At 46.2% G+C, this 132,292-nt stretch overlaps 1 protein-coding gene, 2 long non-coding RNA genes and 4 gene segments (V, D, J or C); 5 read left to right on the top strand and 2 right to left on the bottom strand.

Annotated features, from left to right (window-relative positions):
* Positions 1 to 14,916: 14,916 nt before the first annotated feature.
* Positions 14,917 to 19,413, bottom strand: LOC140697212 (uncharacterized). Its single transcript, XR_012074069.1, has 4 exons — positions 19,338 to 19,413; positions 15,808 to 16,248; positions 15,614 to 15,707; positions 14,917 to 15,114 (listed from the first exon to the last, which is right to left on the bottom strand). It is a non-coding gene; the product is annotated as an uncharacterized lncRNA (long non-coding RNA).
* Positions 19,414 to 21,481: 2,068 nt separating this feature from the next.
* Positions 21,482 to 29,362, top strand: LOC102533497 (uncharacterized). The gene is made up of 4 exons (XM_072963907.1): positions 21,482 to 21,580; positions 21,667 to 22,113; positions 27,959 to 28,134; positions 29,240 to 29,362. Exons 1-4 carry the CDS (start codon positions 21,535 to 21,537, stop codon positions 29,360 to 29,362), a joined length of 792 nt encoding a protein of 263 aa, XP_072820008.1. The 5' UTR covers positions 21,482 to 21,534.
* Positions 29,363 to 33,127: 3,765 nt separating this feature from the next.
* LOC102530712 (immunoglobulin heavy variable 1-2-like) lies at positions 33,128 to 33,561 on the top strand. The segment is given in 2 exon segments: positions 33,128 to 33,173; positions 33,260 to 33,561. Coding segments are annotated over 2 exon segments (348 nt in total).
* Positions 33,562 to 38,336: 4,775 nt separating this feature from the next.
* Positions 38,337 to 71,454, bottom strand: LOC140697061 (uncharacterized). The gene is made up of 2 exons (XR_012073878.1): positions 71,246 to 71,454; positions 38,337 to 38,449 (listed from the first exon to the last, which is right to left on the bottom strand). It is a non-coding gene; the product is annotated as an uncharacterized lncRNA (long non-coding RNA).
* Positions 49,249 to 62,135, top strand: LOC140696732 (immunoglobulin heavy variable 3-23-like). The segment is given in 4 exon segments: positions 49,249 to 49,361; positions 49,466 to 49,792; positions 60,730 to 60,905; positions 62,013 to 62,135. Coding segments are annotated over 4 exon segments (672 nt in total).
* Positions 65,972 to 66,339, top strand: LOC140696731 (immunoglobulin heavy variable 1-46-like). The segment is given in 1 exon segment: positions 65,972 to 66,339. A coding segment is annotated over 1 exon segment (363 nt).
* A 9,636-nt stretch (positions 71,455 to 81,090) lies between the features above and the next one.
* Positions 81,091 to 81,647, top strand: LOC140697056 (immunoglobulin heavy variable 3-23-like). The segment is given in 2 exon segments: positions 81,091 to 81,136; positions 81,241 to 81,647. Coding segments are annotated over 2 exon segments (453 nt in total).
* The last annotated feature ends 50,645 nt before the right edge of the window (positions 81,648 to 132,292 follow it).

Here is a 132,292-nt window from a genome sequence, read left to right as displayed (position 1 = left end):
CTTGAAGTCATTCAAGGGAAACAAACCAAATCAAACCAAAAAAGGACATACATTCTATGATTCTAAGATGAGGTATCCGTATAAGTCTAATTCAACAACAAGACATACAATGTACTTGCCAGGGGGTTAGGAGTTGGTGTCTCATGGATACAGTCTCACTTGGGGAAACTGAAAAAGTACTGGAGATGAGTGCTGAGAATATTTCTACAACAATGTAAATGTAGTCAATATCCAAAAACTACATGACATGAATGTAATGAAACTGTATACTTAAAGCAGTAAGTGGTCAATGCCATATGGAATAGATTTAATCACAATGAAAAACATGAAGTGCTGATATTTGTTACAACATGGATGAAAAATGAAAACATCCTAAGGAAAAGGCCATCCAGATCATATCATCGTGTGCCCTTTAATTCGATCAAAGTTGGGGAAATAAGGGAAAGTCTCGAGAACAGTTCCAGGAAAAAACAAAAGAAAACAAAACAAAACACTGGATCAGATTGGGAAAACCCATTGCCGTACAGCTGGAGCAGGTGCCGACAGTGGAACTGAGTCTGTGGACTGCGTTATGAAGTGAGAACCATAATGAATCCTCATTTGGATGTTATGTGGTGACACAGAGTGTCTCTACTCAAAGCAAAAACACACTAGAGATTGTCATGAGAAGTGGCATACGTGCTACATCAATGATGAGTGAGAAACCTGAGCTTACAGATGAAGAGTACACTGTACTGCTACTGCACACATTCTGTATGTTTAAAATTATTGGAAAGTAATTTTTTTAAATCAACCATATCAAAATCATAACAGGAAAGCAGAGAAAATGTCAAACTTCACTATAGAGCCCAAGCCTTCTTTCTTCATTTCCAGTTGATCCAAAATGGTTAAGCTAATCACCCTTGCAGGAATCTACATATTATTGAGACACCGTAAGATAATTTCATAAGCCAGTGTGTCTTGGTGGTTGTGAAGGACTTGGATGTGATAAAAAAAAAAAAAGTGGCAATTTTGAATTCTACTTTTCCACATCAACATACCAAAAAAAAAAAATGTAAAAAAGTAATAAATACCTTTAGTAAAGTTACATGATACAATATCAATATACAAAAATCAATTGACTTTCTATACACTAATAAAGAAGTTTCAGAAAGAGAAATTAATAAAGCAATTCCATTTAACAATTGTACCAAAAATAAAATAAAATAAAACCTAGAAATAAAATTAACCAAGGATGTGAAAGGCCTGCACATTGAAAGTTAGAAAACACTGATAAGGAAATTGAAGAGGACACACACGAAATAAAAGCTGTGCTTATACACTGGAAGAACATTACTGTAACACGAAGCCTAAGCAGTGCACACATTAACTACAAACTCTACCAAACTCTACCAAATGGCATTTTTTTTCACAGAAACAGAAAACAAGAAATCTTACCATTTGTGTGGAACAAAAAAGAACCTGGAGTAGCCTGAGCAACCTTGAGAAGGGAGAACTCAGTTGGAGGTGTCTTCCTCCCTGGCTTCACATGATGTTAGGAAGCCACAGTCCCCAGCAGAGATACAGTAAGACATTGGCACAAAAACAGGCACATGGACCAGAGGAACAGAACAGGGAGCACAAGAATAAACCTGCCTTTATGTTGTCAGTTAGTCCACGGCAAAGGAGCCCAGAACACAAAGTGGGACAAGGACAGTCCCCTCCATAAACGGTGCCAAGAACATGCGACACCATACCCCCAAAAACAACACTAGACACCATCAACACTAGACACAAAATCAAGTAAATTTGAAAATTTTCCACATCAAGCCCCGGCTGGATCCTCTAACAATGGACCTCCTTAGTTGCAATCACACACAGGAAGCCTCTCCCCACTTTTCCCTCACCTTTTACTCCCACCGTGATGCCTCCTGGTGATTCTTGAAGACGTCTGGCTCCTGTCTGGGTGGACTTGGTTGGTCGAGTGTTGTCCTGAAGCTTAAGCGATGGTGGGTCCTGAGGAGGCCCAGCCTCCACCAGCCCTGCAAGGAGACAAGTTCCCACAGGAGCCAAACCCCCCAGTGAGACACGTGCACCTTGAGGGTCAGAGAACAGGCGTGGTGCCACCCGCTAGCCAGCTGGGAACTGCAGGCCACAACCACTCAGGTTTTACCACTCACACCAAAATGTACTCTAAATTGTTCATAGACAATTATAAAATGCACATCTGGGATTATTCTAAAAGAAAACATGTAAGGAAATCGACATAACCTTGTCTAGGTAATGAACTTTTACAGAAATCCCCAAGTCTATTCACAGGAGTAAAATTTATACCATGGAATTTAAAAAAATTAAAAATTTAAACTCTGTTTATGACCTTATTCAGAAAACCTAAAGACAAGACACATACTGAGAAACATAAATTTACAAAACACATAACTGATTAAGGATTTGGACTCAAATTACCCCAAGAACTTTACAACAAACAACCCCAATAAAAACAGGTAAAGATCTTAATAAACACCTCTCCAAAGAAAACACACAGATAGTAGATAAGCATAGAAAAATGTTCTCAAAAATCATACACCAGTAGGAAATTGCAAATTAAAACAATAATGATATAATACTGCACACTTATGAGAACCACTAAACTCCAAGAAAATGACATTACTTGTGATTGATGGAAGATGAAGAAAAATGAACTCTCCCTCACTGCAGGTGGAATGCATATGTGGCCACTTTGAGACAGTTGGGCAGTTTTTTCCAAAGCTAGTCAATGCTTGCCTGAGAATCCAATATTGCACCTCTAGTATTTAGACAACTGCTTTGATAAAGTGTCCACACAAAAACTAGCATGCAATTATACACAGCAACTCTACTCATAATGGCTTAAAACTTTGAAACATGAGGATGTCCTTCCATGCATGAATACAGAAGCAAGTTGGGGTATACCCATGTAAAGAGGGAAAATTACACCCTAAAATATATCTCTTTGGCATGAAGATTACAATGGGCAGATTTCTTAAAAAAATAAGACACATGAGACTCTATGAAATCCAAGTCAAGTCTGCCTTTTGTGAGGCAAATTTACATTCATCAGGGAAAACTACATTTGAAAAGTAATCTCCCTTTCTGTACCAGGAATAGAAGGAAGACAAAACCTCAGAAAATTTATCAATAGAGAAGGCTAAGATTTAAATCTATATGATGAACATAACCTTCCTTTCTTTTGATGTTAGATAAAGATGGCATTTCAGGTGATGTCTTGGGCCACTTCAGGGAATTACTCAATTTCCTCGATATCTCCCATGCTTAAAGTAGGCACACAAGTCCTTGAACTTGTTCGTACAATTGTGTAAAGCTAGTTAATACCACAAAAAGGTGTACTTGAAATGATTTCAGTTAAAAGTGTCATATGTATTTTTAATCACAATGAAAATAATGTAGGAATGTAGTGCTGATACAACTTACAACATTAACAAACACTGAAAAGATCCCTAGTGAAAAAAGCCATAAAGAAAAGTTCTCCCAGATCACATGGCCATCATGTGTGCTTTACATCCATCAAGGCTGTCACAGTGAGAGTCTCAGTAACAAACCCAGAAAAAGAAAACAAGCAGCTGGGCCAAATGGTGAAAGTTGAAGTGGGCCAGCGGGTCACACAGTAATGCGGAAGCCATACGGCTTCTTCACTGGTGGGTTATATGACGGCTCCTCGGGAGATTACCCCTGTTTTATGTAAAACACCCTACAGTATTTTGTATAAAGGGACAACTGTGAGTAGTTTTTACTATGAAAGAAATTACTGGGAAGTCCACCACTTTTCAAAACAACCATATCAATACCATGGCAGAGAAGTTGATAAGACAGACATCAAACCTTGCTCTAGAAGCCAAGACTCACCCAGACCGAGGTCAGCCAGAGGTGTGATGCTCATCGCCCTCGTAGGAGTCCACTTGTTATTAAGAGGCACTGTGGGAGGAGTGTACCCGTAGCCAGCAAGTCTTGAGTCCTGTGCATGACCTGGGATGCAGGAGAAACAGTGAGATTTTAACATTACAATTTTCCATAACACTTAACAAACAGTTGTTAAAATAAATAAATTCAATAAAGTTCAATAAGAAATCAATGTACAAAAATCAGCTGCATTTCTATACACTAATAATAACCCATCAGAAGGAAAATTCAAGGAAACAATCACATTTATAATTGTATCAAAAAGAACAAAATATCCAGGAACAAATTTAACCAAGGATGTGGAAGACTTGTACTCAAAAAACTATAAACCATTGAAAAAGAAATTAAAGAATACAAAAATAAACAGAAAAATGTTCTGTACTCATGGATTGGAAGAATTACTGGTATTAAATTATTGATTCTACCCAAAGCTATCAACAAATTCACTGCAACAACAACGTAATGTTCAATGATATGTTTCATTGAAATAGAAGTAACAACCCTGTTATTAATATAGGACAATTAAGGATACTGAACAACCAAAGAAGTTCTGAGAAAGGAGGACATAACTGGAGGCATCTCCCTCCCTAGCAGCAAACTGTATCACGGAGCTGTAGTAACCACAACAGTGAGGAACTGGCACAAACACAGACACACGAATGAGAGAAACAGCATAGAGTCCAGAGATAAACCCACATGGCTGTGGTCAGTTAATTCATGAAAATGGGGCCAAGGACATAAAAAGAGGGAGGGACACCCCCCTCAATAAACATTGCCAGGAAAATGGGACACCATGCACCAAAGAACATCACTGGTGACCGTCTCCACTGCACACAAAACTAACTAAAACCCCACAGTTTTCTACATCAACCTCTTTCTGAGGTTCCTCTGAAGACAGAACTTCCCTGAACAGTCAGCTGCACACAGGAAACTTCTCCCCACTTTGTCTTTTTTTCCTCTTATGGCGCCTTTTCACAGCGATGCCCAAGAAAACTCAGCCCATGACAGTATGGACACAGCCCCACTGTCTAGAAGACGAAGCTCTGACAGTCCTAAAGAGACCAAGCCCCTGCCGGCTGTGCAAGGGGCCAAGTCTATGGGCAGAATGCACCTGTGCCCTGTGGGTCAGAGGTGGATTTGGCACCCCGCTGTGGACCATAAGAAAAGTGCAGGGAACGCTGAGCTCACAAAGCCCAGGGACCTCATCCTGAATGCAGTTCTGCTCTACGTAGTACCTTTGGAAATCCAAACTGAAACACAGCCAAATAGCTCATTATGCTGTCTCAAAAACTGGTTAAGGAGCAATTAATTAAAAAACATATAGAATGAAGAGAACATAGACACAAACTTTACAACTGATAGCAAAATTCACTCAAGATTGCCCGTAGACAAATTTAAATGGCAAAACTATAAAAATCTTAAAAGGAAAAGGGAGAAAATCTGTAAGACCTTGGGTATGGTGATGAGTTTTAACTCACAACAACAAATGCCTATCTACAAGTCAACACAGAATTAATGATGTGGACTTCATAGAACTATAGACGTCTACTCTGTGAAAGGTCTTATTCACAAAGGCAAAAGAGAAACCACAAACTAGGAGAAAGTATTTGCAAAATGCGCATCTGATAAAGGACTTGTACTCAAGTTACACCAATAAAATCTGGAACAAAAAACCCCATTAAAAGTGGGTAAAGATAGAAACAAACATCTGGGTAAAGAAGGTATACAGATAGAAAATCACCATACAAACATATACTCAATATCCTAGTGGAAGACAGGTGTGGCCAACTTTGGAAGACAGTTTGACAGTTTCTTCCAAAGCTAAACACTCTCAACTTAGAATCAAAAAAAAAAAAATCATCTCTTGAATTTAGACAACTGCTTTGAAAACCTGTTCAAGCAAAAATGAACATCAAGTAATGCAGAGGAGGTCTATTCATAATGGCTTAGAAACTCAAGTGATCAGTACGTCCTGAATTATTTGAGGCCAAGAGTACAATAAGTAGATAGGTTTCTGGTAGATGTTCTGGGTGACTTCATCAGGTCAAAACTTGGGATTTGACTCAGGCTGAGAAGTGATAAGGTAGGTCACAATTTCTGAATGGGCTCCTGGATCCATTTGACGGGACTCTCTTCTCAATACCACCTCCATGTTGATTATCCTTTGACAAATGAAAGAATCAGTCTGGAGAGGCTACATATGCACTGCATGACACAATTTATATGAAATTCAGAGAAAGGGAAACTGAGAGGTGGTAAACAGGTCATGCGGGAGTTCTGAAATGTTCCATATGATACTTTGTGGTGGACATTTGCCATTATGCATTTGTCTAAACCCATAGGTCTGTATGACCCAACAAATCAATTCAGTGATCAAGTAAGTGGTAGTGTCACAGGATGGAGTACAGGATGTAACACAGGCTCTGTATTAGAAATGTGTGAAAACACTCACTGCTGCTGGTGGAGCAGAAGGGGCCAGCCTCAGTAACTGCAGGAATGAACAGAACGTGTAGACTACAGGGAAAACGTACTGCATGTAAACAGTGTGATCTGTGAGACCCATCCCACACAGGTAGGAGCTAAGAATGCTGAAACCACTCATCTGGAGCAGAATGAGAAATGAATTGAATGGGTGGAAGATACTGGGAACCAGGATTCTACTGTCTGACTGGGAGTTACAGATAAGCAGGAGGAAGATGTACCTTGTCCATACAATAATGGATCATGTTGGAGGCATCAGTATAAACCCATCTTCTGCTTAATATGAATACAGACATTTCCACATAGAAATCTTTATAATTATGAGTGTATAATATTGGGAAGGGGGAAATTTCACTCTCTATCCCTCTTGTGGCTGGACTAATAATAAAACAAACACAAGACAGAGCAGCAGAAGAAAAAGACAATTTAATTCCTACACACAAAAGTCTCATAGAAATGGGAAGTAAGAAGTAGTAAAGACAGGAAGATTTTGTACATCTAGAAAACTATAAATTTATTAGGAATTGACAGTCCAAAGAAATGTAGCTTTTGTGTATTCAGTGAAGAATCTAAACAGAATTTGGGCTTCAGGTGGTAAATTAAAGAAGCTACAAGTTATGTTTATATTGGCCTCTGAACCTTTCACATGAGACTTATTTCCTGCTTTTAGGGAGATACAGTGGGGGTCAGAGTGTTTCTCTAGCTTTAGCCGCTTCTAAGTAATTTAAATTTAAAACACTATGTCATTGTGGCAGATTGGGGTGGGGGGACGGTGCTCCCTGAACAACAACTATACACTAAGGTGGGAACACATGCACACATTTCCTTGCATTGTCAGCTGAGAACATTTTCCTTCCATATGTAAGTTCTTAATACCATTCTCTGACTAAAGGAATCAGGACTCTTTGAAAAATGGCTTATACTAGGACTGCAATAGTCAATATATGAGCCAGGATAATCTTGAATCTTGTATCAGAAAGTAAGAAAGTACCGGGGGGGGGGGGACAAAAATATGGAATGATCTCAAAGGAAACAGGAGTCAATGAAAGAGTTCTCAATAGCCAATGCCGGAATAAACTGAGCAACCAAACCTGTGGTGCTGGATTATAACCGAAAGATTTAAATAACTATCCAGGTGTCCACAATGGTGAAGTTAAATGATGACATAGTTTTTTTTTTTAATTTTAATAAATGGGATTGAATATAAAACTCCCATGCAGAAGAATTCCTAACAATCCATGACATCCATCAAGGAGGTGGAGCTAAAGCCCCCTCTCCTGAAGTGTCCGTTCCACATAGTGACCTCCTCCTGCTTAGGTCGGAAGCAAGAAAAGTCTGAGATCCCACTGCTGGGCATGTATCCAGAGCAACACTCTAATGTGAAAAGACACATGCACCAACTGATTTTTTTACCACAGTGGGCAACATTAACTAGGGGGGAAAATTGTGTTTTCAACAAATGGTGCCAGGCAATTGTCTATCCAGTGAAATTTTTTTCATTTCCAAGAGAAATGAAATTGGATCCTTGCTTCATACCACATGCAAAATTAACTCAAGATACATAAAAAGCTTAAATTTAAAGAGTGGCAAAGTGACAATCAGCTCTCATCAGCTGATTCCACATTTGTAGGATCAGTCACCTTCAGATAAAAAATTAATAATAATTTGAGAAAGTTCCATAAAGAAAAACTTGAACTTGTGGCATGCCAGAAACTATTTAAATAACATTATATTTTCTTCACAATTATTTAAATATCATTTACATTGTATTATTTATTATAAATGATCTAGAGATGATTTTAAATATACAGGAAGATGTGCTTAGATTATTTGCAAATACTACACTGTTTTATATAATGGATTTGAACACCAACAGATATTTAGTATCCACAGGGTGTCCTGGAACCAGTACCTCACAGATAGGGAGTGAAGCTGTATAAACTCTCAAAGAAACAATGGGGATGAGTCATCATGACCTTGGATTTAGCAATTTCTTTAGATCTGATAGCAAACACAAGCTAGGAAAGAAAAAAATAAATCACCTTTCCTCAAAATTAAAGACTTTTGTACATCAAAGACGCTATCCAGAAACTGAAAAGACAGCACACAAAGTCAAAGAAAATACTTGTACATTATATACTTGAAAAATTTTTATCAAGAATATATCAAGAACTTTTAAAACTCATAAAAAGACAAAGCAAACCCATTTTTAACATGGTAAAAGGACTTAAGTAGACTCTTCTCTATATGTAAGCTTAAAAAAGGTACAATATATTGTAAATATGTATTTACATGCAATGTAATTTATATGTGCAGTCAAACAGTAATAATTCTACCTAATAAAATGAAAAAGAAAAACACCACTAAATAAGGAAAACTGAATAATTAAAAAAAAAAATAGACCCTTCTCCAGACAAGACAAATAGTCAATAAGCACAGAAAGGATGTTAAAAATCAGCCATGATGGACATGTAAGTGAATACCACAATGTCGTCCCTCCCAAGCACACTGGAAGCCCTGCAGTCAAGTAAACTGGAAATAACGAATATTGGCCAAAATGTAGAGAAATTGAAACTTTTAAACATTACTTGAAAAATTGGAAAACGGTGCAGCCCATGTTTCCAATTTGTCATTTCCTCAAAAAGATAAAAAATACAGTTACCTTATGGTTCAACAACTCCACTCTTAGATATAGACCCCAAAACATTAAAAACAGGTGTTCAAACAAAAAAAGGCACACAAGTATTTACAGCAGCACTGTTCGCAATGGCCCCAAAGGTAGAACAATTGAAATGTCCATCAAAGGCTAAACAGATAAACAAATAGGTTGTATCCATAAACTGCCATATTATTCTGCCATATAGAGGACTAAAATGGTTCAGCCACGGTGGAGAACCAGACAGGAGTTCCTCAAAACCTTACACATGGGGTTGATGTATGATCCATCAATGCCACTTCAGGATATATGTTCAAAATTGTTGAAAGCAGGAACTAGAAGAGAAATGAGTACACCCATATCCATGGCAGCACTAATCACAACAGCAAAAGGTGGAAATAACTCACCTGTCCATCAGCGGATGAATGGATAAGCTAAATGTGGTGTATACACAGTGGGATACCACACAGCCTTAAAAACTAAGGAGATTATGACACGCGCTGCAACGTGAATAACTCTTGTAGTCACTATGCTCAGTGAAACAAGCCAGACACAGAAGGACAAATACTGTATGATTCCCCTTATACAAGGCATCCAGAGAAGTCAAATGCGGAGACAGAATGTCACTGCCAGGGGCTGAGGGCAGTCAGTGTTCACTGGACACAGGGCTTCACTTGGGGAAAATGAGTAAGTTCTGGAGACGGATGGTGAGGCATCTGTACAACAATGTGAATTTAGTGAATACCATAGACCTGCATAGTTAAATGGGTTAAATGGTAAATGCTATATTCTGTATTTTTAATGACGATGAAAAATGTGAATGAATCACTAATGACTCAAATTGGATAAAGATTGAAAACATTCTAAGTGAAAGGAGACACACAGAAGAGGCCACCCAGATCGTATTCATCTTGGGCCTTAAATCCATTAAGATTTTGACAAAGAGGGAAACTCTCAGTAATAGTTTCAGGAAAAGAAAACTGGCACAGAATGGAAAAAGGGATTTCCGTAAGTTGGGGCAAAGGGGAAGGCTGAAGTGGGCCTGTGGCTGGGGTTACAAGGAGAACCATACAATTTCTTCATTTGGGGTTTATGTGCTGGTTTCCTGGGGGAGTATCCCAGTGTTAGGTAAAACCCACTGGAGTGTTTCATGTGACGAGGCAAATGTGAGTGCTGCATAATGCTATTTAAAGTATTTTATATGCAACTTTACAACAAACCTTTATAAGAAACTTTACTAGAAACTAAATTACTTTTGAAAACAACCATGGCAACACCACGCCAAAAAAGCAGAGGAGACATCAGATTTCCTTACAGAGGCCCACCCTTAACGCGATCCAGTTCACCCAAAATGCTGATGCTCGTCGCCCTTGCAGAAGTCCACGTGTAACTTAGAGGCACTGTGGGAAGATTAGGAGCCACTGTGTCTTAGGTGCTGCAGACGACCTGGATGGATTTCTGATTTCTACTTTTCCACATCAAACCATCAAAACACTGTTAGAACTAATGAATCATTTCAGTAAAGCCACAAGGTACAAAATCAACACACAAAAGTCAGTTGTCTTTCTATACATTAATAATGAAACATCAGAAAGAGACTTTTTTTTAAATCCCATTTACAACGGCATCCAACAAAATACCTAGGAATACATTTAATCAAGGGCATGAAAGACCTGCCCACTGAAAATTCTAAGACACTGAGGAAGGAAACTGAACAGATGCAAATAAATGGAAGGATACCCTCTGCTCACAGACAGAAAGAATTAACGTTGTTGAAATGTCCGTCCTACCCAAAGCAGTGCTCAGACTCAAAGCAAGCCTCGTCAAATCACTGTGCCCTACACCAGAAAACAACAGAACATCGTGAATTGACTGCACTTCAATAAAATGAAATAAACTTCAGCGGCATTTTTCACAGAAACAGAACAAAGAATCCAAACATTGGTGTGGAGACACAAAGGCCCCTGAACAGCCAGAGAGATTCTACAAAAGGGAAACAGGCTGGAGGCATCTCCCTCCCTGACTTCACACTGCATTACAAAAGCACAGTCACCAAAACTTTGTGGAACTGGCACAACGACAGGGACATGGACCAGAGAGAGTCTGCAAACAAACCTACGGGGATGTGGTCAGTTAATTCACAAGAAAGGAGCCAGGAACCTGCACCGGGGAAAGGACAGTCCCCTCGATGAATGGTGCTGGGGAAACTGGACACCACACGCCAGAGAAGGACATGGCACACTGTCTGCACCACACACAGAATCTGACTAAACCCCACAGCTTCCCACATCCGGCCCTTCCTCCCCCAGGGCCTCTGAGGAGAGCCTCCCCTCAGCCATAAGCCCCTCACGGGAAGCTTCTCCTCACCTTCCCTCACTTTTCCTTCCTCCTCACCTTCCCTCAGTGCAGCACCTCCTGGTGGGTCCTGAGGAGACGGGGCTCCAGTCAGCTGTGCAGGAAGCCAAGTCCGCGGGCTGAACGTGCGTTCCCGCCACAGGTGGGGGAGGCGGGCTCCGGGCCCGGCCAGCCAATGGGAAGGCGCGGACCCAGCTGCCTCCACAGCCAGCGGAGGCCCCGCCCCGACAGCGGCTCTGTGCAATTCTTTAAACTGGAAATTCAAACTGAAATAGAGTCAAATATCCATGACTTCTCCAAGTAGTTAAGGAACAATTAGTTGGAGGCCCTATGGAGTGAAGTAAACCGAGACACAAACTTTAAAACTTACAACAAATTCACTCAAATTTATTCATACACATTTCAAATGCAAAACTATCAAAATTATAGAGATAAACAGAAGATAACACACAACGTAAAAAGCCAATCAACAAAAAAACTAATATTATGGACTTTATGAAAGATTTCTACTCTGAAAGACCTTACTCAGAAACCCAAAAGACAAGCCATAAACTGACAAAAATATTTACAAAACACGTATCTGATAAATGATTTGGAATCAATATACAAACAGCTCTAAAATAACCCATAAAAATGGGTAAAGATGTAAACAGACACCCACCAAGGAAGACATACAGATCGTAAATAAGGATACAAATTTTTAAAAAATTGCTCAACATCATATGCCATTAGGCAATTACAAACTAAAATCACAGGGTTTCACGGAACACCTGCTAGAAATGCTAAACTCCAAACCTGACAACCCCGTTGCTGGTGGGGAGGAACAGCAGGGCTCTCCCTCGCTGCTGCTGGAACACGCGCACAGCCACTTCTAAACCAGGTTGGCAGGTTTTCCACAGTCCTGCTTCCACTGTTTAGTCAACTGCTTTGAAGAACTACGTCCACACACAAACTAGGAAGCAGCTACACACAGCAGCTCTGCTCGTATTGGCTAAAAGCTTGACATCAGGATGTCCTTCAGCAGGTGAAGCATAAGCAAACTGGGGTACGTCCATGTCGGGAGGCGCAGAATGCGCCTCCCCAAATAGGCCTCTTTGGCATAAGGATTAGTCTGGTCTGACTAATTTAAAAAAAAAAATCATAGAAACCTGAGTAGAGGTTGCCCACTTGTGAGAGACGTTTATATTTATTAGAAAAATCTACATCTGTAAGGGTGTGTCCCTCCTGGTACCAGAAACATAAGGCTGATTAAACCTCAACTAACTCTTGTAAATAAAGAAAGCCTGACTTCAATCTGTATAACAAACACACCTTTGTTTACTGAGCTTTGGTGATAACCTGCCACAAACGACTTCCTCCTTCCCCAAATTCTTGCTTTTGTTTTTAGCTAAAGCTCGTATTTAAGCTGCTGTTTCTGGCCATTTCAGAGTTTATATGTCCTGAAGACCAATGTTCATTTTTATTTTAAAGATCAAGGTGAACTATTCACAAAAATAGTAATAAAAATATGAATTTGAAACTGTGACTGAAAATACTGCAATGTGAGTGAAAACACTGCAAACATATCAGTAAACAAAGAATGCTGAAACCAAGTCATCAGCGGCTGCTGCCACCCCCCAGTGGGGACAGCCCTGCAGCCCAGCCTCTGCAGCGACTCACAATGGTGCACCCTGCGCGGACTCAGAATAAGAAAGGACAGAACACTGGCCCTAGATAGCTAGGTGCTTGTCAAAGGAATGAATTCAATGAGCCCAAATGTTTGCTTCCTCTCACACAGAGAAAAGCACTAAATTCTTTAACTTGAGATGCCTGATTCTCTTTAGATAACAAGTAATCTTTTATTGTTCCAACTACCTGGTCTTTGTTGTAAAGCTCCTGTATATCCTAGCTCCTCCCCTACCTCTTCGGAGCAGTCCCTCAGAGCGATCTGAGAGGCTGTCATCCCAGCTCGAGTCCTCCCACCAAATAAAACGTAACTCTTAACTTTTAGGCTGCGCGTTTATTTCAGTCGACAAGACAAAAACCAGAACAAAAAAGCGTTCTTAACTTGGAGACACCTTTTTTTCTTAACCAGACCCTCATTTTGCATGTCTCTTTCTTTGTTGCATCCCACCCTGTCTGCCCCTTCTCACTCCGAGATGCTGTCTGTGCCAAGACCTTCTGACTCGGTGAGGGGTGAAACGATAGTGCCGTTTACTGAGGGCTTGCTAAGGGCGCCAGGCTGTGTTTTGAGTGTTTTAAATGTATTTTTTCATTTAATCTTCAAAATGGCTTTATGAGATCGGTATTATTATCTCCATTTTACTGATGAGAAAACTGAGGCCCAGCTGCAAGTGGCAGAGCCATTATTCAGACCCAGATGATTTGACTCCAGAGCCTACGTTCTTAGTGGACTATGCAGTCTCTAAACAACTGGCATCTGTGAATTAGATAGTTTAGAAGTTTGGAGATCCTTCAAATTGGAACAATAAGTTTAACAATCTTAATTACAATGATATATCAATTGTAATGGGTAATGTTGCCAGTTCAGATCTACTTGGAATTAGCATGCGGTTTTTTCAGGAACTGCATGATGATTTTAGGAGCCGGTGGCCCAGGGACCACCCCTCTTCCAGCCTTCCTTCAATCTGTAGCAAGTCGGCCAGGTGCTATCTGAGAGTGGCCACACGGGGGCGCCAGTGAACAAACACGAGCAGAACCCGCGCGGAGCGGGTTCCGTCCTGGGTACAGCTCCCTCTTTCAGTGTTCACAGACTGTCTTTGTGGACCACTGAAAGCGTGACTTTGCTGATTTTTTTTTAATGCCAAATTCATACTTCAAAACTGCTACATTGCGAATGTGCTTTTAAAAGTCTCATGGTCGGTCTTGGGGCCAATAGATCATTACTGAATATATTCAGACCTAACTAGGAAACAATTATGATGCATAGCCCACTTACTTTCAGAGAGAATTCGTGTTAGAATACGGAATAGTTTGGGGACCACACAAAACGGTCCAGATCAGAGGAAAACTGAGAATCAACAGCCATGGAAAGTGGGGAAATAGCAAAACCCTACGTTCGGAGCCGTTGACTAAGCCTCGCACCCGCAGGGCCAGCAGAGCCCTGGAGTCTGGGGTCAGCTGTAGCTCACCTGCTGCAGATACCCTGACGCTGCCCCGGCCCCCTCCTCCCCGACACCCGCCTGACTCCTGCAGCCTGCTTCTCAGAACCCACTCCTAGGTCTGCCTGTGCCTTTCGTGCTGGATGTACCCATAATCATACACGACTCTGTCTTTTAACCATTTTCCCTGCGTTGTTGGTAAAATTGGCTTTGTATCTCCCGCAGCGATTTACAATCACTGGCTGCACTGCTAGAGCTGGTCATGGACTAGAGGCTCCCCCGCAGCATCACGCGGCTCGTGTCCCAGACACCGGGGGCGCTGAGCGAGCTCCCCCTGCAGCTGCCGCACAGAAGGCTGGTCCAGGCACTGCTGCGTGTGCTGTACAGTCAGTCTGAGGCAAATTAGCCAGAACCTTGGGGTTTGGGTCAGCCCGTCAGCCATGATGCCCTCTGAAGAACCTGGTTGGTCTGACACTGCCCTGGGAAATACTCGAGGAGCAGCCACTGTGTCAAATGCAAGGAGCTAGGCTGTGAGAGGCAGACGGGAGTCAGAATTCCTGAGACAGAGGCGATCTTGGAAGCTGCCTAGAAATTAATAGGAGCTCGAGAAGTAGTTGTGGAATCAATAACATGCATCTAAAAACATCTAAATGAAAGCCTCAGGTCAGATTGAGTGCTTGCCTAAAGCTGCACCTGAAGCTGGTGACAGAGCCGGGCTGGATGGCAGAGGCCTCGGCCATGGCTGCCCAGAGTGGCTTCGCTGGAGTGAAGTCACCCATGCAAGTGGCTCTTCACATGGCAGATGCTGAGAACAAAGGTGGTGTCAACATCAGAGAAACCTCCCAGGTTGGCTGTGCTGAGCTCTGGTGATGGGAAGGAGTCCTGGGCTGCTGCCCTCTCAGAACCTGTCGAGTTCTGGAGATGTGAAGCCACCCGCCCGGCTGGTGGGAAACGCTCGGCAGAGGGAGGAGGGAGACGGAGGAAGCAGAGCGATGGGGGGGCTCTCTTCACCACCCCCCAGAAGACATGTACTGTCCAGCAGGACAGCAACCCCAGGTGCCCCCAGAGGCTCCACAGAACTCACCCCTCGGGTTTAAGCCGGGCCTCAAAGGTGCAGTTCACAGCCGTAGGACATGGGACATGACAAAGCCACAGGATCAACTTCCTTCAAATATATTCTGGGAAGAAGAAAAAGTCACTGCTAAAACACTGATATTTTTATTTAAAAAGAAAGTATACATATAATACATATAATAGAGTAAAACTTGCTTTACTTACAAATATTTGTCGAGTGTCCCCTTTGTGCCCTTTGAGCTCCAGTCCCTCACGGAAGTCTGCAAACAGTGTGGCGCTTCACGAGCCAATCAGCAGAAGGAAGGAATTCATGCCAAGAAGAAGCGATGCAGACTGAGGGCGGCACGGGTCAGCGCCCTGCAGAGAGGGTGAGGAAGCCTCTGAGAAGCTGGCATGGAGCCCAAATGGAGGAGGCGCAGGGGTGCGGGTAGCTGCTGCGGGGAGGGCAGCAGAGCAGCTTCTGAGACAAAATGTGAACTTCACATGTTTTGACTTCTGTGCCGCATCAGGACCTGGGTTCTTCTAGCTTCTCGGGACACGTGTTGACTTTTCCTCTCTCTCAAATGTGTGAAGAGAAATGCCTCATTTAGGCATCGACTTCCTTTAATAAAAGGCAAATAAATCAGCCCTAGCTGGTGACAGAGCCTACAGAGAAGAGACACAGACAGTTGAACTTCATGGTTGGGGAAAGCTGGCCCAGAACAGCAGGAGGCCCCTCCCACCTCAGCAGGAGCAAAAGGTCTTGCAGAAGTGTCTTCCCCAGGGAGGGCTGTGCTGAGTCTTCACAGGGAACACTGCCTTCTCCATTGACTTCTATCTCACCTCATGCCCCCTCTCACACAAATATTCTAGCCTGTCTTACTCCTTCCTTGTTTGGACTTTTAGATTTGACAGTTTTAGCATTTTGTGACTCTCTAATTATTTCATGCAACTCCCTTTGCATTCTCAAGTAGACATGAGGCCCCTTCAATGTGGGGAGAAAATTCCATGCATTTACCACTTGTATGCAGCATTTTTTGGTTGTGGGGAAAGAGGGAGGGAAGTGTCGGCTGTACTGACCACAAAGAATTCCATGAACAGGCCAAATCTGGGGCTGGGGAGGAAGAGGGTGGTAAGGGGAATAGGTGGAGACTGCAGTGCTGTTGTGCACTGGTTTAGGAAGGAGTGAGATGGAAGGTCTTTTGGACCATGGTGGCTCAGATCCGATGTGCAGGACATCTTGATGCCATAAGCACAGCCACCTCCACCTTTTCGTTAGAACCAGAGGCAGGAAATGTAAACTGTAGAGCAAAGGCTAGTGAAGAAATTTACCATCCCTTTGGTAAATAATTTTAAAAAATAAATTGGGGGCCTCCAGAGGGAGGAAACGAAAGGTCAATTTATGCTCGAAGACACACATGTTGTGCAATTTTTTTCTGGCATGAATACACCTGAAATAGATCATTTTTGTAGAGGAACAGGCTACTCCTCACATGTTGGGCTGCCCCAGGTGAACAGCCCCAGAGAAGCAAAGAACAGGAAACCAGCAAAAGGTATGTTGATCACCACCAGAGGAAGACAGAGGGGAGTCCAGCTCAGACTCCGGCCTTTAGTCTAGTGTTGCATATAAGATAACAAAATTCAGGTATAAAGACCATTCCAGCTCCAGAATCTTCTGATCATGGTCTTGCATGAAAGGCAATGTTTAACATGTATTTTTCTTAACATATAATAAACTCCTTGGGTTTAGTCACTTCTTCAGTACTGAGTGTGTAGCTAACAACTGTGGATGAATATGCTACGCTTAGAGGATATCTTCAGGCTACAGGGTCTGAGGTCAGACTGATCTTTCTCAAGTGGGTGGAGGAAAAGAGGCTAAATAGTTCATCTCTAACATCATGTTGAGTTTAATACTGCCAAAACACACCGAAACAATCAGACAAGTATTCAGCAGAGCTTCAACGAGATAGTCTCTTTTTGGAGTGCAAATCATTTTTAAGGTAATTATCTTCTGCCCCAATTTACTAAGGAGCTCTAAGCTTGCTCATTGCACTGCCTCACCCTTAGAGATCCGTACTCCTCCTTCCCCATCAGATGCCGCAAGTCTCATGTGAGCAAGGGAGAGCGGCTTTCTGAGAGGCTGTGTACCCACTGTGCCTACAGGCGAGCAACCGATTCTATTTCTGTAGCTTGAGAAGTGACACATTTCTTCTGTGCTTCCTCAGAGGAACAAACAACCACACGTCTCTACCAGAGAGCTCTGGAGAAGATGCTTGGCATCTTCTTGGCTGCCTCCAGAGTTAGATGATGCAAAGAAACCTCAGCTACACTCTGGACTTTGATGACTCAGATCCCCTGAGACCAACTATAGTGGCAGAATTTCACCTTGACCCACGTCGCAGTTCCTACCAAAGTAGAAGTGGGACACTGAATCAGAACCTCGGGGGTTGTGCACAGAAATCTGTATTTTAACAGACTCCATAGGTGATTCTCATGGAGTCAGCAAGATACAGGTTTATGCATCAAGATTTGGGACTGCTGGTGTGTATTATGCAATATCCAAGAAGGTCTTAGTTGTTGAACGAAATTTGGGAAAAAACAACTGAGGCAAAGTTTGAGGCAGCATCTCCTCATGACTCCCTGGACTGAATAAAGAGTACTACTTAGAAATGAGGGGAAAAAGTTTTTTTAGCCAGTGTTTTCCAGCAGCCTGCTTTAAGGCATCTTCTCCGTTTTGAATGACACCTTCTGCCCCCATGGATCATGTGACGCCCTGGAGTGGTGGCAGTTCTCACATGTTTCCTGTTTATAAAAATCTCTTAAACAATCTATGGTAAATGGAGAACTATACTCTGAATGACTTTCTAAAAGCCTGATGCTAACCTGCTACTGCTGTAGCCAGAGCCTGGAGGTAGACATGCTGTACTCAGAGTTCCTTTGAGGAGTCAAGGTCACCCAGAAACCTTCCTTCCCTTGGGTAGCTCTTCAAAATTGATTTGCCTAAAGTTACTTTTAATTTTCCACTGGGACCAGGACCCACTTAAGAACCACTTTTTGTTTTGTTCTTTTGGGCCGGGGGCGGGGGAGTTGGGGAGGTAATTAGGTTTATTCATTTTTTTTTCAGTGGAGGCAATGGGGATTGAACCCAGGACCTCACACATACCAAGCACAGGCTCTACCACTGAGCTCTACCCTCCCCTCTAAGAACCATTCTTTAATTCTCCCAGCACATAACCCAACGTCTCTAAAACAGAATTGCATTTTAATAATCATTATTACTAGATTAAGATTACGGTAATATTTTACTGGAATAAAAATATAGATCAATTAAGACTAGGGAAACATTACTTTTAGGAACAGGCTTGTTCCTAGATTGGCTAAATTCCTTGTTCACAGATTGGCTAAATCATTTTTGGCTAAGACTGAAACATTTCTTTTTCGGCCTCTTTACAGTCAAACGAGTTGATGAGCTCAAATTACAAGGGATTTTCTGAAAGCTTTTATTTCCTATTAATCCCATGACCCAGACATTTTCAAATTATGTTGCTATTGAAATACTATTAATGAGGGTCTTCATAAAGCAGGAAAATTCCAGGGCAATATAAATTTTGAACAGAAAGTACTTAACTTACGATACCCATTTATTCATTTACTCATTGATTTGTTCAGAAGTATTATTTACCATATTCCAGACCCTTTAATAGGTGCTGGGTATACCCATCATTTACTAGGTAGCAGATGAGCTTTTGCCATACCGTTACTGAAGTTCAGTTAAGCACATCGAGTACTGTAAACACTTTTCCTCAGGGAAGTGATCAGAAGTCGACTAACTGTAGGCATTGCATGTGAACACTTCTTAGAGAGCTCCCCTCCCCATAGGGCACGACTGCAGTGGTCTACTGGGTGATCAAGTACTTTATGAGGTATACAGTGGAGTCACACCATGCAAGCATCTGACAGTCAGAATTCAGTGATCTGCACAGCAAGGACAAAAGGCCGCGTGTGTGGGTACCGAAGGAAGACTAAGATGGGGGTGATAATCTACTGTGTGTGGGTTTTCTTTTCACCCCTCCAGGTATCTTGTTGGGCTAGTGATAGCAGGGTGTTTAAGATAATGTGTAAGACTGTGTCACATCACCCCAAACACAGGCCAACTAGAGCTCAGAAAGCAGAAGTCTGTTCATCTCCCTGTCACTCTCACAGCATCCCAGTTTGGGTGGTAAGTTGTGGAGGAGGAGGGGGCAGGCTAGCCAGCTAGATTCGTGAAGTCACCACCTTCACGTGTACCCAACCGCAATGCTTGAGGCCTGAAGTTCAGCCGAAACCAAACCAGAGCCTCAACCCGAACCCCTAACCGTGAACCCGAACTTGAACCAGAACCACAACCGTACATGAATCTAAACCGGAATCCGAAACCTGAATCCAATCTTAAACCCCGAACTCAAACATAACGGGCACCAAAACCTGAACCCGAACCCTAAATCTTAACCGTACCTTGCTTAATTCTTTGCCTAGTTCCAGTAGTTTCTTTAGCTCCTGTCTGTAACATATAATCTACATCAATTTGTGACAAATGATTTATAGACAGCTGTTCCATCCCTGCATCAAACATTGACCCTGGGAAGTCAGGTGTGTTTCACAGCCTGCTGATTCCTCATTATCCATGCAGGGTTTATAACAGAGGTAAAGTTAGGCAGAGAACGAGGGAGGATGGGCACTTGGGAGGCTGAGTGCAGGTTTGTACATTTGACAGGGAGTGGAAAGGGGCTGGGATGGGAGTGGCCAAGGGGCTTGAAGCCTGTGTGATTAGGGCTGGTGCCACTGCTCCTAGATCATCTAGTAGGAATCCAGTTCCAGACGTGTTGAATCAGTGGTGAACTTGGGGGATTAAAGGCAGAAGTGAGGTCCAGGCTGAATGTAGAGCACCAGGGAACAGGCAAAAGTTGATCAGAACTCCTCATTTTTAGATGCACTTGTGTCTTAGGGAGGAGTTGGTTTTGAACCCAGCGTGTCTGTCCCCTTCCCTAAATAACAAGCATGCGCCGTCTGAGTTAGGCATCCGCCCCCCAACTCCCTACCTCTGTTTGCAGAGGCAGGGGTCCTTGGGGAAAGCCCTGAAGCTCTGCCCTTGTCAGCGCCTGCTTCCCCCTCTTCCTGGTGCCTGTTGTTTCTGACTGTGCTCTGATGAGGGCCTCCCTCTCAAGGTTCTGCATCTTGTCTCATTTTGTGTATAATCCCCCTTCTCTCTGTGGGTCCCCACAGGAGTGTGAATAGACCATGAGGCCCATGGACAGCACCTGGAACACTGAGGGTGTGAACTGAGAGGGGTTGGGTGTGATGAACGAAATGGGGCTTCATGGGTTTGACACAATGGGGTCCCTGAGGGCCCACCTCACAAGACAACTTTTCTAATCCCACATCACAGGAAGGGTGGAGCAGAATGCAGCCTGTATCTCACATGTAAACTGCAAGCTGACCATACGACACCCACTTGTCCAATGACGAAGACACACAGAGGAGGGTCTAGGGAAACACAGAAGGATGTGTCCTGGGCTCAGTTCTGGGGGAGCAGGAACAGGTTCTGAGTGGATGAGGAGCACCAGGCCGGGAAAGGAAGGGCAGGAGGGAAGATGGGCTTGAAGGAGAGCAGCTCTTGTCTCAGAGGGAGGGGCTGCCCTTTGAATGGTGTCCAAGGGGTCCCATGGACAGGTCCCCTCCCCTCCCTGATGCACAAGCCACATAAGCCAAGAGAAGTGACACTCACAGCAGTTCTCAAAGAAACGGGTGAGCCTAACTCAGCCCTTCCCTATTTATGAAGACAGGGCCCCTCTACATGCAAATTCCCCTTCAAGCTCGAGGGTAAAGTCTACGCTTGGGCGGTGGGAGCTCACAGCTCTGTCCTCACACAGGACTGAGGTCGCTGGGGAAGGCAGGGCTGTGGTCTAGAGGAAGATGAGACTGTTGGGTCTTCTCCTGTGCCTGGTGGCAGGTCCCCAAGGTGAGTGTCTCAGGTGTCAGACACGGGTCTGTGGGGATGGAAGTGGCTGCAGGTGACTCACAATGACTGATTCTCCTTGCCCCCAGGTGTCCTGTCCCAGGTGCAGCTGCAGGAGTCGGGCCCAGGCCTGGTGAAGCCCTCGCAGACGCTCTCCCTCACCTGCACTGTCTCTGGTGGCTCCATCACAACCAGCTATTATTACTGGAGCTGGATCCGCCAGCCCCCAGGGAAGGGGCTGGAGTGGATGGGAGCCATCTATAGCGGCAGCACTTACTACAGCCCATCCCTCAAGAGCCGCACCTCCATCTCCAGGGATACGTCCAACAACCAGTTCTCCCTGCAGCTGAGCTCTGTGACCCCTGAGGACACGGCCGTGTATTACTGTGCCAGAGACACAGTGAGGGGAAGTCAGGGTGCGCCCAGACACAAACCTCCCCGCCTGGGGAGCCTGGGACCCCCAGGGGGTGCTCAGGAGCCACCAAGGGCAGGGCTGAGCCCCAGAGCAGGTGCAGAGGGGCCAGGAGGGGTTAGCGGTTAGAATCCCTGGTTTCCTCTTCCTACTCTTCAGCTCTACCAGAGACCCCCTGCTGGACACTAATTTTTAATTGTTGTAGCTCTTCTCTCTTTCCAACAATAATATTTGTACTCAGGATATATTTTATTTTCTTCTCAAAAAGGTAGAAAGGATGCTAGGTTTTAACATAATTTTCCAGGTGAGTCTGGATGTTTCAAAACTGTTGAATGTTCTGAGAAGGCCCAGGCACTTGAACTACACGTGTAAACTGTGATAAATCTTTGTCTTTGCTCCCGGGGCAGGAGGCTGCATACCCTCCATCTTCCTGTCAAAGAGCACAAGGGTTTGCATTGTGCAGGATGCATGTGAAAGACACTAATGCCAGGGTGCCCAGGACTGCGTGTGCAGGGATCCTCATTACTCACGGGGTCCGTGGTCTAAAGATCCCTTATGCGCTGAAATTTATTTTCAGCCCCAAATGAAAATGGCTGTTGTATTTGCAAAACTGATGGACATTTGTAATGTGGGCAGCACTTTGAATCGCCCAACACACTAACATTCCCCCTGAGGTCGGTCAGGGTGATTCTCTGCCTTCTTGTTTCAACTTCTATCACGTAATTGAGTCCCCTTTAAGGTCCAGTTAGTGCCATGTTTTTCCCTCTTTGTGGTAGAAGGAGACAGTTTGCCTGTTTGAGCTGGTCCATCTGTAGTCCTGAAGCACAGTCCAGCGTCCGTGACCACACAGTGCTGTGAGTGACTTAGCAGAAATTATGTATAACAGACAAGCTCCATCCAGGCATGAGTTATACTGATGGGGGCGGTGAGCTTGATAATAAAGCTTCAATATAAATTTTATTTAAATAAAGGAATACAAGTCTCATTTTGCTTGTCATTGAAGTGTGTTTGATTTACAATGTTAGTTTTTGGTACATAGCAAATGGATTCAGTTATGCATATATATATATATATATATTTCAGACTTTTTCCCACGATATGTTATTATAACATGGAAGACAGTCCCCTATACTGTACAGTAGCTCTTTGTTTTATATCTGTGTTACATAAGGTAATGTGTATCTGTGAATCCCTCCCTTGCCCTATGCACTTTGGTGAACATAGTTTTCAGTGTCCATGAGTCTACTTTTGTCTTGTAAGTAAAATCTTTTTTCATTTTTTAATTGCACATATCAGTGAGATCATGGGATAAGTGTTCTACTATCTGACTTAACTCACTTAATATGATTGTGTTTATATCCATCTGTGTTGCTGCCGTTGGCATGATTCAACCCTTTTTAAAGTATGTGTGGAAGACATATGTGATGAAGTATTGCTCAACCATATTTCAATGCAGTTTGCTGATCCAAGGTCCTGGACACCACTCCCCCCTTGGCATTGGGGTTTTCTCTCCAGGAAAACAAGAGTATCTCCGAAACACCTACAAGGGCCAGTGAAGGCTTCGGCCTTGGAATCTGCTCTTCTGGGCTTCAAGGCCCTAAGGGCTTCCTTCCTTATAGACCACTGATGAATCCTGGGATGGTGTTAAATTCTGTTTGAATCTTGAAGGAGGCTGCACTGTGAAGTTTGCCAAAATGTTTTGGGGATTTTGCCCAAAAAGGGGTGGTAACTAACTCAAGAGGAAAAATGGTCGCTGCTTCTACAATTAGCTGTAGTATCATCAGAGACAAAATGAGTAAAAGATGTCTCAGGGCCACTTAATTAATTTCACACATATTTTGATGGCTGCTCTCACATGCCGGAATCATTTCCCCCTTTGGGGGAGACAGAAACTGTAGCAGGATGCTTCACTGTGAAGTCTCATTCAGTAAATGGATCGGGGTGGAGTTAGTAAGGAGTAAAAGGTGTGCATCTCTCAAAGGGCCTAAATATAAGGGGGAGGTCCAGAGGCACAGACCCCTGGAGGCTCATCACAGGTCCCCACTGGGTGAGCTGCTTTAGTTCCCTGAGCCTGGGCTGCCTTCAGTAGCTCGGGTGAGCAGGGAGATTCCGGCTCCAGTGCCCAATATGACTGGGGGAGACACACTTCCAATCTGGAGAAATGCTTGTCCAAGCCTACTGAGAGAAAGGACAGAGAAGAGCCCAGCTGTTCCCTCAGAGCCTGTCACTGGGATCAGGAGGATGTTAGAAGGCTGGTCTGAGGGCTGATGGTGCCCGAAGTGCACACAGTTGTAACAATCTCTGTCCCAGTGTCCTGGCTGTTGGGAAACAATAGAAGAAACTAAGGGGGTTTGGGTTGTATTCTGGGGTTTTATTTGCTGGAATTCAAGTTTAAGAATTTAAAGATTCTTCCTTCAGGTGACTCTCCTGTAGTGTGAGAGACATGGTTTGTCAGCTTAAGAAAACCTGGAGAGGACACGGTTTCCACCCTGTTCCTCTGTGAATAGAATGGCAAGGTCCTGAAGGAGCCAGGCTGAAGGCTGCTCAGCACAGGCCCAGCAGAACAGCCCCTATTCCCACGGGCTGTGAAGAAGACCAGCCAATGCCTCTGGAACAACCTGACATCAAACTCAGATTGAATGCCAAATAAGTACTTGCATAGAGTACAAGGCCTTATGTCGGAAGGATAAACCTTAAGCAGGTCTCAGACAAAGCCTGCAGAGCTTCCTGCTGCACAGATGTGGAAGCTGGGATCCAGGAGAATGATTTACCCTCAAACTCCAGGGTCGGGGAGAATCACAGGGCAAGCCATGGGCCAGTGTGGGTCCCAAACCTGTTTGCTCAGCAACCCCACAGTAATACGGGGTCTTGTCTGATTCCATCAGGGCTGTGAAAATGTTGACCTGAAGCAAAGAGATGGCCAGTTATTTCTCCAGCAAAAAGGAATAGTTTTCATCTGGGATCAACAACGATTTGCGTTCAGTGCCTGGAATCACAGTGAGCCACCTGCAGGGCCTAGCATACACGGGGATGAGAACTATTTTGCAGATGGGAATGCATGTTGGAGGAGGGGCTGTAGTGAACAAGGCACCCAGGGCTTCTCACTGGCTGAGCTGTGACCACCCCTCACTGCCTGAGTCCTTGCCAAGAGGGAACAGGGCATCTTTCTTCTTCACACAGCTGGACTCTGCTCTCCTGGTAGAACATGAGAGCCCACTGTGCTGTCACCAAATGCTATTTAACTGAGGTTTCTGTGTATTCAGTATTATTGTTATTTTTCCCAGTTTGTGAGATTGATTCAGTTTTGTTTCAGAAGCCAGGCTGCCCCAGTCAGGCAATGCTGAATTAATGGGTTAATCTTCATGGTGAAATAAAAGTGAATCATGTGGATGGCAAAAAGCAAATTCACATATAGAGACACTCATTGGAAGGAAACTCTACACCAGATCTGAATTATGCAGGTTTTTATATTTAAGCCTGGAGATGGAGCAGAGGTCAGATAGTGGCTAAACCCAGAACCCAGAGAGCAATTATGTTGTTCCTAGCATGTTCAAATGTTCTGAACAAGGAGCTACATGCAGGTGAGACTGTGTTATCCACACCCCTCCCCATGACTGAAGAAAAACGGATAAAGAATGTGATACTTTTGTAATATAAAGAGGATACAGGAATAAAGCAACATTCTGCTGATGGAACTAAAATTTTGAAGCCCCCACCGTGGAAAATTGCCACTTTCTTACGAGGTTTAGGAAGCACTCACCATAAAACCAGCCATTTAATAGTAAATATGTCTCTAGGGGAAATTAAAGCTCACATTCACTGAAAACACTTTTATGCAGGTGCTCGTGGGGCCTTCACACATGCTGTAAAGTGGAAACAAGGGCTAAACACAGAGCTCAGTGCAGGGCCATGTGCTCTTGGTGCCTGAGGTACTATTAAGTCCAGCATCACATCCCTTATCATGGGATCTAAGGAAACAGTCACCCAGTCATTACTGGAAAATCCTAGTCCTCTATTTTCCTTCATATGCCAGCAGTTTCCTGTCACAGGATTATGTCTTGTGTGTGTCGGAGACAATACCTTGGACAGAGGAGGTTTGGATGCAGATATGATACAAGAGTGTGAGTCTCTACATGTATGTGCATGTGCGTATTCCTTCACACACTGAGGGGAGCTCAGGTCATATGTCTCATGATGGCTTCCAGGACTTCCACCATCCTTCTGAATTTGTATAAGACCAGCTAATTTTCATTATAAAAATGACAGTATTCTTTACAGAAATTTGTAATAGGAATATTCATTCAAATCACTGTCTTCCCAGTCATCAGTGGAAACTCGATCCATTGATTCTCTATTCAGGATTCTGATGTTAATTTTCTCAGAGGCATGTGAGCCCTGGTGCAGCCCAGTGTTCCCAAGAACATTGCTGAGAATTCAGGATGAAGCCTGGGACGCTGAATCCACCTTCTGTGTGTTCCTGTGCCTCCTTACAGAACTCCTCTGACTCTCAGTCTCAACACATATTTCATAACCTCACCCTCTTCCTCGTTATGCTTTCCAACTTCTGAAGCTAAGACCCTCACCAGTGGGGATGAGTCAAACCCATAAGCCTTCGAGGTGCTCCAGGTCTTTGGTCTGAGCACAGCACACCTGGGTGGGGAGTGGTTTATTGAAAGACTCAGCTTGAAAAGATGACACAGAGGAGTTGGCAATGATCCTCAGGCTGCACTCCTGGCAGTTCACACTCAGAACCTTAGGTCACCTGGGATTTTGCAGTTGATCCAGGAGTGTGGGGTGAATCTTCCTCCCAGCTCTCATGCCACATGGAGACGTCAAACACACGTAGGTGAGGATTGGTCCCATTTCTCACATCACATGGACAACCTCTGCATCTCTGTGTAGATTTAAATATGCAGAGCAGAGGTGAGTTTGACAGTACCTTACATTGTTCATGGCATTTATGTAAAAATAAGACAACACAGTGGAAATTAAGCATTTTTCAATCACAATCCCAGGATAATTAAAGATGTTTTCCTGAATGCTGCCATTGATAGAAAGTCAACTATTAGAGACTCCTGAGAATATGTGCATGACCCCTGCTCACACGTGATCAGATACACATGACATAGAACAGAATCGTTATGTTCTCATCACAGGAGGGGTCCAGGAACCCTCACCAGGCTTGTCCAACTCTGTCTTAGAAGTGATTCTGGACCAGTTACGTCCAGAGGGGGAGAGCAAATGTGAAAACCCTGGGACAACTCCTCACAAAGCTGTGTCCCTGGACAGTCCACAAATGACTTACTCTTCTGGGGTTACTTAAGTCTCCAATATGGGAGGAACACTGAGGGCTACACCAAAGGATTTCTGGGCATGTGTAGAAAACAGAAGAATAAAGCACAATACTAAGTGATTACCCTGAAAATTTCGCATAAGAGAACAGATATTTCCAAATGCTACCAACACCAGCAAACCACAGACACTCACAGCTGCTCAGGGGCCTGGCCCTCTCTGAGGCCAGCAAGGCCCTGACTTGCTATGTAGTGAGATGACATGCAAATAGGGCCTCCCTCTGAGGATAAAGCCACCCAGCCCTGGCCCTGCAGCTCTGGGAGAGGAGCCCCAGCCCGGGATTCCCAGCTGCTCCCGTTCTCTGATCAGGACTGAACACAGACGATTCGCCATGGAGCTGGGGCTGAGCTGGGTGGTCCTGGCTGCTCTATTACAAGGTAATTCATGGAGAACAAGAGCTTCTGAGGATGTGGGTGGTCGTGAGTGAGGGAATCGGAGCATGTGTGACAGTCTCCTGACCAGGATGTCTTTGTGTTTGCAGGTGTTCAGGCTGAGGTGCAGCTGGTGGAGTCTAGGGGAGGCTTGGTGCAGGCTGGGGGGGTCTCTGAGACTCTCCTGTGCAGCCTCTGGATTCACCTTCGGAAGCTATGTCTTGAGCTGGGTCTGCCATTCTCCAGGGAAGGGGCTGGAGTGGGTCTCAGCTATTAATAGTGGTGGTGGTAGCACAAGCTACGCAGACTCCGTGAAGGGCCAATTCACCATCTCCAGAGACAACGCCAAGAACACGGTGTATCTGCAAATGAACAGCCTGAAACCTGAGGACACGGCCGTGTACTACTGTGTGAGAGACAGAGTGAGGGGAAGCCGGTGTGAGCCCAGATGCAAACCTCCCTGCAGGGACACAGGGTGGGTGCAGGGGGAGCACACGACCCACCAGGGGGCGCACCTGATCCACCAGGTGCTGCTCAGGGTCCACCTGCTGTGTTCAGGGTCAGCCCATTGAGCAGGTGCATGGGGCGGTCATTGTCTCTTCTCATTAAGAAAACCTTTTCTGGGCTTATGATAGTTTGCATTTTTATAGGTGATGGTATTTTATTATTTTAAACGTTATAATTTGTCTTTATACTGTACCTGTGTTTTCAAGTACTTTACAATAAATGAGATAATAACCTCTCTGTGTACAATTTAGTTTTTCCAAGGGAACAGAACCAATGTGTGGAGAAACCAAAACAATAGAACATTCATATGTTTTCGACATACCTGGCCATGGAGGCTGAGCAGTCCCACAAGTTACTGTCACAAGCTGGAGACCCAGGACAGTGGGGGTGTCTTTCCAGTGTGATTCTGATGCTGAGAACTAGGGGAGCCGTTGCCGGAAAGCCCAGCCTGAGGGCAGGAGGAGGTACGTGTCCCAGCAGAAGCGTGAAGGCGGGAAGAAAACTGGTGAATTACTGTTGTGTTCGCCTTTAGTCACATAAGAAGGGATAAGACATGAAAGAAAGACATAAACACACGCACACACACACATACACATGGGTATACATGCACAGACACACGTATACATGTACCTGTAGCAAAACAAGGGGAAAGTGCGCAGGACAACTACGGCCCTCTTTCCTTAACTGCTCAGAAGTCTTGGCTCGTATTGCTGCTTCCTGCTTCCTGCCCCCCTTCTGGGTGCCTTTGCCTTCAGCAAGCACCTCAGCTGTGTGGCCATGACCCAGTGAAGTGACCAGGACCTTCATTCCAATGGATCAGGAACAAAACAGCCATCCTTGGATTGAGTTGTTGTGGTTTTCTGTTCACCCTGACGACAAGACATCCTAATACGGAGACACAGGGAGGGACCCCTGTCCCCATAAGCTCCTCTTCACTCCCATGGTGGGGCAGGGCTCCAGCTCCCCCGGGAGTCAGAAGCAGTCACCCAGGCAGCTCATCCTCTCCCTTCTTGCCTGTAGGTTCAGAGGCTTGAGGAGCCAAAAAGCCCAGAAGACAAACTTAAAGAGCAGATCAAAGAAATCATCGTTCTCTCTCCTGGTGGAAGTGTTCCTCCCTCGGGGACCAAGGCCATAGGCCAGTAGAGCATAAAGACACAGGGACAGAAGCCAAGCTAGCTAGTGGTCACTGGGGGAAACAATGAGTGGAGCCACCACCCATCCATTTCCTGATTCTGGGGTGCATGAATCAAGGCTGTGAGAGAAGAAAAACATACTGAGAGTAAATAGTTCACAGTCTGCCGGAGAACCTCACCTCAGCCCTGCAAGGTGTTACTACCCACCTGGCACTGCTGTTGATCTTCTACAGGCAGCTTGTGTTCTAAAACCCAGCAGCTGTGGGATGGTGAGGTATGTAAGGCTGGTGGATCCGTGCGCTCGGGCCGATTGATGCATTTCCTCTGCTGTAAAGTGAGTTCCCGATCAGAAGCAATGCTGGCTGCTGGAATCCCATGACTCTGGGATCTGAAAGTCCCTGGGTGGTGGTTTTGGCAAGAGAATTTCATTCCCTGCTTTTTAAGAAAAAAATTTATATCCAGTATAGATATATAGATTTAGTAAGAACAGGAGGTTACCTGTTCTATGACGGAAGTGGCCCAAAGTAGCCAACCTGACAACAGGTGGTGGCTGAGCAGCCCAGGAAATGCTGCCAGTCAGGACGTTAGGATTTCTCTCTGCTGCTGGCAGGAAGGGTCCTCACAAAGGACTGTACCAGGAGGACCCTGGTGAGTGGATGTCCATGTTACTGAGTCCACGCATGACCTCCATCCTGCCACCAAGGCCACAGTGAGCATGAGCACATTGCGTGATGACAGAGGCAGCTGTGGAAACAGACAGGCCAGTACCTCCATCACTGGCCAACTTGCCCCTGTGTGTATTAAACTCTTCCTCTCCAGAGGTCACCTTGTGGGAAATATTCTCATGGGGTAGAAATATTCTCATGGGATGCAAATTATTTTATCTTTTTGCCTATTTACAGAAGACGATCCACATGTCTCCTTTTAACACTTTTAGTCACCAATTTTTCCAAACCATACTCCTCTGAATTCCTTGACCATCCAGCCTGATCCCATCCAGGCTACAACCCACGATTTGTATAATTGTGGGAGCCCATGATTGGGGTCATAAATTGTAACAGACCCCAGCTGCATGTGACCTTTAAGAAGAACAAATGTGCTTATTTAGTAAGTGTCCTAACCGTTTTGCTAGCCGGCACCTGTGCATCTGCAGCCCTGTCTCCTTGTCATAAAAAGCAGAGACAATGCCTTGCTTGCAGAGATGAGGTTTTAGCTTAGGGCTGCTTCCACATGGCAAAGCCATCGTGTGCCCCTTGTTATAAATGCAGGACACGGCTTGTTTCTCATAAGCATAGGTCCGTGTTCAGGGTTTACTCTGCTTGTTGCAAAGCGACCACCTATGCCCTCATCTATTAGCTCTGGGCATGCTTTCTGCTGTTTAGTTAGTCTGTAGCCCCCAAGACAAGAACCCAGTGGCCTGGAGGTCTGTTTTGTAACCATCTTCTTATATCTGACTCCTGAAGAGTGTACCTTGTTCCCCTCCCCCATGCAGCCCTGAAGATAAATTAAGCCTTTTTACTCGCTGTGGAATTTATGGTCTCTACCAGATCCTGTTTTTCCTTAAGCTCCTGTGTTCCATGACACAGTTGTTTGTGGTCTTTTCCCTGAGTGTGCACAGTAAATATGGGAGTGTTTGAGAGGATCGGGAAGTTGGTCTCAGAATCCATCTCACCCCCTTGACTTCCCACAGCACCTTGAGTAAATCTTTCCATCACGGTGGGACTTCTGTCAGACAGAACCCACATATCACATCAATTATCTGTTCTTTCTCCTTCCAGGAGGGGTGAACATCCAGGTGCACTGCTCAGAGTCCTGCCCACTGGGAGGAGCCCCCACACCATCCTTCAGGGATGTCCCAGGCAGGACGACAGGGCGCCCACTGTCCACTGTCAGGAGGTGCCTGTGTACCATGCAGAGCTGTCTGTAGTCCAGGTCTGTGTCCTCTTCTCCTCTGTCAGCTGACTGTAGACAAATCCCCACTGGGTCACAGGTGAAGCTTAGGACAAAGGAGGCACCAATGCAGGAGGAGGGACCACGGGCATATGGGCCACTTCTAGGTGTGCCATCAGGCCTGCTCAGGCCTCATCACGTAGAAGATACTTCTGTTTGTTGATGGATTGTTGCTGTGTGTGCCCAGCAGTATGGCTTGGAGCCAGTGAGGGGTCAGATAACACCCAGGTCCTGATAGAAAGCCCAGCCCTGGGGATCTGCACTCGGCCCTGTGACAATGGACACAAAAGTGGGCTGTGGGTCCATGCAACCCACACACCTGTCGAGGTGGATCAGGTCAAATGACTGGCTGGGTTGGCTGAGCCGCAGGTCTGACCAACAGCAGTGAGGCCCAGACCTTTCTCACCAGGGCACCGACAAGGGCCCAGCTCCGTGAGAATCAGCAAAACCAATGTCCACTCAGTTTGCAAGCCTCCCCTAGTGTCAGGTTCCTTTTGTCCTGTTTGCCAAAGTTAATCAGCTGCCCAGGCTGAGGGGCAGTGTGGGGACCCCGTCCATGTCCTGGTTACAGAAGAATAACAGCTTTGTGGCTGACTTCTGTAACACCAGCTACAATGTGCGTCTGTGTGTGTGAGTGTGTGTGTGTGAGTGTCTGTGAGTGTGTTTGTGTGTGTGTGTGTGTGTGTGTGTGTGTGTGTGTGTGTGTGTTATTGGGATAGAGGCGGTGGATTTTAGAAGAAGATCCATGGTGATGAAATATGAGGATTCTCTCACTGACCTTCCACCCAAGGATCCTAAGGGAAATAAGTGGCTCCCAGGAGCCTGAGGGTCTCTGGACTCACCGTGACTGTGGACTGTATCAGTGCACCTGCAGCTCCAGGGAGGCGGCTCCTGGAAGATTCAGGAATTCCTTCCTGCAGTCTTCCTGCAGAGTATGCAGGTTTACTAAGGTCAATTCACTGCTTCAACAGGTGATACTAAAGGGATTCAGTGCCCTAGAGGGAGTATTCTGAAGCCAGACCAAAGCCCTTTATCACTGGACTGGGGATGCTGGAGGTGCATCCCCTCTGAGCCCAGGGAGGAGCCCCCCCCCGCAGGGAGGGGCTGGGCTGGAGGAGGCACTCAGGACCCCCAGCCTAGAGCTGTGGGCCCAGGAGCAGGTGCAGAGGGGGCTGGGATGGTTTCCTGTGACGGCCTGACTCCTATTATTTCAAGTAAATACTTAAGACTCTTCATACTGAGAACTTGACAGGACTGCCGATCTAACTTCACGTTGATTTGTATTGGGAGCACTTACAAAACCCAGGAAATCAGTGAGAGTCACGTGTAAAGTGGCATTTATAGGGGTTTAGATGTGTTTATTATGAGGAGCTCGAGGATGGGGATGGTTTCATTAACTCAAAGGGAGCAGCATCTGGGGACAAACGAAACCCACAAGTTAGTCATTTATATACAAACATGAATATCAGTTTCAGGGGTCTCTGAGTCACTCAAGGGTGGGTTCACAATGAGGACCTGGTCCTGTGGGGGCTTGTCCCTCAGTGGGAGGAGCTCTCTCTGCGCAGGGTCAGGGACACGGCAGGGCATGCACATCCTCAAACAAGGATGAGGACAGGGACCCTCAGCACCCATGGAGCTTGGTCCTTGTGTCCTCCATCAGCTCCTTCTCAACAGGGGCGAGGTCTCATTATAAAGTCTTTGGCCTCATGAATATGCAAATAAGCTGAGGTGTCCAGGGTTAAATATGGACATTCTGAGCCCTGGGAACACCACAGGACAACCACACCCCCGTCCTCCACAGACACCCCAGTGCACAGCCCTCACCATGGACTGGAGCTGGGGAGCCCTCTTCCTGGTGGCAGTGGCTGCAGGTCAGGGGGCTCCCCAGGCTCTGGGATGAGGGGGGATCGGGAACCAGTCGATGGGTATCTCATCCAGTTGTGTCTCTTGTCGCCAGGTGCCCACTCGCAGGTCCAGCTGGTGCAGTCAGGGGCTGAGCTGAGAAACCCTGGGGCATCAGTGAAGGTCTCCTGCAAGGCTTCTGGATACACCTTCACCAGCTACTACATAGACTGGGTGCGACAGGCCCCTGGACAAGGGCTTGAGTGGATGGGAAGAATTGACCCTGAAGATGGTGGCACAAATTATGCACAGAAGTTCCAGGGCAGAGTCACCTTCACTGCAGACACGTCCACCAGCACAGCCTACGTGGAGCTGAGCAGTCTGAGATCTGAGGACACGGCCGTGTGTTACCTGTGAAAGACACAGTGTGACCACCCACATCCTGAGTGTGACAGACCCTGAGGGACTGGGAGGCTGGGCTGGGCTGAGATGATGACAAAGCCATTTAGGTGGCTTCTGCCATAGAAAGTGGGGTTAGGTAGTTTAAACTTGCAAAATAGGTACATGTATTCACTACTTACATGGGAAGATTTCCTTAAATTAATCATCATTTCAGAAAATTTCAGGGACTGAAAAAATGCTCTAATCAAAAAGCTGATGGAAGCATTCCCACCATGGTAACTGGGGGGTGAACATGAATTTTCAGTGGACTTGGGTCAATTTGTTGTAGTCACTGCAGAAATCGTGAGCATCTTCCATAGTGGCTGCCATGTTCATTCCCACCAGCAGGTGGATGGGATTCCCTGTGGACCCACATCCTCACCCACAGCTGCTTCTGTCAACATGCTGTGCTTCAGTCATCCTGACACGCGATTCAGAGCATCACATTGTCGTGTCATTTTATATTTCCCTACTTATAAGGCCAAGTCAATCAGCTATTCATAGTTCAACTAATGAGGTATCTCTTCAACATGTTTGCCAATGATTAGTTCTATTGTTTTTATTAATTTGTTTAGTGCCAAGTTCTTGTTTAATACATAACATGATCCGTTTAAGAAACATGCAGTTAGAAAGCACATCATCCAAGTAAGTCCTGGACTACTCATTCCCTTAATATTTTTCTCAGAAAAAAGTCTCTAATTTTGATATGATAAAATTCATCACATTGTTAATCCATGGTCCATGGTTTATATATAACATCAAAAATTGACTGTGAATTTCAAGATAGTCCAGAATTTCTAAATGTCTCAATGCACAGGCCACATTCAAGGGGTCAGAAATAAATGTCCACCTCCTCGTCAGCAGACTGTCAGCCTAAATTATTTTGAATAATTCTGTATTGAGTTATCCTTTCACCAATATTTCCATTAATTGAATCATATAGGACTCTCAGTAATGATCAATGTATATACATCGCATAATTTGGATTAAGATGAAATGTTAAAATATTAATTTTGATGCACAAACATCCACAGGGTTTAGCCACTGGGAATTCTTTCAGGTTGGCCCCTGCATCACTTTGAAAATGGCGAATACTTTGGATAGTTGAATACTTTATTACTCTCTGGAAACACTAGAATCTACAGTCTCATCTCTTACTTTCTCTTGCCTCTCTCTGTGTCCTCTCCCAAGGAGTGGACAATTCATGGATGGACCAGGGTTCCCTTTTCAGAATGATACTAGGAACAAAGATTCTGAGCACTGAGGCACAGGTGTGGGTGCTTGTAGGAGCTCACAGCTAACAGACCTCAAGAGTAGGTGTGTACGAACTCCTGGGAACACACACACCTACATCTATTTCTGGAGCTAAATTTACCTGTAGAAAGGTCAACATGAGAATGCACAGCTGTCTCCTGTCCTGACTCAACACCACGCAGACCACATTAGCCTTAGCTCCTTGCTCACCTGGAACCACCTTCCCCAACCTTGATGAACCTGGCTCCCCCCATATCCCATGTGAGGACTTTATTGACTTCTTCCCTGGGGACAGTGGTGTCAGACTGTGAACCTCTATCCCAGCTGGAAACAGATAACTCAGCTAGAACACAGTGTTTATGTGCACTTTACCTGCTCTAGTCTTACAGACCCCACTCATGTCCAAAGTAACGTGGGTCAGGATATTTCAGCCCCACCTTCCTTGGAGGAGTCATTTCACAGGTGTGCAGTTGAATTAGATAATTCTATGCAGTCTGCACTAAATCCTGGAATCCTGGATCATAAGTAAAGCTTTGTGAGAAAATAAGGGAAACAAAACAAACCATCAAAAACACTCCACAACTGCACATTTGGATTACATTTGTGCTCTTTAGCTCCATATGTGTTGAAACATCACACTGTCCTGCATAAATCATTGGAATCTCATAAAGGGTAATCTCACTGCCTGCTGAATACCTGCATTTCACCTGCTTTAACCTCTCCTCACATACCTGACATCGCATGGTTCTGTATTCTACAGAACAAACAGAAAATAAAATCACACAGTACAAACCATTTTTAGACTGATTTCCTTCACTGTGTAGGCATTAAATCTTATTTTGGTCTTTTCCTAGTTTAGTAGTTCATTTTGCAAGTGGCTCAATGGAATTTGATTGCAGAGGTGACCCATAGATTTTTTGTTCATTCCCTGAGGAAGGACATTGTGTTCCTCAATTGCTGTCATTTACGAATGGAGCTATGTAATCATTCATGTGCACTTTGATGTGTGGACATGTCTCAAGGCTAGTTACATAACTACCTAGGAATGTGGTTGCTGGGTCACAGAGTAAAACTGCATTTAGGTTTGCAGGAAGTTGCTCTGAGCAGTGACTGTGAAGGGGGCACCAGCTGACCCAGGGACCTGTCTGGGGTGCAGCCCTCTGCACAAGAAGAGGCCCACAGGGCTGGATCCCAGGGCTGGGATCCTTAGCCCTGACTCACCTGCAGCCAAAACCACAACCAGCACACAGACACCTGAGCACAATGGGAAGAGACCCTCCAGACATCATCCCGGCACCTCTGGGAGCACTTCTGTGTAGGAATGCACCTCCCCCTCCAGCCGTGCTCAGATTACAGGGTCCTGAAGAATACGAGTGCCTGATGTTGTATCACGCTGCCAGGGGCTGTGGAAATTTCTTCTGTCACAATCAACACCTGGAACAGAAGGAAGCACCTTCCACGGAAACCCACTTCTCCACCTCATGCCTGGGGGAAGGTGACAGTCTGGTTAAATGACTGGACAGGGTCACATGCATCTGGTGCTGCTGGGAAACAGACCCAGAAGGTCCACGTACAGAGCCCAGGGTGCTTCCTCTTCACACTTCCGGGAGGACCTGGGAGCTAAAGGAAGCTCATTGGATCCTGCCCAGGAGGGAAATTTGCAGAGACCACATCCCCTGGTTTATGCTAGAAACACCAGGTTGGTCACAGCGATGAGATACTCGGGAAACAGGTGTGACCGTAGAGCCCAGAGGTGATGGGGACCTGGACTCGTTTGCATCCACACCAGGACGTGAGGTTTAGCTGGTTCAGTCCAACCCCCAGCAAGCAGCCTCGTGAGCCTGGGGTCTGCGGTCATCACCAGGACCTCTCACGACACCGCAGCTCACCTGTGAGAACTGGGTGATTCTGTGACCACCAGACAGACTCCCAGAAGAGTCTCCTGAGCTCAAACCTCTTGACCAACATGACGTCTACATGACCTTGTGGTGGACAATTTATACACAGGTGCCCCATCCCCGCATCAGACATTGATCCTGGGACATCAGGTGTGTTTCACAGTCTGCTGATTCCCCATTGTCCATGCAGGGTTTATAACAGAGGTAAAGTTAGGCAGAGAACGAGGGAAGATGGGCACTTGGGAGGCTGAGTGCAGGTTTGCATATCTGACAGGAGGGAGTGGAAAGGGGCTGGGATGGGAGTGGCCAAGGGGCTTGAAGCCTGTGTGATTAATCCTGGTGCCACTGCTCCTAGATCATCTAGTAGGAATCCAGTTCCAGACGTGCTGAATCAGTGGTGAACTTGGGGGATTAAAGGCAGAAGTGAGGTCCAGGCTGAATGTAGAGCACCAGGGAACAGGCAAAAGTTGATCAGAACTCCTCATTTTTAGATGCACTTGTGTCTTAGGGAGGAGTTGGTTTTGAACCCAGTGTGTCTGTCCCCTTCCCTAAATAACAAGCATGCGCCGTCTGAGTGAGGCATCCGCCCCCCATCTCCCCACCTCTGTTTGCAGAGGCAGGGGTCCTTGGGGAAAGCCCTGAAGCTCTGCCCTTGTCAGCGCCTGCTTCCCCCCCTTCCTGGTGCCTGTTGTTTCTGACTTTGCTCTGACGAGGGCCTCCCTCTCAAGGTTCTGCATCTTGTCTCATTTTGTGTATAACCCCCTTCTCTCTGTGGGTCCCCACAGGAGTGTGAATTGACCATGAGGCCCATGGACAGCACCTGGAACACTGAAGGTGTGAACTGAGAGGGGTTGGGTGTGATGAACGAAATGGGGCTTCATGGGTTTGACACAACGGGGTCCCTGAGGGCCCACCTCACAAGACAACTTTTCTAATCTCACAGCACAGGAAGGGTGGAGCAGAATGCAGCCTGTATCTCACATGTAAACTGCAAGCTGACCATACGACACCCACTTGTACAATGATGAAGAAACACAGAGGAAGGTCCAGGGAAACACAGAAGGATGTGTCCTGGGCTCAGTTCTGGGGAAGGAAGAATAGGTTCTGAGTGGATGAGGAGCACCGGGCCGGGAAAGGAAGGGCGGGAGGGAAGATGGGCTTGAAGGAGAGCAGCTCTTATCTCAGAGGGAGGGGCTGCCCTTTGACTGGTGTCCAAGGGGTCCCATGGACAGGTCCCCTCCCCTCCCTGATGCACAAGGCACATAAGCCAAGAGAAGTGACACTCGCAGGGGTTCTCAAAGAAACAGGCCAGCCTAACTCAGCCCTTCCGTATTTATGAAGACAGGGCCCCTCCACATGCAAATTCCCCTTCAAGCTCGAGGGTAAAGTCCACGCTTGTGCAGTGGGAGCTCACAGCTCTGTCCTCACACAGGGCTGAGGTCGCTGGGGAAGCAGGGCTGTGGTCTAGAGGAAGATGAGACTGTTGGGTCTTCTCCTGTGCCTGGTGGCAGGTCCCCAAGGTGAGTGTCTCAGGTGTCAGACACGGGTCTCTGGGAATGGAAGTGGCTGCAGGTGACTCACAATGACTGATTCTCCTTGCCCCCAGGTGTCCTGTCCCAGGTGCAGCTGCAGGAGTCGGGCCCAGGTCTGGTGAAGCCCTCGCAGATGCTCTCCCTCACCTGCACTGTCTCTGGTGGCTCCATCACAACCAGCTGTTATGCTTGGAGCTGGATCCTCCAGCCCCCAGGGAAGGGGCTGGAGTGGATGGGATACATAGCTTATAGCGGCAACACTTACTACAGCCCATCCCTCAAGAGCCGCACCTCCGTCTCCAGGGACACATCCAAGAACCAGTTCTCCCTGCAGCTGAGCTCTGTGACCCCTGAGGACACGGCCGTGTATTACTGTGCCAGAGACACAGTGCGGGGAAGTCAGGGTGCACCCAGACACAAACCTCCCCTCCTGGGGAGCCCGGGACACCCAGCGGGTGCTCAGGAGCCACCAAGGGCAGGGCTGAGCCCCAGAGCAGGTGCAGAGGGGCCTGGAGGGTTTTGTGGTTAGAATCCCTGCATTACTTTTCCTGCTTTTCAGCTCTACCAGAGACCCCCTGCTGGACGCTAATTTTTTCATTGTTTTGACTCATTTGTTTCCAACAATAATATTGTACTGAGGATATATTTTATTTTCTTCTCAAAAAGGTCCAAAGGATGCTAGGTTTTAACATAATTTTCCAGGTGAGTCTGGATGTCTCAGAACTGTTGAATGTTCTGAGAAGGCCCAGGCACTTGAACTACACGTGTAAATTGTTATTTATCTTTGTCTTTGCTCCCAGGGCAGGAGGCTGCACACCCTCCATATTCCTGTCAAAGGGCACAGGTGTTTGCATTGTGTAGGATGAATGTTACAGACGCTTATGCCAGGGTGCCCAGGACTGCGTGTGCAGGGATCCTCATTACTCACGGGGTTCAGGGTCTAAGTATCACTTATGGGTAAAATTTATTTTCAACCCTAAATGAAAACGGCTGTTGTATTTGCAAAACTGATGGACATTTGCAATGTGGGCAGCACTTTGAATCGTCCAACTCACTAACATTCCCCCCTGAGGTCGGTCAGGGTGATGCTCGGCCTTCTTGTTTCAACTTCTATCACATAAATGAGTCCCCTTTAAGGTCCAGTTAGTGCCATGTTTTTCACTGTTTGTGGTAGAAGGAGACAGTTTGCCTGTTTGAGCTGGTCCATCTGTAGTCCTGAAGCACAGTCCAGCGTCCCTGAGCACACAGTGCTGTGAGTGACTTAGCAGAAATTATCTATGACAGACAAGCTCCATCCAGGCATGAGTTATACTACTGGGGGCAGTGAGCTTGATAATAAAGCTTCAATATAAATTTTATTTAAATAAAGGAATACAAGTCACATTTTGGTCTTTGAAGCAGCCTTGGATACCTGGTTCAATTGCAAATACAGATGGCAACATGGAGATTTATGCCCCAAAAGTGATGACGTTGACTGGGTGGAAAATGACTGTGAGGAGATTTCAAGTTTAGGGGGATTCTGGGCAGACTGTCTCCAGGGGACTCTTGATACAGGAGGCCAGGGTGATCAGATGTTCCCTGAAGATCATAGGTTAGGGGAATTGGATCAAATACTTAGTGTGATCAGATTTCCAGGATGAGGAGTCTCACTAACGTGACTCAGCAGGTTTCCTGATAAAACTGGGACATGCAGAGATGGACACCGAATCCCGCAGGCCCAGACCTCGTGGAGAATCGTATCTCAAGGAGCCTGAGTGATGAATGGTCAGGGGGTTGTTGTCGCCTCCAGAGTCAGGGTTCTTATCTTCACTGGCATATTTCTCGGAGAGCAGAAGGTTTAATCCAAAGGGACACGGACTCCTTCTGGTCATTCCTCCTCTTGGTGGCTCGTCTCAGCTGTGAGCATCTCCTGAGTCTGAGGAACACTGACCTCTGTGGATGGTGCTGTGAAGTGAGTGTGTCTCTGTGTTTCCAGTCCCCAGGTGTCCTGTCATGGGTGCTGGTGTAGGAGTTGTTCAAAGACTATTGAAGACTCTCCCCCACACCTACTCTGTCTCTGGGACCCCCCCATCACACACAGTGGTTACTGAGGGATCTGTCACACCCCAGGGAAAGGACTGGGTAACTCACCTGCTTTGGGTGTATGGTCTATGTCTCTTAAAAGGCGCCTCCATCTCCACAGACGTAGTGGAGATGAGTTTTCCCTGCAGCACAGCTCTGGGGTCTCTGAGGGCACAGCCATGTGTCACTCTCACAGGAGGGAGAGTGAGTGAGGGGAGGCCAAGGTGGCCCAGATGAAACCAGCCCTGCAGGGAGGGCTCAGGCCACCAGGGGGCACCCAGGGTCATGAGGAAACAAGAGGGACAGTTTCAGAGCAGGTGCAGGAGAAGCCATGGGGGGTTTCCTCCCAGAGACTGTGGATGCTCCACTGGACCATCACCTTCCCTGGGAGCCCACCCATAATGATTCCAGGCAAACATCTTGTTTCTGAACTTGAGCTTTTTTCATGGAGTCAGAATTGTCTGTCCTCTTTTCCTCATTTGTTGTAGGACCAGAAACAGAAGAAACATTTCTTCATGGGACTTTCATTTGAAATTTAGTCACTACGCACTCTTTTAGTTGTCAGGTTTACAGATACTTAATGACACAAATGAAACTTCTGTGGAGCCTCGAGTCTGCCCTCCACCCTCAATGTATTTCCAGGCATTTCATCCTCAACAGGGTCCCCAGTCCTGTTTCCTGCAGTGCCTTTCCCTAGTATAGCATGAGGAAAGTTGTATATTTGGAAATTGATGTCTGTGTGACACTGGGGTCATTCTGTCCCCCAGGGGAAACATGGAAATGTCTGGAGACAGGTTGGGCTGTCACGTGGGGTGGGCTGCAGGCACCCAGTTACCTATTGGGCAGAGTCCTTCAATGTGGCTGTGCATCCCACACTGTACACGGCAGCTCCCACAAAAGGAAACTAGCCCCAAATCAGTAATGTGGAAAGACTCTGAGAGAAAGCTTTGTATCTCCTCAACTTCATAAAAATGTAGACATGCAGAAGGTAAATTTCTATATGTGAATCATCATCAATGAATGAAAAGATGAACAAACACCAACCCTGAGTCTTCAGTTCACTCACAGGCACCTTACAGCCTAATCACCCCTGTGTGCTGGTTGTGGGCCGGAGGGTCCTGAGCACAGGCCTGCAAGCGAAGGGGTCAGTGGAACAGAGAGCCAGCACTGGGGAGGGGCTGTGTCTCTGCTTCACCTGAGTCCCCAAACAAGACAGGGCAAGGCTGAACCTGGTTGTGATAATATTCATTAAAATCCAACCTATATCAGCTATTTTAGGTTTTTACTTTGCATTAATAATTAATCTCAATATTAACTGATATTTAACATGCTTGTCTTATATCTAGAATAATTTTGAATGTAATTTTTCAATTCATGTTAATATATCCAAACATGCCATTTGTATCACAGATACTTTGTGTCGGAAACAGCCAGGCCTTCTCCAGATTCCACACCCACTCCCCCAGGGGCTCACAGCTAGGCTGCACCTCCCCTCACCTCCTGCAGGCTAGACACGGCCCCCTGCTGTCCCCTACACATGGTTGCTGCTAGGAGTGTCTGTGAAGGTAGGACCATGTGTGCACCCCAGTGACCGGCTCAGAAAGTTGTAAGATATAAAAAGAAAAAAAAAAAGTAAAATAAAAAGTGTTATGGGAAGTAAACGTTTTTGACATAAAACAGACTGCAAATGATTTTAAAAGGAAAAATTGGTTTTTTGGGAACAATAGAAAATTACGGTTTGGGGTCTGCCGTCCTGGTGAGCCACATGCAAGTCCCCAGTGAAAACAGAGACATGACTCTTTTACAGAATGAAAGGGGAGGTGAGAGGGCTCCTGTGAAAAGGAGTCCATGGGTTTTCATTGGCTGAGTCCTTACCAGGAAAGAACAGGAGGCCTTGCTTCTCCCTGTTGGGCTCAGACATGAAGTTCCCAGCTTACAAGGTGGAAGCTTCAGTCCTCCAGCCTGAGAGCCACTGTGAAAAGGCTGCTTAGAGGGGCTTTGCGTAGGTGATCAGGAGTCAGGAGGTGGTCATCCGGTGTGACGCAGTCACGAGGGACTTCATTGCTGACGAAGGGGAGAAGCGTAGATGTGCTGAGGTTGAGACAACATAGCACAGCTCTGTGAGGACCAGGGAGCAAAAGGGCATCTTAGGAGGGGAGGCAGCTGACTGAGACATGTTGACTGTGATGCGTGGGCCTGAACAAAGGGTCAGAGGCCATGCGGACCCCAAGGAAGTGGGAGTCTCCTTGTGCCACAGCATCCAGCTCACGGCTGTAAAACCCTAGAGGTCTGCGGAGGCCCCTGTGGTTTTGGTCAACACCCCAAGACAGCCCCTTGCCTTTATACAAAAAGGAGAAAGAGACTGGTAATCAAGTTGCCCACAGAAGGACGGGCTCTTCAAACGCTCCTTTAAGGACTTGAATCTGTGTCTTCTGGTTCCTCCCTTAAAATGGAGTCGGGATTGCCAGTGTTGAGAAAACTTCATCTAGGTTTTCCTTGAGAAAGAAATGTGGAATTCATCTCAGCAGTAATCAGCTAGCCGTCCACATTCCCTCACATTTGGCAATTAGTGTTGCATTTAGGAAGCAGAAAAACACCATGGATGTAAGTAGAGCCTTGTTCTGACGTCAGATGCCCTAGACATCAAATATGATGCTGGGAAACTGCACAATTTCTGTAGCCACATTTAGTCCCTTAGAGGCTAAAACTTTGTAAAGAGTAGATGCTGTCTTTCTGCAAGAATGTTTGAGAAGAAGAGCTAAGAGGCAAATTATCCACATATTGCAACAAAAGAGAAAATCTAGAAAACTTTAGATCATCCAGACCAGCCTTCCGGTGGCTCCAGAAATGAGATGGACTCTCGATAAATCCCTGGAACACTAATGTCCTGGTGAGCTTTACTCTTCCCACTGAAGGCAGAAAGGTAACGGCTACCTCCATCGGCTGGAAGAGTAACCAGTGCACAGTGGACACCAGTTACAGTAAAGGCCTCACTTCCAGTGGGAGTGGATGTTAGCACCACAGGAGGGTTAGGGATGACAGGGTGATGAGGATTAAAGTGCACTTTATTATTGGTATTATCTTTACAATTATTTTGCTTTGTATTGACACGTGGTTCATTTCCAAAGTCAGTTTTTGGTGCATAGCAAACATATGCAGTTCTGCACACACGTAGGTATATTTTCTCAGATTTCTTTCCATATGTGTTGTTACAAAACGTAGAACACAGTTCCCTGCACTATACAGTAGCTCTTTGTTTTATATCTGTGTTACATAAGGTCATGTGTATTTGTGAATCCCACACTCTTAGTTTATCCCTCCCCTGCCCTATGCACTTTGGTGAACATAGTTCGTTTTCTGGGCCCATGAGTCTACTTTTGTCTTGTAAGTAAAATCTTTTTTCATTTTTTCAATTCCACATATCAGTGAGATCATGGTATAAGTGTTCTGCTATCTGACATAACTCACTCAATATGATTGTGTTTATATCCATCTGTGTTGCTGCCGGTGGCATTATTTTACCCTATTTAAAGTACACGTGGAACACATACGTGATGAAGAATTGCTCAGCCATATTTCAATGCAGTTTGCTAATCTGAGGTCTGGACACCACTCCCCCCTTGGCATAGGGGTTTTCTCCCCAGGAAAACGAGAGTATCTCAGAAACACCTACAAGAGCCAGTGAAGGCTTCAGCCTTGGATTCTGCTCTTGTGGGCTTCATGGCCTGAAGGGCTTCTTTCCTTGTAGGACATTGATTAATCCTGGGAAGATGTTAAATTCTTTTTGAATCTTGAAGGAGGCTGTAATGTGAATTTCACCAGTATCAGTTTGAGATTTTGCCCCAGAAGAGGTAGTAACTAATTCAATAAGATAAATGATCATTGCTTCTAGAATTAGCTGTAGTATTGTCAGAGACAAAAGAAGTAAAAGTGTCTCAAGGCCACTTAATTAATTTCATACGTACTTTGATGGCTGCTCTCACATTCTAGATCATTTCCCCCATTGGGGGAGACAGAAACTGTTGCAGGATGCTTCACTGTGAAGTCTCATTCAGTAAATGGCTAGGGGTGGGGATACTAAGGAGTAAAATGTGTGCATCTCTCAATGGGCCTAAATAAAAGGGGGAGGTACAGAGGCAGAGAGCCCTGGAGGCTCATCACAGATCCCTGCTGTGTGAACTGCTGTAGTTCCCTGAGCCTGGGCTGCCTTCAGTAGCTCGGATGAGCTGGGAGAGTCCAGCTCCAGTGCCCAATATGACTGGGGGAGACACACTTCCAATCTGGAGAAATGCTTGCCCAAGCCTACTGAGAGAAAAGACTGAGAAGAGCCCAGCTGTTCCCTCAGAGCCTGTCACTGGGATCAGGAGGATGTGAGAAGGTTGGTCAGAAGGCTGATGGTGCCCGAAGTGCACACGCTTGTGACAATCTCCTTCCCAGTGTCCTGTGTCTTGTCGACAATAGCAGAGAGAAGGAGGGTTTTGGTTTTGTTCAGGAGCCCTCATTTGCTGGAATTCAAGTTCAATAATGTAAGATTCATCCCTTTGGGAGACTCATCTTCAGTGTGAGGCAGGTGATTTGCAAGGGTAAGTAAATCTGCATCTGGACACGATATAGCTTTGCCTTCCAGCTTGGAACTCCTCACTACAAAAGAAATGTCCTGCCTCAGCTTATTAATAGACACACATTCAAAAGGTACCTAAGTGGAATAAACTTCAGGAGCAGGAACATAAGTTTCTTTTCAAAGTGTCTGAAGTTGTTTGTGATAAACATGAACATATTCAACCGATTTTTATGGGAATCCTGGATTTTGATTCCAAATAACAGTCGCCCAGTGAATTTGCCTAAATAAAACTAGAGCCTTTTTATGTAGTAAGTTACTGGACGCTTCTCCTGGTCACAAATCTAAACACCTTTCAGGATTCTCCCAGAAGCAAGTTACACCAACGCCAGGCCTGACGTGCAACAATAACCGCAGGAACTGGATGATGGAAGTTACAGAAGCCAGGCCGATGAGCCTGAGGGACCCCGTTAAGTTCCTCAGGGAGGACCTTTGTTCGGTTTCGGGAAGTCTTTGAATACGGTTTGCACTTTACTTTCGTCCAGGAAAGAAAGTAATTGTGAGATTACCCTCTGGGTCCTCAGAGGAGTTAACTTCAGAGGAACAAGTTCTGGCAGGTTGGAGGAAAAGTGCATGGGGAGAATTTCAGAGGAAGTGGGAAGTTTGCAGAGACACTGACTGTGGAAGACCTGAGGGTACAGCGGAGGTGCAGGAGTAAGAGGGGAGGGAGGCATTGGCGCTGGAGGGAAAGCCTGAGACACACAGGCCAGGGAAGGGGAGCCCGAGGCTTCAGAGGCCCAGATTTCTTTCTTTAGTCCGTGTTTGCCTGAGTCAATCTTATGAGCATATTTTATAACACATAATATAAGGCTCCTAAACATGTTTCAAAGGCACAGAAAAATGAGGCAAATGGGTGTTCTATTCAGTTTTTGAGATTTTGTATAGATCTCCAATTTGGTTTCAATGAAAGTAAGCTTGAGAATTTGAGAAGTTCTTCATAATGGCCATTGATGCATACACTTAATTGAAGAATGAATTGCCTTTGACCGGGTCTGTCCGTTTCCCTACACATTTTCACAGGGAAGGTCCCTGGGTTTAAAACACAAAATCAGCTGGGGTTCCTACTGCAGAAGTGACCTCAGAACAGTTAGATAACTTGGACCCCATTTCTCAAGGTGATTTCTGGAGAATAAAGGAATAATTTCCAAGCAGCCTAAAGGGTCAAACAGCGCAAATAGCCAGCAGGGCTAACACCAGTCAGGTCTAAGGGATCAGTCTGGTTGTGAAGGAGCCAGGCTGAAGGCTGCTCAGCACAGGCTCATTAGATCAGCCCCTATTCCCAAGGAGTGGGAGGAAGGCTGGCCACTTCCAGCTGGAACAACCTGATTTCAAACTCAGACTGAGTGCCAAATAAGTACTTGCATACAGTACACGGTCTTACCTACGAAGGACCCACCTTACAATAGTTCTCAGACAAAGCCTGCAGAGCTTCTTACTGGACAGATGTAGAAGCTGGGATCCAGGAGAATGATTTAGACTCAAGCTCCAGGGTATTTGAGAAACACAGAGCGCAGCCATGGGCCCAGTGTGGGTCCCACACCTGTTTGCTCAGCAGCCCCACAGTCATACGGGGTGTTGTCTGATTCCAAAGGGCCGTGAAAACGTTGACCTGACACAAAGAGATGGCCAGTTATTTCTCCAGCAAAAAGAAGTGTTGTAATCTGGGATCAACTATGATTTGCGTTCCGGGCCTGGAATCACAGTGAGTCACCTGCAGGGCCTAGCATACACGGGGATGAGAACTATTTTGCAGATGGGAATGCATGTTGGAGGAGGGGCTGTAGTGAACAAGGCACCCAGGGCTTCTCACTGCCTGAGCTGTGACCACCCCTCACTGCCTGAGTCCTTGCCAGGAGGCAACAGGGCATCTTTCTGCTTCTAACAGCTGGACTCTGCTCTCCTGGTAGGACATGAGAGCCCACAGTGCTGTCACCAAACTCTATTTAGTTGAGGTTTCTGTGTATTCAGTATTATTGTTATTTTCCCCAGTTTGTGAGATTGGATCAGTTTTGTTTCAGAAGCCAGGCTGCCCCAGTCAGACAGTGCTGGGTTAATAGGTTCAACTTCATGGTGAAATAAAAGTGAATCATGTGGATGACAAAAAATGACTTCACGTATTAGAGACACTCATTGGAAGGAAACTGCACACCAGATCTGGATTATGCAGGTTTTTATATTTAAGCCTGGAGATGGAGCAGAGATCAGACTGTGGCTAAACCCAGAACCGAGAGAGAAATTGTGCTGTTCCCAGCATATTCAGATATTCATAACAAAGAGCTATATGCACATGAGACTGTGTTATCAAGACCTCTCCCCATGACTGAAGAATAAGGGATAAAGTATGTGATAATTTTCTAATATAAAGAGAATATAGAAACAAACCAAAATTCTGCTGATGGCACAAAAATATTGGAGCCCCCAACGTGGAAAACTGCTACTTTGTTACAAGGTTTAGGACCAACTCACCATGAAACCAGCCATTTCAATACTAGGTGTATCTCTAGGTGAATTTCAAGCTCACGTTCACTGAAAACACTGTGTGCAGGTGCTCGTGGGGCCTTCACACATGCTGTAAAGTGGAAACAAGGGCTAAACCCAGAACTCAGTGCAGGGCCGTGTGCTGATGGCGTCTGAGGTACTATTAAGCCCTGCATTGCAGCCCTTGTCATGGGATCCAAGAAAACAGAGTGGCTCATTCATTACTGGACAATACGGGTCCTCCATGTTTCCTCAGATGCCAGCAGTTTCCTGTCCCAGGATTATGTCTTGTGTGTGTGTAAGACAATACTTTGGACAGAGGAGGGTTTGGATGCAGATATGATACAAGAGTGTGGGTCTCTGCATATGTGCATGTGCACCTGTGTGTGCATGTGTGTGTGTGCGTGTCCCTGCACACAGACGGGAGCCCTGGTTACTTGTGTGATGATGGATATCTGGACTTCCATCATCCTTCTGAATTGGAACAATATCAGCTAATTTTCTTTATCAAAATCACCCAATTCTATAAAGAAAGGTCTAATAGGATTATTTATTCAAATCAATGTCTTCCCCATCATCAGTGGAATCTATACCCAGGATTCTGACATTAATATTCTCAGAAGCGTGTGAACCTCGGTGCAGCCGAGCCCTTCTGAGGACAGTGCTGCAAAGTCAGGATGAAGCCTTGGATTCTGAACCCACATCCCAAGTGTTTCTTGGCTCCTGACAGAACTTCCCTGTGGCTGAGGACTCAGTGCCTGTTTCATCATCCACCTTCCCCCTAGTCGTGCTTCCCTACTTCTGGCAGCTAAGACCCTCGCCTGTATGGATGAGTCTAGACCAGAATCCTTCAGGTGCTGCAGGTCTGCGGTCAGAGGACAGCACAGCTGGGTGGGGAGTGGTTGTGGTGCAAGAAGCAGTTTGAAATGATGAGCCTAAAAGGGGTGGGAATGGCCTTCAGTCTTCACACCTGGCAGTTCACACTCTGAAGTTTAACACCTGGGATATTGCAGTTCATCCACGAATTCCAGTTGGACCTTCTCCCAGCTCTCATGCCACCTGGAGACGTCAAACTCAGGTAGGGTGAGGCTTGGTCACATTTCTCATATCACATAAACTTTCTATCCCACTATGTGTAGATTTCAATGTGCAACACTGAGGTGAGATTTATAGCACATTGTGTAGTTTGTAACTTGCATAAAAATAAAATTACAAAGTATATAAAAAGTGTTCATTACAGCCCAATCACAAGTAAAGAAATTTTCTTGAATGTTATTATTGATAGAAAGACATCGATATGTTAGTGACTTTTGAAAATAATCCTCATGAACTCGGTTTACAGATTACTGGTCAACACAGTAACTGTCAAAATCATCATGAACTCATCACTGAACAGGGTCTTGTCCAATACTCTCTTGATGCTGACTCTGCATCACTTATGTCCAAGAGGAGGAGCACAGGTGAAAATGCTGGACAAACTCTCACCTAACATGTGTCCCTACACAGACCACAATGCGGTACCAGTCTGGGGGCTGCGTACATCACCAATGTGGGAGGAACTCTGGCACTGACATCACAGAATCCATGTGCACACGTAAAAACAATTCAGGTTCTAAGTGTTTACCCTGAAAACTCACACAATAAACATGACATTTCCAAATGCTACCAACACCAGCAAAGCACAGACACTCACAGCTGCTCAGGGGCCTGGCCCTCTCTGAGGCCAGCAAGGCCCTGACTTGCTATGTAGTGAGATGACATGCAAATAGGGCCTCCCTCCGAGGATAAAGCCACCCAGCCCTGGCCCTGCAGCTCTGGGAGAGGAGCCCCAGCCCGGGATTCCCAGCTGCTCCCATTCTCTGATCAGGACTGAGCACAGACGACTCACCATGGAGCTGGGGCTGAGCTGGGTGGTCCTGGCTGCTCTACTACAAGGTAATTCATGGAGAAGGAGAGATACTGAGGATGTGGGTGGTCGTGAGTGAGGGAATCAGAGGACGTGTGACAGTCTCCTGACCAGGATGTCTTTGTGTTTGCAGGTGTCCAGGCTGAGGTGCAGCTGGTGGAGTCTGGGGGAGGCTTGGTGCAGCCTGGGGGTTCTCTGAGACTCTCCTGTGCAGCCTCTGGATTCACCTTCGGAAGCTATGACATGAGCTGGGTCCGCCAGGCTCCAGGAAAGGGGCCCGAGTGGGTCTCAGCTATTAATAGTGGTGGTGGTAGCACATACTATGCAGACTCCGTGAAGGGCCGATTCACCATCTCCAGAGACAACGCCAAGAACACGCTGTATCTGCAAATGAACAGCCTGAAACCTGAGGACACGGCCGTGTATTACTGTGCAAAAGACACAGTGAGGGAAAGTCACTGTGAGCCCAGACAAAAACCTCGCTCCCTGGGGCATCCACAGCCCCCAGGGGGTGCTCTCGACCCACCAAGGGCAGGGCTGAGCCCCAGGAGCAGGTGCAGATGTGTGGGAGGTGTTTGCAGCTAGAATCCTCGGTTTCCTTTTCCCGCCCATCAACTCTACTACAGACCCTCTGCTGCATTCTAAATTTTCATTGTTGAGGTATGTGTTGCTTTCTGACAATAATATTTGTAAACAGGATGTATTTTTACAACTGAAAAAAAGCTCCAAACAATGTTAAACTTTAGTATAATTTTAAAGGTGACTCAGCAATTTCCAAACCTGACGAGTACCCTGAGAAGGCACAGGCACTGGTAAAACACGTGTAAACAGTTACTCATCTTTGTCTCTGCTCCCGGGGCAGGAGGCTGCACACCCTGCATCTTTCTGCCAAAGGGCACACAGGGTTTGCAGTGAGCAGGATGCACGTCACAGACGCCAGCTCCAGACAGCCCAGGACTGCGTGTGCAGGGATCCTCATTGCTCATGGAGTCTGGGGTCTACAGATCACATCTGGGCAAAATTTATTTCCAGCCCAAAACAAAAAATGTTGCATTTTCTGAACTCCTGAACATTTACAATGTGGGCAGCATTTTTAATCCCCAACACACTAACATTCCCACCTGAGGTCAGTCGGGGTGATGCTCTGCCCTCTTGTTTCAAGTCCCATCACGTAAATGAGTCTCCTTCCAGGTCCAGTTAGTGCCATGTTTTTGACACTTTCTGGAATATGTAGGAATTTTTCCTGTTTCAAATTGCCCATGTGCAGTCCTGAAGTGCGGTCCAGTGTCCCTGAGCACAAAGTGCTGTGAGCTGACTTACGGAGAAAGTATTTCGAACACACAAGCTCCATTCAGGCATGAACTATACTGATGGGGCCTGTGAGCTTGATAATACTGTTTAAAAAATAAACATTATTTTTCTAAATGTAATAGATATCTCACTTTGGGTATTTGTGTCAGCCTTAAAAACTTGGCTCAATTCCAAACACAGACGGTAAAATGGAGATTTATGGCCAAGAAGATGGCGATGCTGACCCGGTGGAAAGTGACTGTGAGGAGACTTCAAGGTCAGGGGGATTCTGGGCACACTGTCTCCAGAGAATTCTTGATGAAGGAGGCCAGGGTGGTCAGATGTTCCCTGGGAGATCGTGGATTTGGTGAATTAGATCAAATATTGAGTGTGATCAGATTTCCAACGTAAGGAATCTCCCTAACCTGACTCAGCAGGTTTCTTGATAAAACTGGGACATGCAGAGATGGAGATGGAATCCCGCAGGCCCAGACCTCGTGGAGAATCGTATCTCAAGGTACCCGAGTGATGAATGGTCAAAGGGTCTTTGTGAGCTTCGAGTCAGGGTTCTTATCTTCACTGGCGTGATTCTCTGAGAGCAGAAGTTTTAATCCAAAGGGACACAGACTCCTTCTGGTCATTCCTCCTCTTGGTGGCTCGTCTCAGCTGTGAGCACCTCCTGGGTCTGAGGAACACTGACCTCTTTGGATGGTGCTGTGAAGTGAGTGTGTCTCTGTGTTTCCAGTCCCCAGGTGTCCTGTCACGGGTGCTGGTGCAGGAGTTGGTCAAAGACTATTGAAGACTCTCCCCCACACCTACTCTGTCTCTGGGACCCCCCCATCACACACAGTGGTTACTGAGGGATCTGTCACACCCCAGGGAAAGGACTGGGTAACTCACCTGCTTTGGGTGTATGGTCTATGTCTCTTAAAAGGCGCCTCCATCTCCACAGACGTAGTGGAGATGAGTTTTCCCTGCAGCACAGCTCTGGGGTCTCTGAGGGCACAGCCATGTGTCACTCTCACAGGAGGGAGAGTGAGTGAGGGGAGGCCAAGGTGGCCCAGATGAAACCAGCCCTGCAGGGAGGGCTCAGGCCACCAGGGGGCACCCAGGGTCATGAGGAAACAAGAGGGACAGTTTCAGAGCAGGTGCAGGAGAAGCCATGGGGGGTTTCCTCCCAGAGACTGTGGATGCTCCACTGGACCATCACCTTCCCTGGGAGCCCACCCATAATGATTCCAGGCAAACATCTTGTTTCTGAACTTGAGCTTTTTTCATGGAGTCAGAATTGTCTGTCCTCTTTTCCTCATTTGTTGTAGGACCAGAAACAGAAGAAACATTTCTTCATGGGACTTTCATTTGAAATTTAGTCACTACGCACTCTTTTAGTTGTCAGGTTTACAGATACTTAATGACACAAATGAAACTTCTGTGGAGCCTCGAGTCTGCCCTCCACCCTCAATGTATTTCCAGGCATTTCATCCTCAACAGGGTCCCCAGTCCTGTTTCCTGCAGTGCCTTTCCCTAGTATAGCATGAGGAAAGTTGTATATTTGGAAATTGATGTCTGTGTGACACTGGGGTCATTCTGTCCCCCAGGGGAAACATGGAAATGTCTGGAGACAGGTTGGGCTGTCACGTGGGGTGGGCTGCAGGCACCCAGTTACCTATTGGGCAGAGTCCTTCAATGTGGCTGTGCATCCCACACTGTACACGGCAGCTCCCACAAAAGGAAACTAGCCCCAAATCAGTAATGTGGAAAGACTCTGAGAGAAAGCTTTGTATCTCCTCAACTTCATAAAAATGTAGACATGCAGAAGGTAAATTTCTCTATGTGAATCATCATCAATGAATGAAAAGATGAACAAACACCAACCCTGAGTCTTCAGTTCACTCACAGGCACCTTACAGCCTAATCACCCCTGTGTGCTGGTTGTGGGCCGGAGGGTCCTGAGCACAGGCCTGCAAGCGAAGGGGTCAGTGGAACAGAGAGCCAGCACTGGGGAGGGGCTGTGTCTCTGCTTCACCTGAGTCCCCAAACAAGACAGGGCAAGGCTGAACCTGGTTGTGATAATATTCATTAAAATCCAACCTATATCAGCTATTTTAGGTTTTTACTTTGCATTAATAATTAATCTCAATATTAACTGATATTTAACATGCTTGTCTTATATCTAGAATAATTTTGAATGTAATTTTTCAATTCATGTTAATATATCCAAACATGCCATTTGTATCACAGATACTTTGTGTCGGAAACAGCCAGGCCTTCTCCAGATTCCACACCCACTCCCCCAGGGGCTCACAGCTAGGCTGCACCTCCCCTCACCTCCTGCAGGCTAGACACGGCCCCCTGCTGTCCCCTACACATGGTTGCTGCTAGGAGTGTCTGTGAAGGTAGGACCATGTGTGCACCCCAGTGACTGGCTCAGAAAGTTGTAAGATATAAAAAGAAAAAAAAAAAGTAAAATAAAAAGTGTTATGGGAAGTAAACGTTTTTGACATAAAACAGACTGCAAATGATTTTAAAAGGAAAAATGGGTTTTTTGGGAACAATAGAGAATTACGGTTTGGGGTCTGCCGTCCTGGTGAGCCACATGCAAGTCCCCAGTGAAAACAGAGACATGACTCTTTTACTGAATGAAAGGGCGGTGAGAGGGCTCCTGTGAAAAGGAGTCCATGGGTTTTCATTGGCTGAGTCCTTACCAGGAAAGAACAGGAGGCCTTGCTTCTCCCTGTTGGGCTCAGACATGAAGTTCCCAGCTTACAAGGTGGAAGCTTCAGTCCTCCAGCCTGAGAGCCACTGTGAAAAGGCTGCTTAGAGTGGCTTCACGTAGGTGATCAGGAGTCAGGAGGTGGTCATTCGGTGTGACGCAGTCACGAGGGACTTCATTGCTGATGGAGGGGAGAAGCATGTATGTGCTGAAGTTGAGACAACATAACACAACTCTGTGAGGACCAGGGAGCAAAAGGGCATCTTAGGAGGGGAGGCAGCTGACTGAGACATGTTGACTGTCATGCGTGGACCTGAACAAAGTGTCAGAGGCCGTGCAGACCCCAAGGCAGTGGGAGTCTCCCTGTGCCACAGCATCCGGCTCACGGCTATAAAACCCTAGAGGTCTGCGGAGGCCCCTGTGGTTTTGGTCAACACCCCAAGACAGCCCCTTGCTTTTATACACAAAGGAGAAAGGGGTCTGGTAATCAGGTTGCCCATAGAAGGACAGGATCTTCAAACGCTCCTTTAAGGACTTGAATCTGTGTCTTCTGGTTCCTCCCTTAAAATGGAGTTGGGATTGCCAGTGTTGAGAAAACTTCATCTAGGTTTTCCTTGAGAAAGAAATGTGGAATCCGTCTCAGCAGTAATCAGCTAGCCTTCCACATTCCCTCATATTTGGCAATTAGTGTTGCATTTAGGAAGCAGAAAAACACCATGGATGTAAGTAGAGCCTTGTTGTGACATCAGATGCCCTAGACATCAAATATGATGCTGGGAAACTGCACAATTTCTGTAGCCAAGTTTAGTCCCTTAGAGGCTAAATGTTTGTAAGGGTAGATGCTGTCATCCTGCAAGAACGTTTGAGAAGAAGAGCAAAGAGGCAAATTATCCACATATTGCAACAAAAGAGAAAATCTAGAAAACTTTGGATCAACCAGACCAGCCTTCAGGCGGCTCCAGAAATGAGAAGGGCTCTCAATGTCCTAGTGAGCTTTACTCTTCCCACTGAAGGTTAAAAGGTAACGGCTACCTCCATCGGCTGGAAGAGTAACCAGTGCACAGTGGACACCAGTTACAGTAAAGGCCTCACTTCCAGTGGGAGTGGATGTTAGCACCACAGGAGGGTTAGGGACGACAGGGTGATAAGGATTAAAGTGCACTTTACTATTGTTATTATCTTTGCAATTATTTTGCTTTTAATAAAAAGTGTGTTTGATTTACAATGTTAGTTTCTGGTGCATAGCAAACAGATGCAGTTCTGCACACACGTAGGTATATTTTCTCAGATTTCCTTCCGTATGTGTTGTTACAAAACGTAGAACACAGTTCCCTGCACTATACAGCAGCTCTTTGTTTTATATCTGTGTTACATAAGGTCATGTGTATTTGTGAATCCCACACTCTTAGTTTATCCCTCCCCTGCCCTATGCACTTTGGTGAACATAGTTCGTTTTCTGGGTCCATGAGTCTACTTTTGTCTTGTAAGTAAGAGTCCTTTGCATTTTCTTATTTCCACATATCAGTGAGATCATGGGATGTGTTTTGCTATCTGACTTAATTCACTCAGTATGATTGGGTTTATATCCATCTGTGTTGCTGCCGATGGTATTGTTTTACCCTATTTAAAGTACACATGGAACACATATGTGATGAAGTATTGCTCATCCATATTCAATGCAGTTTGCTGATCCGAGGTCCTGGGCACCACTCCCCCCTTGGCCTTTTGGTTTTCTCTCCAGGAAAACAAGAGTGTCTCAGAAACAGCTACAAGAGCCAGTGAAGGCTTCGTCCTTGGAATCTGCTCTTCTGGGCTTCATCGCCTGAAGGGCTTCCTTCCTTGCAGGACGTTGATTAATTCTGGGAAGGAGTTAAATTCTGCTTGAATTTTGAAGGAGGCTGCACTGTGATGTTTGCAAAATGTTTTCGGGATTTTTCCCCTAAAGGGGTGGTAACTAACTCAGTAGGAAAAATGGTCGCTGCTTGTACAATTAGCTGTAGTATCATCAGAGACAAAATAAGTAAAAGATGTCTCGGGGCCACTTAATTAATTTCACACATACTCTGATGGCTGCTCTCATATGCCAGAATCATTTCCCCCTTTGGGGGACACAGAAGCTGTGGCAGGATGCTTCAATGTGAAGTCTCATTCAGTAAACAGATAGGAGTTCAATAACTAAGGAGTAAAAGGTGTGCATCTCTCAAAGGGCCTAAATAAAAGGGGGAGGTACAGAGGCAGAGACCCCTGGAGGCTCGTCATAGGTCCCTGCTGTGTGAACTGATGTACTTCCCTGAGCCTGGGCTGCCTTCAGTAGCTCGGATGAGCTGGGAGAGTCTGGCTCCAGTGCCCAATATGACTGGGGGAGACACACTTCCAATCTGGAGAAATGCTTGCCCAAGCCTACTGAGAGAAAAGACTGAGAAGAGCCCAGCTGTTCCCTCAGAGCCTGTCACTGGGATCAGGAGGATGTGAGAAGGCTGGTCTGAGGGCTGATGGTGCCCGAAGTGCACACGCTTGTGACAATCTCCTTCCCAGTGTCCTGTGTCTTGTCGACAATAGCAGAGAGAAGGAGGGTTTTGGTTTTGTTCAGGAGCCCTCATTTGCTGGAATTCAAGTTCAATAATGTAAGATTCATCCCTTTGGGAGACTCATCTTCAGTGTGAGGCAGGTGGTTTGCAAGGGTAAGTAAATCTGCATCTGGACACGATATAGCTTTGCCTTCCAGCTTGGAACTCCTCACTACAAAAGAAATGTCCTGCCTCAGCTTATTAATAGATGCACATTCAAAAGGTACCTAAGTGGAATAAACTTCAGGAGCAGGAACATAAGTTTCTTTTCAAAGTGTCTGAAGTTGTTTGTGATAAACATGAACATATTCAACCGATTTTTATGGGAATCCTGGATTTTGATTCCAAATAACAGTCGCCCAGTGAATTTGCCTAAATAAAACTAGAGCCTTTTTATGTAGTAAGTTACTGGACGCTTCTCCTGGTCACAAATCTAAACACCTTTCAGGATTCTCCCAGAAGCAAGTTACACCAACGCCAGGCCTGACGTGCAACAATAACCGCAGGAACTGGATGATGGAAGTCACAGAAGCCGGGCCGATGAGTCTGAGGGACCCCGTTAAGTTCCTCAGCGAGGACCTTTGGTCGGTTTGGGGAAATCTTTGAATACGGTTTGCACTTTACTTTCGTCCAGGAAAGAAAGTAATTGTGAGATTACCCTCTGGGTCCTCAGAGGAGTTAACTTCAGAGGAACAAGTTCTGACAGGTTGGAGGAAAAGTGCATGGGGAGAATTTCAGAGGAAGTGGGAAGTTTGCAGAGACACTGACTGTGGAAGACCTGAGGGTACAGCGGAGGTGCAGGAGTAAGAGGGGAGGGAGGCATTGGCGCTGGAGGGAAAGCCTGAGACACACAGGCCAGGGAAGGGGAGCCCGAGGCTTCAGAGGCCCAGATTTCTTTCTTTAGTCCGTGTTTGCCTGAGTCAATCTTATGAGCATATTTTATAACACATAATATAAGGCTCCTAAACATGTTTCAAAGGCACAGAAAAATGAGGCAAATGGGTGTTCTATTCAGTTTTTGAGATTTTGTATAGATCTCCAATTTGGTTTCAATGAAAGTAAGCTTGAGAATTTGAGAAGTTCTTCATAATGGCCATTGATGCATACACTTAATTGAAGAATGAATTGCCTTTGACCGGGTCTGTCCGTTTCCCTACACATTTTCACAGGGAAGGTCCCTGGGTTTAAAACACAAAATCAGCTGGGGTTCCTACTGCAGAAGTGACCTCAGAACAGTTAGATAACTTGGACCCCATTTCTCAAGGTGATTTCTGGAGAATAAAGGAATAATTTCCAAGCAGCCTAAAGGGTCAAACAGCGCAAATAGCCAGCAGGGCTAACACCAGTCAGGTCTAAGGGATCAGTCTGGTTGTGAAGGAGCCAGGCTGAAGGCTGCTCAGCACAGGCTCATTAGATCAGCCCCTATTCCCAAGGAGTGGGAGGAAGGCTGGCCACTTCCAGCTGGAACAACCTGATTTCAAACTCAGACTGAGTGCCAAATAAGTACTTGCATACAGTACACGGTCTTACCTACGAAGGACCCACCTTACAATAGTTCTCAGACAAAGCCTGCAGAGCTTCTTACTGGACAGATGTAGAAGCTGGGATCCAGGAGAATGATTTAGACTCAAGCTCCAGGGTATTTGAGAAACACAGAGCGCAGCCATGGGCCCAGTGTGGGTCCCACACCTGTTTGCTCAGCAGCCCCACAGTCATACGGGGTGTTGTCTGATTCCAAAGGGCCGTGAAAACGTTGACCTGACACAAAGAGATGGCCAGTTATTTCTCCAGCAAAAAGAAGTGTTGTAATCTGGGATCAACTATGATTTGCGTTCCGGGCCTGGAATCACAGTGAGTCACCTGCAGGGCCTAGCATACACGGGGATGAGAACTATTTTGCAGATGGGAATGCATGTTGGAGGAGGGGCTGTAGTGAACAAGGCACCCAGGGCTTCTCACTGCCTGAGCTGTGACCACCCCTCACTGCCTGAGTCCTTGCCAGGAGGCAACAGGGCATCTTTCTGCTTCTAACAGCTGGACTCTGCTCTCCTGGTAGGACATGAGAGCCCACAGTGCTGTCACCAAACTCTATTTAGTTGAGGTTTCTGTGTATTCAGTATTATTGTTATTTTCCCCAGTTTGTGAGATTGGATCAGTTTTGTTTCAGAAGCCAGGCTGCCCCAGTCAGACAGTGCTGGGTTAATAGGTTCAACTTCATGGTGAAATAAAAGTGAATCATGTGGATGACAAAAAATGACTTCATGTATTAGAGACACTCATTGGAAGGAAACTGCACACCAGATCTGGATTATGCAGGTTTTTATATTTAAGCCTGGAGATGGAGCAGAGATCAGACTGTGGCTAAACCCAGAACCGAGAGAGAAATTGTGCTGTTCCCAGCATATTCAGATATTCATAACAAAGAGCTATATGCACATGAGACTGTGTTATCAAGACCTCTCCCCATGACTGAAGAATAAGGGATAAAGTATGTGATAATTTTCTAATATAAAGAGAATATAGAAACAAACCAAAATTCTGCTGATGGCACAAAAATATTGGAGCCCCCAACGTGGAAAACTGCTACTTTGTTACAAGGTTTAGGACCAACTCACCATGAAACCAGCCATTTCAATACTAGGTGTATCTCTAGGTGAATTTCAAGCTCACGTTCACTGAAAACACTGTGTGCAGGTGCTCGTGGGGCCTTCACACATGCTGTAAAGTGGAAACAAGGGCTAAACCCAGAGCTCAGTGCAGGGCCGTGTGCTGATGGCGTCTGAGGTACTGTTAAGCCCCGCATTGCAGCCCTTGTCATGGGATCCAAGAAAACAGAGTGGCTCGTTCATTACTGGACAATACGGGTCCTCCATGTTTCCTCAGATGCCAGCATTTTACTGTCCCAGGATAATATCTTGTGTGTGTCAGAGACAGTACCTTGGACAGAGGAGGTTTCGATGCAGATATGATACAAGAGTGTGAGTTTCTACATGTATGTGCATGTGCGTGTTCCTTCACACACTGAGGGGAGTTCAGGTCATATGTCTCATGATGGCTTCCAGGACTTCCAACCATCCTTCTGAATTTGTATAAGACCAGCTAATTTTCATTATAAAAATGACAGTATTCTTTACAGAAATTTGCAATAGGAGTATTCATTCAAATCACTGTCTTCCCAGTCATCAGTGGAAACTCGATCCATTGATTCTCTATTCAGGATTCTGACGTTATTTTTCTCAGAGGCATGTGAGCCCTGGTGCAGCCCAGTGTTCCCAAGAACATTGCTGAGAATTCAGGATGAAGCCTGGGACGCTGAATCCACCTTCTGTGTGTTCCTGTGCCTCCTTACAGAACTCCTCTGACTCTCAGTCTCAACGCATATTTCATAACCTCACCCTCTTCCTCGTTATGCTTTCCAACTTCTGAAGCTAAGACCCTCACCTGTGGGGATGAGTCAAACCCATCAGCCTTCGAGGTCTCCAGGTCTTTGGTCTGAGGGCAGCACACCTGGGTGGGGAGTGGATTGTGGAAAGACTCAGCTTGAAAAGATGACACAGAGGAGTTGGCAATGATCCTCAGGCTGCACTCCTGGCAGTTCACACTCAGAACCTTAGGTCACCTGGGATTTTGCAGTTGATCCAGGAGTGTGGGGTGAATCTTCCTCCCAGCTCTCATGCCACCTGGAGACATCAAACACAGGTAGGTGAGGTTTGGTCCCATTTGTCCCATCACATGGATAATCTCTGCATCTCTGTGTAGATTTAAATATGCAGAGCAGAGGTGAGTTTGATAGTACGTTACATTGTTCATGTCATTTATGTAAACATAAGACAACACAGTAGAAATTAAGCATTTTTCAATCACAATCCCAGGATAATTAAAGATGTTTTCCTGAATGCTGCCATTGACAGAAAGTCAAATATTAGAGACTCCTGAGAATATGTACATGACCCCTGCTCACACATGATCAGATACACACGACCATAGAACAGAATCGTTATGTTCTCATCACAGGAAGGGGTCCAGGAACCCTCACCAGGCTTGTCCAACTCTGTCTTAGAAGTGATTCTGGACCAGTTACATCCAGAGAGGCAGAGCAAATGTGAAAATACGGGGTAAAATTCTCAATTTATATGCGTCTCTGGACAGTCCACAAATGACTTACTCTTCTGGGAATCTTTAATCTCCAAACTGGGAGGAACACTGAGGACTAAATCAAAGGATTTGTGTGCATGTGTTGAAAACAGAAGAATAAAGCACGATGCTAAGTGATTACCCTGAAAATTTCGCATAATAGAACAGATATTTCCAAATGCTACCAACACAAGCAAATCATAGACATTCAGAGCTGCTCAGTCTCCTGGCCCTCTCTGAAGCCAACAATGCCTGACCTCCTATATAGTGAGATGACATGAAAATAGGGCCTCCCTCTGAGGATAAAGCCACCCAGCCCTGGACCTGCAGCTCTGGGAGAGGAGCCCCAGACCGGGATTCCCAGCTGCTCCCATTCTCTGATCAGGACTGAGAACAGACGACTCAACATGGAGCTGGGGCTGAGCTGGGTGGTCCTGGTTGCTCTTCTACAAGTTAATTCATGGAGAACAAGAGCTACTGAGGATGTGGGTGGTCGTGAGTGAGGGAATCAGAGGACGTGTGACAGTCTCCTGACCAGGATGTCTTTGTGTTTGCAGGTGTTCAGGCTGAGGTGCAGCTGGTGGAGTCTAGGGGAGGCTTGGTGCAGGCTGGGGGGGTCTCTGAGACTCTCCTGTGCAGCCTCTGGATTCACCTTCGGAAGCTATGTCTTGAGCTGGGTCTGCCATTCTCCAGGGAAGGGGCTGGAGTGGGTCTCAGCTATTAATAGTGGTGGTGGTAGCACAAGCTACGCAGACTCCGTGAAGGGCCAATTCACCATCTCCAGAGACAACGCCAAGAACACGGTGTATCTGCAAATGAACAGCCTGAAACCTGAGGACACGGCCGTGTACTACTGTGTGAGAGACAGAGTGAGGGGAAGCCGGTGTGAGCCCAGATGCAAACCTCCCTGCAGGGACACAGGGTGGGTGCAGGGGGAGCACACGACCCACCAGGGGGCGCACCTGATCCACCAGGTGCTGCTCAGGGTCCACCTGCTGTGTTCAGGGTCAGCCCATTGAGCAGGTGCATGGGGCGGTCATTGTCTCTTCTCATTAAGAAAACCTTTTCTGGGCTTATGATAGTTTGCATTTTTATAGGTGATGGTATTTTATTATTTTAAACGTTATAATTTGTCTTTATACTGTACCTGTGTTTTCAAGTACTTTACAATAAATGAGATAATAACCTCTCTGTGTACAATTTAGTTTTTCCAAGGGAACAGAACCAATGTGTGGAGAAACCAAAACAATAGAACATTCATATGTTTTCGACATACCTGGCCATGGAGGCTGAGCAGTCCCACAAGTTACTGTCACAAGCTGGAGACCCAGGACAGTGGGGGTGTCTTTCCAGTGTGATTCTGATGCTGAGAACTAGGGGAGCCGTTGCCGGAAAGCCCAGCCTGAGGGCAGGAGGAGGTACGTGTCCCAGCAGAAGCGTGAAGGCGGGAAGAAAACTGTGGTGAATTACTGTTGTGTTCGCCTTTAGTCACATAAGAAGGGATAAGACATGAAAGAAAGACATAAACACATGCACACACACACTTACACATGGATATACATGCACAGACACACGTATACATGTACCTGTAGCAAAACAAGGGGAAAGTGCGCAGGACAACTACGGCCCTCTTTCCTTAACTGCTCAGAAGTCTTGGCTCGTATTGCTGCTTCCTGCTTCCTGCCCCCCTTCTGGGTGCCTTTGCCTTCAGCAAGCACCTCAGCTGTGTGGCCATGACCCAGTGAAGTGACCAGGACCTTCATTCCAATGGATCAGGAACAAAACAGCCATCCTTGGATTGAGTTGTTGTGGTTTTCTGTTCACCCTGACGACAAGACATCCTAATACGGAGACACAGGGAGGGACCCCTGTCCCCATAAGCTCCTCTTCACTCCCATGGCGGGGCAGGGCTCCAGCTCCCCCGGGAGTCAGAAGCAGTCACCCAGGCAGCTCATCCTCTCCCTTCTTGCCTGTAGGTTCAGAGGCTTGAGGAGCCAAAAAGCCCAGAAGACAAACTTAAAGAGCAGATCAAAGAAATCATCGTTCTCTCTCCTGGTGGAAGTGTTCCTCCCTCGGGGACCAAGGCCATAGGCCAGTAGAGCATAAAGACACAGGGACAGAAGCCAAGCTAGCTAGTGGTCACTGGGGGAAACAATGAGTGGAGCCACCACCCATCCATTTCCTGATTCTGGGGTGCATGAATCAAGGCTGTGAGAGAAGAACAACATACTGAGAGTAAATAGTTCACAGTCTGCCGGAGAACCTCACCTCAGCCCTGCAAGGTGTTACTACCCACCTGGCACTGCTGTTGATCTTCTACAGGCAGCTTGTGTTCTAAAACCCAGCAGCTGTGGGATGGTGAGGTATGTAAGGCTGGTGGATCCGTGCGCTCGGGCCGATTGATGCATTTCCTCTGCTGTAAAGTGAGTTCCCGATCAGAAGCAATGCTGGCTGCTGGAATCCCATGACTCTGGGATCTGAAAGTCCCTGGGTGGTGGTTTTGGCAAGAGAATTTCATTCCCTGCTTTTTAAGAAAAAAATTTATATCCAGTATAGATATATAGATTTAGTAAGAACAGGAGGTTACCTGTTCTATGACGGAAGTGGCCCAAAGTAGCCAACCTGCCAACAGGTGGTGGCTGAGCAGCCCAGGAAATGCTGCCAGTCAGGACGTTAGGATTTCTCTCTGCTGCTGGCAGGAAGGGTCCTCACAAAGGACTGTACCAGGAGGACCCTGGTGAGTGGATGTCCATGTTACTGAGTCCACGCATGACCTCCATCCTGCCACCAAGGCCACAGTGAGCATGAGCACATTGCGTGATGACAGAGGCAGCTGTGGAAACAGACAGGCCAGTACCTCCATCACTGGCCAACTTGCCCCTGTGTGTATTAAACTCTTCCTCTCCAGAGGTCACCTTGTGGGAAATATTCTCATGGGGTAGAAATATTCTCATGGGATGCAAATTATTTTATCTTTTTGCCTATTTACAGAAGACGATCCACATGTCTCCTTTTAACACTTTTAGTCACCAATTTTTCCAAACCATACTCCTCTGAATTCCTTGACCATCCAGCCTGATCCCATCCAGGCTACAACCCACGATTTGTATAATTGTGGGAGCCCATGATTGGGGTCATAAATTGTAACAGACCCCAGCTGCATGTGACCTTTAAGAAGAACAAATGTGCTTATTTAGTAAGTGTCCTAACCGTTTTGCTAGCCGGCACCTGTGCATCTGCAGCCCTGTCTCCTTGTCATAAAAAGCAGAGACAATGCCTTGCTTGCAGAGATGAGGTTTTAGCTTAGGGCTGCTTCCACATGGCAAAGCCATCGTGTGCCCCTTGTTATAAATGCAGGACACGGCTTGTTTCTCATAAGCATAGGTCCGTGTTCAGGGTTTACTCTGCTTGTTGCAAAGCGACCACCTATGCCCTCATCTATTAGCTCTGGGCATGCTTTCTGCTGTTTAGTTAGTCTGTAGCCCCCAAGACAAGAACCCAGTGGCCTGGAGGTCTGTTTTGTAACCATCTTCTTATATCTGACTCCTGAAGAGTGTACCTTGTTCCCCTCCCCCATGCAGCCCTGAAGATAAATTAAGCCTTTTTACTCGCTGTGGAATTTATGGTCTCTACCAGATCCTGTTTTTCCTTAAGCTCCTGTGTTCTATGACACAGTTGTTTGTGGTCTTTTCCCTGAGTGTGCACAGTAAATATGGGAGTGTTTGAGAGGATCGGGAAGTTGGTCTCAGAATCCATCTCACCCCCTTGACTTCCCACAGCACCTTGAGTAAATCTTTCCATCACGGTGGGACTTCTGTCAGACAGAACCCACATATCACATCAATTATCTGTTCTTTCTCCTTCCAGGAGGGGTGAACATCCAGGTGCACTGCTCAGAGTCCTGCCCACTGGGAGGAGCCCCCACACCATCCTTCAGGGATGTCCCAGGCAGGACGACAGGGCGCCCACTGTCCACTGTCAGGAGGTGCCTGTGTACCATGCAGAGCTGTCTGTAGTCCAGGTCTGTGTCCTCTTCTCCTCTGTCAGCTGACTGTAGACAAATCCCCACTGGGTCACAGGTGAAGCTTAGGACAAAGGAGGCACCAATGCAGGAGGAGGGACCACGGGCATATGGGCCACTTCTAGGTGTGCCATCAGGCCTGCTCAGGCCTCATCACGTAGAAGATACTTCTGTTTGTTGATGGATTGTTGCTGTGTGTGCCCAGCAGTATGGCTTGGAGCCAGTGAGGGGTCAGATAACACCCAGGTCCTGATAGAAAGCCCAGCCCTGGGGATCTGCACTCGGCCCTGTGACAATGGACACAAAAGTGGGCTGTGGGTCCATGCAACCCACACACCTGTCGAGGTGGATCAGGTCAAATGACTGGCTGGGTTGGCTGAGCCGCAGGTCTGACCAACAGCAGTGAGGCCCAGACCTTTCTCACCAGGGCACCGACAAGGGCCCAGCTCCGTGAGAATCAGCAAAACCAATGTCCACTCAGTTTGCAAGCCTCCCCTAGTGTCAGGTTCCTTTTGTCCTGTTTGCCAAAGTTAATCAGCTGCCCAGGCTGAGGGGCAGTGTGGGGACCCCGTCCATGTCCTGGTTACAGAAGAATAACAGCTTTGTGGCTGACTTCTGTAACACCAGCTACAATGTGCGTCTGTGTGTGTGAGTGTGTGTGTGTGAGTGTCTGTGAGTGTGTTTGTGTGTGTGTGTGTGTGTGTGTGTGTGTGTGTGTGTGTGTGTTATTGGGATAGAGGCGGTGGATTTTAGAAGAAGATCCATGGTGATGAAATATGAGGATTCTCTCACTGACCTTCCACCCAAGGATCCTAAGGGAAATAAGTGGCTCCCAGGAGCCTGAGGGTCTCTGGACTCACCGTGACTGTGGACTGTATCAGTGCACCTGCAGCTCCAGGGAGGCGGCTCCTGGAAGATTCAGGAATTCCTTCCTGCAGTCTTCCTGCAGAGTATGCAGGTTTACTAAGGTCAATTCACTGCTTCAACAGGTGATACTAAAGGGATTCAGTGCCCTAGAGGGAGTATTCTGAAGCCAGACCAAAGCCCTTTATCACTGGACTGGGGATGCTGGAGGTGCATCCCCTCTGAGCCCAGGGAGGAGCCCCCCCCCGCAGGGAGGGGCTGGGCTGGAGGAGGCACTCAGGACCCCCAGCCTAGAGCTGTGGGCCCAGGAGCAGGTGCAGAGGGGGCTGGGATGGTTTCCTGTGACGGCCTGACTCCTATTATTTCAAGTAAATACTTAAGACTCTTCATACTGAGAACTTGACAGGACTGCCGATCTAACTTCACGTTGATTTGTATTGGGAGCACTTACAAAACCCAGGAAATCAGTGAGAGTCACGTGTAAAGTGGCATTTATAGGGGTTTAGATGTGTTTATTATGAGGAGCTCGAGGATGGGGATGGTTTCATTAACTCAAAGGGAGCAGCATCTGGGGACAAACGAAACCCACAAGTTAGTCATTTATATACAAACATGAATATCAGTTTCAGGGGTCTCTGAGTCACTCAAGGGTGGGTTCACAATGAGGACCTGGTCCTGTGGGGGCTTGTCCCTCAGTGGGAAGAGCTCTCTCTGCGCAGGGTCAGGGACACGGCAGGGCATGCACATCCTCAAACAAGGATGAGGACAGGGACCCTCAGCACCCATGGAGCTTGGTCCTTGTGTCCTCCATCAGCTCCTTCTCAACAGGGGCGAGGTCTCATTATAAAGTCTTTGGCCTCATGAATATGCAAATAAGCTGAGGTGTCCAGGGTTAAATATGGACATTCTGAGCCCTGGGAACACCACAGGACAACCACACCCCCGTCCTCCACAGACACCCCAGTGCACAGCCCTCACCATGGACTGGAGCTGGGGAGCCCTCTTCCTGGTGGCAGTGGCTGCAGGTCAGGGGGCTCCCCAGGCTCTGGGATGAGGGGGGATCGGGAACCAGTCGATGGGTATCTCATCCAGTTGTGTCTCTTGTCGCCAGGTGCCCACTCGCAGGTCCAGCTGGTGCAGTCAGGGGCTGAGCTGAGAAACCCTGGGGCATCAGTGAAGGTCTCCTGCAAGGCTTCTGGATACACCTTCACCAGCTACTACATAGACTGGGTGCGACAGGCCCCTGGACAAGGGCTTGAGTGGATGGGAAGAATTGACCCTGAAGATGGTGGCACAAATTATGCACAGAAGTTCCAGGGCAGAGTCACCTTCACTGCAGACACGTCCACCAGCACAGCCTACGTGGAGCTGAGCAGTCTGAGATCTGAGGACACGGCCGTGTGTTACCTGTGAAAGACACAGTGTGACCACCCACATCCTGAGTGTGACAGACCCTGAGGGACTGGGAGGCTGGGCTGGGCTGAGATGATGACAAAGCCATTTAGGTGGCTTCTGCCATAGAAAGTGGGATTAGGTAGTTTAAACTTGCAAAATAGGTACATGTATTCACTACTTACATGGGAAGATTTCCTTAAATTAATCATCATTTCAGAAAATTTCAGGGACTGAAAAAATGCTCTAATCAAAAAGCTGATGGAAGCATTCCCACCATGGTAACTGGGTGAACATGAATTTTCAGTGGACTTGGGTCAATTTGTTGTAGTCACTGCGCACTCACATGGTAAGGGTACATCCAAATCCAACAGAAATCGTGAGCGTCTTCCATAGTGACTGCCGTGTTCATTCCCAGCAGCAGGTGGATGGGATTCCCTGTGGACCCACATCCTCACCCACAGCTGCTTCTGTCAACATGCTGTGCTTCAGTCATCCTGACACGCGATTCAGAGCATCACATTGTCGTGTCATTTTATATTTCCCTACTTATAAGACCAACTCAATCAGCTACTCATGGTTCAACTAATGAGGTATCTCTTCAACTTGTTTGCCAATGATTAGTTCTATTGTTTTAATTACTTTGTTTAGTGTCAGGTTCTGGTTTAATAGATAACATGATCCGTTTAAGAAACATGTAATTAGAAAGCACATCATCCAAGTCTGTCCTGGCCTGCTCATTCCCTTAATATTTTTCTCAGAAAAAAGTCTCTAATTTTGATATGATAAAATTCATCACATTGTTCATCCATGGTCCATGGTTTATATATAACATCAAAAATTGACTGTGAATTTCAAGATAGTCCAGAATTTCTAAATGTCTCAATGCACAGGCCACAATCAAGGGGTCAGAAATAAATGTCCACCTCCTGGTCCGCAGACTGTCAGCCTAAATTATTTTGTATACTTCTGTATCGAGTTGCCCTTTCACCAATATTTCCATTAATTGAATCATATAGGACTCTCAGTAATGATCAATGTATATACATCGCATAATTTGGATTAAGATGAAATGTTAAAATATTAATTTTGATGCACAAACATCCACAGGGTTTAGCCACTGGGAATTCTTTCAGGTTGGCCCCTGCATCACTTTGAAAATGGCGAATACTTTGGATAGTTGAATACTTTATTACTCTCTGGAAACACTAGAATCTACAGTCTCATCTCTTACTTTCTCTTGCCTCTCTCTGTGTCCTCTCCCAAGGAGTGGACAATTCATGGATGGACCAGGGTTCCTTTCTCAGAATGATACTAGGAACAAAGATTCTGAGCACTGAGGCACGGGTGTGGGTGCTTGTAGGAGCTCACAGCTAACAGACCTCAAGAGTAGGTGTGTACGAACTCCTGGGAACACACACACCTACATCTATTTCTGGAGCTAAATTTACCTGTAGAAAGGTCAACATGAGAATGCACAGCTGTCTCCTGTCCTGACTCAACACCACACAGACCACATTAGCCTTAGCTCCTTGCTCGCCTGGAACCACCTTCCCCAACCTTCATGAACCTGGCTCCCCCCATATCCCATGTGAGGACTTTATTGATTTCTTCCCTGGGGACATTGGTGTCAGACTGTGAACCTCTATCCCAGCTGGAAACAGATAACTCAGCTAGAACACAGTGTTTATGTGCACTTAACCTGCTCTAGTCTTACAGACCCCACTCATGTCCAAAGTAACGTTGGTCAGGATATTTCAGCCCCACTTTCCTTGGAGGAGTCATTTCACTGGTGTGCAGTTGAATTAGATAATTCTATGCAGTCTGCACTAAATCCTGGAATCCTGGATCATAAGTAAAGCTTTGTGAGAAAATAAGGGAAACAAAACAAACCATCAAAAACACTCCACAACTGCACATTTGGATTACATTTGTGCTCTTTAGCTCCATATGTGTTGAAACATCACACTGTCCTGCATAAATCATTGGAATCTCATAAAGGGTAATCTCACTGCCTGCTGAATACCTGCATTTCACCTGCTTTAACCTCTCCTCACATACCTGACATCGTATGGTTCTGTATTCTACAGAACAAACAGAAAATATAATCACACAGTACGAACCATTTTTAGACTGATTTCCTTCACTGTGTAGGCATTAAATCTTATTTTGGTCTTTTCCTAGTTTAGTAGTTCATTTTGCAAGTGGCTCAATGGAATTTGATTGCAGAGGTGACCCATAGATTTTTTGTTCATTCCCTGAGGAAGGACATTGTGTTCCTCAATTGCTGTCATTTACGAATGGAGCTATGTAATCATTCATGTGCACTTTGATGTGTGGACATGTCTCAAGGCTAGTTACATAACTACCTAGGAATGTGGTTGCTGGGTCACAGAATAAAACTGCATTTAGGTTTGCAGGAAGTTGCCCTGAGCAGAGACTGTGAAGGGGGCACCAGCTGACCCAGGGACCTGCCTGGGGTGCAGCCCTCTGCACAAGAAGAGGCCCACAGGGCCAGATCCCAGGGCTGGCCTTCAGCCCTGACTCACCTGCAGCCAAAACCACAACCAGCACACAGACACCTGAGCACAACGGGAACACACCCTCCAGACATCATCCCGGCACCTCTGGGAGCACTTCTGGGTAGGAATGTGCCTCCCCCTCCAGCCGTGCTCACATCACAGGGTCCTGAAGAATATGAGTGCCTAATGTTGTATCATGCTGCCAGGGGCTGTGGAAATTTCTTCTGTCACAATAAACACCTGGAACAGAAGGATACACCTTCCACGGAAACCCACTTCTCCACCTCTTGCCTGGGGGAAAGTGACTGTCTGGTTAAATGACTGGACAGGGTCACATGCAGCTGGTGCTGCTGGGAAACAGACCCAGAAGGTCCACGTCCAGAGCCCAGGGTGCTTTCTCTTCACACTTCCGGGAGGACCTTGGAGCTCAAGGAAGCTCATTGGGTCCTGCCCAGGAGGGAAATATGCAGAGACCACATCCCCTGGTTTACGCTAGTAACACCAGGTTGGTCACAGCGACGATACTCGGGAGACAGGGGTGACAGTAGAGCCCAGAGGTGATGGGGACCTGGACTCGTTTGCATCCACACCAGGACGTGAGGTTAGGCTGGTTCAGTCCGCCCACCAGCAAGCAGCCTCGTGAGCCTGGGGTCTGCGGTCATCACCAGGACCTCTCACGACACCACAGCTCACCTTTGAGAACTGGGTGATTCTGTGACCACCAGACAGACTCCCTGAAGAGTCTCCTGAGATCGAACCTCTTGACCAACATGACGTCTACAAGACCTTGTGGTGGACAATTTATACACAGGTGGCCCATCTCCGCATCAGACGTTGACCCTGGGACGTCAGGTGTGTTTCACAGCCTGCTGATTCCCCATTGTCCACGCAGGGTTTATAACAGAGGTAAAGTTAGGCAGAGAACGAGGGAGGATGGGCACTTGGGAGGCTGAGTGCAGGTTTGCATATTTGAAGAGGAGGGAGTGGAAAGGAGCTGGGATGGGAGTGGCCAAGGGGCTTGAAGCCTGTGTGATTAAGGCTGGTGCCACTGCTCCTAGATCATGTAGTAGGAATCCAGTTCCAGACGTGGTGAATCAGTGGTGAACCTGGGGGATTAAAGTCAGAAGTGAGGTCCAGGCTGAATGCAGAGCACCAGGGAACAGGCAAAAGTTGATCAGAGCTTCTAATTTTTTGATGCACTTGTGTCTTAGGGAGGAGTTGGTTTTGAACCCAGTGTGTCTGTCCCCTTCCCTAAATAACGAGCATGCGCCGTCTGAGTGAGGCATCCGTCCCCCATCTCCCCACCTCAGTTTACAGAGGCAGGGGTCCTTGGGGAAAGCCCTGAAGCTCTGCCCTTGTCAGCGCCTGCTTCCCCCTCTTCCTGGTGCCTGTTGTTTCTGACTGTGCTCTGATGAGGGCCTCCCTCTCAAGGTTCTGCATCTTGTCTCATTTTGTGTATAACCCCCTTCTCTCTGTGGGTCCCCACAGGAGTGTGAATTGACCATGAGGCCCATGGACAGCACCTGGAACACTGAGGGTGTGAACTGAGAGGGGTTGGGTGTGATGAACGAAATGGGGCTTCGTGGGTTTGACACAATGTGGTCCCTGTGGGCCCACCTCTCAAGACAACTTTTCTAATCTCACAGTACAGGAAGGGTGGAGCAGAATGCAGCCTGTATCTCACATGTAAACTGCAAGCTGACCATACGACACCCACTTGTCCAATGACGAAGACACACAGAGGAGGGTCCAGGGAAACACAGAAGGATGTGTCCTGGGCTCAGTTCTGGGGGAGCAGGAACAGGTTCTGAGTGGGTGAGGAGCACCGGGCCGGGAAAGGAAGGGCGGGAGGGAAGATGGGCTTGAAGGAGAGCAGCTCTTATCTCAGAGGGAGGGGCTGCCCTTTGACTGGTGTCCAAGGGGTCCCATGGACAGGTCCCCTCCCCTCCCTGATGCACAAGGCACATAAGCCAAGAGAAGTGACACTCGCAGGGGTTCTCAAAGAAACAGTCCAGCCTAACTCAGCCCTTCCCTATTTATGAAGACAGGGCCCCTCCACATGCAAATTCCCCTTCAAGCTCGAGGGTAAAGTCCACGCTTGGGCGGTGGGAGCTCACAGCTCTGTCCTCACACAGGGCTGAGGTCACTGGGGAAGGCAGGGCTGTGGTCTAGAGGAAGATGAGACTGTTGGGTCTTCTCCTGTGCCTGGTGGCAGGTCCCCAAGGTGAGTGTCTCTGGTGTCAGACACGGGTCTGTGGAAATGGAGGTGGCTGCAGGTGACTCACAATGACTGATTCTCCTTGCCCCCAGGTGTCCTGTCCCAGGTGCAGCTGCAGGAGTGGGGCCCAGGCCTGCTGAAGCCCTCGCAGACGCTCTCCCTCACCTGCGCTGTCTATGGTGGCTCCATCACAACCAGCTATTACTACTGGAGCTGGATCCGCCAGCCCCCAGGGAAGGGGCTGGAGTGGATGGGAGTCATAGGTTATGAAGGCAGCACTTACTACAGCCCATCCCTCAAGAGCCACACCTCCATCTCCAGGGACACGTCCAAGAACCAGTTCTCCCTGCAGCTGAGCTCTGTGACCCCTGAGGACACGGCCGTGTATTACTGTGCCAGAGACACAGTGAGGGGAAGTCAGGGTGCGCCCAGACACAAACCTCCCCGCCTGGGGAGCCCGGGACCCCCAGGGGGTGCTCAGGAGCCACCAAGGGCAGGGCTGAGCCCCAGAGCAGGTGCAGAGGAGCAGGGAGGGGTTAGCGGTTAGAATCCCTGGTTTCTTTTTCCTGCTCTTCAGCTCTACTAGATACCCCCTGCAGGACACTAATTTTTAATTGTTGTAGCTCTTCTCTCTTTCCAACAATACTATTTGTACTCAGGATATATTTTATTTTCTTCTCAAAAAGGTCCTAAGGATGCTAGGTTTTAGCATAATTTTCCAGGTGAGTCTGGATGTTTCAAAACTTTTCAATGTTCTGAGAAGGCCCAGGCTCTTGTACTACACGTGTAAACTGTGATAAATCTTTCTCTTTGCTCCCGGGGCAGGAGGCTGCATACCCTCCATCTTCCTGTCAAAGAGCACAAGGGTTTGCATTGTGCAGGATGCATGTGAAAGACGCTAATGCCAGTTTGCCCAGGACTGCGTGTGCAGGGATCCTCATCGCTCACCGGATCAGGGGTCTAAGGTTCACTTATGGGCTAAAATTTATTTTCAGCCCTAAATGAAAACAGCTGTTGTATTTGCAAAACTGATGGACATTTGCAATGTGGGCAGCACTTTGAATCATCCAACTCACTAACATTCCCCCCTGAGGTCGGTCAGGGTGATGCTCTGCCTTCTTGTTTCAACTTCTATCACATAAATGAGTCCCCTTTAAGGTCCAGTTAGTGCCATGTTTTTCGCTGTTTGTGGTAGAAAGAGACAGTTTGCCTGTTTGAGCTGGTCCATCTGTAGTCCTGAAGCACAGTCCAGTGTCCGTGACCACACAGTGCTGTGAGTGACTTAGCAGAAATTATCTATAACAGACAAGCTCCATCCAGGCATGAGTTATACTGATGGGGGCGGTGAGCTTGATAATAAAGCTTCAATATAAATTTTATTTAAATAAAGGAATACAAGTCTCATTTTGGTCTTTGCAGCAGCCTTGGATACCTGGTTCAATTCTAAGTGCAGATGGCAACATGGGGATTTATGCCCCAAAAGTGATGATGTTGACTGGGTGGAAAATGACTGTGAGGAGACTACAAGGTCAGGGGGATTCTGGGCAGACTGTCTCCAGGGGACTCTTGATACAGGAGGCCAGGGTGGTCAGATGTTCCCTGAAGATCTTAGGTTAGGGGAATTGAATCAAATACTTAGCGTGATTAGATTTCCAGGGTGAGGAGTCTCACTAACCTGACTCAGCAGGTTTCTTGATAAAACTGGGACATGCAGAGATGGACACGGAATCCCCCAGGCCCAGACCTCGTGGAGAATTGTATCTCAAGGTGCCTGAGTGATGAATGGTCCGGAGGTCGTTGTCATCTTCAGAGTTAGGGTTCTTATCTTCACTGACATGATTCTCTGAGAGCAGAAGGTTAATCCAAAGGGACACAGAATCCTTCTGGTCATTCCTCCTCTTGATGGCTCATCTCAGTTGTGAGCAACTCCTGGGTCTGAGGAACACTGACCTCTGTGGATGGTGCTGTGAAGTGATTGTGTCTCTGTGTTTCCAGTCCTCAGGTGTCCTGTCACGGGTGCTGGTGTAGGAGTTGGTCAAAGATTATTGAAGACTCTCCCCCACACCTACTCAGTCTCTGGGACCCCCCCATCACACACAGTGGTTACTGAGGGATCTGTCACACCCCAGGGAAAGGTTGGGTAACTCACCTGCTATGGGTGTACGGTCTATGTCTCTTAAAAGGCGCCTCCATCTCCACAGACATAGTGGAGATGAGTTTTCCCTGCAGCACAGCTCTGGGGTCTCTGAGGGCACAGCCATGTGTCACTCTCACAGGAGGGAGAGTGAGTGAGGGGAGGCCAGCGTGGCCCAAATGAATCCAGCCTTGCAGGGAGGGCTCAGGCCACCAGGGGGCACCGAGGGTCATGAGGAAACAAGAGGGACAGTTTCAGAGCAGGTGCAGGAGAAGCCATGGGGGGTTTCCTCCCAGAGACTGTGGATGCTCCACTGGACCATCACCTTCCCTGGGAGCCCACCCATAATGATTCCAGGCAAACGTCTTGTTTCTGAACTTGAGCTTTTTTCATGGAGTCAGAATTGTCTCTCCTCTTTTCCTCATTTGTTGTAGGACCAGACACAGAAGAAATGCTTTTTCATGGGAACTTTATTTGAAATTTATCCACTAACTACTCTTTTTCCTTGTCAAATTTACAGATGTTAAATGACACAAATGATTCTTCTGTGCATCCTCGAATCTGCCCTCCACCTTCCAATGTATTTCCAGGCATTTCATCCTCGAGAGTGTCCTGAGTCCTGTTTCCTGCAGTTCCTTTCCCTAGAATAGCATGAGGACTGTTGTGTAGTTGGAAAGCGATGTTTGTGTCTTGCTGGAGTCATTTGACCCCCAGACAACACTTGGAAATGTCTGGAGACAGGTTGAGCTGTCACATGTGCCATGTGCTACAGGTACCTATTTACCCAGAGGGCAGAGACCATCGATGCTGCTCAACACTCCACAATGCACACAGAAACTCCCAAAATGAGAAGCTAGCCTCAGATATCAATAATGTGGAAAAACTCTGAGAGAAAGCTTTGTTTATTGCCAACTTCATAAAAATGTAGACATGCAGAAGGTAAATTTCTATATGTGAATCATCATCAATGAATGAAAAGATGAACAAACACCAACCCTGAGTCTTCAGTTCACTCACAGGCACCTTACAGCCTATTCACCCCTGTGTGCTGGTTGTGGGCCGGAGGGTCCTGAGCACAGGCCTGCAAGCGAAGGGGACAGTGGAGCAGAGAGCCAGCACTGGGGAGGGGCCGTGTCTCTGCTTCAGTTGAGTCCCCAAAAACAAGACAGGGTCAGGGCTGGACCTGGTTAGCCTAATATTTAAAAAATCCTACCTAATTAACTAGTTTAGATTTTCACTTTGCAATAATACTTAATCTAAATATGAAATGACATTTAACATATGAAACACATAACAAAAATTTGTCTTATATCTAGAATAATTTTGATGGTATTTTTCAATTCATGTTAATATATCCAAACATGCCATTTGTGTCACAGACACATGGTGACAGAAACAGCCAGACCTTCACCAGCATCCTCACCCCCTCCCCCAGGGGCTCACAGCTAGTCTGCAAATCCCCTCACCTCCTGCAGGCTACACGTGGCCCCCTGCTGTCTCCTACACAGGGATGATGCTAGGAATGTCTGTGAAGGTAGGACCATATGCGCATTCCAGTGACTAGCTCACAACATTATGGGAAATAAAAGGTAAATACATTAAATAAAAGAGTCACAGAACTAATGAGGCTCACAGCGAAACAGAATGTAAAAATGAATATATATATATGTTCATGTATAACAGAAAAATTGTGCTCTACACTGAAATTTGAAACAACATTGTAAAATGAATATAACTCAATTAAAATAGTTTATATATATAAATAAAGAAGTAAACGGTTTTCACATAGAACAGACTGAAAGTTACTTCAAAGGCAAAAATGGGTTTATTTGGAATCAGCAGACAATTACGGTTTGGGGTCTGCCGTCCTGGTGAGCCACATGCAAGTCCCCAGTGAAAACAGAGACATGACTCTTTTACAGAATGAAAGGGGAGGTGAGAGGGCTCCTGTGAACAGGAGTCCATGGGTTTTCATTTGCTGAGTCCTTACCAGGAAAGAACAGGAGGACTTGCTTCTCCCTGTTGGGCTCAGACATGAAGTTCCCAGCTTACAAGGTGGACGCTGCAGTCCTCCTGTCTGACAGCCACAGTGAAAAGGCTGCTTAGAGGGGCTTCACGTAGGTGATCAGGAGTCAGGAGGTGGTCATTCGGTGTGACGCAGTCACGAGGGACTTCTTTGCTGACGGAGGGGAGAAGTGTAGATGTGCTGATGTTGAGACAACATAGCACAGCTCTGTGAGGACCAGGGAACAAAAGGGCATCTTAGAAGGGGAGGCAGCTGACTGAAACATGTTGACAGGGATGCGTGGACCAGAACAAAAGGTCAGAGGCCGTGCAGACCCCAAGGCAGTGGGAGTCTCCCTGTGCCACAGCATCCGGCTCTCGGCTATAAAACCCGAGAGGTCTGCGGAGGCCCCTGAGAATTTGGTCAACATCCCAAGACAGCCCCTTGCTTTCAAACACAAAGGAGAAAGGGGTCTGGTAATCAGGTTGCCCACAGAAGGACGGGCTCTTGAAACGCTCCTTTAAGGACTTGAATCTGTGTCTTCTGGTTCCTCCCGAAAAATGGAGTTGGGATTGCCAGTGTTGAGAAAACTTCATCTAGGTTTTCCTTGAGAGAGATGTGTGGAATCCGTCTCAGCAGTAATCAGCTAGCCGTCCACATTCTCTCACATTTGGCAATTAGTGTTGCATTTAGGAAGCGGAAAAACACCATGGATGTAAGTAGAGCCTTGTTCTGACGACAGATGCCCTAGACATCAAATATGATGCTGGGAAACTGCACAATTTCTGTAGCCAAATTTAGTCCCTTAGTGGCTAAATATTTGTAACAAGTGAATGCTGTCATCCTGCAAGATTGTTTGAGAAGATGAGCAAAGAGGCAAATTATCCACATATTGCAGCCCAGCAGAAACACTAGAAACATTGCATCATCCAGACCAGCCTTCCAGTGGCTCCAGAAATGAGAAGGACTCTCAACGTCCTGGTGAGCTTTACTCTTCCCGCTGAAGGTTAAAAGGTAATGGCTACCTCCATCGGCTGGATGAGTAACCAGGGCACAGTGGACACTAGTTACAGTAAAGGCCTCACTTCCAGTGGGAGTGGATGTTAGCACCACAGGAGGGTTAGGGACGACAGAGTGATAAGGATTAAAGTGCACTTTATTATTGGTATTATCTTTACAATTATTTTGCTTTTTATTGACACGTGCTTCATTTCCAATGTTAGATTTTGGTTCATAGCAAACAGATGCAGTTCTGCACACACGTAGGTATATTTTCTCAGATTTCTTTCCGTATGTGTTGTTACAAAACGTAGAACACAGTTCCCTACACTATACAGCAGCTCTTTGTTTTATATCTGTGTTACATAAGGTCATGTGTATCTGTGAATCCCAGACTCTTAATTTAACCCTCCCCTGCCCTATGCACTTTGGTGAACATAGTTCATTTTCTGGGTCCATGAGTCTAGTTTTGTCTTGTAAGTAAGAGTCCTTTGCATTTTCTTAATTCCACATATCAGTGAGATCATGGGATAAGTGTTTTGCTATTTGACTTAATTCACTCAATATGATTGGGTTTATATCCATCTGTGTTGCTACTGATGGCATTGTTTTACCCTATTTAAAGTACACGTGGAACACATATGTGATGAAGTATTGCTCAGCCATATTCTATGCAGTTTGCTGATCCGAGGTCCTGGGCACCACTCCCTCCTTGGCCTTTGGGATTTCTCTCCAGGAAAACAAGAGTATCTCAGAAAGACCTACAAGATGCAGTTAAGCCTTCAGCCTTGGAATCTGCTCTTCTGGGTTTCATGGCCTGAAGGGCTTCTTTCCCTGTAGGGCACTGATTAATCCTGGGAAGGTGTTCAATTCTGTTTGAATCTTGAAGGAGGCTGCACTGTGAATTTTACCAAAATGTTTTGGAGATTTTGCCCAAAAAGGGGTGGTAACTAACTCAGTAGGAAAAATGGTCGCTGCTTGTACAATTAGCTGTAGTATCATCAGAGACAAAACAAATCAATGATGTCTTAAGGCCACTTAATTAATTTCACACATACTCTGACGGCTGCTCTCACATGCCAGAATCATTTCCCCCTTTGGGGGAGACAGAAACTGTGGCAGGATGCTTCACTGTGAAGTCTCATTCAATAAATGGATAGGGGTGGGGTTACTAAAGAAAAAATGTGTGCATCTCTCAAAGGGCCTAAATAAAATGGGGAGGTCCAGAGGCAGAGACCCCTGGAGGCTTGTCACAGGTCCCCACTGGGTGAGGTGCTTTAGTTCCCTGAGCCTGGGCTGCCTTCAGTAGCTCGGATGAGCTGGGAGAGTCCGGCTCCAGTGCCCAATATGACTGGGGAAGACACACTTCCAATCTGGAGAAATGCTTGCCCAAGCCTACTGAGAGAAAAGACTGAGAAGAGCCCAGCTGTTCCCTCAGAGCCTGTCACTGGGATCAGGAGGATGTGAGAAGGCTGGTCTGAGGACTGATGGAGCCCAAAGTGCACACATTTGTGACAATCTCTGTCCCGGTGTCCTGGCTGTTGGGAAACAATAGCAGAAACTAAGGGGGTTTGGGTTGTATTCTGGGGTTTCATTTGCTGGAATTCAAGTTTAAGAATTTAAAGATTATTCCTTCAGGTGACTCTCCTGTAGTGTGAGAGACATGGTTTGTCAGCTTAAGAAAACCTGGAGAGGACACGGTTTCCACCCTGTTCCTCTGTTTATAGAATGGAAAGGCCCTGAAGGAGCCAGGCCGAAGACTGCTCAGCACAGGTCCAGCAGAACAGCCCCTTCCCAAGGAGTGGGAGGAAGGCCGGCCACTTCCAGCTGGAACATCCTGATTTCAAACTCAGACTGAATGCTAAACAAGTACTTGCATACAGTACAAGGTCCTACCTACGAAGGACACACCTTACAATAGTTCTCAGACAAAGCCTGCAGAGCTTCCTACTGCACAGATGTGGAAGCTGGGCTCCAGGAGAATGATTTAGACTCGAAATCCAGGGTTTGGGAGAAACACAGGGCGCAGCCTTGGGCCCAGTGTGGGTCCCACACCTGTTTGCTCAGCAGCCTCACAGTCATACGGGGACTTGTCTGAGTCCATCAGGGCCATAAAAATGTTGACCTGAAGCAAAGAGATGGCCAGTTATTTCTCCAGCAAAAAGAAGTGTTTTCATCTGGAATCAACAACGATTTGCGTTCAGTGCCAGGAATCACAGTGAGCCACCTGCAGCTCTTAGCATCCACAGGGATAAGAACTATTTTGCAGATGGGAATGCATGTTGGAGGAGGGGCTGTAGTGAACAAGGCACCCAGGGCTTCACCCTGGCTGAGCTGTGACCACCCCTCACTGCCTGAGTCCTTGCCAGGAGGGAACAGGGCATCTTTCTTCTTCACACAGCTGGACTCTGCTCTCCTGGTAGGACATGAGAGCCCACCGTGCTGTCACCAAACTCTATTTAACTGAGGTTTCTGTGTATTCAGTATTATTGTTATTTTGCCCAGTTTGTGAGATTGGATCAGTTTTGTTTCAGAAGCCTGGATACCCTAGTCAGGCAATGCTGGGTTTATGATTTCAACTTCATGGTGAAATAAAAGTGAATCTTGTGGATGACAAAAAATGACCTCACTTATTAAGACACTCATTGGTAGGAAACTCCACACCAGATCTGGATTATGCAGGTTTTTGTATTTAAGCCTGGAGATGCAGCAGAGATCACACTGTGGCTAAACCCAGAATCGAGAGAGAAATTGTGCTGTTCCCAGCATATTCAGATGTTCTGAACAAAGAGCTACATGCAGGTGAGACTGTGTTATCAAGACCCCTCTACTTGACTGAAGAATAAGGGATAAAGAATGTGATAATTTTCTAATATGAAGAGAATTTAGTAACAAACCAAAATTCTGCTGATGGAACAATAATATTGGATCACCCACCATGGGAAACTGCTACTTTCCTACAAGGTTTAGGAACAACTCACCAGTAAACCAGCAATTTCAATAGTCGGTGTATCTCTAGGTGAAATTAAAGCTCACATTCCCTGAAAGCACAGTGAGCAGGTGCTCGTGGGGCCTTCACACATGCTGTAAAGTGGAAACAAGGGGTAAACCCAGAGCTCAGTGCAGGGCTGTGTATGATGGCGTCTGAGGTACTAAGTCCAGCATTGAAGCCCTTGTCATGGGATCGAAGAAAACTACAGTCACTCGGTCATTACTGGAAAATAAGGGTCCTCCATGATTCCTCAGATTCCAGCAGTTTCCTGTCCCAGGATTATGTCTTGTGTGTGTCAGAGACAGTACCTTGGACAGAGGAGGACTTGGATGCAGATACGATAGAAAAGTGTGGGTCCCTGAATATATGTGCATGTGCACCTGTGTGTGCATGTGTGTGTGCGTGTCCCTGTACACAGACGGGAGCCCTGGTTATGTGTGTGATGATGGCTTCCTGGACTTCCATCATCCTTCTGAATTTGGAAAATATCAGCTAATTTTCTTTATCAAAATCACCCAATTCTATAAAGAAATATCTAATAGGATTTTTTATTAAAATCAATGTCTTCCCCATCATCAGTGGAATCTGTACCCAGGATTCTGACATTAATATTCTCAGAAGCGTGTGAACCTCGGTGCAGCGCAGCCCTTCTGAGCACAGTGCTGCAAAGTCAGGATGAAGCCTTGGATTCTGATCCCACATCCCGAGTGTTCCTGGGCTCTTGTCAGAACTTCCCTATGGCTGAGGGCTCAGTGCCAGTTTCATCACCCACCTCCCCCCTGGTCGTGCTTCCCTACTTCTGACAGCTAAGACCCTCACCTGTATGGATGAATCTAGACGAGAATCCTTCAGGTGCTGCAGGTCTGTGGTCAGAGGACAGCACAGCTGGGTGGGGAGTGGTTGTGGGGCAAGAAGCAGTTTGAAATTGATGAGTCTGAATCTGGGTGGGAATGACCCTCAATCTTCACACCTGGCAGTTCGCACCCTGAAGTTTAACACCTGGGATATTGCAGTTCATTCCAAGAGTTCCAGTTGGACCTTCTCCCAGCTCTCATGCCAGCTGGAGACGTCAAACTCAGGTACGTTGAGGATTGGTCACATTTCTCACATCACATAAACTTTCCATCCCACTATGTGTAGATTTCAAAGTGCAACACTGAGGTGAGATTTATAGCACATTACATAGATTGTAACATGCATAAAAACAAAATGACAAAGTATATAATAAGTATTCATTACAGCCCAATCACAAGTAAAGACATTTTCTTGAATGTTATTAGTGATAGAAATGCATTGAAATGCAGAGACTGTTGAAAACACTCCTCATGAACTCTGCTTACAGATTACTGGGCAACACAGTAACTGTCAAAATCATCATAAACTCATCACCAAAGGGGGTCTGGGAAACCTGACCACTCTTGTCCAAAACTCCCTTGATGCTGACTCTGCATCACTTATGCCCAAGAGGAGGAGAACAGGTGAAACTGCTGGACAAACTTTCACCTAACATGTGTCCCAGCACAGACAACAATGGGCTACCCGTCTGGGGGCTGTGAACATCACCAACGTGGGAGGAACTCTGGCACCGACATCACAGAAAATGTGTGCACACGTAAAAACAATTCAGGTTCTAAGTGTTTACCCTGAAAACTCACACAATAAACATGATGTTTCCAAATGCTACCAACACCAGCAAACCACAGACACTCACAGCTGCTCAGGGGCCTGGCCCTCTCTGAGGCCAGCAAGGCTCTGACTTGCTATGTAGTGAGATGACATGCAAATAGGGCCTCCCTCTGAGGATAAAGCCACCCAGCCCTGGACCTGCAGCTCTGGGAGAGGAGCCCCAGCCTGGTATTCCCAGCTGCTCCCATTCTCTGATCAGGACTGAGCACAGACGACTCACCATGGAGCTGGGGCTGAGCTTGGTGGTCCTGGCTGCTCTTTTACAAGGTAATTCATGGAGAACAAGAGCTTCTGAGGATGTGGGTGGTCGTGAGTGAGGGAATCACAGGACGTGGGACAGCCTCCTGACCAGGATGTCTTTGTCTTTGCAGGTGTCCTGGCTCAGGTGCAGCTGGTGGAGTCTGGGGGAGGCTTGGTGCAGCCTGGGGGTTCTCTGAGACTCTCCTGTGCAGCCTCTGGATTCACTTTGGATGATTATGCCATAGGCTGGTTCCGCCAGGCCCCAGGGAAGGAGCGCGAGGGGGTCTCATGTATTAGTAGTAGTGATGGTAGCACATACTATGCAGACTCCGTGAAGGGCCGATTCACCATCTCCAGAGACAACGCCAAGAACACGCTGTATCTTCAAATGAACAGCCTGAAACCTGAGGACACGGCCGTTTATTACTGTGCAGCAGACACAGTGAGGGGAAGTCATTGTGAGCCCAGACAAAAACATCGCTCCTGGGGCACCCACAGCCCCCAGGGGGTGCTCACGACCCACCAAGGGCAGGGCTGAGCCCCAGGAACAGGTGCAGATGTGTGGGAGGTGTTTGCAGTTAGAATCCTTGGTTTCCTTTTCCCGCCCATCAACTCTACTACAGACCCTCTGCTGGATTCTAAATTTTCATTGTTGAGGTATGTGTTGCTTTCTGACAATAATATTTGTAATCAGGATGTATTTTTACAACTGAAAGAAAGCTCCAAACAATGTTAAACTTTAGTATAATTTTAAAGGTGACTCAGCAATTTTCAAACCTGACGAGTACCCTGAGAAGGCACAGGCACCGGTAAAACACGTGTAAAGAGTTACTCAACTTGTCTCTGCTCCCGGGTCAGGAGGCTGCACACCCTCCATCTTTCTGTCAAAGGGCACACAGGGTTTGTAGTGAGCAGGATGCACGTCACAGACGCCAGCTCCAGACTGCCCAGGACTGCGTGTGCATTGATTCTCATTGCTCACGGAGTCCGGGGTCTACAGATCACATCTGGGCAAAATTTATTTCCAGCCCAAAACGAAAAATGTTGCATTTTCTGAACTCCTGGACATTTACAACATGGGCAGCGCTTTGAATCCCCGGCCCACTAACATTCCCACCTGAGGTCGGTCTGGGTGATGCTCTTCCCTCTTGTTTCAAGTCCCATCACACAAATGAGTCTCCTTCGAGGTCCAGTTAGTGCCATGTTTTGGACACTCTCTGGTATATGTAGGAATTTTTCCTGTTTCAAATGGCCCATGTGCAGTCCTGAAGTGCGGTCCAGTGTCCCTGAGCACAAAGTGCTGTGAGCTGACTTACGGAGAACGTATTTCGAACACACAAGCTCCATTCAGGCATGAACTATACTGATGGGGGCTGTGAGCTTGATAATACTGTTTAAAAAATAAACATTATTTTTCTAAATGTAATACAAATCTCACGTTGGGTATTTGTGTCAGCCTTGGAAACTTGGCTCAATTCCAAACACAGACGGTAAAATGGAGATTTATGGCCAAGAAGATGGTGATGCTGACCCGGTGGAAAATGACTGTGAGGAGACTTCAAGGTCAGGGGGATTCTGGGCACACTGTCTCCAGAGAATTCTTGATGAAGGAGGCCAGGGTGGTCAGATGTTCCCTGGGAGATGGTGGATTTGGTGAATTAGATCAAATATTGAGTGTGATCAGATTTCCAACGTAAGGAATCTCACTAACTTGACTCAGCAGGTTTCTTGATAAAACTGGGACATGCAGAGATGGACACAGAATCCCACAGGCCCAGACCTCGTGGAGAAAAGCATCTCAAGGTGCCTGAGTGATGAATGGTCAGGCGGTCGTTGTCGCCTCCAGAGTCAGGGTTCTTATCTTCACTGACATGACTCTCTGAGAGCCGAAGTTTCAATCCAAAGGGACACGGACTCCTTCTGGTCATTCCTCCTCTTGACGGCTCGTCTCAGCTGTGAGCACCTCCTGGGTCTGCCGAACACTGACCTCTGTGGATGGTGCTGTGAAGTGATTGTGTCTCTGTGTTTCTAGTCCCCAGGAGTCCTGTCATGGGTGCTGGAGAAGGAGCTGGGCAGGAACATTGAAGATTCTCCAACTCACCTACTCTGTTTCAGGGCCCCGCCACCTCCATCAAACACAGTGGTTACTGGTGGCTCTGGGTCTGTCACACCCCAGTGAAAGGACTGTGTGACTCGGGTGCTTTGGGTTTGGGGGTAGCACAGTGTAAACCCTATGTCTCCAAAAAGGCCCCTCCATCTCCAGAGACACATTGGGGAATTGTTCTCCCTGCAGCGCAGCTCTGGGGTCTCTGAGGACACAGCCATGTGCCATTGTCCCAGGAGGCAGAGTGAGGGAGGGAAAGTCAGGTGACCCAGACACAACCCACCCTGCAGGGAGGGCTCAGGCCACCAGGGGGCACCCAGGGTCACGAGGAAACAAGAGGACCCATTTCAGGGCAGGTGCAGAAGGAGCCGTGGATGGGTTCCCTCCCAGAGACGGAGGATTCTCCGCTGGTTCACCGTCTTCCCTGGAAGCCCATCCATAATGGTTCCAGAGATGATTCCTGTTTCAGAACTTGGGCCTTTTTCATGGAGTCAGAATTGTCTGTCTTTTTTTTCCTCATTTATCTTAGGACCAGACACAGAAGAAACATTTCTTCATGGGACTTTCATTTGAAATTTAGTCACTACCCACACTTTTAGTTGTCAGGTTTACAGATACTTAATGACACAAATGAAAGTTCTGTGGAACGAGGAGTCTGTCCTCCACCCTCAATGTATTTCCATGCATTTCATCTTCAAAAGGGTCCCCAGTCCTGTTTCCTGCAGTGCCTTTCCCTAGAATAGCATGAGGAAAGTTGTATATTTGGAAATTGATGTGTGTGTGACACTGGAGTCATTCTGTTCCACAGAGGACATTTGGAAATGTCTGGAGCCAGGCTGGGCTGTCACATGTGGGGTGGGCTGCAGGCACCCAGTTACCTAGTTGGCAGAGTCCTTCAATGTGGCCGTGCATACCAGACTGCACACGGCAGCTCCCACAACAGGAAACTAGCCTCAGATGTCAATAATGTGGAAAAACTCTGAGAGAAAGCTTTGTATCTCGTCAACTTCATAAAAATGTTGACATGCAGAAGGTAAATTTCTCTATGTGAATCATCATCAATGAATGAAAACATCAACAAACACCAACCTTAAGTCTTCCGTTCACTCACAGGCACCTTACAGCCTAATCACCCCTGTGTGCTGGTTGTGGGCCAGAGGGTCCTGAGCACAGACCTGCAAGGGAAGAGGACAGAGGAACAGAGAGCCAGCAGTGGGGAGAGGCCATGTCTCTTCTTCACCTGAGTCCCCAGAAGACAAGACAGGGCCAAGGCTGGACTTGGTTAACCTAATATTTAAAAAACCTACCTAATTAACTAGTTTACATTTTCACATTGCAATAATACTTAATCTGAATATGAAATGACATTTAACATATGAAACACATAACAAAAATTTGTCTTATAGCTAGATTAATTTTGATGGTATTTTTCAATTCATGTTAATATATCCAACATGCCACTTGTATAACAGACACATAGTAACACAAACAGGTAGACATTCACCAGCATCCACACCCCCTCCCCCAGGGGCTCACAGCTAGTCTGCACCTCCACTCACTTCCTGCAGGCTAGACGTGGCCCCCTGCTGTCCCCTACACAGGGTTGCTGATAGGAAAGTCTGTGAATTTATGATAACATGTGCACCCTAGTGACCTGCTCAGAAAATAACAGAAAATAAAAGTAAATAAAGTAAAATAAAAAGTGTTATGGGAAGTAAAGTTTTTTCATGTAAAACACACTGCCCATTATCTCAATACCAAATTGGGTTTATTTGGGACCAAAAAAGAATTACGGTTTGGGGTCTGCTGTTCTGGTGAGCCACATGCAAGTCCCCAGTGAAAACAGAGACATGACTCTTTTACAGAATGAAAGGGGAGGTGAGAGGGCTCCTGTGAACAGGAGTTCATGGATTTTCATTGGCTGAGTCCTTACCAGGAAAGAAGAGGAGAACTTGGTTCTTCCTGTTGGGCTCAGACGTGAAGTTCCCAGCTTACAAGGTGGAAGCCTCAGTCCTCCTGCCTGAGAGCCACTGTGAAAAGGCTGCTTAGAGGGGCTTCGCGTAGGTGATCAGGAGTCAGGAGGTGGTCACTCGGTGTGAAGCGGCCATGAGGGACTTCATTGCTGACGGAGGGGAGATGTGTAGATGTGCTGAGGTTGAGACAACATAACACAGCTCTGTGAGGACCAGGGAGCAAAAGGGCATCTTAGGAGGGGAGGCAGCTGACTGAGACAAGTTGACTGTGATGCGTGGACCTGAACAAAGGGTCAGAGGCCGTGAGGACCCCGAGGCAGTGGGAGTCTCCCTGTGCCACAGCATCCGGCTCACGGCTATAAAACCCTAGAGGTCTGCGGAGGCCCCTGTGGATTTGGTCAACACCCCAAGACAGCCCCTTGCCTTTATACAAAAAGGAGAAAGGGGTCTGGTAATCAGGTTGCCCGCAGAAGGACGGTCTCTTCAAACGCTCCTTTAAGGACTTGAAACTTTGTCTTCTGGTACCTCCCTTAAAATGGAGTCGGGGTTGCCAGTGTTGAGAAAACTTCATCTAGGTTTCCATGAGAAAGAAATTGGAGTCTGTCTCTACAACAATCAGCTAGACTCCATCCCAAATAAACACTCATGTTTCACACTTAATTTTGGATTTTAGTAAACTCAGAACAGCATGATGCCTTTCTGGATGTAAGTAGTGCCTTGTTATGACATCCGATGCCCTAGACATCAAATAAGATAATGGGATACCGCAATTTTTCTTTAGCCAACTTTAGTCCCTTAGAGGCTCAAAGTTTGTAACAAGTGAAGGCTGTCTTCCTGCAAGAATGTTGAAGAAGACACTCAGGGCCAAGGTGGAGGAGAACAGGATGCTCGTAGCTCACCCTCTCCAAATACACCACAACTCACATCCACAGACCCACCCAGCCAATCAGCGCTCCTGCTCAACAACAAAAGAAATTTGCACTCCTCAAAAGACAAAGACACCATGAATCTGGTGGGAGAAAAGGAAAAAGGAAAGAGCAAAAAGCAAAATAGTGCAGGACCAGTCCCACCAGGAAGGACTGGCAAAGGAGGAATAATGCTCATTAGTTGAATCTCCCCCTCTTCAACAGAGAGGTCAGCAGGATGGAGGGGGAGCCTCTGAGGCTCTGATCTGTACGGAGCACCCCTTGACCAACAGAACTAAGTTAAATGGGCACAAAGGGTCCTCGTGACACCCAACCAGAATACTAGCTGGCAGTGGGGGACAGGGCAGGCTGCCCGAGCCGGGTAGAGGACTGGGACGGCTGTACTGAGGTACTGAGGCAGCCACGGGGGACTACAGTGTATTGAACATTGTGGCTGGGAGGGGATACAGAGCAGGACAACCTGACTTCCCCATAAATTACGGGAAAAAAAAAGCAAAGTAGCACTGCTGGTGTGCCCTGGGTGAAGGGCGACGCATCCTTTGTCTCCTCAACCCACAGCACCATTACTGGTGCTTCTCGGGAGAAACGAGGTGGGGCACAGCCACAGCCGTCATGTCCTCCTGTGCATAGCACCTGGGCAGGGGTGGAGCCAAGACCTGAATCCGCACCTGGGGGCTCTACAGCCTCCTAAGAAGGACTGAGACTAATTCACAGCCCAAGGCACAAAAGGTATTTCTGCCCTGCTATCTCAGAGTACTAACACCACCAAGGCAAACAAGGAGCTGAGTTGGGAATGGAGCAGGGGTGGGGCTGTTTCGCATCTTCCTGGAGCCCACCTACCGAGCGCAGACCTCAGATGGAGCGTGCAGGTGCACACAGCAGGGGAGCTACCAGGGCCAGGAGAGGGCCCGTGGCCACCCACCTTCCTGGCAGGAGTGCAGCATCTGACTTTGGTGCTGGGAGGGGACGCGATCCACCCGCCTACCTCACCTGAGCACAGCATCTGACTGCGGCATCGGAAGGGGGAGTGACCTGCCCGCCCACCATGTATGAGCGCAGTAACTGACCCAGTGTTGGGAGGCAGCCCGATCTGCTTGCCGACAGGCACTGGGAGCAGCACAGATGAGGGAGCCAGTGGAAGGCCCCTGGGAACAACAAGCAGACTTCCAGAAACGCAGCAAGGACAGAATCACTTCTTGATAAAATCATGAAGAGTGCACAGTATCTATGAGGACATAACCAGTTTTTAAAGTTTTTTATCTGTTCTAATTTCTATTACCTTTATAATCTTCACATTTTAAACAACTGCATATGTCTACAGTTATAGTCCCTTTAAAATTTTTCTTTTAAAGTCATTTCATTATTATTATTTTTAAAAACGCCCCTAATTGCATTTTTATTTCTATTGGTTTTTATCTCCTATTATTGATAATACACAGGTCTCAGATATTGTTTATTGAATTTTTCTCCTTCTTTTAAGATTTTTAAAAGACATATTAACTGGAATGCTAGTATGCTGCAAATTGTTCTTCCATTATTAACCATACAGTGTTTACAAATCAATTTTCTCCCTTCTATTAAATTCTCTCTTGTAAAATATTTTATAATTTTTTAATATTTTTTATTGATTTATAATCACTTTACAATGTTGTGTCAAATTACAGGGTAGAGCACAATTCTTCAGGTATAAATGAACATGCATATATTCATTGTCACATTTTTTTTCCCTGTGAGCTGCCATAAGATCTTCTGTATATTTCCCCGTGCTACACAGTATAACCAAACAACCCAATCCAAAAATGAGCAAAATGGGGGGCTGCTTTATAAGACGCTGTAGACACAGGATGTGAGGTGAAGGCATGAGGGACAGACTAAGGAAATAACAGAGCACGTGCTGTTGAACACGGTTCACTACTTTTGTAACAAAAATGCCAACACAGTGTCAGGAAATTGCTAATTTTTTCAGTCTGACTACCAGGAAAGAGCACAGCCTTGTTTAACAAGCAACTCAGAGTCAGAGTAGAGCTGCAGAGCAGGTGAGCAGGGAGCAGAGGGGACCGGGGAGCTGGGGGGCACGAGAGGAGGAGGGAAAGAAAGCCCTGCTCTGCTTACGGTCACTCCCCTGCCCTCCGACTCTCCTTGGACTGAACTCCCTGCTCTGGGAGGAGAGCAGCTGTGGTCAGTGAGCAGAAGGGGGGTCCACCCTGGATATAAGCCAGCACCGCCTCCCGAGCCCAGAGACACGGCCTCACCTGACCCCCCACATTCATGCGGAAACACGACCCCACTTGCATGCGAACCACACGCAGGGCTGAAGGCCATCACAGCAGCTGTGCCACCCGGGGCCGGGGTCTCCTCTTCACTGACGTCATCCTCTGAGGGCCAAAGGCTTAGCTGACAACGACATAAACCCCCCTCTGCACCAACACAGTGCCTCCTAGTGGGTCTGGGACCATCCTCCCCCAGGGAGAGCCCAGCAGAACCTGGGGTGCGTGGGTCTGGGAGCTGGACAGCATACACCCTGCCTCTCCAAAAACTGCCCCCCATAACCAGAGACACATTGAAGGTCACATGTCCCTGCAGCTCAGCTCTGGGGTCCTGAGGACACAGCCGCATGCTTTTGTCACCGGAAGGAGAGCGAGTGAGGGGACATCAGGGTGACCCAGACACAAAGGTCCCTGCAGGGAGGGCTCAGGCCACCAGGGGGCACCCAGGGCCCTGAGGAAACCAGAGGACCAATTTCAGAGCAGGTGCAGAAGCAGCCATGGACGGGTTCCCTCCCAGAGACGGAGGATTCTCCGCTGGTTCACCGTCTCCCCTGGGAGCCGATCCATAATGTTTCCAGGGAAACTTTCTGATCTGAACTTGGGCCTTTTTCACGGAGTCAGGCTTGTCTGTGTTTTATTCCTCATCTAACTTAGGAACAGACTCACAGAAATATTTCTTCATGAGACTTTATTTGATATTTATTCACTAACTATTCTTTTTAGTTGTTGGGTTTACAAATAATTAATGACACAAATGACACTTCTTTGCATCCTCCAGTCTGCCCTCCACCTTCCAATGTATTTCCAGGCATTTCATCCTCGACAGCGTCCCCAGTCTTGTTTCCTGCAGTACATTTAATGAGCATAGCATGAGGAATGTTGTATATTTGGAAATTGATGTCTGTGTGAAAGCAGAGTCATTTATCCCCAGAGAATATGTGGAAATGTCTGGAGACGGGTGGGCCATCACATGTGGGGTGGGCTGCAGGTGCCCAGTTCCCTAGTGGGCAGTGTCCATCAATGTGGCCGTGCATCCCACACTGCACACGGCAGCTCCCACAACAGGAAACCAGCCTCAAATGACAATAATGGTGAAAAACTACGATAAAAAATTTGTATGTTGTCCAATTCATATCTCTGTTGACATATGGAATGTACATTTGCTGTGTGTAAATTATTCTCACTTAATGGAAACGGCAGACACCAGACTTTGATCTTCAGTACACTCAGAGACCACATTACACACTCTTCACACAGGCGTTCCTGATCTGTGGGCAGGAGGGCCCCAAGCATGGACATACAAGACAAGGGGGCACCAGACCAGACCCCAGGACGGGGAGGGGCTCGTGGGTCACATGGATTATGGGACCTGGATGTCAGAGCTGTCTTTCCTGAGCCCGAGTCCGCAGAGGCCCCGACAGGGCCCAGGCTGCACTGGATTCTTGTAATATTTAAAATTTACTGTCTTTGTATCTGCAATAACTGAGGATTTTACCCCAGAATAGTAATTTATTACAACATTAATAGATGTTTCACATACGAGACACGTAGCAAATGGTTACTTGTTTTACAACAGTAATAACAGTGGTTGTAATTTTTAAAAGCGTATCAGTATTTCCAACACTCATGCTCTTGTATCCCTGCCCCGCTGTGACCCACCCTGACAGAAATCACTAGACCTTCCCCAGCACACACATCCTCTCCCACTCAGGAGCCACAGCTCACCTTCACCTCCCCTCACCCCCTGCAGGCTGGTGGGGGCCACCTTCTCTCCTCTGAGCATGGATGTGACCAGGAATGTGTGTGGAGGTGGGAGCTCTACGTCCAGCCCAGTGACCTCCTCAATAAATTACAAGAAAATCGAAAGTAAGTAAGGGAGATAAAAGTCAACATTCTCATGGAAAGTTAGCTTTTTTTGATGCAAAACAAATAGACTGACAGTTATTTCAATAATGAAAGCGGGTTTAATTTGGACCAGTAAACAGTGTCAGTATGGGGTCTGCAACCCTGATGAGCCACATGCACATCTTCAGTAAAAGGAGAATGCCTCTTTCATCAAGGGGGGAAGGGAGCTGAGAGATCCCAATGGAACCAGAGACCGTGCATTTCTCTCGGCTGAGTCCTGCCCAGGAAAGACGGGGAAGCCTTGCTTCCCCCAGCTGGGCTCTGAGGCCATCAAAGGGCATGAGAGCTCCCCACGTTCACCCAGTTTTACTAAACTGAGGTTTTCGTTATATTTTACCTTTTGCCATTTGATCAAGGTTGAGATCTTTCTCGGAAAACATCACTGATGAAGACTTAGGATTTCTGGGGTTTTTCACGTTTTTGTCTGTCAGTGCCAGGAAGGAACTCCTCTGGGTGTAATGTCTCATGTCACATGGAAAGCGCTCTTATTGAGGTCACATTCCAGTAACATGCAGGAGTAAGAGGGAGAGCTCGCAGGCTCTCTCACCGTAAGTCCCTGTGGTATCAACACCGGAGGCTGCAGATCACCTGACACGTTATATTCTCATCAGAGACTTGGCAGGAAGTTGTCCAATAGGTCTGGCACAGATACCTTGGGAAGCTGTCCCAGCAGATGTTGCCCTCAATTCTGAGACGTCTCCACAGTCGGGTCACCAGATGAGCAGGAATATCCAGGGCCCAGCTGCCTTCTTAGGTGTGTCACGTGAAACCAAGTTCTAACTCTCGGGAGACTGGTGGCACAAGGGCTGCTTAGCAGCACCTGCTGGAGCCCTTTCCATTGAGGTTCAGGAGTTCTTCTGGAAGTATCTTTTCCTGTAGGTAAGATATCCAGGTTGCAAGGTGTGACGCTTGCATCTCTGTATCCTGAGAGGTACTGTGAAGAGACGGCTTCTGAGGAGAATCTTGGAGACGACCAGGAGGCGGAAAGTGGTCCGTCAGTGTTCAGCAATCATGAGGGACGTCAGTGGTGGAGCGGGGGAGCCGAGAGGCTTCAGTACAGGTTTTGTTGTTGAGCGAATCATGCTGAGGTCCGGCCATATGAACAAATTGGACGCACGTCTCGGCAGTGTTCAGATAGCTGAGAGAGTCTCACATTTAGCCCGTAGATCAGGGTGTTGATAAACCGAGACCCGATGGAGCCCATCCGCGTGGAGGTACATCTGGATGTAAGTGGAGCCCTGGTTCTGATGTCAGGCGTCCTAAACATTGAGTCTGCATTTGGATAAACTGCAGTTTTCCTCAAGAAACCGATTGTCCCTGTAAGAATATGAACTGTAGCAAGTGGTAGATGTCTTCCTTCAAGGAGGATTGAGAAGGAGATAAAGGAAACAAATTACCCACAAACTAGAACTTCCAGAAGATGTTGCATCATCCAGGCCAGCCTCCAGGCTTACCCAGAATTAGAGGGGCTCTCAATAAATCCCTGGAACACTAATGACCCGGTAAGTTTAATGCTCCCCATTGAAGGCAATAAGCGACTGGCCAGGGAGAAGATGGCGGAGTAGAAGGACGCTTGTAAGTCACCCTCTCCCACAAATACACCAAGACCCACATCTACAGACCACTCAGCCAACCAGAGCACCTGCGGAACTCTGACAGAACATCGCCCTCTTCAAAAGATAAACACGCCAAAAATCTGGTAGGAGAAAAGGGAAACAGAAAGAACAAAAGGCAAAGCAGCCCGGGACGGGTCCTGCGGGGAGGGAGCGGCAATGGAGGACTGGTGCTCGCTCGCTGGGTCTCCCCTCCCCAACTGAGAGGCCAGCGGGACGGAGGGGGAGCCTCCGAGGCTCGGATCTGCACAGAGCAGCCCTTGTCTGACAGAACTAAGTTAAACGGGCACAGAACATCCCCCCGACATCCAGCCTGAGACGCGAGCCAGCAGCAGCGGGCAGGGCCAGGCTGCACAAGCCGGGCGGAGGACGGGTCGGCTGCATGGAGGCAGCCCCGGGGGACTGCAAGGGACTGGGCGCCTTGGCTGTGGGTGTACAGGACAGAACAACCTGGGCCCTCCACAAAACAGCAAGGTTGATGTGCTCTCGGGGGAAGGGTGCATACCCCCATCTCTGAAAACCCACGGAAACTTTTCAGGGGAAGAGAGGCGGGGCTCAGGCACAGCCGCCATATCCTCCTGCGCGGAGTACCCAGGCGGGGGCGGGGGTGAAACCTGCATCTGCACCGAAAGGCTTAGCAGCCTCAAAGGCCAGACTGAGACGGGCCTACAGCCCGGGGCAGATAGGATCCTTCCATCCTGGTCCCTCAGAGAACTTGCTCCACAAAGACAAACAATGAGCCGGGTTTTGACTCGGAGCAGGGACGAGGCTGTTCCTCGGTCTTCCATGAGCCCGCCTGCGGAGCGCCGACCAGGGCAGAGCACCGACCAGGGCAGGACGCGCAGCCACACAGAGCAGCGGAGCTACCGGCGGCGCATGTATAGGTAGAGCGCCCCCCCCCCGCCTTTCGGGCAGGAACACAGCCCCTGACCGAGGTGCTGGGAGGGGGAACGGCCCCCCCTCCTGCCTGGCCAGTCTGCAACATCTGACTGTGGGGTCTGGAGGGGCAGTGACCCGCCCGCCCACAGCAGAGGAGAGCTGCACCTGACCCCGTGTTAGGAGGAGGCGCGATCTGCTTGCCGACAGGTGCTGGGAGCAGCACAGAAGAGGGCGCCAACGGAGGGCCTATGAAAAGAAGCTGAGCTTCCAAAACATGACGAAGACAGAAGGACTTCACATTAAAAGCACACAGACTCCAGGAGAACACCGACAACCCCCCTTTATTTTTTTAAATCTGTTTTTAATTGTTCTATTTTCTATTACTCTCTTAATTTTTACTTCTTAATTCATTTCTATTTCTCTTGGGTTTTGAGGTCCTGTTACTGATTAGACACAGGTTTCAAATACATCTATTCTTCTCCCCACCCCCCCCCTTTTTTAAAGGTTTTAAAAGGACGTCTCAACCCGATTAATACTCTGCTTCAACTCGCTCTTCTATTATTCATTATACACTGTTTTAAATCCCTCTTTCTCCCGTCTTTTAAAAATCTTTCTCTCACTCTCTTATTTTTTTCTTTTCTTCCCTAAGTTCTATTCCTAAATAGGCATTAGATAGATAAAATCCTTAAGATCCAAAATAGACAACTGATACTCCATAAACCACAGTGCCAGAGAGGTATGAGCAAGATGAAGAAGCAGAGAAACCTTTCCCAATTAAAAGAACAAGAGGAATCCCCTGAAAGAAAGATCAATGAAATAGACATCGATAGCCTACTAGATCAAGATTTCAAAACAGGAGTGATCAAACTGCTGAAGGAACTAAAAGAGATAGTGTTTAGAGATATAACATATGTCAAAAATGAAATTGAAGCTATAAAGAGGAGCCAAGCAAAATGGGAAAACTCATTGACAGAGATGAGGAATGATCTAATAGCTGTGCAAAGCCGACTAGTTAAAGCAGAGGAACGAATTAGTGATCTAGAAGACAGGGCAACAGAAAGCACCCATTCAGAAGAACTACAAGATAAGCAAATAAAAAATAATCAAAATAGCACAAAGGACCTATGGGATAATATAAAGCATCCCAAACTTCGCATAATAGGGGTACCAGAAGTGGAAGGAGGATCAAAGGGGATTGAAAAGGTTTTTGAAGAAATCATGACTGAAAACTTCCCAAACTTAAAGAAGGAATCAGATATCCAAGTACAGGAAGCACAGAGGGTCACAAACAGGAAGAATCCAAATAGACCCACACCAAGACATATCATAATCAAGATGACCAGAGTCAAGGATAAAGAAATGATTCTAAAGGCAGCAAGAGAAAAGCAAAGAGTGAACTACAAGGGAACCCCCATAAGGCTCTCAGCTGATTTCTCTACACAAACACTACAGACCAGAAGGGAGTGGCAAGATATATTCAAAGCCCTGAGTAAAAAAAGATGCAGCCTAGGATAATTTATCCAGCAAGGCTTTCTTTTAGGATAGAAGGAGAAATAAAGAGCTTCACAGACAAAAAAAAAAAGCTGCAGGAGTTTAGCAAAACTAAACCCACTCTAAAAGAAATGTTGAAAGGGCTATTCTAAACACAAAAGCAGCAGGATGCTACAAAAATGAGAAACTCACAACTGGAAAGGTGATAACTCATGAATTACAAATAAAGAAAACATACAAATCACTGAGTGGGGGAGGCAGGGAAATATAGAATACTTTTGTCTTCCTTTTTAAAATTTTTTTAACAGTTGGATAGGTTTGAGATCAGTTTAATAAAAACAGTTATAGTAATGGGTTAATAGATTTACAAAAAACGGTAACCACAAGTCAAAAATTTACAAGGGAGTCACAAAAATTAAATAAAATCCATGATAATACAAAGGAAAATTACCAAACCACAAAAGGAAGAAGAAAGGAACAAAGAGGATATACCAATTCAACTGCAAAGATAAGTTCTAAATGGCAATAAACACACATCTATCATTAATTACTACAAATGTTAATGGACTAAATGCTCCGGTCAAAAGACATAGAGTGGCAGACTGGATAATACAGCAAGAACCTTCAATATGCTGCATACAAGAGACCCACTTTAGGGAGAAGGACACATATAGATTGAGAGTGAAAGGATGGAAAAGGATATTCCATGCAAATGGAAAAATCAAAAAAGCAGGTGTTGCAGTACTGATTTCAGACAAAATAGACTTTAAAACAAAGGCCATAAAGAAAGATAAAGAAGGACATTTTATAATCATTAAAGCAGTAATACAAGATGAAGATATTACACTCGTTAATATATATGCACCCAATAGAGGAGCACCTAAGTACATACAAGAATTACTGACAGAGATAAAGGGGGATATTGATGGGAATACAATCATAGTTGGAGATTTTAACACTGCATTAACATCACTAGACAGATCTTCCAGATAGAAAATAAACAAGGCAACAGAAAAATTAAATACTACAATAGAAAAAGTAGATTTCGTGAATATTTTTAGAGCATTACACCCCCCCAAAAATAGGATACACATTCTTTTCAAGTGCACATGGAACATTTTCCAGGATCGATCATGTGCTTGGGAACAAAAGAAACCTCAACAATTTTAAGAAGATAGAAATTTTCACAAGCATCTTTACTGACCACAATGCCATGAAACTGGAAATCAACAACAGAGAAACAAAGAGAAAAAAAGGAAAGCATGGAGATTAAACAATATGTTATTGAAAATCAATGGATCAATGAGGAAATCAAAGCTGAAATTAAAAAATACCTTGAGACAAATGATAATGAAAGCACAACCACTCAAAACCTATGGGACACAGCAAAGGCAGTGCTAAGAGGGAAGTTTATAGCGATACAGGCCTTTCTCAAAAAAGAAGAACAATCTCAAATAAACAAGTTAACCCACCACCTAAATCAATTAGAAAAAGAAGAACAAAAAGCCCCAAAAAGCAGCAGAAGGAAGGAAATAATAAAGATCAGAGAGGAATTAAATACAATAGAGATTAACAAGACCATAGAAAAAATCAACCAAACCAAAAGTTGGTTTTTTGAAAAAGTAAATAAAATCGACAAACCTCTGGCCAAACTCACAAAAAAGAAAAAAGAGAGAGCACAAATTAGCAAAATAAGAAAGGAAAATGGAGAAATTATGACAAACAAAATAGAAATACAGAATATCATACGAGAATATTATGAAAAACTATATGGAACAAAACTGGATAACCTAGAGGAGATGGACAAGTTTCTGGAAACATACTGTCCACCAAAACTGAATCAAGAAGAAACTGAACACCTGAACAACCCGATCACTAGAAAGGAAATAGAAATAGCAATTAAAAACCTCCCTACAAATAAAAGTCCAGGACCGGACGGCTTCACCGGGGAATTCTACCAAACATACAAAGAAGAACTCATACCAGTCCTTCTCAAACTCTTCCAGACGATTGAAAAGGAGGGAATACTCCCAAACTCTTTCTATGAAGCCACGATCACCCTGATAACAAAACCAGGCAAAGACACTACAAAAAAAGAGAATTATAGGCAGATATCACTGATGAACATAGACGCCAAAATCCTCACCAAAATTTTAGCAAATAGAATCCAACAACACATAAAAAAGATTATACATCATGACCAAGTGGGGTTTATCCCAGGGACACAAGGCTGGTTCAACATACGCAAAGCAATCAATGTAATACATCACATCAACAAGAGAAAGGACAAAAACCACATGATCATCTCAATCGATGCAGAAAAAGCATTTGATAAAATTCAACACCCATTTATGATAAAAACTCTCGCCAAAGTGGGTATAGAGGGAACATATCTCAACATAATAAAAGCTATATATGACAAACCTATAGCCAGCATAGTTCTCAACGGTGAAAAACTCAAAAGCTTCCCACTAAAATCTGGGACAAGACAAGGATGCCCACTATCACCCCTCCTATTCAACATAGTCTTGGAAGTCCTAGCCACAGCAGTTAGGCAAGAGAAAGAAATAAAAGGGATCCAAATTGGAAAAGAAGAGGTAAAAGTGTCATTATATGCTGATGACATGTTACTATATATAGAAAACCCTAACAGGTCCACAAAAAAGCTACTAGAGCTGATCGAAGAATTCAGCAAGGTAGCAGGTTACAAAATTAATGTTCAAAAATCAGTTGCCTTTCTTTACACTAATGATAAATCAACAGAAAAAGAAAGTAAAGAAACAATCCCCTTTAAAATAGCACCCAAAGTAATAAAATATCTGGGAATAAATCTAACCAAGGAGGTGAAAGAATTATACACAGAAAACTATAAACCATTGATGAAGGAAATTAAAGAAGACTTTAAAAAATGGAAAGATATTCCATGCTCCTGGATTGGAAGAATCAATATTGTTAAAATGGTCACACTGCCCAAGGCAATATACAGATTTAATGCAATCCCTATCCAATTACCCAGGACATATTTCACAGAACTAGAACAAATCATAATAAAATCTATATGGAACAATCAAAGACTTAGAATTGCCAAAGCATTACTGAAGGCAAAGAAAAAGGCTGGAGGAATAACTCTCCCAGACTTCAGACAATACTATAGAGCTACGGTCATCAAGACAGCATGGTATTGGTACCAAAACAGACATATAGACCAATGGAACAGAATAGAGAGCCCAGAAATGAACCCACAAACTTTTGGTCAACTCATCTTCGACAAAGGAGGCAAGAATATACAATGGAATAAAGACAGTGTCTTCAGCAAATGGTGTTGGGAAAACTGGACAGCAGCATGTAAAGCAGTGAAGCTAGAACACTCCCTTACACCATATACAAATATCAACTCAAAATGGATTAAAGACTTAAACATAAGACAAGATACAATAAACCTCCTGGAGGAAAACATAGGCAAAACATTATCTGACATACATTTCAAAAATTTTCTACAAGAAGAAATAAAAGCAAGAATAAACAAATGGGACCTAACAAAACTTACAAGCTTCTGCAGAGCAAAGGAAACCAGAGATAAAACAAGAAGAAAACCTACGGAATGGGAGAAAATTTTTGCAAGTGAAACTGACAAGGGCTTGATCTCCAAACTATATAAGCAGCTCATACAACTCAATAAGAAAAAAATAAACAACCCAATCCAAAAATGGGCAGAAGACCTAAACAAGCAATTCTCCAAGGAAGACATACAAATGATCAAAAGGCACATGAAAAAATGTTCAATATCACTAATTATCAGAGAAATGCAAATCAAAACTACAATGAGGTATCACCTCACACCAGTCAGAATGGCCGTCATTCAAAAATCCACAAATGACAAATGCTGGAGAGGCTGTGGAGAAAGGGGAACCCTCCTACACTGCTGGTGGGAATGCAGTTTGGTGCAGCCACTATGGAAAACGGTGTGGCGATTCCTCAAAAGACTAGGAATAGACTTACCATATGACCCAGGAATCCCACTCGTGGGCTTGTATCCAGAAGGAAATCTACCTCAGGATGACACCTGCACCCCAATGTTCATAGCAGCACTATTTACAATAGCCAAAACATGGAAACAACCTAAATGTCCATCAACAGGTGACTGGATAAAGAAGAAGTGGTATATTTATACAATGGAATACTACTCAGCCATAAAAACCAACAACATAATGCCATTTGCAGCCACATGGATGCTGCTAGAGAATGTCATTCTAAGTGAAGTAAGCCAGAAAGAGAAAGAAAAATACCATATGAGATCGCTCATATGTGGAATCTAAAAAACAAAAACAAACAAACAAACAAACAAAAACAAAGCATAAATACAGGACAGAAATAGACTCATGGACAGAGAATACAGACTTGTGGTTACCAGGGGGATGGAGGGTGGGAAGGGATAGACTGGGATTTCAAAATTGTAGAATAGATAAACAAGATTACACTGTATAGCACAGGGAAATATACACAAAATGTTATGATAAATCACAGAGGAAAAAAATGTGACAATGAGTGTGTATAGGTCCATGAATGACTGAAAATTATGCTGAACACTGGAATTTGACACAACATTGTAAAATGATTATAAATCAATAAAAAATGTTTAAAAAAAGGGGGAGGGACTGGCCAGCTCTAGCAACTGGCATGATAAAGAATGCAGTACAATAATCAATTGCAGTAAGGAATTCAGGAACACGGGGTGGCTGTTAGCCTTGTGTGAGGGTTAGCGACAACACAGTGCTGCTGCGTTTACTGTGCAGTTTCCTGCCCCGAGGGCCTGACGCGGCTGCACCCGTGGCCCCGAGGTTGTCTCCTCAGGAAACCGAGGAACCACAGGGACAAATTCAAGGAATCATGACGCCTTGAGCCTTGCAACCTTCTTTTTGGGCTCTATGGCTTGAAGGATTTCTTCACTTGTAGGATATTGATTAATCCCGGGAACATGTTTCCAAGAATATATTTGAACCTTGAAGGAAGGTGCACTGTGAATTTTGCAAACACCAGCGTGAGGCTTTGTCAACATGGAAGGTGATAGCTGATTCAATGGGAGAAAAAATCAATTCCTCCAGAACTTGCTTTAGTACCATCAGAGACAGAATGAATAAAAGTGCTTTCAGTTCACTTAATTTAATGTCTTCCATCAAGCTCTAGAATGACTTCTCTCTTTGCAGATACACTAATTCTCCCGTAATATTTCACTGAACAGTCTTAACCATGAAATGGACAAAGGTGGAGGAATGAATGAATGAACTGTGTGCATCTCTCAAAGGGCCTAAATACGAGGGGAGGCTCAGGGCGCAGACCTGTAGAGGCTCGTCACAGGTCCCCACGTGGGAACTGTTCTAGTTCCCTGAGGCTGGGTTGCTCTCAGCCGTTCCGCTGAGCAGGGAGAGTGTGGCTCCTTGACCGTTAGGACGGAAGGAACCTCATCATCAACCGGGAGGAACTTCTGTTGAGAGAAGGGACTGGGGAGACTCCGTGTGTTCCCTCAGAGCCACTGGGGACCAGGAGGACGTTGGGAGGGCTGCTCAGAGGGCGGACGGTGCCCGAAGTGCATGCAGTTACAAGAGCCTCTTTTTCAAAGTCCTGAATCTTGGCAATAATAGCAGAACCAGGAGGGGTTTGGGTTTTTTCTGCAGCCTTCATTCACTGTAAATGAAGTTTAAGAATCAGCATGTGTCCTTCTAGGTGTCTCACCTACACTGTGACAGAGATGGTTTGCCACGTTAAGAAAATAAGAGGTGGACACGGTTTCCCATTCCATCCTGCACCTCTGCCCTACAATTGAAATGTCCTGTGTCAGCTTGTTTGTAAACTAGCTTTAAAAGTGGCCCAGGTGGAATGAACATATGAAGCAAAACTGTAATTTTCTTTTAAAATGATTTGCAGTTGATTGAAATAAACATGAACAGATTCAACAGATTTTCATGGGAAACCTGAATTTTTATTCCAAATGAAAGTGTTGAGAAAGTCTCAGGAATTGCCCAATGAATTTGCCTAGTTGCTGCTAGAGAATTTTTATATAACAAGTTCATGGACTCTTCTCCTGGCTCAAATTCTAAACACCTTTTAGGATTCTCCCAGTAAGCGGTTTACAAAAGTGCTAGGTGTGACTTCAACAACTGCAGGACCAGTATGATGTAAGTCAGAGAAGCCGGGCTGAAGACTCTGAGTGGCCACATTAAATTACTCTGTGAGGAACGTTGGTTTGGAAAATCTTTGACAACAATTCAGCTTTAGTCCAGAAAAAAACAAAAAAAAAGAAATGAGGAGATGGTCCTCTGGGTCCTCATAAGGATGAAGTTTAAGATAACAAGACCTGACAAGTTGGAGGAGTAGAATATGGGGAGAATTTCAGAGGAAGTGGGAAGTTTGTGGAGACACTGACTGTGGAAGACCTGAGGGTACAGGGGAGGTGCAGGAGTAAAAGGGGAGGGAGGCATTGGTGCTGGAGGGAAGCCTGAGACACACAGGCCAGGGAAGGGGAGCCCGAGGCTTCATAGGCCCAGTTGTCTTTCCTTAATCCCTGTTTGCCTCATTAATCTTATGATCACGTTTTAGAACATGTTACTTAAGGTCCCTAAACAAGTGTCTAAGGCACAGAATAATGAGGGAAATAGGTTTTCCATTAAATTTTGAAGATTTGTCATATTTCACCAACTTGGTTTTAAGAAAAGTAAGTTTGAGGTTTTCTAAAGTCCCCCATAATGACAATTGGCATGTACATTTAATGGAAGCATGAATCGCCTTTCCCCAGGTCTGTCCATTTCACTACAAATATCCACAAGGGAGGTCCCTGGGTTTAAAACAAAAACTCAGCTGTGGTTCCTACTGCAGAAGTGACCTCAAAGCACTTAGATAACTTGGACCCCATTTCTCAAGGTGATTTCTGGAGAATAAAGGAATAATTTCCAAGCAGCCTAAAGGGTCAAACTGCTCAAATAGTGCAAATAGCCAGCAGGGCTAACACCAGTCAGGTCTAAGGGATCAGTCTGGCTATGAAGGAGCCAGGCTGAAGGCTGCTCAGCACAGGCCCAGTAGATCAGCCCCTATTCCCAAGGAGTGGGAGGAATGGCAGCCACTTCCAGCTGGAACATTTTGGTTTCAAAATCAAACTGAATGCCAGATACTTAATTGTATAAATATAAGGCCTTATGTCAGAAGGATAAACCTAAAAGTAGTTCTCAGACAAAGCCTGCAGAGCTTCTTACTGCACAGATGTAGAAGCTGGGATCCAGGAGAATGATTTAGACTCAAACTCCAGGGTAGTTGAGAAACACAGAGCACAGCCATGGGCCCAGTGTGGGTCCCACACCTGTTTGGTCAGCAGCCTCACATTCATACGGGGTGTTGTCTGATTCCAAAGGGCCGTGAAAACGTTGACCTGACACAAAGAGATGGCCAGTTATTTCTCCAGCAAAAAGAAGTGTTGTAATCTAGGATCAACTATGATTTGCGTTCCGGGCCTGGAATCACAGTGAGCCACCTGCACGGCCTAGTATACACGGGGATGAGAACTATTTTGCAGATGGGAATGGATGTTGGAGGAGGGGCTGTAGTGAACAAGGCACCCAGGGCTTCTCACTGGCTGAGCTGTGACCACCCCTCACTGCCTGAGTCCTTGCCAGGAGGGAACAGGGCATCTTTCTTCTTCACACAGCTGGACTCGTCTATCCTGGTAGGACATGAGAGCCCACCGTGCTGTCACCAAACTCTATTTAACTGAGGTTTCTCTGTACTCAGAATTATTGTTATTTTTCCCACTTTGGGAGATTGGATCATTTTTGTTTCAGAAGCCAGGATACCCTACTCAGGCAATGCTGGGTTTATGAGTTCAACTTCATGGTGAAATAAAAGTGAATCATGTGGATGACAAAAAATGACTTCACGTATTAGAGACACTCATTGGAAGGAAACTCCACACCAGATCTGGATTATGCAGGTTTTTATATTTAAGCCTGGAGATGGAGCAGAGATCAGACAGTGGCTAATCTGAGAATCCAGAGAGCAGTTATGTTGTTCCCAGAATGTTGAGATGTTCTGAACAAGGAGCTACATGCAGATGAGACTATTATCCAGACCCCTCCCCATGTCTGAAGAATAAAGGATAAAAATGTGATAATTTTGTAATATAAAGAGGATACAGGAATAAAGCAACATTCTGCTGATGGGACTAAAAACTGGAGCCCCAACTACAAAAAAACTGCCACATTTTAGAATTTTTAGCATCAACTCACCATGAAATGAACTCTTCCAATGCTACGTATCTGACTGGGTGAAATTAAAGCTCTTGTTCACTGGAAACACAGTGTGCAGGTGCTCGTGGAGCCTTCACACATGCTGTAAAGTGGAAACAAGGGCTAAACCCAGAGCTCAGTGAAGGGCCGTGTGCTGATGGCATCTGAGGTACTGTTAAGCCCTGCATTGCAGCCCTTGTCATGGGATCCAAGAAAACAGAGTCGCTCACTCATTACTGGACAATACGGGTCCTCCATGTTTCCTCAGATGCCAGCAGTTTCCTGTCCCAGGATTATGTCTTGTGTGTGTGTAAGACAATAACTTGGACAGAGGAGGGTTTGGAAGCAGATATGATAGAAGAGTGTGGGTCTCTGCATATGTGCATGTGCACCTGTGTGTGCATGTGTGTCTGTGTGTGTCCCTGCACACAGACGGGAGCCCTGGTTACTTGTGTGATGATGGATATCTGGACTTCCATCATCCTTCTGAATTGGAACAATATCAGCTAATTTTATTTATCAAAATCACCCAATTCTATAAAGAAAGGTCTAATAGGATTATTTATTCAAATCAATGTCTTCCCCATCATCAGTGGAATCTATACCCAGGATTCTGACATTAATATTCTCAGAAGCGTGTGAACCTCGGTGCAGCCCAGCCCTTCTGAGGACAGTGCTGCAAAGTCAGGATGAAGCCTTGGATTCTGAACCCACATCCCTAGTGTTTCTTGGCTCCTGACAGATCTTCCCTGTGGCTGAGGTCTCAGTGCCTGTTTCATCATCCACCTTTCCCCTAGTCGTGCTTCCCTACTTCTGGCAGCTAAGACCCTCGCCTGTATGGATGAGTCTAGACAAGAATCCTTCAGGTGCTGCAGGTCTGCGGTCAGAGGACAGCACAGCTGGGTGGGGAGTGGTTGTGGTGCAAGAAGCAGTTTGAAATGATGAGCCTGAAAGGGGTGGGAATGGCCCTCAGTCTTCACACCTGGCAGTTCACACTCTGAAGTTTAACACCTGGGATATTGCAGTTCATCCATGAATTCCAGTTGAACCTTCTCCAGCTCTCATGCCACCTGGAGACGTCAAACTCAGGTAGGGTGAGGCTTGGTCACATTTCTCATATCACATAAACTTTCTATCCCACTATGTGTAGATTTCAATGTGCAACATTGAGGTGAGATTTATAGCACATTGTGTAGTTTGAAACTTGCATAAAAATAAAATTACAAAGTATATAAAAAGTATTCATTACAGCCCAATCTCAAGTAAAGACATTTTCTTGAATGTTATTATTGATAGAAATGCATTGAAATGCAGAGACTGTTGAAAACATTCCTCATGAACTCTGCTTACAGATTATTGGTCAACACAGTAACTGTCAAAATCATCATGAACTCATCACCAAAGGGGGTCTTGTCCAAAACTTGCTTGATGCTGACTCTGCATCACTTATATCCAAGACGAGGAGCACAGGTGAAAATGCTGGACAAACTCTCACCTAACATGTGTCCCTGCACAGACCACAATTCGGTACCCATCTGGGGGCTGCGTACATCACCACCGTGAGAGGAACTCTGACACCGACATCACAGAATCCGTAAGCACACGTAAAAAAAATTCAAGTTCTAAGTGTTTACCCTGAAAACTCACACAATAAACATGATGTTTCCAAATGCTACCAACACCAGCAAACCACAGACACTCACTGCTGCTCAGGGGCCTGGCCCCCTCTGAGGCCAGCAAGGCCCTGACTTGCTATGTAGTGAGATGACATGCAAATAGGGCCTCCCTCTGAGGATAAAGCCACCCGGCCCTGGCCCTGCAGCTCTGGGAGAGGAGCCCCAGTCCGGGATTCCCAGCTGCTCCCATTCTCTGATCAGGACTGAGCACAGACGACTCACCATGGAGCTGGGGCTGAGCTGGGTGGTCCTGGCTGCTCTTTTACAAGGTAATTCATGGAGAAGGAGACATACAGAGGATGTGAGTGGTCGTGAGTGAGGGAATCAGAGGACGTGTGACAGTCTCCTGACCAGGATGTCTTTGCATTTGCAGGTGTCCAGGCTGAGGTGCAGCTGGTGGAGTCTGGGGGAGGCTTGGTGCAGCCTGGGGGGTCTCTGAGACTCTCCTGTGCAGCCTCTGGATTCACCTTCAGTAGCTATGCCATGAGCTGGGTCCGCCAGGCTCCAGGAAAGGGGCCCGAGTGGGTCTCAGCTATTAATAGTGGTGGTGGTAGCACAAGCTATGCAGACTCCGTGAAGGGCCGATTCACCATCTCCAGAGACAACGCCAAGAACACGCTGTATCTGCAAATGAACAGCCTGAAACCTGAGGACACGGCCGTGTATTACTGTGCAAAAGACACAGTGAGGGAAAGTCATTGTGAGCCCAGACAAAAACCTCGCTCCCTGGGGCATCCACAGCCCCCAGGGGGTGCTCACGACCCACCAAGGGCAGGACAGAGCCCCAGGAGCAGGTGCAGAGGTGTGGGAGTTGTTTGCAGTTAGAATCCTTGGTTTCCTTTTCCCGCCCATCAACTCTACTACAGACCCTCTGCTGGATTCTAAATTTTCATTGTTGAGGTATGTGTTGCTTTCTGACAATAATATTTGTAATCAGGATGTATTTTTACAACTGAAAAAAAGCTCCAAACAATGTTAAACTTTAGTATAATTTTAAAGGTGACTCAGCAATTTTCAAACCTGATGAATCCCCTGAGAAGGCACAGGCACTGGTAAAACACGTGTAAACAGTTACTCATCTTTGTCTCTGCTCCCGGGGCAGGAGGCTGCACACCCTGCATCTTTCTGCCAAAGGGCACACAGGGTTTGCAGTGAGCAGGATGCACATCACAGACGCCAGCTCCAGACTGCCCAGGACTGTGTGTGCAGGGATCCTCATTGCTCACGGAGTCCGGGGTCTACAGATCACATCTGGGCAAAATTTATTTCCAGTCCAAAACAAAAAATGTTGCCTTTTCTGAACTCCTGGACATTTACAACGTGGGCAGCACTTTGAATCCCCAGCCCACTAACATTCCCACCTGAGGTCGGTCGGGGTGATGCTCTGCCCTCTTGTTTCAAGTCCCATCACGTAAATGAGTCTCCTTCCAGGTCCAGTTAGTGCCATGTTTTTGACACTCTCTGGTATATGTAGGAAATTTTCCTGTTCAAATTGGCCCATGTGCAGTCCTGAAGTGCGGTCCAGTGTCCCTGAGCACAAAGTGCTGTGAGCTGAGTTACGGAGAAAGTATCTGTGGCAGACAAGCTCAAGACAGGCATGAACTATACTGATGGGGCCTGTGAGCTTGATAATACTGTTGAAAAAACAAACATTATTTTTATAAATATAATAGATATCTCACTTTGGGTATTTGTGTCAGCCTTAAAAACTTGGCTCAATTCCAAACACAGACGGTAAAATGGAGATTTATGGCCAAGAAGATGGCGATGCTGACCCGGTGGAAAGTGACTGTGAGGAGACTTCAAGGTCAGAGGGATTCTGGGCAGACTGTCTCCAGGGGACTCTTGATACAGGAGGCCAGGGTGGTCAGATGTTCCCTGGGAGATGGTGGATTTGGTGAATTAGATCAAATATTGAGTGTGATCAGATTTCCAAGGTAAGGAATCTCACTAACCTGACTCAGCAGGTTTCTTGATAAAACTGGGACATGCAGAGATGGACACAGAATCCCGCAGGCCCAGACCTCATGGAGAATCGTATCTCAAGGAGCCTGAGTGATGAATGGTCAAAGGGTCTTTGTGAGCTTCGAGTCAGGGTTCTTATCTTCACTGGCGTGATTCTCTGAGAGCAGAAGGTTTAATCCGAAGGGACACAGACTCCTTCTGGTCATTCCTCCTCTTGGTGGCTCGTCTCAGCTGTGAGCACCTCCTGGGTCTGAGGAACACTGACCTCTGTGGATGGTGCTGTGAAGTGAGTGTGTCTCTGTGTTTCCAGTCCCCAGGAGTCCTGTCACGGGTGCTGGTGCAGGAGTTGGTCAAAGATTATTGAAGACTCTCCCCCACACCTGCTCTGTCTCTGGGACTCCCCCCATCACACACAGTGGTTACTGAGGGATCTGTCACACCCCAGGGAAAGGACTGGGTAACTCACCTGCTTTGGGTGTATGGTCTATGTCTCTTAAAAGGCGCCTCCATCTCCACAGACATACTGGAGATGAGTTTTCCCTGCAGCACAGCTCTGGGGTCTCCGAGGGCACAGCTATGTGTCACTCTCACAGGAGGGAGAGTGAGTGAGGGGAGGCCAAGGTGGCCCAGATGAAACCAGCCCTGCAGGGAGGGCTCAGGCCACCAGGGGGCACCCAGGGTCATGAGGAAACAAGAGGGACAGTTTCAGAGCAGGTGCAGGAGAAGCCATGGGGGGTTTCCTCCCAGAGACTGTGGATGCTCCACTGGACCATCACCTTCCCTGGGAGCCCACCCATAATGATTCCAGGCTAACATCTTGTTTCTGAACTTGAGCTTTTTTCATGGAGTCAGAATTGTCTGTCCTCTTTTCCTCATTTGTTGTAGGACCAGACACAGAAGAAACTTTTCTTCATGGGACTTTCATTTGAAATTTAGTCACTACCCACTCTTTTAGTTGTCAGGTTTACAGATACTTAATGATACAAATGAAACTTCTGTGGAGCCTGTAGTCTGCCCTCCACCCTCAATGTATTTCCAGGCATTTCATCCTCAACAGGGTCCCCAGTCCTGTTTCCTGAATTGCCTTTCCCTAGAATAGCACGAGGAAAGTTGTATATTTGGAAATTGATGTCTGTGTGACACTGGAGTCATTCTGTCCCCCAGAGGACACATGGAAATGTCTAGAGCCAGGCTGGGCTGTCACATGTGGGGTGGGCTGCAGGCACCCAGTTACCTAGTGGGCAGAGTCCTTCAATGTGGCTGTGCATCCCACACTGTACAGGACAGCTCCCACAAAAGGAAACTAGCCCCAAATGTCAGTAATGTGGAAATACTCTGAGAGAAAGCTTTGTATCTCATCAACTTCATAAAAATGTAGACATGCAGAAGGTAAATTTCTATATGTGAATCATCATCAATGAATGAAACCATGAACAAACACCAACCCTGAGTCTTCAGTTCACTCACAGGCACCTTACAGCCTAATCACCCCTGTGTGCTGGTTGTGGGCCGGAGGGTCCTGAGCACAGGCCTGCAAGCGAAGGGGACCGTGGAGCAGAGAGCCAGCACTGGGGAGGGGCCGTGTCTCTGCTTCACCTGAGTCTCCAAACAAGACAGGGCAAGGCTGAACCTGGTTGTTATAGTATTCATTAAAATCCAACCTATATCAGCTATTTTAGGTTTTTACTTTGCATTAATAATTAATCTCAATATTAACTGATATTTAACATGCTTGTCTTATATCTAGAATAATTTTGAATGTAATTTTTCAATTCATGTTAATATATCCAAACATGCCATTTGTATCACAGATATTTTGTGTCGGAAACAGCCAGGGCTTCACAAGCATCGACACCCTCTCCCCCAGGGGCTCACAGCTAGTCTGCACCTCCCCTCACCTCCTGCAGCCTAGACGTGGTGCACTGCTGTCTCCCGCACAGGGTTGATGCTAGGAATGTCTGTGAAGGTAGGACCACATGTGAACCCCAGTGACCTGCTCAGACAATTATAAGATATAAAAAGTAAATAAAATAAATAAAATAAGTGTTATGGGAATTAAATGTTTTTGACATAAAACAGACTGCAAATGATTTTAATAGCAAAAATGGGTTTATTTGGAATCAGCAGAGAATTACGGTTTGGGGTCTGCCGTCATGGTGAGCCACATGCAAGTCCCCAGTGAAAACAGAGACATGACTCTTTTACAGAATGAAAGGGGAGGTGAGAGGGCTCCTGTGAAAAGGAGTCCATGGATTTTCATAGGCTGAGTCCTTACCAGGAAAAAAGAGGAGGCCTTGCTTCTCCCTGTTGGGCTCAGACATGAATTTCCCAGGTTACAAGGTAGAAGCTTCAGTCCTCCAGCCTGAGAGCCACTGTGAAAAGGCTGCTTAGAGGGGCTTCACGTAGGTGATCAGGAGTCAGGAGGTGGTCACTCGGTGTGACACAGTCACGAGGGACTCCATTGCTGACTGAGGGGAGAAGCGTAGATATGCTGAAGTTGAGACAACATAACACAGCTCTGTGAGGACCAGGGAGCAAAAGGGCATCTTAGGAGGGGAGGCAGCAGACTGAGACATGTTGACTGTGATGCTTCGACCTGAACAAAGGGTCAGAGGCCATGCAGACCCCAAGGCAGTGGGAGTCTCCCTGTGCCACAGCATCTGGCTCACGGCTATAAAACCCTAGAGGTCTGTGGAGGCCCCTGTGGTTTTGGTCAACACCCCCAAGACAGCCCCTTGCCTTTATACAAAAAGGGGAAAGGGGTCTGGTAGTCAGGTTGCTCACAGAAGGACAGGCTCTTCAAACGCTCCTTTAAGGACTTGAATCTTTGTCTTCTGGTACCTCCCTTAAAATGGAGTTGGGATTGCCAGTGTTGAGAAAACTTCATCTAGGTTTTCCTTGAGAAAGAAATGTGGAATCTGTTTCAGCAGTAATCAGCTAGCCGTCCACATTCCCTCACATTTGGCAATTAGTGTTGCATTTAGGAAGCGGAAAAACACCATGGGTGTAAGTAGAGCCTTGTTCTGACGACAGATGCCCTAGACATCAAATATGATACTGGGAAGCTGCACAATTTCTGTAGCCAAATTTAGTCCCTTAGTGGCTAAATGTTTGTAACAAGTGAATGCTGTCTTCCTGCAAGATTGTTTGAGAAGATGAGCAAGGAAGTAAATTATCCACATATAGCAGCCCAGCAGAAACACTAGAAACTTTGCATCATCCAGACCAGCCTTCCAGTGGCTCCAGAAATGAGAAGGATTCTCAATGTCCTGGTGAGCTTTACTCTTCCCACTGAAGGTTAAATGGTAATGGCTACCTCCATCGGCTGGAAGAGTAACCAGTGCACAGTGGACACCAGTTACAGTAAAGGCCTCACTTCCAGTGGGAGTGGATGTTAGCACCACAGGAGGGTTAGGGACGACAGGGTGATAATGATTAAAGTGCACTTTACTATTGTTATTATCTTTGCAATTATTTTGCTTTTTTTGACACGTGCTTCATTTCCAATGTTAGTTTTTGGTTAATAGCAAACAGATGCAGTTCTGCACACACGTAGGTATATTTTCTCAGATTTCTTTCCATATGTGTTGTTACAAAACGTAGAACACAGTTCCCTACACTATACAGCAGCTCTTTGTTTTATATCTGTGTTACATAAGGTCATGTGTATCTGTGAATCCCAGACTCTTAATTTATCCCTCCCCTGCCCTATGCACTTTGGTGAACATAGTTCATTTTCTGGGTCCATGAGTCTACTTTTGTCTTGTAAGTAAGAGTCCTTTGCATTTTCTTATTTCCACATATCAGTAAGATCATGGGATAAGTGTTCTGATATCTGACTTATCTCACTTAATATGATTGTATTTATACCCATTTGTTTTGCTGCCGATGGCATTATTTTACCCTATTTAAAGTACACGTGGAACACATATGTGATGAAGTATTGCTCAGCCATATTCAATGCAGTTTGCTGATCCGAGGTCCTGGGCACCACTCCCTCCTTGGCCTTTTGGTTTTCTCTCCAGGAAAACAAGAGTATCTCAGAAAGACCTACAAGAGGCAGTTAAGCTTTCAGCCTTGGAATCTGCTCTTCTGGGTTTCATGGCCTGAAGGTCTTCTTTCCCTGTAGGGCACTGATTAATCCTGGGAAGGTGTTCAATTCTGTTTGAATCTTGAAGGAGGCTGCACTGTGAATTTTACCAAAATGTTTTGGAGATTTTGCCCAAAAACAGGTGGTAACTAACTCAGTAGGAAAAATGGTCGCTGCTTGTACAATTAGCTGTAGTATCATCAGAGACAAAACAAATCAATGATGTCTTAAGGCCACTTTATTAATTTCACACATACTCTGATGGCTGCTCTCACATGCCAGAATCATTTCCCCCTTTGGGGGAGACAGAAACTGTGGCAGGATGCTTCACTGTGAAGTCTCATTCAATAAATGGATAGGGGTGGGGTTACTAAAGAAAAAAATGTGTGCATCTCTCAAAGGGCCTAAATAAAATGGGGAGGTCCAGAGGCAGAGACCCCTGGAGGCTCATCACAGGTCCCCACTGGGTGAGGTGCTTTAGTTCCCTGAGCCTGGGCTGCTTTCAGTAGCTCGGATGAGCTGGGAGTGTCCGGCTCCAGTGCCCAATATGACTTGGGGAGACACACTTCCAATCTGGAGAAATGCTTGTCCACGCCTATTGAGAGAAAGGACTGGGGAGAGCCCAGCTGTTCCCTCAGAGCCTATCACTGGGATCAGGAGGATGTGAGAAGGCTGGTCTGAGGGCTGATGGAGCCCGAAGTGCACATATTTGTGACAATCTCTGTCCCAGTGTCCTGGCTGTTGGGAAACAATAGCAGAAGCTAAGGGGGTTTGGGTTGTATTCTGGGGTTTTATTTGCTGGAATTCAAGTTTAAGAATTTAAAGATTCTTCCTTCAGGTGACACTCCTGTAGTGTGAGAGACATGGTTTGTCAGCTTAAGAAAACCTGGAGAGGACACGGTTTCCACCCTGTTCCTCTGTTTATAGAATGGAAAGGCCCTGAAGGAGCCAGGCCGAAGACTGCTCAGCACAGGTCCAGCAGAACAGCCCCTATTCCCAAGGAGTGGGAGGAAGGCCGGCCACTTCCAGCTGGAACATCCTGATTTCAAACTCAGACTGAATGCTAAACAAGTACTTGCATACAGTACAAGGTCCTACCTACGAAGGACACACCTTACAATAGTTCTCAGACAAAGCCTGCAGAGCTTCCTACTGCACAGATGTGGAAGCTGGGCTCCAGGAGAATGATTTAGACTCGAAATCCAGGGTTTGGGAGAAACACAGGGCGCAGCCTTGGGCCCAGTGTGGGTCCCACACCTGTTTGCTCAGCAGCCTCACAGTCATACGGGGACTTGTCTGAGTCCATCAGGGCCATAAAAATGTTGACCTGAAGCAAAGAGATGGCCAGTTATTTCTCCAGCAAAAAGAAGTGTTTTCATCTGGAATCAACAACGATTTGCGTTCAGTGCCAGGAATCACAGTGAGCCACCTGCAGCTCTTAGCATCCACAGGGATAAGAACTATTTTGCAGATGGGAATGCATGTTGGAGGAGGGGCTGTAGTGAACAAGGCACCCAGGGCTTCACCCTGGCTGAGCTGTGACCACCCCTCACTGCCTGAGTCCTTGCCAGGAGGGAACAGGGCATCTTTCTTCTTCACACAGCTGGACTCTGCTCTCCTGGTAGGACATGAGAGCCCACCGTGCTGTCACCAAACTCTATTTAACTGAGGTTTCTGTGTATTCAGTATTATTGTTATTTTGCCCAGTTTGTGAGATTGGATCAGTTTTGTTTCAGAAGCCTGGATACCCTAGTCAGGCAATGCTGGGTTTATGATTTCAACTTCATGGTGAAATAAAAGTGAATCTTGTGGATGACAAAAAATGACCTCACTTATTAAGACACTCATTGGTAGGAAACTCCACACCAGATCTGGATTATGCAGGTTTTTGTATTTAAGCCTGGAGATGCAGCAGAGATCACACTGTGGCTAAACCCAGAATCGAGAGAGAAATTGTGCTGTTCCCAGCATATTCAGATGTTCTGAACAAAGAGCTACATGCAGGTGAGACTGTGTTATCAAGACCCCTCTACTTGACTGAAGAATAAGGGATAAAGAATGTGATAATTTTCTAATATGAAGAGAATTTAGTAACAAACCAAAATTCTGCTGATGGAACAATAATATTGGATCACCCACCATGGGAAACTGCTACTTTCCTACAAGGTTTAGGAACAACTCACCAGTAAACCAGCAATTTCAATAGTCGGTGTATCTCTAGGTGAAATTAAAGCTCACATTCCCTGAAAGCACAGTGAGCAGGTGCTCGTGGGGCCTTCACACATGCTGTAAAGTGGAAACAAGGGGTAAACCCAGAGCTCAGTGCAGGGCTGTGTATGATGGCGTCTGAGGTACTAAGTCCAGCATTGAAGCCCTTGTCATGGGATCGAAGAAAACTACAGTCACTCGGTCATTACTGGAAAATAAGGGTCCTCCATGATTCCTCAGATTCCAGCAGTTTCCTGTCCCAGGATTATGTCTTGTGTGTGTCAGAGACAGTACCTTGGACAGAGGAGGACTTGGATGCAGATACGATAGAAAAGTGTGGGTCCCTGAATATATGTGCATGTGCACCTGTGTGTGCATGTGTGTGTGCGTGTCCCTGTACACAGACGGGAGCCCTGGTTATGTGTGTGATGATGGCTTCCTGGACTTCCATCATCCTTCTGAATTTGGAAAATATCAGCTAATTTTCTTTATCAAAATCACCCAATTCTATAAAGAAATATCTAATAGGATTTTTTATTAAAATCAATGTCTTCCCCATCATCAGTGGAATCTGTACCCAGGATTCTGACATTAATATTCTCAGAAGCGTGTGAACCTCGGTGCAGCGCAGCCCTTCTGAGCACAGTGCTGCAAAGTCAGGATGAAGCCTTGGATTCTGATCCCACATCCCGAGTGTTCCTGGGCTCTTGTCAGAACTTCCCTATGGCTGAGGGCTCAGTGCCAGTTTCATCACCCACCTCCCCCCTGGTCGTGCTTCCCTACTTCTGACAGCTAAGACCCTCACCTGTATGGATGAATCTAGACGAGAATCCTTCAGGTGCTGCAGGTCTGTGGTCAGAGGACAGCACAGCTGGGTGGGGAGTGGTTGTGGGGCAAGAAGCAGTTTGAAATTGATGAGTCTGAATCTGGGTGGGAATGACCCTCAATCTTCACACCTGGCAGTTCGCACCCTGAAGTTTAACACCTGGGATATTGCAGTTCATTCCAAGAGTTCCAGTTGGACCTTCTCCCAGCTCTCATGCCAGCTGGAGACGTCAAACTCAGGTACGTTGAGGATTGGTCACATTTCTCACATCACATAAACTTTCCATCCCACTATGTGTAGATTTCAAAGTGCAACACTGAGGTGAGATTTATAGCACATTACATAGATTGTAACATGCATAAAAACAAAATGACAAAGTATATAATAAGTATTCATTACAGCCCAATCACAAGTAAAGACATTTTCTTGAATGTTATTAGTGATAGAAATGCATTGAAATGCAGAGACTGTTGAAAACACTCCTCATGAACTCTGCTTACAGATTACTGGGCAACACAGTAACTGTCAAAATCATCATAAACTCATCACCAAAGGGGGTCTGGGAAACCTGACCACTCTTGTCCAAAACTCCCTTGATGCTGACTCTGCATCACTTATGCCCAAGAGGAGGAGAACAGGTGAAACTGCTGGACAAACTTTCACCTAACATGTGTCCCAGCACAGACAACAATGGGCTACCCGTCTGGGGGCTGTGAACATCACCAACGTGGGAGGAACTCTGGCACCGACATCACAGAAAATGTGTGCACACGTAAAAACAATTCAGGTTCTAAGTGTTTACCCTGAAAACTCACACAATAAACATGATATTTCCAAATGCTACCAACACCAGCAAACCACAGACTCTCACAGCTGCTCAGGGGCCTGGCCCTCTCTGAGGCCAGCAAGGCTCTGACTTGCTATGTAGTGAGATGACATGCAAATAGGGCCTCCCTCTGAGGATAAAGCCACCCAGCCCTGGACCTGCAGTTCTGGGAGTGGAGCCCCAGCCCGGGATTCCCAGCTGCTCCCATTCTCTGATCAGGACTGAGCACAGACGACTCGACATGGAGCTGGGGCTGAGCTTGGTGGTCCTGGCTGCTCTTTTACAAGGTAATTCATGGAGAACAAGAGCTTCTGAGGATGTGGGTGGTCGTGAGTGAGGGAATCACAGGACGTGGGACAGCCTCCTGACCAGGATGTCTTTGTGTTTGCAGGTGTCCTGGCTGAGGTGCAGCTCGTGGAGTCTGGGGGAGGCTTGGTGCAGGCTGGGGGGTCACTGAGACTCTCCTGTGCAGCCTCTGGATTCACTTTGGATTATTATGGCATAGGCTGGTTCCGCCAGGCCCCAGGGAAGGAGCGCGAGGGGGTCTCATGTATTAGTAGTAGTGATGGTAGCACATACTATGCAGACTCCGTGAAGGGCCGATTCACCATCTCCAGAGACAACGCCAAGAACACGCTGTATCTGCAAATGAACAGCCTGAAACCTGAGGACACGGCCGTTTATTACTGTGCAACAGACACAGTGAGGGGAAGTCATTGTGAGCCCAGACAAAAACCTCACTCCCTGGGGCACCCACAGACCCCAGGGGGTGCTCACGACCCACCAAGGGCAGGGCTGAGCCCCAGAAACAGGTGCAGAGGTGTGGGAGGTGTTTGCAGTTAGAATCCTTAGTTTCCTTTTCCCGCCCATCAACTCTGCTACAGACCCTCTGGTGGATTCTAAATTTTCATTGTTGAGGTATGTGTTGCTTTCTGACAGTAATATTTGTAATCAGGATATATTTTTACAACTGAAAAAAAGCTCCAAACAATGTTAAACTTTAGTATAATTTTAAAGGTGACTCAGCAATTTTCAAACCTGACGAGTACCCTGAGAAGGCACAGGCACCGGTAAAACACGTGTAAAGAGTTACACAACTTGTCTCTGCTCCCGGGGCAGGAGGCTGCACACCCTCCATCTTTCTGTCAAAGGGCACACAGGGTTTGTAGTGAGCAGGATGCACGTCACAGACGCCAGCTCCAGACTGCCCAGGACTGCGTGTGCAGGGATCCTCATTGCTCACGGAGTCCGGGGTCTACAGATCACATCTGGGCAAAATTTATTTCCAGCCCAAAACAAAAAATGTTGCATTTTCTGAACTCCTGGACATTTACAACGTGGGCAGCACTTTGAATCCCCAGCCCACTAACATTCCCACCTGAGGTCGGTCGGGGAGTTGCTCTGCCCTCTTGTTTCAAGTCCCATCACGTAAATGAGTCTCCTTCCAGGTCCAGTTAGTGCCATGTTTTTTACACTTTATGGAATATGTAGGAATTTTTCCTGTTTCCAATGGCCCATGTGTAGTCCTGAAGTGCGGTCCAGTATCCCTGAGCACAAAGTGCTGTGAGCTGACTTAAGGAGAAAGTATTTCGAACAGACAAGCTCCATTCAGGCATGAAATATACTGATGGGGGCTGTGAGGTTGATAATACTGTTTAAAAAATAAACATTATTTTTGTAAATGTAATACAAATCTCACGTTGGGTATTTGTGTCAGCCTTGGAAACTTGGCTCAATTCCAAACACAGACGGTAAAATGGAGATATATGGCCAAGAAGATGGTGACGCTTACCCGGTGGAAAATGACTGTGAGGAGACTTCAAGGTCAGGGGGATTCTGGGCACACTGTCTCCAGAGGATTCTTGATGAAGGAGGCCAGGGTGGTCAGATGTTCCCTGGGAGATGGTGGATTTGGTGAATTAGATCAAATATTGAGTGTGATCAGATTTCCAACGTAAGGAATCTCCCTAACCTGACTCAGCAGGTTTCTTGATAAAACTGGGACATGCAGAGATGGACACGCAATCCCTCAGGCCCAGACCTCGTGGAGAAAAGCATCTCAAGGAGCCTGAGTGATGAATGGTCAGGGGGTCGTTGTCGTCTCCAGAGTCAGGGTTCTTATCTTCACTGACATGATTCTCTGAGAGCCGAAGTTTCAATCCAAAGGGACACGGACTCCTTCTGGTCATTCCTCTTCTTGATGGCTCATCTCAGCTGTGAGCACCTCCTGGGTCTGAGGAACACTGACCTCTGTGGATGGTGCTGTGAAGTGATTGTGTCTCTGTGTTTCTAGTCCCCAGGAGTCCTGTCATGGGTGCTGGAGAAGGAGCTGGGCAGGAACATTGAAGATTCTCCAACTCACCTACTCTGTTTCAGGGCCCCGCCACCTCCATCAAACACAGTGGTTACTGGTGGCTCTGGGTCTGTCACACCCCAGTGAAAGGACTGTGTGACTCGGGTGCTTTGGGTTTGGGGGTAGCACAGTGTAAAACCTATGTCTCCAAAAAGGCCCCTCCATCTCCAGAGACACATTGGGGAATTGTTCTCCCTGCAGCACAGCTCTGGGGTCTCTGAGGACACAGCCATGTGTCATTGTCCCAGGAGGCAGAGTGAGGGAGGGGAAGTCAGGTGACCCAGACACAACCAACCCTGCAGGGAGGGCTCAGGCCACCAGGGGGCACCCAGGGTCACGAGGAAACAAGAGGACCCATTTCAGGGCAGGTGCAGAAGGAGCCGTGGATGGGTTCCCTCCCAGAGACGGAGGATTCTCCGCTGGTTCACCGTCTTCCTTGGAAGCCCATCCATAATGGTTCCATGGAAGCTTCCTGTTTCAGAACTTGGGCCTTTTTCATGGAGTCAGAATTGTCTGTCTTTTTTTTCCTCATTTATCTTAGGACCAGACACAGAAGAAACATTTCTTCATGGGACTTTCATTTGAAATTTAGTCACTACCCACTCTTTTAGTTGTCAGGTTTACAGATACTTAATGACACAAATGAAACTTCTGTGGAACGAGGAGTCTGTCCTCCACCCTCAATGTATTTCCAGGCATTTCATCCTCAAAAGGGTCCCCAGTGCTGTTTCCTGCAGTGCCTTTCCCTAGAATAGCATGAGGAAATTTGTATATTTGGAAATTGATGTCTGTGTGACACTGGAGTCATTCTGTTCCACAGAGGACATTTGGAAATGTCTGGAGCCAGGCTGGGCTGTCACATGTGGGGTGGGCTGCAGGCACCCAGTTACCTAGTTGGCAGAGTCCTTCAATGTGGCCGTGCAACCCACACTGCACACGGCAGCTCCCACAACAGGAAACTAGCCTCAGATGTCAATAATGTGGAAAAACTCTTAGAGAAAGCTTTGTATCTCGTCAACTTCATAAAAATGTTGACATGCAGAAGGTAAATTTCTCTATGTGAATCATCATCAATGAATGAAAACATCAACAAACACTAACCCTAAGTCTTCAGTTCACTCACAGACACCTTACAGCCTAATCACCCCTGTGTGCTGGTTGTGGGCCAGAGGGTCCTGAGCACAGACCTGCAAGGGAAGAGGACAGAGGAACAGAGAGCCAGCACTGGGGAGAGGCTGTGTCTCTTCTTCACCTGAGTCCCCAGAAGACAAGACAGGGCCAAGGCTGGACTTGGTTAATCTAATATTTAAAATATCCTACCTAATTAACTAATTTACATTTTCACTTTGCAATAATACTTAATCTGAATATGAAATGACATTTAACATATGAAACACATAACAAAAATTTGTCTTATAGCTAGATTAATTTTGATGGTATTTTTCAATTCATGTTAATATATCCAACATGCCACTTGTATAACAGACACATAGTAACACAAACAGGTAGACATTCACCAGCATCCACAACCCCTCCCCCAGGGGCTCACAGCTAGTCTGCACCTCCCCTCACCTCCTGCAGCCTAGACGTGGCCCCCTGCTGTCCCCTACACAGGGTTGCTGATAGGAAAGTCTGTGAAGTTATGATAACATGTGCATCCCAGTGACCTGCTCAGAAAATAACAGAAAATAAAAAGTAAATAAAGTAAAATAAAAAGTGTTATGGGAAGTAAAGTGTTTTCATGTAAAATACACTGCCCATTGTCTCAATAACAAAACTGGGTTTATTTGGGACCTAAAAAGAATTATGGTTTGGGGTCTGCCATCATGGTGAGCCACATGCAAGTCCCCAGTGAAAACAGAGACATGACTCTTTTACAGAATGAAAGGGGAGGTGAGAGGGCTCCTGTGAACAGGAGTTCATGGATTTTCATTGGCTGAGTCCTTACCAGGAAAGAACAAGAGGCCTTGCTTCTCCCTGTTGGGCTCAGACATGAACTTCCCAGCTTACAAGGTGGAAGCCTCAGTCCTCCTGCCTGAGAGCCACTGTGACAAGGCTGCTTAGAGGGGCTTCTCGTAGGTGATCAGGAGTCAGGAGGTGGTCACTCGGTGTGACGCAGCCACGAGGGACTTCATTGCTGATGGAGGGGAGAAGCGTAGATGTGCTGAGGTTGAGACAACATAACAGCTCTGTGAGGACCAGGGAGTAAAAGGGCATCTTAGGAGGGGAGGCAGCTGACTGAGACAAGTTGACTGTGATGCGTGGACCTGAACAAAGGGTCAGAGGCCGTGAGGACCCCGAGGCAGTGGGTGTCTCCCTGTGCCACAGCATCCGGCTCATGACTATAAAACCCTAGGGGTCTGCGGAGGCCCCTGTGGATTTGGTCAACACCCCAAGACAGCCTCTTGCCTTTATACAAAAAGGAGAAAGGGGTCTGGTAATCAGGTTGCCCACAGAAGGACGGTCTCTTCAAACGCTCCTTTAAGGACTTGAATCTTTGTCTTTTGGTACCTCCCTTAAAATGGAGTCGGGATTGCTAGTGTTGAGAAAACTTCATCTAGGTTTCCATGAGAAAGAAATGTGGAGTCTGTCTCTACAACAATCAGCTAGACTCCATCCCAAATAAACACTCATGTTTCACACTTAATTTTGGATTTTAGTAAACTCAGAACACCATGATGCCTTTCTGGATGTAAGTAGTGCCTTGTTATGACATCCGATGCCCTAGACATCTAATATGATAATAGGATACTGCAATTTATCTTTAGCCAACTTTAGTCCCTTAGAGGCTCAAAGTTTGTAACAAGTGAAGGCTGTCTTCCTGCAAGAATGTTCAAGGAGACACTCAGGGCCAAGGTGGAGGAGAACAGGATGCTCATAGCTCACCCTCTCCAAATACACCACAACTCACATTCACAGACCCACCCAGCCAATCAGCGCTCCTGCTCAACAACAAAAGAAAATTGCATTCCTCAAAAGAAAAAGACACTACGAATCTGGTGGGAGAAAAGGAAAAATGAAAGAGCAAAAAGCAAAATAGTGCAGGATCAGTCCCACCAGTAAGGACTGGCAAAGGAGGAATAATGCTCATTATTTGAATGTCCCCCTCTTCAACAGAGAGGTCAGCAGAATGGAGGGGGAGCCTCTGAGGCTCTGATCTGTATGGAGCACCCCTTGACCAACTGAACTAAGTTAAATGGGCACAAAGGTTCCTCGCGACACCCAACCAGAATACTAGCTGGCAGTGGGGGACAGGACAGGCTGCCCGAGCCGGGTAGAGGACTGGGACGGCTGTACTGAGGTACTGAGGCAGCCAAGGGGGACTACAGTGTACTGAACATTGTGGCTGGGAGGGGATACAGAGCAGGACAACCTGACTTCCCAATAAATTATGGGAAAAAAAACAAAAGCAAAGTAGCACTGCTGGTGTGCCGTGGGTGAAGGGCGCCGTATCCTTTATCTCCTCAATCCACAGCACCATTACTGGTGCTTCTCGGAGAAGAGAGGTGTGGCACAGCCACAGCCGTCATGTCTTCCTGTGCATAGCACCTGGGCAGGGGTGGAGCCAAGACCTGAATCCACACCTGGGGGCTCTACAGCCTCCTAAGAAGGACTGAGACTAATTCACAGCCCAAGGCACAAAAGGTATTTCTGCCCTGCTATCTCAGAGTACTAACACCACCAAGGCAAACAAGGAGCTGAGTTGGGAATGGAGCAGGGGTGGGACTGTTTCGCATCTTCCTGGAGCCCACCTACGGAGCGCAGACCTCAGATGGAGCGTGCAGGTGCACACAGCAGGGGAGCTACCAGGGCCAGGAGAGGGCCTGTGGCCACCCACCTTCCTGGCAGGAGTGCAGCATCTGACTTTGGTGCTGGGAGGGGACGCGATCCACCCGCCTACCTCACCTGAGCACAGCATCTGACTGCGGCATCGGAAGGGGGAGTGACCTGCCCGCCCACCATGTATGAGCGCAGTAACTGACCCAGTGTTGGGAGGCAGCCCGATCTGCTTGCCGACAGGCACTGGGAGCAGCACAGATGAGGGAGCCAGTGGAAGGCCCCTGGGAACAACAAGCAGACTTCAAGAAACACAGCAAGGACAGAAACACTTCTTGATAAAATCATTAAGAGTGCACAGTATCTATGAGGACACAACCAGTTTTTAAAGTTTTTATCTGTTCTAATTTCTATTACCTTTTTAATCTTCACATTTTAAACAACTGCATATGTCTACAGTTATAGTCCCTTTAAAATTTTTCTTTTAAAATCATTTCATTATTATTATTTTTAAAAACGCTCGTAATTGCATTTTTATTTCAATTGGTTTTTATCTCCTATTATTGATAATACACAGGTCTCAAATATTGTTTATTGAATTTTTCTCCTTCTTTTAAGATTTTTAAAAGACATATTAACTGGAATGCTAGTATGCTGCAAATTGTTCTTCCATTATTAAACATACAGTGTTTACAAATGATTTTTCTCCCTTCTATTAAAATCTCTCTTGTAAAATCTTTTTTAATTTTTAATATTTTTTATTGATTTATAATCACTTTACAATGTTGTGTCAAATTACAGGGTAGAGCACAATTTTTCAGGTATAAATGAACATGCATATATTCATTGTCACATTTTTTTTCCCTGTGAGCTGCCATAAGATCTTCTATATATTTCCCTTTGCTACACAGTATAACCAAACACCGCAATCCAAAAATGAGCAAAATGGGGGGCTGCTTTTTAAGACGTTGTAGACACAGGATGTGAGGTGAAGGCATGAGGGACAGACTAAGGAAATAACAGAGCACGTGCTGTTGAACACGGTTCACTACTTTTGTAACAAAAATGCCAACACAGTGTCAGGAAATTGCTAATTTTTTCAGTCTGACTACCAGGAAAGAGCACAGCCTTGTTTAACAAGCAACTCAGAGTCAGATCAGAGCTGCAGAGCAGGTGAGCAGGGAGCAGAGGGGACCGGGGGGCTGGGGGGCACGAGAGGAGGAGGGAAAGAAAGCCCTGCTCTGCTTACGGTCACTGCCCTGCCCTCCAACTCTCCTTGGACTGAACTCCCTGCTCTGGGAGGAGAGCAGCTGTGGTCAGTGAGCAGAAGGGGGGTCCACCCTGGATATAAGGCAGCACCGCCTCCCGAGCCCAGAGACACGGCCTCGCCTGACCCCCCACGTTCGTGCGGAAACACGACCCCACGTGCATGCGAACCACACGCAGGGCTGAGGGCCATCACAGCACCTGTGCCACCCGGGGCCGGGGTCTCCTCTTCCCTGACGTCATCCTCTGAGGGCCAAAGGCTTGGCTGACAAGGACATAATCCCCCCTCTGCACCACACACAGTGCCTCCTGGTGGGTCTGTGTCCATCCTCTCCCATGGAGAGCCCAGCAGAACCTGGGGTGTGTGGGTCTGGGAGCTGGACAGCATACACCCTGACTCTCCAAAAACTCCCCCCCGTAACCAGAGAAACATTCAAAGTCACGTGTCCCTGCAGCTCAGCTCTGGGGTCCCTGAAGACACAGCCGTGTCCTTTTGTCACCGGAAGGAGAGCGAGTGAGGGGACATCAGGGTGACCCAGACACAAAGTTTTCTGCAGGAAGGGCTCAGGCCACCAGAGGGAACCCAGGGCCCTGAGGAAACCAGAGGACCCATTTCAGAGCAGGTGCAGAAGCAGCCATGGACGGGTTCCCTCCCAGAGACGAAGGATTCTCCGCTGGTTCACCGTCTCCCCTGGGAGCCGATCCATAATGTTTCCAGGGAAACTTCCTGATCGGAACTTGAGCCTTTATCACGGAGTCAGGCTTGTCTGTGTTTTATTCCTCATCTAACTTAGGAACAGACTCACAGAAATATTTCTTCATGAGACTTTACTTGATATTTATTCACTAACTAATCTTTTTAGTTGTCGGGTTTACAAATAATTAATGACACAAATGACACTTCTTTGCATCCTCCAGTCTGCCCTTCACCTTCCAATGTATTTCCAGGCATTTCATCCTCGACAGCGTCCCCAGTCTTGTTTCCTGCAGTACAATTAACGAGCATAGCATGAGGAATGTTGTATATTTGGAAATTGATGTCTGTGTGAAAGCAGTGTCATTTGTCCCCAGAGGATATGTGGAAATGTCTGGAGACGGGTGGGTGGGCCGTCACATGTGGGGTGGGCTGCAGGTGCCCAGTTCCCTAGTGGGCAGAGTCCATCAATGTGGCCGTGCATCCCACAATGCACACGGCAGCTCCCACAACAGGAAACCAGCCTCAAATGACAATAATGGTGAAAAACTACGATAAAAAATTTGTATGTTGTCCAATTCATATCTCTGTTGACATATGGAATGTACATTTGCTGTGTGTAAATTATTCTCACTTAATGGAAACGGCAGACACCAGACTTTGATCTTCAGTACACTCAGAAACCACATTACACACTCTTCACACAGGCGTTCCTGATCTGTGGGCAGGAGGGCCCCGAGCATGGACATACAAGACAAGGGGGCACCAGACCAGACCCCAGGACGGGGAGGGGCTCGTGGTTCACATGGATTATGGGACCTGGGTGTTAGAGCTGTCTTTCCTGAGCCCGAGTCCGCAGAGGCCCCGACAGGGCCCAGGCTGCACTGGATTCTTGTAATATTTAAAATTTACTGTCTTTGTATCTGCAATAACTGATGATTTTACCCCAGAATAATAATTTATTACAACATTAATAGATGTTTCACATACGAGACACGTAGCAAATGGTTACTTGTTTTACAACTGTAATAACAGTGGTTGTAATTTTTAAAAGCGTATCAGTATTTCCAACACTCATGCTCTTGTATCCCTGCCCCGCTGTGACCCACCCTGACAGAAATCACGAGACCTTCCCCAGCACCCACATCCTCTCCCACTCAGGAGCCACAGCTCACCTTCACCTCCCCTCACCCCCTGCAGGCTGGTGGGGGCCACCTTCTCTCCTCTGAGCATGGATGTGACCAGGAATGTGTGTGGAGGTGGGAGCTCACGTCCAGCCCAGTGACTTCCTCAATACATTACAAGAAAATCGAAAGTAAGTAAGGGAGATAAAAGTCAACATTCTCATGGGAAGTTGGCTTTTTTTGATGCAAAACAAATAGACTGACAGTTATTTCATAATGAAAGCGGGTTTAATTTGGACCAGTAAACAGTGTCAGTATGGGGTCTGCCACCCTGATGAGCCACATGCACATCTTCAGTAAAAGGAGAACGCCTCTTTCATCAAGGGGGGAAGGGAGCTGAGAGATCCCAATGGAACCAGAGACCGTGCATTTCTCTCGGCTGAGTCCTGCCCAGGAAAGACGGGGAAGCCTTGCTTCCCCCAGCTGGGCTCTGAGGCCATCAAAGGGCATGAGAGCTCCCCACGTTCACCCAGTTTTACTAAACTGAGGTTTTCGTTATATTTTACCTTTTGCCATTTGATCAAGGTTGAGATCTTTCTCGGAAAACATCACTGATGAAGACTTAGGATTTCTGGGGTTTTTCACGTTTTTGTCTGTCAGTGCCAGGAAGGAACTCCTCTGGGTGTAATGTCTCATGTCACATGGAAAGCGCTCTTATTGAGGTCACATTCCAGTAACATGCAGGAGTAAGAGGGAGAGCTCGCAGGCTCTCTCACCGTAAGTCCCTGTGGTATCAACACCGGAGGCTGCAGATCACCTGACACGTTATATTCTCATCAGAGACTTGGCAGGAAGTTGTCCAATAGGTCTGGCACAGATACCTTGGGAAGCTGTCCCAGCAGATGTTGCCCTCAATTCTGAGACGTCTCCACAGTCGGGTCACCAGATGAGCAGGAATATCCAGGGCCCAGCTGCCTTCTTAGGTGTGTCACGTGAAACCAAGTTCTAACTCTCGGGAGACTGGTGGCACAAGGGCTGCTTAGCAGCACCTGCTGGAGCCCTTTCCATTGAGGTTCAGGAGTTCTTCTGGAAGTATCTTTTCCTGTAGGTAAGATATCCAGGTTGCAAGGTGTGACGCTTGCATCTCTGTCTCCTGAGAGGTACTGTGAAGAGACGGCTTCTGAGGAGAATCTTGGAGACGACCAGGAGGCGGAAAGTGGTCCGTCAGTGTTCAGCAATCATGAGGGACGTCAGTGGTGGAGCGGGGGAGCCGAGAGGCTTCAGTACAGGTTTTGCTGTTGAGCGAATCATGCTGAGGTCGGGCCATATGAACAAATTTGGACGCAGGTCTCGGCAGTGTTCAGATAGCTGAGAGAGTCTCACATTTAGCCCGTAGATCAGGGTGTTGATAAACCGAGACCCGATGGAGCCCATCCGCGTGGAGGTACATCTGGATGTAAGTGGAGCCCTGGTTCTGATGTCAGGTGTCCTAAACATTGAGTCTGCATTTGGATAAACTGCAGTTTTCCTCAAGAAAACGATTGTCACTGTAAGAATAAGAACTGTAGCAAGTGGTAGGTGTCTTCCTTCAAGGAGGATTGAGAAGGAGATAAAGGAAACAAATTACCCACAAACTAGAACTTCCAGAAGATGTTGCATCATCCAGGCCAGCCTCCAGGCTTACCCAGAATTAGAGGGGCTCTCAATAAATCCCTGGAACAGTAATGACCCGGTAAGTTTAATGCTCCCAATTGAAGGCAATAAGCGACTGGCCAGGGAGAAGATGGTGGAGTAGAAGGACGCTTGTAAGTCACCCTCTCCCACAAATACACCAAGACCCACATCTACAGACACACTCAGCCAACCAGAGCACCTGCGGAACTCCGACAGAACATCGCCCTCTTCAAAAGATAAACACGCCAAAAATCTGGTAGGAGAAAAGGGAAAAAGAAAGAACAAAAGGCAAAGCAGACTGGGACGGGTCCCGCGGGGAGGGAGCAGCAAAGGAGGACTGGTGCTCGCTCGCTGGGTCTCCCCTCCCCAACTGAGAGGCCAGCGGGATGGAGGGGGAGCCTCCGAGGCTCGGATCTGCATAGAGCAGCCCTTGTCTGACAGAACTAAGTTAAACGGGCACAGAGCATCCACCCGACATCCAGCCTGAGACGCGGGCGGGCAGCAGCGGGCAGGGCCAGGCTGCAAATGCCGGGCGGAGGACGGGTCGGCTGCATGGAGGCAGCCCCGGGGGACTGCAAGGGGCTGGGCGCCGTGGCTGTGGGTGTACAGGACAGAACAACCTGGGCCCTCCATAAAACAGCAAGGTTGATGTGCTCCTGGGGGAAGGGTGCATACCCCCATCTCTGAAAACCCGCGGAAACTTTTCAGGGGAAGAGAGGCGGGGCTCAGGCACAGCTGCCATATCCTCCTGCGCGGAGCACCCAGGAGGGGGCGGGGGCGAAACCTGCATCTGCACCGAAAGGCTTAGCAGCCTCAAAGGCCAGACTGAGAAGGGCCTACAGCCCGGGGCAGATAGGATCCTTCCATCCTGGTCCCTCAGAGAACTTGCTCCACAAAGACAAACAAGGAGCCGGGTTTTGGCTCGGAGCAGGGACGAGGCTGTCCCTAGGTCTTCCTTGAGCCCGCCTGCGGAGCGCCGACCAGGGCGGAGCACCGACCAGGGCGGGGCGCGCAGCCACACAGAGCAGCGGAGCTACCGGCAGCGCAGGTAGAGGTAGAGCGGCCCCCCCGCCTTTCGGGCAGGAACACAACTCATGACCGAGGTGCTGGGAGGGGGAACGGCCCGCCCTCCTGCCTGGTCAGTCTGCAACATCTGACTACGGGGTCTGGAGGGGCAGTGACCCGCCCGCCCACAGCAGAGGAGAGCTGCACCTGACCCCGTGTTAGGAGGAGGCGCGATCTGCTTGCCGACAGGTGCTGGGAGCAGCACAGAAGAGGGCGCCAACGGAGGGCCTATGAAAAGAAGCTGAGCTTCCAAAACATGACGAAGACAGAAGGACTTCACATTAAAAGCACACAGACTCCAGGAGAACACCGACAACCCCCCTTTATTTTTTTAAATCTGTTTTTAATTGTTCTATTTTCTATTACTCTCTTAATTTTTACTTCTTAATTCATTTCTATTTCTCTTGGGTTTTGAGGTCCTGTTACTGATTAGACACAGGTTTCAAATACATCTATTCTTCTCCCCACCCCCCCCTTTTTTAAAGGTTTTAAAAGGACGTCTCAACCCGATTAATACTCTGCTTCAACTCGCTCTTCTATTATTCATTATACACTGTTTTAAATCCCTCTTTCTCCCGTCTTTTAAAAATCTTTCTCTCTCTCTCTTATTTTTTTCTTTTCTTCCCTAAGTTCTATTCCTAAATAGGCATTAGATAGATAAAATCCTTAAGATCTGAAATAGACAACTGATACTCCATAAACCACAGTGCCAGAGAGGTATGAGCAAGATGAAGAAGCAGAGAAACCTTTCCCAATTAAAAGAACAAGAGGAATCCCCTGAAAGAAAGATCAATGAAATAGACATCGATAGCCTACTAGATCAAGATTTCAAAAAAGGAGTGATCAAATTGCTGAAGGAATTAAAAGAGATAGGGTTTAGAGATATAAAATATGTCAAAAATGAAATTGAAGCTATAAAGAAGAGCCAAGCAGAATGGGTAAACTCATTGACAGAGATGAGGAATGATCTAATAGCTGTGCAAAGCTGACTAGTTAAAGCAGAGGGACGAATTAGTGATCTAGAAGACAGGGCAACAGAAAGCACCCATTCAGAAGACCTACAAGATAAGCAAATAAAAAATAATCAAAATAGCACAAAGGACCTATGGGATAATATAAAGCATCCCAAACTTCTCATAATAGGGGTACCAGAAGTGGAAGGAGGATCAAAGGGGATTGAAAAGGTTTTTGAAGAAATCATGACTGAAAACTTCCCAAACTTAAAGAAGGAATCAGATATCCAAGTACAGGAAGCTCAGAGGGTCCCAAACAGGAAGAATCCAAATAGACTCACACGAAGACATATCATAATCAAGATGACCAGAGTCAAGGATACAGAAATGATTCTAAAGGCAGCAAGAGAAAAGCAAAGAGTGAATTACAAGGGAACCCCCATAAGGCTCTCAGCTGATTTCTCTACACAAACACTACAGACCAGAAGGGAGTGGCACGATATATTCAAAGCCCTGAATGAAAAAAAAAAAGCAGCCTAGGATACTTTATCCAGCAAGGCTATCTTTTAGGATAGAAGGAGAAATAAAGAGCTTCACAGACAAAAAAAAAGCTGCAGGACTTTAGCAACACTAAACCCACTCTAAAAGAAATGTTGAAAGGGCTATTCTAAACAGAAAAGCAGCAGGATGCTACAGAAATGAGAAACTCACAATTGGAAAGGTGATAACTCATGAATTACAAATAAAGAAAACATACAAATCACTGAGAGTGGGAGAGGGAGGCAGGGAAATATAGAATATTTTTGTCTTTCTTTTTAAAATTTTTTTAACAGTTGGATGGGTTTGAGATCAGTTTAATAAAAACAGTTATAGTAATGGGCTAATAGATTTACAAAAAACGGTAACCACAAGTCAAAAATTTACAAGGGAGTCACAAAAATTAAATAAAATCCATGATAATACAAAGGAAAATTACCAAACCACAAAAGGAAGAAGAAAGGAACAAAGAGGATATACCAATTCAACTGCAAAGATAAGTTCTAAATGGCAATAAACACACATCTATCATTAATTACTGTAAATGTTAATGGACTAAATGCTCCGGTCAAAAAACATAGAGTGGCAGACTGGATAATAAAGCAAGAACCTTCAATATGCTGCATACAAGAGACCCACTTTAGGGAGAAGGACACATATAGATTGAGAGTGAAAGGATGGAAAAGGATATTCCATGCAAATGGAAAAACCAAAAAAGCAGGTGTTGCAGTACTGATTTCAGACAAAATAGACTTTAAAACAAAGGCCATAAAGAAAGATAAAGAAGGACATTTTATAATCATTAAAGCAGTAATACAAGATGAAGATATTACACTCATTAATATATATGCACCCAATAGAGGAGCACCTAAGTACATACAAGAATTACTGACAGAGATAAAGGGGGATATTGATGGGAATACAATCATACTTGGAGATTTTAACAGTGCATTAACATCACTAGACAGATCTTCCAGACAGAAAATAAACAAGGCAACAGAAAAATTAAATACTACAATAGAAAAAGTAGATTTGGTGGATATTTTTAGAGCATTACCCCACCCAAAAATAGGATACACATTCTTTTCAAGTGCACATGGAACATTTTCCAGGATCGATCATGTGCTTGGGAACAAAAACCTCAACAATTTTAAGAAGATAGAAATTATCTCAAGCATCTTTACTTACCACAATGCCATGAAACTGGAAATCAACAACAGAGAAACAAAGAGAAAAAAAGGAAAGCATAGAGATTAAACAATATGATATTGAAAGAACAATGGATCGATGAGGAAATCAAAGCTGAAATTAAAAAATACCTTGAGACAAATGATAATGAAAGCACAACCACTCAAAACCTATGGGACACAGCAAAGGCAGTGCTAAGAGGGAAGTTTATAGCGATACAGGCCTTCCCCACCACCTGAATGAATTAGAAAAAGAACAAAAAGCCCCAAAAAGCAGCAGAAGGAAGGAAATAATAAAGATCAGAGAGGAACTAAATACAATAGAGATTAACAAGACCATAGAAAAAATCAACAGAACCAAAAGCTGGTTTTTTGAAAAAGTAAACAAAATCGACAAGCCTCTGGCCAAACTCACAAAGAAGAAAAAAGAGAGACCACAAATTAGCAAAATAAGAAAGGAAAATGGAGAAATTATGACAAACAAAATACAAATACAGAATATCATACGAGAATATTATGAAAAACTATATGGAACCAAACTGGATAACCTAGAGGAGGTGTATAAGTTTCTGGAAACATACTGTCCACCAAGACTGAATCAAAAAGAAACTGAACACTTGAACAATCCGAACACTAGAAAGGAAATAGAAATAGCAATTAAAAACCTCCCTACAAATAAAAGTCCAGGACCAGATGGCTTCACTGGGGAATTCTACCAAACATACAAAGAAGAACTCATACCAGTCTTTCTCAAACTCTTCCAGACGATTGAAAAGGAGGGAATGCTCCCAAACTCATTCTATGAAGCCACCATCACCCTGATACCAAAGCCAGGCAAAGACACTACAAAAAAAGAGAACTATAGCCAATATCACTGATGAACATAGATGCCAAAATCCTCACCAAAATTTTAGCAAATAAAATCCAACAAAACATAAAAAAGATTATACATCATGACCAAGTGGGGTTGATCCCAGGGACACAAGGCTGGTTCAACATACGCAAAGCAATCAGTGTAACATATCACATCAACAAGAGAAAGGACAAAAACCACATGATCATCTCAACCGATGCAGAAAATCATTTGATAAAATTCAACATCCATTTATGATAAAACACTCGCCAAAGTGGGTATAGAGGGAACATATCTCAACATCATAAAAGCTATATATGACAAACCTACAGCCAGCATAGTACTCAAAGGTGAAAAACTCAAAAGCTTCCCACTAAAATCTGGGACAAGACAAGGATGCCCACTATCACCCCTCCTGTTCAACATAGACTTGGAAGTCCTAGCCACAGCAATCAGGCAAGAGAAAGAAATAAAAGGGATCCAAATTGGAAAAGAAGAGGTAAAAGTGTCATTATATGCTGATGACATGTTACTATATATAGAAAACCCTAACAGGTCCACACAAAAGCTACTAGAGCTGATTGAAGAATTCAGCAAGGTAGCAGGTTACAAAATTAACGTTCAAAAATCAGTTGCATTCCTTTACACTAACGATGAGTCAACAGAAGAAGAAAGTAAAGAAACAATCCCCTTTAAAATAGCACCCAAAGTAATAAAATATCGGGGAATAAATCTAACCAAGGAGGTGAAAGAATTATACACAGAAAACTATAAATCATTGATGAAGGAAATTAAAGAAGACTTTCAAAAATGGAAAGATACTCCATGCTCCTGGATTGGAAGAATCAATATTGTTAAAATGGTCACACTGCCCAAGGCAATCTACAGATTTAATGCAATTCCTATCCAATTACCCAGGACATATTTCACAGAACTAGAACAAATCATAATAAAATTTATATGGAACCATCAAAGACCTAGAATTGCCAAAGCATTACTGAAGAGAAAGAAAGAGGCAGGAGGAATAACTCTCCCAGACTTCAGACAATACTATAGAGCTACGGTCATCAAGACAGCATGGTATTGGTACCAAAACAGACAAATAGACCAATGGAACAGAATAGAGAGCCCAGAAATGAAGCCACAAGCTTTTGGTCAACTAATCTTCGACAAAGGAGGCAAGAATATACGATGGAATAAAGACAGTGTCTTCAGCAAATGATGTTGGGAAAACTGGACAGCAGCACATAAATCAATGAAGCTAGAACACTCCCTTACACCATACACAAAAATAAACTCAAAATGGATCAAAGACTTGAACATAAGACAAGGTACAATAAATCTCCTAGAAGAAAACATAGGCAAAACATTATGTGACATACATTTCAAAACTTTTCTCCTAAAGAAATGAAAGCAAGAGTAAACAAATGGGACCAAATGAAACTTACAAGCTTCCGCACAGCAAAGGAAACCAGAAGTAAAACAAGAAGAAAACCTATGGAATGGGAGAAAATTTTTGCAAACGAAACTGATAGAGGCTTCATCTCTGGAATATATAAGCAGCTCATACGACTCAATAAGAAAAAAATAAACAACACAATCCAAAAATGGGCAGAAGACCTAAACAAGCAATTCTCCAAGGAAGACATACAAATGATCAAAAGGCACCTGAAAAAAATGTTCAATATCACTAATTATCAGAGAAATGCAAATCAAAACTAGAATGAGGTATCACCTGACACCAGTCAGAATGGCCGTCATTCAAAAATCCACAAATGACAAATGCTGGAGAGGCTGTGGAGAAAGGGGAACCCTCCTACACTTCTGGTGGGAATGCAGTTTGGTGCAGCCACTGTGGAAAACAGTGTGGAGATTCCTCAAAAGACTAGGAATAGACTTACCACATGACCCAGGAATCCCACTCCAGGGCTTGTATCCAGAAGGAAATCTAATTCAGGATGACACCTGCACTCCAATGTTCATACCAGCACTATTTACAATAGCCAATACATGTAAACAGCCTAAATGTCCATCACCAGGTGACTGGATAAAGAAGAAGTGGTATATTTATACAATGGAATACTACTCAGCCATAAAAACCAACAACATAATGCCATTTGCAGCAACATGGATGCTGCTAGAGAATGTCATTCTAAGTGAAGTAAGCCAGAAAGAGAAAGAAAAATACCATATGAGATCGCTCATATGTGGAATCTAAAAAACAAAAACAAAAACAAACAAACAAAAACAAAGCATAAATACAGGACAGAAATACACTCATGGACAGAGAATACAGACTTGTGGTTACCAGGGGGATGGAGGGTGGTAAGGGATAGACTGCGATTTCAAAATTGTAGAATAGATAAACAAGATTACACTGTATAGCACAGGGAAATATACACAAAATGTTATGATAAATCACAGAGAAAAAAATGTGGCAATGAGTGTTTACATGTCCATGAATGACTGAAAAATTATGCTGAACACTGGAATTTGACACAACACTGTAAAATGATTATAAATCAATAAAAAATGTTAAAAAAAAAAGGGGGGGACTGGCCAGCTCTAGCAACTGGCATGATAAAGAATACAGTACACTAATCAATTGCAGTAAGGAATTCAGGAACACGGGGTGGCTGTTAGCCTTGTGTGAGGGTTAGCGACAACACAGTGCTGCTGCG

The sequence above is a fragment of the Vicugna pacos genome, chromosome 6 (genome assembly GCF_048564905.1).
Source record: "Vicugna pacos chromosome 6, VicPac4, whole genome shotgun sequence".
In the NCBI taxonomy this organism is placed as follows: domain Eukaryota; kingdom Metazoa; phylum Chordata; class Mammalia; order Artiodactyla; family Camelidae; genus Vicugna; species Vicugna pacos.
The sequence above is the reverse complement of the archived record's forward strand: the minus strand, read 5'-3'. Positions and strand labels throughout refer to the sequence as shown.

Coding starts and splice junctions, on each gene's coding strand:
- LOC102533497 (XM_072963907.1), top strand. CDS start 21,535: ATGAGACTGTTGGGTCTTCTCCTGTGCCTGGTGGCAGGTCCCCAAG. Junction 21,581..21,666: donor CCTGGTGGCAGGTCCCCAAG/GTGAGTGTCTCA, acceptor CCTTGCCCCCAG/GTGTCCTGTCCCAGGTGCAG. Junction 22,114..27,958: donor GGGGCCAGGAGGGGTTAGCG/GTTAGAATCCCT, acceptor GCCATTCTCCAG/GGAAGGGGCTGGAGTGGGTC.